At 42.7% G+C, this 140,344-nt stretch overlaps 18 protein-coding genes and 1 pseudogene across 19 annotated transcripts; 11 read left to right on the top strand and 8 right to left on the bottom strand.

Moving 5' to 3' along the window:
* Positions 1–288: 288 nt before the first annotated feature.
* On the bottom strand, positions 289–3,479 carry LOC128711633 (uncharacterized). Its single transcript, XM_053806515.1, has 3 exons — positions 3,448–3,479; positions 548–1,058; positions 289–486 (listed from the first exon to the last, which is right to left on the bottom strand). Exons 1-3 carry the CDS (start codon positions 3,477–3,479, stop codon positions 289–291), a joined length of 741 nt encoding a protein of 246 aa, XP_053662490.1.
* Positions 3,480–4,337: 858 nt separating this feature from the next.
* On the top strand, positions 4,338–8,031 carry LOC128711632 (peptidoglycan-recognition protein LA-like). Its single transcript, XM_053806514.1, has 5 exons — positions 4,338–4,785; positions 6,926–7,129; positions 7,235–7,467; positions 7,542–7,748; positions 7,822–8,031. Exons 1-5 carry the CDS (start codon positions 4,377–4,379, stop codon positions 8,029–8,031), a joined length of 1,263 nt encoding a protein of 420 aa, XP_053662489.1. The 5' UTR covers positions 4,338–4,376.
* Positions 8,032–8,778: 747 nt separating this feature from the next.
* LOC128712666 (peptidoglycan-recognition protein LA-like) lies at positions 8,779–10,407 on the top strand. The gene is made up of 5 exons (XM_053807553.1): positions 8,779–8,797; positions 9,360–9,566; positions 9,645–9,877; positions 9,943–10,149; positions 10,213–10,407. The coding sequence occupies exons 1-5, from the start codon at positions 8,779–8,781 to the stop codon at positions 10,405–10,407; spliced, it is 861 nt and encodes a 286-aa protein (XP_053663528.1).
* A 5,272-nt stretch (positions 10,408–15,679) lies between these two features.
* Positions 15,680–20,154, top strand: LOC128712667 (peptidoglycan-recognition protein LC-like). Its single transcript, XM_053807554.1, has 7 exons — positions 15,680–16,238; positions 16,320–16,550; positions 16,687–16,838; positions 17,861–18,008; positions 18,083–18,312; positions 18,937–19,084; positions 19,835–20,154. The coding sequence occupies exons 1-7, from the start codon at positions 15,680–15,682 to the stop codon at positions 20,152–20,154; spliced, it is 1,788 nt and encodes a 595-aa protein (XP_053663529.1).
* A 276-nt stretch (positions 20,155–20,430) lies between these two features.
* On the bottom strand, positions 20,431–20,773 carry LOC128711158 (RING-box protein 1A). Its single transcript, XM_053806023.1, has one exon. The coding sequence runs from the start codon at positions 20,770–20,772 to the stop codon at positions 20,443–20,445; it is 330 nt and encodes a 109-aa protein (XP_053661998.1). The 5' UTR covers position 20,773; the 3' UTR covers positions 20,431–20,442.
* Positions 20,774–21,148: 375 nt separating this feature from the next.
* LOC128714194 (SOSS complex subunit B homolog) lies at positions 21,149–21,949 on the top strand. The gene is made up of 2 exons (XM_053809070.1): positions 21,149–21,168; positions 21,259–21,949. Exons 1-2 carry the CDS (start codon positions 21,149–21,151, stop codon positions 21,947–21,949), a joined length of 711 nt encoding a protein of 236 aa, XP_053665045.1.
* A 1,542-nt stretch (positions 21,950–23,491) lies between these two features.
* Positions 23,492–24,490, top strand: LOC128712668 (UDP-sugar transporter UST74c). Its single transcript, XM_053807555.1, has one exon. It carries the CDS (start codon positions 23,492–23,494, stop codon positions 24,488–24,490), a length of 999 nt encoding a protein of 332 aa, XP_053663530.1.
* A 1,940-nt stretch (positions 24,491–26,430) lies between these two features.
* LOC128712669 (ubiquinone biosynthesis protein COQ4 homolog, mitochondrial) lies at positions 26,431–28,159 on the top strand. The gene is made up of 5 exons (XM_053807557.1): positions 26,431–26,540; positions 27,175–27,351; positions 27,423–27,627; positions 27,720–27,943; positions 28,003–28,159. Exons 1-5 carry the CDS (start codon positions 26,431–26,433, stop codon positions 28,157–28,159), a joined length of 873 nt encoding a protein of 290 aa, XP_053663532.1.
* Positions 28,160–28,273: 114 nt separating this feature from the next.
* Positions 28,274–29,627, bottom strand: LOC128714768 (uncharacterized). Its single transcript, XM_053809649.1, has 3 exons — positions 28,720–29,627; positions 28,530–28,663; positions 28,274–28,467 (listed from the first exon to the last, which is right to left on the bottom strand). The coding sequence occupies exons 1-3, from the start codon at positions 29,625–29,627 to the stop codon at positions 28,274–28,276; spliced, it is 1,236 nt and encodes a 411-aa protein (XP_053665624.1).
* A 1,539-nt stretch (positions 29,628–31,166) lies between these two features.
* On the top strand, positions 31,167–31,662 carry LOC128711393 (ubiquitin-conjugating enzyme E2 N). Its single transcript, XM_053806262.1, has one exon. The coding sequence runs from the start codon at positions 31,179–31,181 to the stop codon at positions 31,635–31,637; it is 459 nt and encodes a 152-aa protein (XP_053662237.1). The 5' UTR covers positions 31,167–31,178; the 3' UTR covers positions 31,638–31,662.
* Positions 31,663–32,237: 575 nt separating this feature from the next.
* On the top strand, positions 32,238–38,733 carry LOC128712670 (chymotrypsin-2-like). Its single transcript, XM_053807558.1, has 6 exons — positions 32,238–32,285; positions 34,917–35,068; positions 37,766–37,942; positions 38,015–38,110; positions 38,177–38,498; positions 38,575–38,733. Exons 1-6 carry the CDS (start codon positions 32,238–32,240, stop codon positions 38,731–38,733), a joined length of 954 nt encoding a protein of 317 aa, XP_053663533.1.
* Positions 38,734–39,318: 585 nt separating this feature from the next.
* Positions 39,319–45,644, bottom strand: LOC128712671 (nucleoporin Nup188). Its single transcript, XM_053807559.1, has 6 exons — positions 45,619–45,644; positions 45,296–45,515; positions 41,231–45,232; positions 40,877–41,164; positions 40,405–40,791; positions 39,319–40,341 (listed from the first exon to the last, which is right to left on the bottom strand). The coding sequence occupies exons 1-6, from the start codon at positions 45,642–45,644 to the stop codon at positions 39,319–39,321; spliced, it is 5,946 nt and encodes a 1,981-aa protein (XP_053663534.1).
* Positions 45,645–46,861: 1,217 nt separating this feature from the next.
* Positions 46,862–48,758, top strand: LOC128713402 (N-alpha-acetyltransferase 60). The gene is made up of 5 exons (XM_053808261.1): positions 46,862–46,881; positions 47,701–47,998; positions 48,053–48,294; positions 48,384–48,494; positions 48,620–48,758. The coding sequence occupies exons 1-5, from the start codon at positions 46,862–46,864 to the stop codon at positions 48,756–48,758; spliced, it is 810 nt and encodes a 269-aa protein (XP_053664236.1).
* A 1,933-nt stretch (positions 48,759–50,691) lies between these two features.
* LOC128712672 (exosome complex exonuclease RRP44) lies at positions 50,692–53,601 on the bottom strand. Its single transcript, XM_053807560.1, has one exon. The coding sequence runs from the start codon at positions 53,599–53,601 to the stop codon at positions 50,692–50,694; it is 2,910 nt and encodes a 969-aa protein (XP_053663535.1).
* Positions 53,602–54,034: 433 nt separating this feature from the next.
* On the top strand, positions 54,035–56,261 carry LOC128713506 (biogenesis of lysosome-related organelles complex 1 subunit 6). Its single transcript, XM_053808365.1, has 5 exons — positions 54,035–54,048; positions 54,134–54,256; positions 54,340–54,424; positions 55,991–56,077; positions 56,145–56,261. Exons 1-5 carry the CDS (start codon positions 54,035–54,037, stop codon positions 56,259–56,261), a joined length of 426 nt encoding a protein of 141 aa, XP_053664340.1.
* On the top strand, positions 54,641–55,742 carry LOC128713505 (protein KTI12 homolog). Its single transcript, XM_053808364.1, has 2 exons — positions 54,641–55,386; positions 55,458–55,742. The coding sequence occupies exons 1-2, from the start codon at positions 54,808–54,810 to the stop codon at positions 55,740–55,742; spliced, it is 864 nt and encodes a 287-aa protein (XP_053664339.1). The 5' UTR covers positions 54,641–54,807.
* A 747-nt stretch (positions 56,262–57,008) lies between the features above and the next one.
* LOC128711620 (major facilitator superfamily domain-containing protein 6) lies at positions 57,009–61,183 on the bottom strand. Of its 2 annotated transcripts, XM_053806502.1 has the most exons (7): positions 61,117–61,183; positions 60,530–60,705; positions 59,639–60,433; positions 59,405–59,574; positions 59,025–59,328; positions 58,771–58,948; positions 57,009–57,100 (listed from the first exon to the last, which is right to left on the bottom strand). In XM_053806502.1, the coding sequence occupies exons 1-7, from the start codon at positions 61,181–61,183 to the stop codon at positions 57,009–57,011; spliced, it is 1,782 nt and encodes a 593-aa protein (XP_053662477.1). The 2 variants fall into 2 exon arrangements, with proteins under 2 accessions (XP_053662477.1, XP_053662476.1); XM_053806501.1 differs by lacking the exon at positions 57,009–57,100 and having other exon boundaries at positions 58,454–58,948.
* A 6,722-nt stretch (positions 61,184–67,905) lies between these two features.
* Positions 67,906–81,578, bottom strand: LOC128715913 (mucin-19). Its single transcript, XM_053810834.1, has 10 exons — positions 81,536–81,578; positions 80,581–80,669; positions 80,297–80,491; positions 80,031–80,200; positions 79,714–79,965; positions 79,426–79,644; positions 77,679–78,494; positions 76,700–76,924; positions 76,504–76,628; positions 67,906–76,361 (listed from the first exon to the last, which is right to left on the bottom strand). The coding sequence occupies exons 1-10, from the start codon at positions 81,561–81,563 to the stop codon at positions 67,906–67,908; spliced, it is 10,575 nt and encodes a 3,524-aa protein (XP_053666809.1). The 5' UTR covers positions 81,564–81,578.
* Positions 81,579–140,150: 58,572 nt separating this feature from the next.
* The window catches only part of LOC128714074 (lipase 1-like), a 1,354-nt pseudogene continuing 1,160 nt past the window's right edge, over positions 140,151–140,344 (bottom strand).

The raw sequence follows: 140,344 nt of genomic DNA on the forward strand, positions 1-140,344 counted from the left end.
TCCTGGTCACGGCACCAAATGTGGATGATCCCTACGTTGTGTTTTATACTGATACTGTTCGCGATCGATCTCTACATTGTGATCATGGTAATGGCACCAAATGTGAATGATCCCTACGTTGTGTTTTGTGTGTTTCTTCCGAACCAGTAAATACAAGTACTCCGAGTGGTCAAGTCGAGACATCGCGTAATTCAATTTCATCAGTGCGAAAGACACATGTAGCGCAACACAAAAACAAAACACAACGCAGCGATCGATCGCAAATAGTATCAGGATGGATGGCCATACTTACGGATGGTTGGAACATATCCGATCGATTGGCAGTCGGAACGGGTTAATGTTGGGATCGGCAAAGAAAAGCCTCAGGTCGGTCATTGTTCTCGGATCATCGTCGGACGGTACCGGTTTTCGCATCGTTTTCAGTGTTTCGTGCAGTATGGCAATTTCTTCTTTTTGATCCGACTGTGATGTTTGTAAAACGGTTTCCTAAAAACACAACCAAAGGGTAATAAAGGCATTCGCAGAATGATATTATTTCCTTTCATACCTCATACACCTGTTTCAGCACTTTCTGTGTGTTGTGATTCATTAGCATTATCGGTTGTCCCATCATCATGTTCGCCAGGTTCAGGTACAGCAGCTGAAAGTCAACACCGTTTGCGTTTTCCGGTTTGGGAAACTTTTCCGTGTATGCAATGGTACGCAACGCCAACGGGAGCTCATTGTTGCATGTGTCCCGGAATCCCACGGAATCCATAACCTCGCTCCACGACGCACACTGCGCAAATTCGGGACTGTTTTGCATCTTGGCCAGCACACGCTCCTCACTCATTATGGCAAAATCGTTCACATATTCATCCAGACAGGGTAGGTGCTGCAGTATCTTCGATATTTCTTCTGGGTTTTGAGCACCATACTTTTGAAACGCGTTGAACAACAATTTTATGTTTTGTGGCCTATGAGCGGAACTTGAATCGGCTGATGTTTCGTTGGAATTTCTTTTAATTTTGGCTGCATTTTTGCTTGGAGCAGCTTCCATACTTCCCGGTGTGTCGGTCGTGGAGAATATTGTTGATAAACAATTTTGACAACTGCTCAACACAGCGCTGTCACTTCCCGCTGTTCAACAGTGGGTATCGTGAAGGACATTTTATTCGTTAAAGGTATTATTTCCATTTGATGTTCACCGCTTTTCCTTAATTTTTATCATTTTTGAAGAGATCAATCTAAAAAATATATATATATTGATGTGTGCTTAATAACTTTGCTCAAACCCGAATTAAGTAAATGGAAAAATAGCTGCCAGTTGCTACAGCATCGTTGGACCCCTCGTGCACGTGGGCGAAGAAATTTAAATTCAAAATTTTAAACCATGTGCTAAATAATGGCGGTTAAAGGTAAAACGCTGTCCCAATTCATCCGATGAAGAATAGATCTTTTGGATATGATATCCTCGTTGGAGACCATATCAGAAAGAAAACAAAATCTGAAATTTAATTAACAATTAAAACTAACTACAATTCCAATACCCAGACACAAAAGACTGAATGTGTGAGTATTACTTCGAGTTTTCAAAAAGATATTCTTTAAACGTGTTACATCGATTGTATCCGGAGTTGTTTGATTGATGTTAGTACTTGTTTAATTTAATCTCCTAATCTTTTAGAAGATGCATTAAACCGCATCAAAAATCTCGATGAAACATGATTCTTCAAAACTTTTATTGGTTGCTATCATCTATTCAACGTAGTGAAAAGTGTGATCTAAAATATAAGGTTAATAACAATACAGTTTGATATTTGTAGTGGCAATCTTAACGTTAATAGTTAAATTAATTTATAAAAAAATACAGCTACAACTACGTCGAATTGTTGTGATATATTATCTAAAAAGCCTTTGCCATCAAACTTTAACACGCCTCCATCATACTAACCATATTGAAAACGTGCCACCATTCAAGCGATCCCATTACACCACCACCAAAGCAATGTTCATTAGACATTGCTTAAAGTTCTAACAACTGAACTGATACGTCATGGACAAAATTTCCCGCGCTATTTATTACTCACGATCAGGTCCGAGACTGTACGCTCCGTAAACCGGAATCGCGCATCAAACCAGTCTCACTTTGCACTTACACACAAAAGCAACACCTTGAGGGGTTGCTGCTAGTGTTGATCTGGCCTTTCCTCGAACGATTGTCAGTAACGATTCGATCGCGATCGGGTAAGCCGTGCTGAGAGTGCGTGTGTACACGCGTTTGCGTGAAGGACTGCCCAAACTATTCCAGCAGGATCCGTGATCGGCATACCAAGTGGCCAAACAAGCCGATATAGGAATGGAGAACACAAGTGCGTCAACGTCCGCACCGGTGCCAGATTCGGTGGCAAACGCGCTCATGAGTATACATCCGCGATACAACAGTTTCCATCAGCACAATGCATTCCCTCCGGCTGCACCTGTGGGGAGTTTGGGTGCGCGGTACGAACAGCATGCGGACAGTCCGGGAATGGCCACGAACCATCAGAACGGTCTCAGTACGGGAAATGGCGGAAATACGACCGCTCAACCTGCGGCCACGAGCGTCATCAATCTGTCCAACTCCAGCGACGTCGTCATAGGTCCGATGACCCAGTACCAAGGTGCCGTTACAATCTACCAGTACATGGATGCAACCGTCGAAGCCAGTCGAATTGCAAGTAAGTTCTGCTCTGGTTCTACTTGGAGGGACGAAATGTGTAAATTGAAGGCCGAACTGTTGTGGCTTCCGGTGGGAAGTCAGCGATGGCCAGTGGGTAATTTAAGTAACCTCTTTAAACGGTTTAAGACAATGTGCAGACATCTTTGCAAGAATCGCCATGCAAGAGTATTATATCATGGGATTAGTGGGAATAATACTGCTGATAGTACTGCGAGATTGCGCAACTTCTCACTAAACACACCCTTCTAAGTACAATATACAGCACCATTCATTTCCGTCGAAACGAACCCTGCCAGTAGTTGTTGTTATGAGATCGCATCGGCACGGTACTATACCAATAGCTGAAAGCAATTATCATCACGTGGGAAATCCCCAGTCAAGCAAAGATGCAATCTTGAAAGTCTTGACGTTTTTAAAGGGGGTCCCGTTCGATTTGTTTTTACAATTAATATGCACATTTTTATAAATAATCAACAAGGGGAAAATATGTTCTCAGTAATTTTAATTCAAACATTGCTTCAAAAACAACGGATACGAATGGAAAAAGGCTCAACTTTAAGAAACGACTATATGTTTTCAAAACTTGAAATTTGTAAAAAGATTTTTTTGGAAACAAAGACGATTAATAGTGCAACATTGTTTGTCAATCGGCATATCACTATTGCCTATTTTATTTGCAGTTTTCTTATAAGTTATGTTATTAAAGATATGAGCCATCATACTATCTACATGTTGTTTTTCAATATAAATAATTGCTCATGTTTATGAAATGCTTCATTTTAACAGAGCTTGATCGTGAAAAGTAATTTAGAAGAACTATTGATCAACATTATAGCTGTTTTCTCGAACAGAAACGAACTTAAATTTGTCACCGACTTATCCTTCATTTACTGCCCCATTCCCCTCATCAATTGTGACCAATTTTGCTGATCATCAGCGACGCGTTCATCGTGGAGCGCAACGTTGATCATCACTTAACGAACAACAAATCCACCTCACGTACGACCGCGTACAAGTATGCAAACAGAGCGCATACGCACACCAACCGAACAGTGGCCGTTTCATCTCGTGTGCCAAACAAACAACGACGACAGGTTCGTCTGTGTCAGTCTTACTCCGGTCCGTACGTACGTTACATCGCGAGAGCTTCGCAAACGCGTCTGTAACTGACCACTACCAGGAGCGGGTGGATTAACGTGTAGCCTACGTTAAGTTCTAGTCGCGTGGAATGTGAACGTGTGCGCGTATCATAAAACAGTGCCATCGAGAGCTACGGTGTCGATCGCTAATTGAATTTAAATCCATAGTGTCCTCGTGCCAAAACGCGCGACCCAAAAGAGAAAGTCCCACGGTAATGGATAATCCGTTACCGGGTGGGATGCATTGGTTTTGTAGGTCCACTGGACGTACATCGATAGACAGACATACAGCCAGACGGTGAAGCACGTGTTCTGTTCGTGTGAGTGCTTCCGGGAAATTTTGCTTTCAATTCAATGCTCCAAACCTTTGCCAAAAGTAGTTTCAGTCGCATACTTCAGTGCCGCGCAACTGTTCGCCATAAGTAACGGAGTTTGTTCGAGGGCTAGTCGCGCAGTGTTTACTGTTCCCTCCTAGGCCATCCAGAAACCATGGACCAGCTGTGATCCGATCCGTTTCAATTAGACCGTGAAGCGCCATGAAACTGTTACTCAAAATCCACAACAAAGAGCGTCACTCGACGACAACCGCGGCGGTCAATCTGTTCCAGCGGAAGCGTAAATATTATCATCGTAGACATTCGAAATCTTCTTCCCCGGTACCCGGGGCCTCCTTGCCTGCATCCCAACAATCTGTAACACCCGCATCATCTACCCCGTCGCACGTGTCCTCTGGCTCATTCCCGTTGACGTCAGCCGTGACCGGCGGTGTGTCGCCCGGTACGTTTGACGCAGATCCGACGACTTCCGGTGTGTCATTGGCCACACTCATCTACGGTGGAACCGGAAGCTGCACGGAATCGAACGCCTGCTCCAGTGACAGACGTCCGCTGCTGCGGAATTCCCCATCACAGTCATCGGCACGCAGTTTCGCTAGTTCCTCCCGAAGTGTGTATCAATATTTCCATCGCATGATCATCAGCATTCGCCAGTTTGCTAAAATCTAATTCTAATAATAACATCAAAATCCTCTCTCGCTTTTCCACTCTCAGCATGTAGAGTATTTTGATTTCATTGAGACTGGGTTTGGAGAATCCATCCAGTTTAGTGCCACTTCGTTTCTCCAGCATTCAACTGGATTCCGTCCCAGGGCATGTTTACACTTGTGGCTATTTTCGTACGAAAAAAAGAAAAACATTGTCCCTTCCCACCGGTTGCTTCTTGTTGCCGCGGGCAGCGGGGCAAAAAAAACACATGTTTATATCCAAAAGCAACTCACCCCGCGCCGTGAACTGCTGGGGAAAACTGTGCACAAACCCTTTGCAGTGAAACGGTTTATTGAGTTTATGCAAGCATGCATGACTCGCACGATAAGCCTTGGTGATATGCAGCATGACAAAAACGATTCGTTGGGATGTATCATTGAAAGGTTTAAGAATTCTTTACAGCACTATTCTTTATGCATTCAAAAAAATTTTTTAGATAACTCTTTAAGCATCCTTCTGCAGTTTTATCAACATATTTTCGTATGGATAAATGATGTCAGGGAATAAAAAGTACTACACTATCTACTTGCCAAACACGCAATGCTCAACCTTACTTGATGTTCTCATACCGATCCTACAATTTTGATTACGAACTGCATCGCAGAAAATTTAATTCTACTCGCGTATTTCTTTACTGTAACATTGAATACAACCTTGCGCTAGGGTCGCTCTTTGAACACAAGATGCGATAGAGGAACGTGGAGCAATACGCACGATGTATGCCGATGTGGGCAACTTAAATAAGTCGGTGAAAAAGTGACAAACCAAAGGAACTTGTCAACAAACATTTATTATTGTGAATTTCGTATACGAATTGAGCGTTGCATTGTATTCGCGTTGCATATTGCTTACACTAATACGTTTCATGTGAACCGCGTACGCGAATAATCAACTCTACATGGAGTTGGTTTGGTCCAGATAGAGTTAAACATTCTATAAAGAAGTTTAAGGGGAAGTTTGATTTTCCTGTTGTTAAATATTAAACGATATGTTAGAATTGTGAATTAATTAATGCCATTCTACAGCACACGGCGTTCCGTTGTGTTCCAAACGTAAATGTTACTATTTCTATAGCAATTATAACATGTCTGAACGTTAAAAAAGAAATAATCACATTTTCACCTCTCATTGCAAAACAACATCACGGCATATTGTTACGATGTGAGCTGCATTATAGCTAGTAATGCTAGTAACTTGACAATAATCTTCCTTGTCTGTTTCACACACAAACAACAACATGATTCTTTGAACAAACCACCAGAATGATATACACTGTAATCGTAACGACCGCATAATCGGCATGCATACTTTATAATTAATGCTTTTAATTTTCGACGCGTTACCGGTTTTGATCTACCTTGCCAATAAATACAACTTATTGATGATATCGTAACGATTGTTAGGATTTAACAATTTGAAAATCAAAGCATCGGCAGCCAACAAATACCAATATAAATAAAAGCTTTTAATATTTTAAACAGCATAATGTACGGTAATATGTGATTTTAGTAGTTGTTGAATTTATATGCCTTTTTTGGTATTAGAGTAAATTTGACTAGAATTAGAACAACTATAACTTCTAACTGCATCGTGCAAAACCATGGAGCAAATAGGAGTATGTACTCTAAAACTAAAATGTTCACTAGACAGAAATGATCACACAAAGTACAAAACACAATGCTGAACGCATAACCTTCGTTTTAGTTTGCATTTGGTGAATGCATTTCATTCATTAGCGATGAATTGCGTTTGGCGTCAAAAACTTATGTTGGAAGTATATAGCTTTAGTTAGGAACACCACTAAGTATTCCCCATCTCCAAAGGCAGGTGTGAAGAAGAATGGGTGACAATAAAATATTTACCAACAAGCATAGTGCGACCACAGTGTTTACCTAACCGTCGCTGTTGTGTGTGCAGCTTTACTTAAAACCTAGCCCTGTTATAAAACCAATATGTTTACGCCTGGTGCACAATGGTGCGCTTTGAGTGCAGAGTTTGACTGAATTTTATTACGGTATTCCCCATCCCACTCCGTCCCTTAGCCGGCCGCAACAATCAGAACCGCGGGCTACCTTCAACGGAACCATCGACCCTTCGGCAGGAACGGTACTTCATCTATGGTGCGCTGATATTTTTCGCGATCGTTGGGTTTTCTACCGCTATCTACTTCATCGTGAACCAGGTCCACGGTCCCGTTGACATTGACCGGGAGATACTGTTCGACAACAACTACCACCGACGTACGAGTAAGTGATCGCACAATTTAGCGCAGCATTTAGCCGGACAGAATGAAAATGGCGGAATTAACAATTAGGCTTCCGATTAATTCCGACAGATTGATCTCTTCGCAGTGCCCAATCTCGGCAACAGCCATATGATTATCGAGCGGCGTAACTGGGGATCTCAACATGGGGCTCACGGTTCAGTCCCGCTGGAACATCCGGTCGAGTATGTGCTTGTTACCCACATTGGCGTACCCACCAAGAATTGTTCCGGTGTGCATGAATGCTCAAACAGGATGCGAATGTTGCAGGATGCAGCCATTGGCGAGCGATATCTGCCCGATATCCCTAGCAATTTCTATGTAAGCTGTTCAAATCCGACCGAATGCAGATCCTCGAGAGCTTTTTTTTACATTTGAATTTATCTCCAATACAGCTTGGTGCCGATGGCAATGTGTACGTTGGTCGCGGTTGGGACATTGCAAATGCGTACCAAAACCGGACACTGTCCGTGTGCTTCATGGGATACTTTGAAAAGTACGGACCGAAAGATACCCAAATGTCAGCTTTGCAGCATCTTCTCACGTACGGCGTTATTCATCGCAAGCTTGCCAACGACTATAAGCTTGTAACACGGCGACAGGTTGGACATTCTAATTCGCTTAGTTTAACAAAGACGACCATATGGGTAATTTAATTTTGCTCTCTTATTGTAGACCAAACCAACCAGCACCAGTCCGGGTGATCAGCTGTACGCTAAACTGGTCCGACTTTCTCGATGGAATCCTTGCGGCACGCAAGCATACGCGCACTGCGGGTCAGAACTTGGCTTTCCGAGCGTCTGGGACGAAGAGCATAATTACAATGAGCGCAACGGAATTCAAAATCCCCTCCTATTATATCGAAAACACACCGAAGAAGAATAATTATCCAGCAAAATGAAAACATCTTCTATACTTGATAACACATATAAAGTTAGTGGACATATCTTCCGACGAATAATGTAGCGATGCGTATCTAGTCATAGTTTTTTTGTAAATATAGTAGTAAGTGACTTGTGATCCTCCATCAAAGGTAATGCAATAAAAACTCACATATTTCATAAAAATAATGAAGAGCAAGTACCATTTTTTATCAAGTTAACATAATAAGGTAAAATGCAATTAACCAAGGGGTGATTCTAACCGCAAACCAAGGTATGAAGATGGGAGGTCGACGAGAAATAATACATAACGCTAAAAAAGGAAGAGGAGGAACATCGAGCTCGGAGTAAAGGATACAGCCGATGAAGTTAGATAGAGCGTGCGAAAGGCAGGATTTAATATCAATTAAGCATTCGCATTATCAACCCAGCATTCGTCATCAATGTACCTCGGATTCTGGAATGACTTATAGATAGTAGTTCCCATATCTCGTATAACACTCTCTAGGTCAAGGTTCACAGATAAAAAGCGAGCAAACTCATCTCTGTTGGGAGAATCAGTGATAGGTTATCATTGAACGTTGTTCATTACCATTCCATCAAGCTTGGTAAAATTGTCCGCGATTTTGAAAGATTCCAGCACAATTTGAATGCCATCTATTTATTGGCTTTTGAGAACAGTTCCTAATATCTACAGAGATTGCAAGCCACATTATATAAAGATCCCACAAACTGAGATACTAAAATCTACATGAGTGCACCCATGCGAAGTAAGTCACATTTTTCTCTGTCAGGCATTGCAAACGCGAACTCCGTTCTCTTCCTTAAATTTGACCGTATCGATCCCACGGTTTGGGATTTCCCGTCCACAATGTAATGTTGTTTAGATATTTTACGAACCATGTTATCATGATGGGTGTTATGAATGCATTCTTTCCTTTGTTCGTTAGAACGACCAGGCCGTTTGGACTTTTTTCACCTCGTGACCGGTTAGTTAGTACGTACTACGAGGAAACGGACAGGATGGGATTTGGTTTCGGTCCTGTCGTGTGGGATTGGCACCGCTACCAAGCACACCACCGGGCCACTCCATCGTAACTGCATTTAGTAGCAGTCGAACATGCAGAGTATGCCATCGGCTGATTTATTGCTCGATAATCGTCAGATAAATGCTCATATCAATGAATTATCGCAAACCGCTTCGTTAGAAGGACGTTGAAATAATCTATTACATTTTTGATAATGTCAAATTTAGAAAGAAATCATCCTACTGTACGCTCTACTACGTTATCTTTCTTTTTTTTTTTTGCTTTTGGAACTGTTCTTTTTCAGATGGATATAACAATCAAAATAAGCTGATGCCACCAAATACACCAACGAGGTTGAAGTATGAACGCCTCATCGTCTATAGCATAATCTTTCTCTTCATAATCGCAGGAATTTTACTACTGTTTTACGTTATCTACACAACATTCCCTCGGGGCGATAAGATCATCAGTAAGGAAATATTTTTTGAGGACGATTCCTATTCCAAGTCCAGTGAGTATCATCTTTACGAGCCCGGTCAGGGTGTGTGATTGGGGGTTCATTCGCAAATTTCACTTACCCCTTGTGTAGTTCCCAATCTCGGAAATGGGCATGTGGTCATCGATCGTAACAACTGGGGTGCACAGCCGGGTGTACATGGACCGTACGAGCTGACACACCCCATACCGTACGTGCTGATAACTCACATAGGCGTCCACTCGGAGAACTGTCCCGATGTGCACGTTTGCTCCATCAAGATGCGCACGCTTCAGGATGCAGCGATCGCCGAGCGGAGTCTCCAGGACATACCGAGCAATTTTTACGTAGGTGTTGTATTTGAAACAATTATGTACATGCGATTGTTTAACTATTGCAAAACCTATTCCAGATTGGTGGTGATGGAAACGTGTATGTTGGGCGTGGGTGGGATACGGCTAACGCGTACGCCAACATGTCACTTGCCGTTTGCTTTATGGGTGACTATGGACGATATGAACCAAACGATCTTCAACTGTCGGCCCTAGATCATCTGATGACATACGGGGAGAAAAATGACCTTTTGACGAAAGATTACAAAATTGTTGCACACTCCCAGGTAAGAGTAAAATGTGAAAGCTCTGTCTAACGAGGAGTGAGATTCAACTTTCTGTTCTTTTAGACACGAACAACACGGAGCCCCGGTATAAAACTGTACGAAAAGATAACGAAACTGTCCAGATGGTATCCATGCGGACAAGCCGGTTATGAAAAGTGTGGCGTAGAGATCGGTCTACCGGCCGTTTGGACTCAAGAATTTCCGAAACCCACTGCAACGACCACATCTCTTAACAGTAATAGCACGCAAACTGTTTAAAAGGATTCTTATCAAGGCCAATTATTAGGATTCAGAAATATAACTTTTCTTTGTAATTTTTACTGTACTTTTATGCAACATTATTTATCACCAACGGAAGATTTTTAAATTATTTAAGTAATATTATTACTTCATCTAGCACTTCCACTGGTGGATTCTGATGAGCTAGAGTAGTTATTTCAGAAAAAAAACTGCACTGCTGCACGAATCTTGGACATACTCTTGGAAAAAACATTATTATTATTAAGGTTTGTGGTCCCGTAAAGAAACTGATGGAGATGGCGATGGTGAATTTTTCTTTTCCATACTTATCTCTAAAACCAGTTACCACGTTACGAATAAGTAATAGTCTAGCATTGAAGAATGTATACCTCCAGTAGCTCTGCCATTATTTTATAGACTTTAAACTTTTTCAACAACACTTTCTATGCGTTTCTCAACAAGTCTCTTGATCAAATCAATCATTTGAGTAATTATGCAAGACGTTTATACCAACGGTGCCAATGGCCAATGATACAGTAGTACTTAGATTTTGGAGAAGCTGCGTACTCCTCTGACATTAATGCGTGTGTAAAGAAATAGGATGATTCATGAGAAAATTGAGCTCCTTCTCAGACCAGATATACGAATGATCAATGATAGGTTAATGTCAATTGTCAATATTCTTTATAAGAACATGCCATGTGTCTTGGGCGATAAATTCATGAAAATAAAAATAATCGACCGAGAGCATCCAGGATAAGCTGACTTTTCACTGTTTGAACAAGGCAATGTCTTCTAACTAAAGTGAATTGTATCTTAGATTATGCCGCCTTTAGTTGTAAGCAATACGGCCTGGCCGTTCTTGTTGAATAAAAAAAATCAAAACCATTACAAATAAGCGGTATTTGAACCGCTAAGAACGACAAAGGATGTAATGCATACAAAAATATTGTAGAAGCTTAAGTGTGTTATGATTAATTTTTTGAACTTCAACAGTTTCATGCAGTTTGTCAAGCTTCTTTTTCAGCAGTTTAGCTGCACGAGGATTACGGAAAAGCATTTAAAATTTACACTAAACAAGAGTGAACCCTTGTCGCAACCTACTGATGATTCTATCCCGACCATATTATGCTTGCCCCCGGTTATTATCACAAAAAGGGGAAAAACTGTTCAGCTAGAACTTGATCACAAACAAAAAGCACAATTTGATCGCTGCAACGCTACATTTCTTCCTTCCAATCATGTTGATGCATTGAACACCACTGGGTAACGAAAACGAAAAAAAAGGAAAACAAACGAAATAAAGTCTTATCAGCTCTACAGATACACATTCAATCGAACAACGAACCCAACCGAGCATTTTTTTTTTTTGGTTTAGCGGTCACACATGTTTCTAGTGTTTGACTTTGGAATAGATCATAACATGGTGGCCTACTAGGACAGCTGAATTTGCACAACCAAGTCATTCCTTTCGCCAAACTTGATTCTCCTTCACTCTTCTACATTGTTGTCAGTGATGCTAGCATGTTATCGTTGGTAAGCAAACACGCGAAACAACGGTTATCTTACCGGTCCACCAGCAAACGGTTAGCAGCAGTATGTAAAAATGCAAGCAATACACCGAATCGGATTTGGTTTTATCGCGGGTGCGCATGCCGACTGATTGGATCGAACTCGATTACGATTGAAGCAGCACTGTACAACGATTCGATATTATCTTCGCACTATAAGTTGCAATTGGAAAAGTCTATCCATATAGCATGATTTAACGCACGGCTATTACGCCATACGTACCATCAATATCTCAGTCACGGTATTCGCAACCATGCTGTCAGTTGCGCCATTTGTGGAGTGCTGTTTTGTTCGTTGTCCGAACATCTTCAATTTCTGCGTTACTGCACTTTTTATTTTCTTCCTTATCAGTATAAAGTTTTGTGTGCTGATTGAAATTAATTGTAGATTCGATAACGGCAGGCGTAACATCTACTTTCCCCCTGCTTGTGTGGTTGTCGGCCATTATTAGCTAGCCCTTCCGGTGACACTGTTTTTGAGTGGGGCACAGGTGAACAAAAGAAAGGCCAGCGATTCAGCCGTAGGCATGTACAGTGAAACATGAAAGAAATAACACAGAACTCGCTCAAACCACTTCAACCCTGAGGCATTTATTGCAAGCCGGGCCGAAGTACGGTAATCAATACCAAACATCATCATCCTGTTTGTGGTGTTTCAGATAAAAAAAATCCAGAAGGATTTCCGTTCTCACAAGTGTGTTTGTGTAATGGTTTCCACTAAAAGATAGTGGCCATCATTGATATATTTATATAATTAGTGCAGCCAGTTTCGTTGTTTGCACAAATTGCACTCGTAAAATGAGAGGAAATTGTTAATTAATCAAATCAAACACCAAGTTATTTCCGTGGTTGTATGCTATTGATTGGCTGCTATATAGTACGAAATCATATAAGACCAGACTTATTCCACTTTGTACATAATTCTAGAAAAGTTTGCTTCCATTCAAATGCCAAATTTAAATTTCGTTCGTGCTCGATGTAAACACACCAAACTGCACTAACTATTACAATACCCTTTCTCAACCCGCAGTGTTGGCTGGCGCGACAAAAGTATGCCAAGCTCGCGATTCCGACAAACACGATCGCGCTCCATGAATGTGTGTGGTATAGCGATATGTGCGTCAAAAAACCGATGTTACGGTGTTGGTTTGTCCCGTGCTTCAAGCTCCCGCAAGATGATGATAGTAGTTGATAGATCGTGAACGCATACGCAACGGTTCGGTCATCGTGCTCGGTACGCGCATACCCGCGTAACATCAAGTTTAGCTAGACAAAGGTTCAAAAAAACCTTCTTCATGTGAGTGCAACTGTACAACTAAGCCTAAGTGGTGCATTTTTGCAAGTTTACAATCCGTGAGCGTTCATTGGGGGCTAGTTTGTCGAAAGGATTCCTGCCCTTACTTTCGAACAAGTTCATTAATTATTGGTTGTGTGTGCGTGCGTGACAGCAAAGCAACGGAAAGCTTGACAAGACAGGCTAAGATAGTGTGTGATAACAGTGATTTGGAAAACATAATTTGAACGTGTCGCATATCAATCCACGCATAAATAAGTGTAAGTGTCATTTAATTTGCTTGTGTACATGATGTGCGATATTTTAACATATCCGCAATAAAGCAATGGCCGCGTGCCAGGAGTTCTTAACAGAGATTTAGCCTTATTTGCTCACATCCGAGATGGGCGAGATGCGCTGATGGACACAAGTTCCAATTGTACCCATTCGTTTGGTGTTGGTGATTTGCTACGGGAGACAGAACAAATAACCTTCAACAAAGCACTCACTGCCGTCGACACGCACGAACACATGATCGGGTTGACTTGTCGATCATCAGATGGTGGTGGGGTCGGTAATAAATGGTATTTTTTAAAGCATCGGATTTTACACTCGCGGAACAAACCACACAGCAGTTTGCACATTGTGAAATGCGCAGTTTTGAACGTGATACTCGGAGCATTTGGCTGAACAGTGTTTACCGAACATGTCAAAACTAATCATACTACATACCAGTATACACTGTATGGGGTACTACGGAACAATGGGAAGTAGAAGATGCTCGAGAATTGTCGGTGGAGGCGGCAGTGAATGTGAGCGAGCTAAGGATTTTGCTTACCCCGATGATCCCATACCACTTCGCGGGAACTTGTTTGAAGTTAGTTGTATTTGTGCGGTGATAAGGAAGATGTTTCAGCTGCCGAGAATCGTTGCGAAAGACGGCAAGACCTGCACTGTACTGGTTTTGTGTCCGTGCGTAATGTGGCTATGTAAATAGGGGCGTGTTGCACCCCTTGTGTATAAAGTAAGACAGTTTCCAGTTTGTATAATATATATATTAAAAGTTAGAAGAACATACATTTATAACCGCTGAGATAAGATTCAGGATAAATCGAAATTCAGAAAAAAGCTAAAAAGTTCACAATAACATGGAGTTGAGGGTGTAAACCACATTGGTCGAGACCAATCGTTTTTACTGAAAACTGTTCTACAGTTACTATCAGTTAGTTAGAACTATAGCTCTATTGGCAATTGGCAATGACAATAGCAATTACTATTAGTTTTGCTCTGCAAACCAAGGAACGAAAATGATGTCTGAACAAACATAAGGACCAAATTTCTAGTTTTCTATTGTTTGATGTAGTCTTCATGTAGTCTATAGCTCTATTGGCAATTGGCAATGATAATAGCAATTACTATTAGTTTTGCTCTGCTAACCAAGGAACGAAAATGATATCTGAACAAACATAAGGACCAAATTTCTAGTTTTCTATTGTTTGATGTAGTCTTCATAAGATAATGCCAATATCAAATGCCATAGCTACCATGTTGCCAAAATTGGCTCTCAACAAAAAAATGTTCATAATTTCCGAAAACCCGGATTATAATCATTTAAAAATTTAAACCACTGACCACGATCTCGTGAAGTTTTGTTACCGAAAAGGAACATCGTATTGTTTCTAGACACATTAGAATTAAGATCGTAGGCAGATGGAGTATTCGCAGTTTGAAATAACTTCGGTAACGATAATTAAACCACTTACTTAAATGCATCTTCCGTCTGAAAAAGATAAAAGATAGAAAAGGCAAATAGATGGAAGCAAAAAAGCTCTGTCTGAATGATTGCTTTGGTCCAAAGTTGATCCACCACTTACATTGCCCTTGTTCCGTACCATTCATTCCTGCGACATTCACAAACAGTCGTGAAGAATAGTCCTCTTGCAACCACTCGTGCACAATGCAAACATTGAAGGAAGTGAATTGCTTTTCTATTTCTTAGGCGCTTATCAGTACTTCGTCATGTAAAGTTGACCTCAGTGCAAACACATTATCATTATCATGAGTGTAGTGTGCAATCGAGCGATAGAAACAATTTTTAACAGCACCAACCCTGCAGACTCTTCGCTCTCGACACACATTGTTTAGAGCATGCTTATCGGAAAACGGCACAACCCTTACATAATGTGTATATCTAACTGTAAAGCTATTTCTGAGAAAGTTGTCTATCCGAAAGTCGTTGCATCTGGAATTATATGATAATGGCCTTCGTGTGAAGATAATATGACTAATAGCAAGTTTATTTTTACAGACTGATTTCACTCTTTTGCGGGCAGGGTGAGATCCTTCAGTAAAGATGTCTCTCAATATTTGGCTCAGATAATAGTACAATCATCATAAGATACATCAGACAGCGCTGAACCGAACCAAATCGAGAAACCAAGGCGCGATGACACTGGCAAGAAATCAAACAGGAGAAAATGAAGCACCATTGAAGACCGGATACATTACGACACAATCGCCACCGAAATGTGGCGTGGATACTCCCGTGGGTGTAAACAGCCTGAGTACCGTAACCGGCACGACAGACAGCACCAGGGGCAGTCTCTCCAATATCTCGACGTCATCCATCAAACGGACAGACAACGCTTGCGATGACGACTCGAGTGCCTTCGATAGCAGTAGCGATACGGAGTGTGACGATGATTCCATCAAGCGCGCCATTGACCGCATCCCGGGTACGCTGGTGCCCGGGGAGGCACGCGTTCTTCCGAACGGGAACCTGAAAGTTGGTGCCGAAGCGATCAGTCCCGCGATCAGACCAAACCCGGGTGCCTCCAGTATAGGTGCGATCGCTGTACACAATTCTTCAGACATCACGTTCGGCAACAAAACGTACATCAAAGGGCAGGTTGTGATAAAGAACATATACCAGGATCGTAAAAATGGGAACGCCAACCAGGGATATCATGAGCATGAAAATGATACTACCGATTCTTCCAAAAAAGGTATTTTCAGTTATAAATGCCATACGATCGCTTAAGTCGGTCGTGCATTAATGTATGTTTCCATTGCTCTACCATCGGCAGTACCTTCAGCATCTACACCTCCAGAGCCACGAACCTGGCAAACTAGTCTTAAGACAATCATCAAAGACAAACCCTTGCTCAGCTTTATCGTCATGATATCGCTCATGATTGTGCTGTGTGCCATCGTAGCGGTCATATCCATCCTCACCGCGTCAGGTAAAGCTAGATTAAGGCCCCCCGTTGGCGATGGTGATGACAATCGTCCCAATATCCCACAGGACAAGGACATAGGTACAAAGCGTACTTTTTAGCTAATTTCTTAACGAACTTACCCCGAAAGGTTACCAACTGCACTGTAACCACATCTGCTACTTGGTTGGACGGTATATAACAAGTGAGCGTTTTATCCTTTCCTTTGCTTCCACAGAAGACGACCTGTTCCCGGATCCTAAACCATTGCGGCTGGTGACGAGAACCGAGTGGTTAGCTCAACCATCGCGGGGCGAATTGGCCGATCTGAAACTGCCGGCGAATCTCGTCATCATTGCGCACACTGCCACCGAAGGGTGCACTACTCAGGTAAGCCTTCAAAGAGGACAGCAAAGATAACACGGCAATGCAGTGTAAACTTTCATATTATTGCTTTAAAAAGCTTTATCGTAATAGCGAACATTTGTGTTCTGCTTGGAGATGCTTTTTTTACATAAATCTCATCATCTCATCATATTTCTCTCAAGAACTCATTTAATGCTTTCTTACGAGAGATGAACAAACTCATTTTAAGTGCATTGCATTGTACAATAATAAATGCTGCTCCTAAATAAAAAAGCATTGTTAAAACCATAAGCTGGATGCCGAAAGCCACAGCAAAAGACTGCTTACATCGTGTTGTACTGTCCTTTGTTATATTCACATTTATACATTTTTATCGTCGAAAACCTATCTACGTTCTACCATTCCCATTTGCTACTTTCAGCTGTAAAACTTGTGTAAAGCAGATCATCATGCGCATACTGTATTGTGAATCATTTTACTTCTAGCGTCCGGTATGTGTGCAGTCAAGTCTCTGTCATTTATTTCGGTGTGTTCAAATCAAAAGGATAATGTTCTATTAAGTGCTTTGTAGCTATGCGATTATATTACCCCCAACACGATCATACAAAGGATAGCTCGTTTAGCAAAGAGCCATTCTCCGTGCTTTACGAGTTCACTGTGCTACAACACGCTTGCGATGAAACACATGACCACTATCTTTCCTCACGTGCAACATTCCATAACACAACATTCAAACAAAACAATGTTTAGATCATGCGATGACTGTTTTTCGAATAGCAGATTTTGGAGATTTGAGCTCACCTAGTACAACAATTTTCGTACACAAACGCTTTCAGTTTACAGTCTAAGCATTGTTTTAAATACATTACATTATCACGAACAACTTCGAAACAATCACCAAAATTATTTCTAAACTTTATCCTCTGCATCTATATCTAATCCTGTTTAATTCTTCAAACCCCTCTTACACTTTACACTACTCTCTTTCTACCAAAACACTTCTACCTCTTCGCATTGTTGGAAATCACGTTGAACCTCATGCGCAGCAAGCATGCATAGCACTAGTGCAATCAATTCAAAGGTATCACATAAACCAAACGAATTACGGTGATATTGGGTACAATTTTTTGATCGGTGGCGACGCATTCGTTTACGAGGGCCGAGGCTGGCTCAAAGTGGGTGCCCACACCAAAAGTAAGTGCACAGGCGCGATCTCGTCCCAAGCTACCGTTTTAAGAAGCTTGCCAAATTTTGTTTCGCTTTCGCAGATTACAACACCATCAGCCAAGGGATTGCCTTCATCGGTAATTATGAAACAGTCGATCGGCCAACTGAGCAACAAATGGATCAGTTAGAGCTGCTGCTTCGCAACGGTACCGATGGTGGTTGGCTTGCCCAGGACTACAAGCTGCATGGAGCAAGCCAGCTAAAAACCACCATAAGCCCCGGAAACTGGCTCATGGAAAAACTACGTCTGCTGTTACATTTCAGTGAAAATGTGTAAAATTGGAAAAACGTTCACTAGAGCAGAAGGAAAAGGAAACGGGATCGTGAAAGACTGATCAAGGGTCCGCGATGTAAAACAAATCAGGGACGATAATGCAATCAGAGTGCGATACATATTTATATTGATTATTGAGCAATCATTTATAAAAGCATTGTTAGTAGCTAGTGCTTCAATTTAAGCAAATCCATCAATATTCCAAGATATTGTACAATGGTGGAATGTTTACATCAGCTTAGGATGTGTTTTAGCTTTCAATACGTTTGCGATTGTAAACGAATATAAGATAAGAAATGCACAAGAGAAGACCCCAATAAAACTCTTCTATAACAAGACGACTCATAAAGCACAATTAAACATGCTGCCTCACGGTAATCGAGCAGTTTTGTTTAAAATGACTACTTCTTGGTGTAGTGACCTACTCATATCTTGAATATCATAATTGGCAGTCATGTATAGCCGGGGTCCCCACAGTTCTTGCACCATGGGGGAACGGTCCTCATGGATATTTGAACCGATTCTGTCCCCATTTCGCTATTTAAAATGAGTAATATTGAAATACACCTAAAACGAAATTCTTCCTTAAATTATAAAATTCCCCTAATGTTACTGTTTCAGGCGGCGTGTCGATTACGAGTGCGTTATATACAACTGTTTCATATGGATGGAAAAAACTACGACGATATAACGTTCAATTTTCTCATCGGAGGCGATGGACAAATCTACGAAGGTCGAAATTGGTTTAAAGTTGGAGCTCATACGCACGGTAACAGCAACTCACAACACGTAGGACAAAAGCTAAAACTAATCATACATCTTCCTTCCTCAGATTACAATACCCGCAGCGTTGGGATCGCCTTTATTGGCAATTATAATTATGCTCAAAAGCCCACCGAAAAGCAGATGGAGCTGTTGCAATATCTGCTGCAGTACGGTGCTAGGGAGAAATACATATCGGAAAGCTATAAGATATATGCCTCGGAACAATTGGATCCAACAGCGCCAACTGGAAAATGGTTGATAGAGGCACTTCGAACCATGCCAGAATTTGTTGATAAAACACAAACAACTGAAGGCGGCAACGTGTAGTTGGTGGCTACAGTATTAGGTTAGTTGTACTGTTTCGAATACCAGCAGGATATTTTCAAACGTTTAAAATATAGCACAAACGCGAAAGCAAACAAAAATACGAGATTGTTTTTCTGCCTTAAACCGTTTTAAGTTGATGCGGATATTTTTTTTCAAATTGCCGTCGTTTTCATTCCCACATTATTTGCTTTACGTGTTTCTTCCGCAGGCAAAATGCACATATCAGGTGAAGTTGATCCAGGAGTTTCACTTTGATCCCGATTCCAGGAACTTTTCTGACATAGGGTATCAATTCCTCGTTGGTGGAGATGGTAATGCGTACGAAGGGCGAGGATGGACCAAACAAGGAGCGCACACGAAAGGTATAAATCCGTGTTTGCCACTACAAAAAAAAATCTGACCCAACGTGACTTGTAACACTTCGTAGGTTTCAATAATGACAGCATCTGCATAGCGTTCATTGGCACATTCATCAAGGAACCGCCACCGGTCGCACAGCTGAGTGCAGCGAAGCAGCTTATCCAGCTTGGTTTGCAGGGTAACTATCTAGCTTCCAATTACAGCCTGTACGGACACCGGCAGTTGGCGCCCTTCGAGAGCCCGGGCAAGGCTTTGTTCGATATCATTAAAACTTGGCCGCATTGGTCGAATCACCTAGACAGCAATCATTGGGTAGAACCGGACAATGCAGCCACAACTACAGCAACCCAATCACAACCTCAACAGCGTACGGACCAACTTCCTTGAGGACCTCTCTTGAAAAAGACAAAAAGACTGTGATGATGAAAATAATCGAATAAACTTTTAACATTGTGTGTGTTTACGTGTACATTAGCTCTTCGGTAAGAGTTGAATTTATTGTATGATGCATGTGGATCGCATTATAAGATACTCCCTTTACTCAGATCCTCGGAACGGGTGTGCACGAACGTCCCTTCCTTCCGCATACTAGATCACTTCCGCATGGTACCAATTTTAGTTCTCTTTGTGTAATTCGTTCAAGCTAATCGGTATTGCGCGCTGGTCAATATCACCTTAATGGCCGTACTTCTGAAACTCCCACTCTCTGTTATCGAGCGGGCACACCTGCCGGGTCTTCAGCCACCGGGAGATACAGTGGAAATGGAACGCATGATTACAGACACCCCAAGCCACCGTACATTCTTCACTGGTGGCCGATGCCTGATTCGCCTGGCACTCGATGCAAAGATCCATAATGTGATTTCGGCAGATCGCACAATTGTCCACAACAATGTCCCAAGCCCACAAGGCTACCGCATTCCACTTTTTGACCTCGAAACGCTTCCGCTCACCTCGGCTGCTGCTGGATGTTGGTGCCTCAAACTCTTCCTCGTCGATATCCATGTTGTTCGTCTTTCCTACCAAGTCGATCGAAAAAATGTGTGTATCAGAAACACTGATTTCTACTTTCCACAAGTCGACTAGTTTTCTTACAAAATGCTACCGACGAACAAAGGAATTTCACGGGAAAGGATCAAATGAACTTACCTTAGAAACCGCGATGGCGTATTTTTGCTGTGCTAAATGACAGTCATTGTGACAGTTGCTACGACGCTTGCCTTTTCCCATTTCGCCCGTTCCAATTTACTGCTGCAGCAACTTTTTCGCTCTCCACCTGTCATCGGACGAAAACAAACCAAAACATTCGGGTTGTAAACAAGGAGTTTCCGCAGCGTACGGAATAAAAAGCGCTCTCTTCCAACTATTCTACCAATACGCTATGGCCGTTAATATGTACGGGTAAGTTAAGCGCACAGATGCGTGAACAAAATGCAATTACACTGCACGTATGCGAGCTGAAACTGACATGCGATTTTATTTTACCATTAGTCCGATGCAAAACCACCCACCGCCCAATCCGAACCCGATAGATCTTATGGCCATCAAGGACATCTTCCCGGGGATGAAAAATATCAACGTGATTTTCATCATACTCGAGATTGGGCCAGTAACGCTAACGAAAGAGAATCGCGAAGTACGCACGTTTAAAGTGGCCGACCAGAGTGCCGCAATAAACGTATCCATTTGGGACGAGCCGGGTAAACAGCTATTGCCAGGCGATATTGTACGTCTGACCAAAGGATACGCAAACGTTTGGCGGCAATCGCTTACACTTTACTCTGGCAAAAACGGCGAGATAGTACGGTTAGGTGATTTTTGCTATACCTTCAACGAGATGGTGAACATGAGCGAACCGAACCCCAATCTGAGCGCTTCGTTAGCGCAACCCGTTCTCAATAACGGTTCGGGCGGTGGACCAAACGGTGGAAATAACAACAACGGCACTGGAAAGGCTATGGGAACACCTAAACCGGTTCCTAACACTAATCCATTACTTTCGGCTGGTAGTGGAGCACAGCCAAAGCCACATGCCGCTACGACACGCTACTCGGTAGCCGTGGCGGCAGCAGCAGCAGCTGCTTCGCCACCCAACATCATGAAACCAGCGCAGAAGAACTCCCCCCGAACTGGTCGTAACAGTCAAGCAAAAAGCACGGGTGTAAAAGGCGAACGTAGATAACAGTTAGCAGAGCCGTTTAGTGCAACACCTACTGTCAGCGATAGAATTATTTTACCTTCTAGCAATGTAATGTAATGCCACTGAGCACTGCTGCTAGGAATCCATTCTTTATCGGCCACTATACAGTCAAAGGCATAACATTCCTGTGTGGAAAATGTTTACGAACGTGCAAACATTAGCATTGGGTAACGTGTGGCAAAAATAAATCGAAATTAACGTTTCCTCTCTAATACTGGAGTAGTATTGCTGATTCGTTTTTGTAACGCACTTTATTTTCGCCCGGACTTTGCACCGAACCGCCCTGTAGTACGAGAGGTGCGTGAAATTCGCCCTTTAGCTTCATTCGCATTCTATTTGACAAATTCTTCAGACGAAACAAGCTGTTTCGAATACTTTCTTTCATAAACTCGCATTTTCGGGAAAGGTGAGTGTTTGTAATGGTTTTCATTATTTTTGGTGCACCTTCCACAATAAACAAAAGCATTCCGGTGCAATTTGTGAGAGGTTTTGCCCGAAAATAATTTCATAATTGCACTCGAGGGAAAAAGAAAAACAAAGCTGTGTCATTGCTGTCAAACTCAGTTATCCGGGTACGTATGTCAATAGACGAAGTCTACGCAGCTCGTTGTGCAAGTAAAAGGTGGTAGCGGTGGTGGCGCTTGCAAGTGTTATGTTGATGGAATCCGTGGCCTTCCGCAGGGTTTCGGATGTTCAGTTCCTCGGTGATTTTGTTCGTTCGTGTTGTAGATTGGATAATTTGTTGCGTGATTGTGTCATCAGCTTGGCGTTTTGAGACGCGTGTGTTCGAAACAGTGAAGCACACAACCACTATATATTATTATCCGGGCCCTTTGGTCCTCTCTGGAGCAGTGATTTGCTTTTGAATATGTTGTGCCATCTTCCGTTCGATACTGTGGAAAAGAATTCGTTAACGTGCGAGAAATACCGACCAAGCAAAACCTCGAGAACGTGTATCGGTAATCGTCTGCGTTGATAAGTTAAAGATAGCTTTGTAGAAAAATTCTAGCAAATGCTGAATACAAAGCCGGTGTACAGCGAGCAAATCAAGTGTCAAATCTCGGTGGATTATTGGAATTCCACTAACGTGGTGGAAAGTCGGTGGAGTAAGCGAATCGTGAACGAAATTGAATAGATCCGGAACCAGTGCCATGTGGTAGATGACTGAAACTGAGCAGACCGAGCAATAACGGGTGACCCGTAAGAATGCTGGATCGATCCGAACCGTACGAATATGGTAATGGAGCGGCACTAGGTACGAGGCCGACAGCAAATGTGTATTGTAGCAATCGTCATTCAAGGAACCAACATAAATCTCGACCAACAGCTACAGCAACACTTATTAGCGATAAGCAATACACGGCACAGAATCTCACAACCAATCGGGGAAGAAGCACGCCGCCAAACATCAGCCAACACTGATCCAGTACGGAAGTAACGTAAGCTGCTGCTGCAAGTTGCTGGACGTTAGCGGTAGTCGTCATGATAGCTTATCTGTCGAAAATGCGATCGTCGGGGTCGGAAATGGCCAGTGCCGACACTACGCAGTTTCTAAAACTATCCAGTGCCGTTTTTTACGGCCTGTCATCGTTCCTGATTACCGTAATCAATAAGACCGTACTGACCAGCTACCGATTTCCGTCGTTTCTCGTACTCAGCCTCGGTCAACTGACTGCCAGCATCGTCGTGCTATTTGTGGCCAAACGGTTGCAGCTGGTCAAATTTCCCGATTTTAGTCGAGATATACCTAGGCGAATATTCCCATTGCCACTAATCTATCTTGGCAACATGATGTTTGGGTTGGGTGGCACCCAAGCCTTGAGCCTACCGATGTTTGCCGCACTACGAAGGTTTTCTATTCTACTGACTATGCTGCTGGAGTTGCTAGTGCTCGGTATACGACCCACGCTTGCCGTGAAAGTAAGCGTATTTGCCATGGTCGGAGGTGCACTGATGGCCGCTCTGGACGACCTTTCCTTCAATCTGCAGGGCTACATGTACGTGATGATAACAAACACACTTACGGCAGCGAACGGAGTCTACATGAAGAAGAAGCTGGATACAGCGGACATGGGAAAGTACGGATTAATGTACTACAACTCCCTATTTATGATACTACCAGCATTGGTCGGAACCTGGCTAGCCGGTGACATCGATCGTGCATGGCAATATGAAGGATGGAACGATCCGTTCTTTGCCACCCAGTTTCTACTATCCTGCGTGATGGGTTTCATCTTGTCGTACAGTGTCATACTCTGCACGCAGCACAACTCGGCCCTTACAACCACTATCGTTGGGTGCCTGAAGAACATCAGCGTCACCTACATCGGCATGTTCATCGGGGGCGATTATGTGTTTTCTTTGCTTAATGCGCTGGGCATTAACATCAGCGTGGCCGGCAGCTTGCTGTATACGTACGTTACCTTTCGCAAGAAGCCGACCAGTTCCGGTGGTGGAGGAGATTCGGCTTCGTCGGATAAAAAGCTGCTTCTACCCTCAGCCGGAAGAATCGATAACGTGTGATGAGGGATGGTGTGTAGCAAATCGAACAAAACCAAAGGGGTCACGAATCAAAACCGGGGTGTATAGGACAGAATTGGTTAGTGCGATAGTAAGGGCGTATTTATTAGTAATTCCTTAGCCTGTCCACAACATGGGCATAGAGGCATCATTTTCAATTAAAGGGCATTGATTTCCAGGCTTCCAAGGCGGCCATTTGTGTGGTAAACCAGTGTACAGATGATCGATGTAATTTTAAGCGGTAATCACTCAAATCACCAACACATAAACAGCGGAAATCCACGTCGCGTCTCGTGGCAGTGATAAAACGTATAATTCTTGTTATAGCTTCGGTTCTGCTGGACTTCAGCGGAAAGAACGCAACAGCAGCATTACAATCTTCCATTGTATAGCTAGAACATAACCCCGGTGGTGAGTCATAACCTCGTACGAGTTGATATTAGAGAAATATTCATCGAACATGATATCGGGTACTGCATCGTTTTTAGTTTTGCTGTGTATTTTTAAGTTCAGATGTGTAAATGTATCGTGTAGGAGATTTTAGTGAAGCGGATGGAGCTACAATATACAACCACACAGCGATGGTCATTGTGTAACATAAACAAAACCGTTTTGTAATTGTGTTGTGCGTACATATATGAGAAAGAAAGCCCATCCATTGCATAGTAACCCTTGAAGTTGAGTAATCGGCGGGCATAGCAGAAGATTGTCACGATTATTAATCTTATCCGGAGGGAATTACATAAAACAATGATATCATCTGGCCCTATACTTTCGGATCAATTGGGTTCCATTTTCAGATTGCCATAATAATAATAATACAGCAATGTTCAAAGTTTAACCATAGGGTTGTAGTGATAACATAACTGTCGGCTTCAGTTTCTATCTCACGATCATGCGTACAGGTAAAGGTCAAATGATCGCATAATTCTATTCTTTTCTTTCTTTGTACTTTGACTCAGTATTCCTTCGAATGTTGCCCTTCAATTACTTAAATTTTAACCCCTCGCAACAAACATTCCAAACGTTACTTGACGCATGTAATGCAACTTATAAAAATATTAATAATAGGATGAGTAATTTTGTAAACTTAAACAGTTTGTTTGCTCGTTTCTCTCGTGTTTGCCATCATCGTCGAGCCATCACCACATCAGTGTTTATTAAGCTTGTTGAATTTTGTGGTCAGTCATTGTCCCAGGTAGGGATCATTCCAATTGATTGGGGAGTTATTGGTAAAATTTCCACACTGTTGGTCAAGCTTTTCAGTAATTTATTATTATTATAAGTTTAATGGAGAATGATGAACGGTAGTTTTTAATACTTTGGAATGTAGTTTTCCTCTAATAGCATTGTCTCAAGAAAATGAACTATGTTTTAGGCAATCCTATGTACAATTATTCAACAAGTAGGATGTTGAATAACTGTATTTAGTTTACATATTACCACCGTTTCTTTTTGAAATAAGAACACCCGAAACGTTTAAACGATTACATTTGCTTTGTCAACCTGAAACAGTTTTTACCTTTGAAACGAAAACAAATCTCTGCTGACCCCTGATTTGGCCCTTCAGGAAACCAGTTTTTCTGCCCCATGTGTTGAACAAATCGTATGTCCAAGTTGGAATAGATTTGCCTTTTCAGTTGCCATTTAATTATAAGCATTTTTATCATAAACTTTCATGCTGGTAGGACTTTTGCTTTGCTTTCTTTACTTTACTGTTGCTTTTAAACAGAAAGAAAGAATAATTTAATAATTTACATTCATTCGTTAGTGTTACACCATTTTTTGTCTTTTACATAATACTCATCCCCAATTACACCATTAGGGGCAAGGTCAGTTCCTCCAAGCCAGAACATTTTCCAGGGTCAAAATACAATCTGCTCTTCGGCCGGGTTAAACAATGGTGACCGTGACCTCGGCGGTAGGTTTGCAGGTTTATTGACATGCAGTTTATGATTCGTCGTCGTGAGTCGATGCTGTTTCATCCGCCGAGCATCTTCTGCCATCATATTTGTGCGATAGTGCACAATAACGCTGTAAGCATGAACATCACGTACACGTCTCTCATTGCCGGGGGATGTCGATGACGTCAAGTTCCCGCAGAGAGTCAAGGACTGGGAAGGTGAAGATCTTCTACCGTGTTGGTATTACAATGGCTCTGTATCTAATTCTTTGAACGATCGCATTGGTTGGCTACGTGTTTGCTGGTTAATTAGGTGGTTTGAAATTAAACCCGTATAAAACGAATCATTATGATAGCATAATTGGAGGGCCACATAGATTGTGGAAGTGTTTGCCATTTTATATTTCTCCTTGGCCTCAGCGAAACTTGAAATGACTTTACAGATAAAAAAAAACCATTTGGTGCACTTCATTTATCATACTTTTGGTTACGGCAATAAATGTGTTGTGTTAAATGAAATGGTAATTTTATTTTTATCGATTTAATTACTGGGTTAGGTTGGTACGTTTAATTATTATTTTAACCGTGTTTTAAATAAAGGCACAATGGACAATGGTACAGTGGTTGTAAAAATATTAGTTTCTTTCTGTAAAATACAACTACAAACAATATTTTTTTATTTTCAGCGTACTTAGAGTTGCGATATGTTTGTTCGAATAAGATTTCCGGTGCTTTCCGCTGGTAGGAAATGTGCATATCGTTGCCTAAGCACCACTTCCGCCAGAACCGAGGGAACTGCACCAATCAAGGTTTCCTTGAACGATGGAGAACAACACCAAGCAGCTCCGGAAATGGACGAATTTACTAAAGAATTCCACCGCAATCGAATCCAAGTTAGCGACATCCAAAGATTAATCTTGAGCGCCGGAAGTTCTGTCGCCGCTTTAATTGATCCACGAAGGTGTGCAGTAAAACTTGGTAAATACAAACATTGACCAAAACGGTATTTAAAATTATGTTATTTCTTTACAGGCACGATATGATTGCTTGTCTTGGCGAAACGACCGGTCGAAAGGCTCTGGAAAAGATGCTTTATTATATGCGGTCCACCGAGGAGGGGCAACAAATTCTTAGCGAGAAGCCTCGCATCAATACACGCACGGTGAACATGGGCGCGCTGAAAAAGTTCCCAGAAAATACGTTTGGTTATACGTACGTTAAATTTATGGAGGAAAATGTAAGCATCCGAGATTCTTTTGAAAACGACCTCTCGTCCCCTTTGCAAGCCGGATGCTAATGTGTGTGATCAACTTTGTTTTTGTTTCATAGAATATTACACCCGACTCACGAATGGAAGTTCGATTTCTGGACGATCCAGAGCTTGCCTACGTGATGACGCGATACAGAGAGACTCACGATATGGTACACGCTATCCTCGATATGCCCACCAATATGTTGGGCGAGGTAACGGTCAAATGGGTGGAAGCATTGAATACTGGACTACCGATGTGCTATGGGGGTGCCGTCTTTGGTGCTGTTCGACTGCGTCCCAAGTGAGAATGAAACTCCCGTTCTCAGCATGAATTCTTTTCAAATTGAGCTTTCGTTCTAGGCAAAGGCAAAACTATCTTCGCCAATATTTACCCTGGGCACTTCGGACGGGAAATCGCATCAAACCACTCATGACGGTGTACTGGGAAAAGCGATGGGATCAAGATGTTAATGAGCTACGCAAAGAGTTGTATATTGAACTGATGAATAAAAAATAAAGTAAGGTGCCATCTATACTGTATAGATTATAGATTTTTGTTAACACAATTACACTTGCGCTTGTCTTTAATTTATCTTTATAGGTTTGTAATCCTACCGGTGCTATATGTACATTAGAATTTCAGTTCGTATTTGTTTGGTTTTAAGTTTTTCGACTGCTTCGAAGCATCCCGCTGTTCCAATCCTGTCGTTGTGCGTCCGATCAGAAGCTCCAACAAGTGGCGATTGCACATCTCGGGGAGAGAAATATTGAGATCGATGGCGTTTTGCATAATTTCCGAACATCCTCTCAAGTTTTTGCGCCAATCTGGATAAGTTAATGATAGAATAAATTGATAGAATATGATAGATTTTTATGGCTTCACTTACACTGATATTCAAACAGCCTGATCAGCATAGATTTACATTCCGCTTTCATGTCATGCTTCAGAAACAGTTCAATTAGTTGGTAAACTTTCTCCACATTGTTGTTGTACAACAGTTTATAACAAAGATTTGTAGTCCTGCAGAATAGATTACTGTAACTATTGTCGTAACATTCATAGAGCTATCTACATACCTTCTGCTGACAGCTTCTCTTAGGGCACCGTGCCTATCGAACAACGCTTTGGCTGCCTCTTGATCACTGTGCCAGGAACTCAAGAAACTCTTTTCCCACACGTAACAGATGGGAAAATCGTGGCCCAGTTCTATTAAACAAAATTCGCAAAAGTTTATTACCGCAAGCAAAACGGCTTCACTCTTTCTGCCAATCGTCTCATCGATCATTTCCAGCAGCATATGATCGACGGTTAGCAACTGTTCCTCGTTACAGTCGACCATTATGATACGAAAAATTTCCAGGGATTTCAGTGTATTTCCCAGCTTCCATTGACATAGTGCTTTATAGTGTTCGAATCTGCCGATTGCCGTGCTGTTCTGCTCTGGATGATATTGCAAGTAGAGTACGGCCAACTGTTCTATCGATTCCATTTGTGTTTGGAGCGTCAAATATTTAAGTGTGGCGTTAAATACCGGCAGAGAGGGTAATTTTTCGTACTCCAATATTTGTAATAGTAAACGTTTTACGTCCTCCGCATTCTGTTCATTCAATGCCGTTCCGAGTAGGTGATCCACCTGGGACACTTCCATCTGGCTGATGTTAACGACTAGTGGATTATTCGTCAGTTCATTGTACAGCTCACTGAGCCGAAACGTGGAGCGTAACATTGTGTCCGTAGGAATGCGTGCACTAGTTGCCACATCATAATCGGAGATTTGTGATTTCATTTTACCATTGCGTTGTCGACTGTTTAGCACTTTCCACTTTAGCTTTTTGTTTTCCATCAGCTCACTGATAAAGGAATCGACCGCACTGATGTTGGTGCTTTTCCGTTGATAGCTGACTAGCCAAGACAGAATCCATACGTTAGGAACCATAGAACGGAACGAAGGTCCGTGACGGGTTGCCAATAGTAATGCTGCCATGTCAATGCTGCGGATATTTGCTTTCTTGTCTCGAGTAAACACTTAAAACGGCGTAATTCTTCCTACGGGCCCATTATTACGCAGACGACGGAGCAGGTTTGTTATTTACCTGTAGTGCCCAAACAGAAGAAATCAGCTGACAATAATTGTTGTGACAGCTTCGCGCGGTCATATTGCAAAAAAAAAAATGCTGATTGTGCAAAATAGAACGGAAACGCTTCGGATTTCAAAAGTCGACATTACAACGAAAAGGTCGTTAAGCATTTGCGATACGCACTGCGATTTGTTTTTTTTTTTCTGAAGCGATGGTTTCTTATAAGTTTAATCAAGCTACGACCGATGATAAACTTGGTATTTAGATATTTAGATCGATTAGATCGGTCTTCACATGACAGGACCGGTCCAAAATCCCATCCGGACCAAATCTCCGTACGCAGGACTGACTATTCCGCTACGGGTAAATAAAATCAAAGAAAGCCACAAATGGCATGCCTAGTCCACTAGAGGTTGTTGTGCCGATAAAGAAGGAGCATTAACGCTTTTGTTCAAAAATAAATTGGTATGAAAAGATAACATGTATAGCCATTTCCTAAAAATATCAATTAACAATGTGCTTCATGACGTTAAAAAACGAATCGATCTCTGAATATTAAATATAAAAGATATTCTAAAGATAAATGAAACTACGCGAAAATTCGAGTTACGTGAATTTCTCTGGCACACATTTCTCTATTCATGTCCCTAGAGTTATGTAAGCTAATATACAAACTTTATAATTCACCATTTTTTAAACATGGTGATCAGTTAATTAAACGGTTGTATGTGAATTCAATACAATTTAATGCCGATTTTAATTAAAGTCTGTAATAAATAAGCTTTAATACATTAAATGAAGAAAAAGAATCACAAATGAACCAAATTTTAAATTTAACTAGGCAATCTATACTTGTAATGTTCAAATCGACGAAAAGACGGCTACGATCTTAAAGCGTTTTTGTCGCTTGGGCCGGCTTCGCCCCACAACCGAAATGTCGGAGCGGATGCATTCATTTCGTTTCGACTGAGAACTACCGCTCCGACTCTTGCGTTGAAAATTGTCACTTTATCGATTTCGTGAATGTCGCGTCCCATTTCGCTAGTGACGGAGAAAAGAAAGATTATCGTAATTGTACGCAGTTCTCCGCCGTCTGGTTCCTGTTAGCTGTACTCTGAGACACTACGCTTCCGGTAGAACAAACGCAAATAGAACGAAACCATCAGCTAACGACGTGTTTGCACAGAAATTGCGTTCAGCACCCACTGACAGCGCACGGAAGCCTTTCGTAGTTGCTCACTGTCAAATTGCTCGTTCGTTTGCCTAGGAGGCGTACCAGGCCGGGGTTGCCACAGTTGGAGAAAGATAGTTTGCGGATAGAAGAAAAATCTGGAAACTTATTTCCGATCGGCATACGTACACGTGCGCATACTTGGGCAAAAGTATTTCTTGTGTGTGTATTAGCTGCCGACGAGGCCTTTGTGTGAACGTACGTAAAGAAGGGAAGTTAAACAAATATGGCTGCTCTGCCCCGTAGAATAATCAAAGAAACGCAGCGTCTGATGCAGGAACCCGTCCCCGGTATCAGTGCCATACCGGACGAACAGAATGCCCGTTACTTTCACGTAATCGTGTTCGGCCCGGAGGATTCACCGTTCGAGGGTGGTCTGTTCAAGCTAGAGCTGTTCCTGCCCGAGGATTATCCGATGTCGGCACCAAAGGTGCGTTTCATAACAAAAATCTATCATCCAAACATCGATCGTCTCGGACGAATCTGTCTAGACATTCTTAAGGATAAGTGGAGCCCAGCGCTGCAGATTCGTACCGTGCTGTTGTCGATCCAAGCACTGCTGAGCGCACCGAACCCAGACGATCCGTTGGCGAACGATGTGGCCGAGCTGTGGAAAGTGAATGAAGCGGAAGCGATTCGAAACGCCAAGGAGTGGACGCAACGGTACGCGAACGTCGACAACTAGATTCTGATTAACCAATTTCCTTAAACTACACACAATAACTTTTTTTAAAAAAGAAAACCATTGTAACGAAAACAGCGATAGTAACACATGCGGCAAGTAAGCAGCCTCAGCATCAGCAGCAGCACCAGCTCCAGTATCCTCCTTCCTTCAATAACTTAAGCGGAGAAAATCGCCTGTACAGGAGAAACAAACGCGTGCGCGTGTGTGTGTGTATGTGAATGTGCGTTAGTGTGTGCGTGTGTCTACAGGAATTTCTACAAATTGAACATCATCATCCAAGCAGGCAACTGTCAAAAATCTTTAGCGCGAAAATTTGCAAACAATAGAAGGGAGAATACATGCAGCATCCCCAGCTGTAATATGAGGATGATGATGATGAAGTGCGTTGAAAACACGGTGATAGGCATCGAAATTGTGGAATCAAGCAGTCATGCTTCTAAATTGTACGAGCTTGTTTTCATGCCCAATAGTAGTGTGTGTCCATGGTTCCAAAGAGAACTACCACCCCTTTCGGAGCTTCAGCAGTCATAATAAAAACAGCCAAACAAATCAAACCATGTCCGCTACTCTCGATGAGAAGTCTCGCATATGAGCGAAACAATGGCAACAACAACAGCACGGAAGCGTGAGGAAATGGTGTACCATCAGGTAAATGCATTAATCGATTCTATCGATGTTTGTTTCTTTCATTGCCATGGACATAAATATGGGGATCCCTTGTGACGAGGAGAGAGAGAGCGAGTACATTACGCTTCGTTCGGTTCTGGCCTTGTCCAACTAACAACAAAGAACAAAAAATGTTTTCTCGAACTTTCGAACTGACAATATTCATGTTCTGATGTAATATTGACGGTATTTTGTATTTTTACATCCTTTTTTATCATTAGTAACCATAGCATAGACTTTTGTGTGGGCGATTTTCCACTGCTTTATTATTTTCCACGACGTTACTGTTAGTAGGCGCATTAGTTTCTTCGTTTGTGCAATCCAATTAAACATTGAACCTTGTCGTATAGCGCGCCTTGATGGATATATGGTTCATCAGCATGAAATAACGATCGCTGGAGCAATCGAAGGCTTCCTCGCATTGAAAAGAGAAGACTTATGAAGTTGAGGCCTAGAATAGAATGATTTTAAAAGGCACAATGAAACAACAAAGCGAAGAGACTGAAAGCTCCGAACAAAGCACCGAACAAATGTAACTTACACAAAGCAATTATCAGTTGATGCTGGAACAGAATACATGATACACACACATTTACAACAAACAGTTGTGAGATTGAGATGGTCAACCACAATAGCGCATTATTACAATAAATGTTGTCTTCTATTTATTTTTAGATCAATTACTACAGCAACACAAAATGGAAACAAATGGAAGATAGTGCGCGATGCCCATACATTCTCAAACTTGGAAGATCAGAATTATCTTGCTGCTAATCAGGTGAGAGCGGTGGGATGCAACCATTTATCAGGAACGGTACAAGCAGTTTGGACATTCGCTAGCTGTCTGGCGCCTAGCTATCAATAAAATTACTATTGAAATTGATCAAAAATCTCTTCATAATTTAAATGCCTCGAGCCCCGTTCAAAGAGTAAAGCGAACATTCAAATTGACTCGGGTTACATAAATTAAGTCTTTGCTTTGTTTTGTTAGATTAGGATGTATCCAACGTGTACGTTCATATCATATTATCCATTGTACTGTTTATTTGATAGAAGGTGAACACAAGATTAAAGATCGGTGAATTTGTGCCCGAGCCGCAGACAAAGAACAGCATTATTGCTCTAAAATAATTGAAAATTAGGAAGAAAGAGCAAGAGACATTTAGTGTGGAATTTTTTTTTTCGTTTATTATTTTACTTTTGTACAAAATCGCCTCCAGAGTCTAGTGGTAAACACTTCTATCTTTCATTAACAATAACGTAATTTGATATTTATGTTCACCAAAACCTTAGGGACACGATTATCTATCATGCAAAACGAAATCCAAAATCAGAATTGGATGCAGGATTGTAACCTGATTCGTTCGAAATGTTACTTTACCTTTTCAACTCACCTTACCTCGTACAATGAGAAGAAAGTACAACGGTTTAGGAGCAATTATGAAATCGAGGGCGAAAGATGAAACAAAATAAAGCACCTACTTTAAGCTCTATTTCTTACAATCTGTGCTACAAGTAGTATAACTTCATTCAACGGGGGCAAAGACTATAGCAATTAATAATACTGCATGCGTAGGTTTTGAAGAAATTCGTAACGTTACTACTATTTACTAAAGCTCGAGCCTTTCAGCAGATTGTCTACTTTTTCGATTGAAATAGTTTCCAAGGATTGTCCTTTTGCTCTACCACTCATCCTCGGTACGTTCAGGTCTTAGTATCGTTTCTCTTGAATTGTTTATGAAGTATCGTTTATTGCAATTATTTTTTTGCAAATACCGCAACAACAACCAACAAAAAACACAATTTGGACAAACTCACAAAATAGATTAGATAACGAGGAAGATGGCGGTAGATAATGTGAAAGTAATCCAAAAGACACCAGAGGAATGAAACGGAAGAGGAAAAAATAAACCAAAAGTGCTGCCTGAGAGAAATATAGTAAATTCTACAGCAATTCGCCGACGCATGCTATGCCGAACGTATGAAAATCTGGACCGGTTACACAAGCACCAAAACGGCCACACGGTAAAGAGCACAGATACACTTTACAACTCGATTCTTGAATAGCTGCTAAAAAGCAAGATAAAAAAAACGCATACACTTACTACAACTCACAATGCATGCAACTCTTTCGTGGAAAGAGTTTCAAATGGAATTTAAAATATCTTTGTAAAAGGAACCCGAATGCACTGTAATGACGCGGCAAACATAAGTTTTGCGTCTCTGAAAGGGAAAGAGCATGGATCATGGAGAAATACGCGAACTGGTAAACTAATATGCGAGATGCGCAAAAAATACAGAAAAAACACACATGTGTGCTACACCTATGATATATGAGGAAAGTTATTACAATGATGGCCACCAGGAAACGCATTCAACTCGCAAAACTCTTTCCCAACACAAAAACAACATGAAAAGAAAATGAAATGAAAAAAACATAAAAAAACATGCAAACACTCTATGGAAACAGTTGTAAATTAGAATGAGGATTATAAATAATTGAGCGAAAAACTAAAATCGATTGTGTGTTGTGTATTGAACGGGTTCAATACAATATAGAATATATTGAGAAAACAATGGCTCTCACACCATCCTTATGGCCAAATTAATCAGCATTTGCAAGGTCTCACCGATTTCAACGAAGTACGAATGGGGTACTTCATATCTAGGAATATACTGGTGTCCTCTGACCTGTTCACCATCTCCTTCTACGGCGCCTTAGCTATACTACCGTTGAACATTCGTCTCCTTTTTGTTGAGAACGCGTAATTATTTTGTGCGATTTGCTGTTCTGCAGATCACGCTGTTCTATTGGATTCGTAGTTCTGTTCAATTACTGAGGCAATGTGCGAAGCACCCCGACGATCAGGATCTTTATGGTTCTATGCTATCCTAGAGTTCGTTAACCCAATACGCGAGCTCCGTGATCATTTCTGCATGAAGCGGTTTTGCTGCTTCAAGCGGCTTAAATAATTTATTTGTGATGGTATAGCACCCCGCAAAATTAACCCATTTTCCCGTCATCCACTACACTGATCGGGAAAAAACAGTCATAAAACGTTACACGTGCATTGCCCATCGGTCCTAGTCTCCGCAGGTAGGAGGAGCACAAATAAAAACAGCTGGTTTTTTTCATTTTTAGTTGCAATTATTTGGGAATATTTGACATTCAATTAAAACACTCAAGGTAAGTCGTTTAACAACAATCTAAAGTATTTACATAGTATATATATATCTGCTATTGTTTCGTTTATGAGAAGTTTTCTCCAACTGCCGAAGATGATGACTTGGTACAGATTGTTTGTAGTTAGTTTGCTGTTAGTTCTCGATTGGAGAGCAGAAACTCACGCACGTTGATTATTGGTGGAGTCGATGCTAAGGATGGTAGCGTGTCGTATCTGGTTGCTTTGACACGCAATGGCAATTTTAATTGTGGTGGTTCCATTGTGGACGATCGTTGGATACTGATCGCAGCACACGGTGTTGTTAGGTATGCTGTAGCATCAATGATTCAAATGCCTTAAATTTAAAAAAATAATATCTTAATGATTTAGTTAGAGTGTTCCGCTGAAAAATATTGGTATACTCGCCGGAACAAATGATTTATATAAAGGTGGTAAGCGTTACGCTGTCGAACGTGTTATACCATTCGAAAAGTAAGTTGCTTGAAAGTAGCACCGTTTTGAACACGTCTAACGAAGCTAATTTTAACATTTTTGCCGCAGATCTCTCCAAACAAAGATTGGGGATATTGCGCTAGTTCGGCTAAACACCTCTCTACCGTACTGGAACTATATCACTGAGGAATACTAATACTAATGAGCCGATCGTCGAACTTTATGACCATTGTTTGCCACGATACAATTGATTAATCCTGTTCTAATCCAATCAATAAACTGTTAATTTCTTCTTTTAAGTAATCATAAATCCAATATTTTTAATTTTTCGATGCCAATCAAAGATAAATATTTGTTTGTTGAACGGCAAATGGGAGAGTCTGTTCCCTTTCCACAGTTGCCGGTTAAATTCAAATGAGCCGATTAATATGTTTGGCTCTATTTGAATCCTTAACATGCATTGTCTCTTCACAAAGACACTTTCCAAAGAAGATTTTCCATGGTTCAGTCAGATCCACAGCATCGTAATCTGGCTTGACGTCAAGAGTGGCCTGTAAATTTGGTGCTTACACGTACATGGAGGGTCAGAAAAGCTGATGGTTGATTTTTCTCCTACAAAATAAGCTTTCCAAACCAAATTTCTAATACGGAACGGAAAGAATCGTTAACATGAAAGAGGAGATGAGGACTGATTACCTCTTATCGTTTGTATGAATTTTCTTTATGCAGTGTGAGTAAAATTACTTACATATTCCCACCAGCTGTAAAACTTGCTATTTTATACCAAGTGAGATAGTGCATCGATTAGTATCACCTTCAGCTAATCTTGGTTGCTATTAGCCGGCCATCTACTGAGCTAGACGTTAGTGATTTCATGCGCGGTAGTACTTATCGGTTTACGGTTGTTATTGAACAATTCCTTCCACTTTTTGTGAGACATGCGACTGATAGTTGACGATGACGTGTAACTGGCCGTTAAACGACACCGTAGCTTATCATCTACGAAAATTTTGAACGTTACTTTGCTTACTTACTTACTTATTCCGTGTTACAATGACTGCCTGCTGAAGGAGACATCTAAACCGCTCACGGTCGATCGACGTCGCCTGCCAATTTATTATCCCGGCAGACGCATCAACGCCATTACTTCATCTCAATCTGGGTCACTCCTCTGTTCTCCGCTAAAAGATGTTAGACCTAGAGCACTTTACAGGTTGTAAACACAAATGGGTCCAAAAATCCTTTTGACCATCCAAGAGACCAAATGTATCAGAGGCGTATGTGTGTAGCATTGTAACCCCATGTAAGTCCTATACAGTCGCTTCTGTCAGTTGATCTGCCGTAGTGAATAGGCGAAAGAACATCATCAGAACTTACCAGGATATGCAGCTATCCAAAATAGCGGTAATCACAAAAAAGTAACAAATGCTCTCGGGTAATGGTGGGTGGGATCAACTAGAAGTAGTTTACTATGAGTTTCTCACATAACGCTTATTTACGCCATCGCCTACTTATACAGAGAGACTACTCAACCTCTGTCGGTGACATTGTTATTTTATTACATTCACCGTTACGTGTACTGAATGGTTTGATGTTTCTTATTTATTTTTTATCTTGTGTTCCGGTCCTGCTTAGAAAAGATTAAGGTTCCTCCTACCTGTTGTAAAGTGTGTCGAAAGAATATGTTAGTGAGATAAAACAAATGGTATATATATTCGTTACATTTCTTTTGAAAAAGGTCAGTGTGGATCACAGCTTCGTCGTGAAAAGAAATTTAGTTCTGCGTGATTTAAACAGAAAGATGATGCATACACGTCTCATTACGGTGTTTTTACTAACTTATAGTTGTAGTAGAATCATTAGCAGTTCTTCGTACGCTGCCGAGTATATTATCGGAGGCATGGACGCCAAGGAAGGTGCCGTACCTTATCAGGTTTCGTTGCAGCTGCAAGGCAAACATTTTTGCGGTGGATCGATCGTAGGCGATCGTTGGATACTGACTGCTGCCCATTGTGTAGTGGGGTGAGCAAATGGGCAAGGTCTCAATGTAACATAACCCCGTAACCAAGCGTTTGTTATTCTCGTCCCAATTAGTGTAAATCTGAACGAGACGAGAGTTGTCGTTGGAACTAACAATTGGAAGAAGGGAGGCATCGCGTACGCGGTAGATCGTAGCTTTCCTTACAACAAGTAAGAAAACGATGTGCATTTAAAGTTTGCGATTTGTCTTTTCAATTGATCGTATTCTCTTTGAAGTTTGTCGCTGAATTCTTTCTACATGAAGGACGATATCATATTGCTGCGGTTGGCATTCCCACTGAAGTTGAACAACCGCGTACGACAAATTGCATACACGGCGGAAATAGTACCCGATAATGCTACCCTCACAGTCACCGGATGGGGACGGATAAATAAAGTACAAAGACCCAAAATGCTGCAAACTCTCGATGTACGCCACATCACACTGAATCGTTGCCGAGACATTATTGATAAATCGAAATTCTTATCGCCGTATAACATTAAGCTCTTTGAAAACGTAATGTGCACTTTCAAAAAAAGAGGCCAAGGAACGTGTAATGTAAGTTCTTCTTAACTTGTGTACATACTTTTGAGGCATGTTTATCTATTCGTCTGCATTTATTTGTTCCTAACAGGGTGATTCTGGCAGTCCGGTAACATGGAAGGGAAAACAAGTCGCCATAGTTAAAGCAAAGCTGACGGATGAATGCGGTGTGGGATTACCTGATATTCAGACACGCATTTCCTTCTATCATGACTGGCTACAGAAGACTATTGCCTCCAACAGCGATTAAAGGGCACGGAGTTTAAGAACTGTTTGTTAGTTATATGTCTTAATATATATCATGGAATTACATAACATTTCGTTAATAACGTTGAGAACCTGTTTTCATCAGAAGTTATGGAGTTTCCGAAAACATAAGTTAACATATTAGGTTTTTCAAAGTTATTGTGCAATCGTGGAACTGTTGCTTTGCTAATACATTCACAACAGAATGGAATAAAAATATGGAAGGGATTCAACGCATTATTTAACTTTGTGGGTTCTTCTAGATATTTTGAATGTAACCTGAACTCACGTGAAAAGCTTTAAACCGTATCATTGCTGATATATCCATAGAACCCATCGTGTTTTAAGCGACTCACAGTAAATAACTTCTTGCTGATCCCAGCATCTGTCAATCGGGTTTCGGGGCATAGATTGAAGATTCCCTCTCGCGCTTCATTCATTCATTCAGACCAATGTCGAAAGCCTGATAATATTCTACGTTAGCAAAACATCCACAAAATTCTTAATTATAGACCTGGTTTTATTAATGTTAAGGAATTTTAAACAAAGATAAATTTTACAACATTCCGATGCCCTGCGCATGTTCCCTTTAGGTTTCACTTTGTCCAATCATAAGCAATACGTTTGACAGGAGATGGATGTAATCTTCCTCCACCATCTGCACATGCGACAGACCGGTAAAGCGTGGCTCTTGCGGTTCGAAAAATATCGGTTCATCTTCCGGTTCCACGCTTTTGGCATTTTCATTGCCCAGCCCATCATCAAACATGACCCGTTTGATGGAAGCGGATGATGATGGTTTTAGGATACCTCGCAGTACCGGTGTCGATGAACTACGGCCAACTTCCTGCCCATGGAGTCCGGCGATCGGGCTCATCACATGACCGGCGCTTCCTGCCACAGCTTGTTCGGTTGCGTCTTGGTGCTGTTGCTGTTGGTGCTGTAAATGCATTTTTCGCACCACATTAATGCGCATCGAATGTTGTGCACTGGTGCTGGCCGTTTGTTTTTTTGTCTGCTGAGAAGCTTTCGAACGATCGTTGGCAGTGCTAGTGGAACGATCTGTCATGTCGGCATCCGCATTACTGTCGTCAAGAGACGCATAAGGATCGTTAATGATAGGCACAGTGCCATGCTTTTTGCGCGATAGAATGCATTTCGCATCCTTCAGTATGCGCTTTTTCACGAAATCATGAAATATCAGCAGTTCCGAGCTTAGTTCGCGCTTGATCAGCTGCTTCTCGCGCTGGGAAAGGTTCGTATCTTTCAGCGCAAACAAACTCTGCGATGTTAGCAGCGTTAGAACGTACTCGAGTGCACAGACACACCGTTTGCTGTCCAGATGGGTGAGCAACTCGTTCGAAAGCGTAATAGCGTTGTTGGACGTGTAACTGGACACGCTTGTCATTGAGAGTGTTTTTGAGAATTGTACTCTTTTGCCGGTACGCGATACATCGGACGATGATGCAGGGGACGTTGCTCCGCCTAGTGCAGATCGATTAGCTCGTGATATAAGACCCATAGTAAGCGTACCATCCGTTGTATCATCGTGTTCCGCGACTTCACTAGCTGGCAATTCGTTCAGTGGAGTTTCATTGAAACTGTAATGTTGCTACAGAAAAAAAAAATATTCATCCTGCGCTATTATCTTGTTCACCTTCGCTAATTCGCTTACCAAATTTAAAACTTTCGTAAAGATGCACACCGCTTGAAGCAACGATCCGAAGCTCAGCTGCGCATAATTATCCGTGCTAAGTTTAGGCGCTCCAAACTGTATCTCTATCAGTGGACACCACTGGCTCGGTACAAACTCGACATCGCACAGAAGCGCCAGCAGGGGAGGACTGAAACACAGCAAACATTTGGCGCACAGGGACACTATCTCGATAAGATTATTCATCGCATCCACCAGCTCGTCGGAAGTATCGATAGCGCTTGGATCCATCTCCAGATCGGACACGATAAATCCAACATTGTCCGCCAACCCCGTTGTAAGACGTTTCAATATCTTCGGTCGGTAGAGTAGCGAAATGCAATGGTCCATAAGAAACTGTGTACATCGCTGTGTGGAAGTGAATAAAATTAGAATCATATACATTGATTGAATTTTGTGCTACATGTTTCGTTTATGTTCGCGTATTTCTTACCATAAGATTTAGTAAACTTTGGCTATGTTCCAGCCGCCACTCCTTTTCGTACGGTACCATCGTGCAAAGCAGTTCGAGAGTCTCGAGTATCAACACAAAAGCGCTGGGTTCGAGTGACTGCTTAGCGAGCATAAGCGAATCCATTAGGTATTCCTCATGAATACCAACGAAGAAGATGGCATCGCGTAAAAATCTGTATCCATGTTTGCTCAGCAGCGCTCGTACCAGATGTATGCCTTTGGAGTAAATCGGCCACCAATCCTGCGTTTGCCACTGTTGTTGCGTTTCCTGGAAGAAAAAAGAAAGTACAATTAATAATGGCACACAGATAAAACGAAAACGACTTTAACTTACGTTCGCCATAACATACGGACGTTGAAGCAACTCTTTCGGTGGCAACAGCTTCAACCATAGATAGTCTCCTACGTCGCTGTAAAGCAATTCCTCCGAGCTTTGACTTTCGGCAAGCAGAATCAACAGGTTCAACAGCTCCGAAACTAGTTTCTTTCGGCCGTACTCCGGTAGTACCGTGCCCGTGATGCTGAGCAAACGCTGAAATAGTTTGCCTTTCACCAACCAATTAACCCACCGCGTGGAGTTTGCTTGTACCATCGGGGATCCTGTCCCAGGTTGATCGAAACTTATGGTCAATTGCTTCAGCAAGTTAATGGCAAGCAGCAGCGAATTATACTGCTTGGCTTCGTTTATATCACTTCCGGTTTTTGCCTTCAAACCATGAGCCTGAATAGCAAGCTCTAGCGCATGTATTTCCTCCCCGGCAATGTCGACGGCCGAGCGTATAATTTCCGCAGCAATTGTATAATTTACCAGCAAGCGATCCGCTTGTATTTCGACCGTTTTAATTCCAATAGCAATCAGTGCTTCCTTGGCTCTCTGGTGTATATCAGCGTAAGTTACAGCCAGCAAACTTAGCAACTTTTCGGCCCGTATCAACATCTCGTCATCCTTATCCAGATCCTCGGTGTACTTGTGATCGAAATCGGAGAGTACGATTAGATACAGCTCGGAAAGCACGATCAAAGGTCTCATATCGTGCACATGTTCGACGCGTTCGACCAAAGTCGCTAACAAACGTTCGGCAAGATAGGTTTTGCAACGATCGGGCAACGAAATTCCCGGCTCTTTTTTACGCACGATCAGTACCAATAGATCCTTGAAGGATTGTAATCGTCCTAACCAGTCGGGTGTTTGATCTGCTCCACCATCCCAGCCACCACTGATGCTCGAATTGCCCTCGCTGCCATCTTTGTCGATGTGGCGCCCTCGAGAAGCATCCGGAAGATCTAGCACAATGTCAACCCAGCGTGAGAAGATGCTGTAAGTTTGTGTGAACCGTTCAAACACTTTCGCCAGCTCCGGTTCCATTTTGATTCCCGCGGCAGAATTAATGCGAAACAGCTCAATGCCAAGGATGTTAAACAGTTGGCTGTACGATCGCATATTGCTCGCAATCTGGTCGCTGAACAGCGGATTACATAGCGATAACCAAAAGTTCGGTTTCTGTAGCAGATCGTTCACCAACGCTTGCATGTTATTTTTCCAGAGCGCATGAAACAATGACATGATGCGCGACAACAACGGACTAGCAAGTTTGACCGGATCGTTTGAAATCGCTTCGAGGAACTCTTCCATGTACGTCGGTATGCCATCGTTGATCATCGTTTTTGGACGACCTTTTCCACTGGCTGTTGGTCCTGCTGCTCCTGCACCACTACCATCCTTCGCCAACAGCAATCGTCGGTCTGGTTTGCCATAGTACACCTTAAAGAAAGCTTCCGTAAGTCCCGGCTGCTTGTGAACGCACGACTCAACGAACTCCAGCACGGCAAGCTTCAAATCGTCACTCTCAATTTCATCGTGCAATCGTTCCAGGAACGTGTGCCGTATTTGGTCCGGTTCCATGTCCAAACATGCTAACAGAGACATACGAAATTCGATGGCAAATCTGCGCAACAAGCGACAGGACAGGATGGGCAGTCGGGGATTAAAAATGTTGCTCATGTAACCCGTTACCATCGGTATGATGCGCAATGTATCTCGTTGCTTCGGTTGCGTGTAAATCGCGGATTCCAATGGCGAAAGGTCATACTCGTGGATGTGTTTTTTTAGTCGCAGTATCTGCATCAGTATCGTCATCGAGTGTTGAATCATCAGATTTAGTTGCTGCTCCGGGACGAGCATCCAGTTCGACTCCCGTTCCATCACCGCCTGCAGGTACCCGTTGCCTAGACCAACGATCTTTAATAGCACCAAACCATTGTCACGGTTTAGCAAACTGTACACGCACGCATCTCTTAGCACGCGACGCGCATAATCGCTGTCCAGCTTTTCTTCGCTCAGCTGCAGAATTTCATAGATGTACTGTACGACGAATACCAACACGCGGTACCGATCGGATCCTGTCGCGTAGCGCCAATTGTTCGCGTGCGGCAGTACCTCTCGCAGCAAAAATATTGCTCCCGGCAGTTCCACACCGAACACATTATTGCGACCAAGCTTGGTGTACGTTTTGAGGAAGTTAAAATACGCCATCAGTAACGGGTAGCGACCAGCACTGCGTTCCACGTTCATTAGATAGTAGCCTACCAGGCTCGAATCATACCCTACACCGTTGGCGTACTCATGATAGGTTAAATTCGCATTGTTAATCGACGGAAGGATGTTTAGATTGATAATGCGCGTGTATATCTCCTGTTCGAACAGCGGCACCAAAGCGGTACAAACGTTCATACATTGAACCAGTAAGTCGATCGGTGGATTCGGAACCGATTTAAACTTGAGCAGCACATCGAAAACCATCTCTGTTGGGTGCACCATCTCCGAGGTGATGTCGTACGGTTGCTGTATGCGTCTGACGGCCACGGCTAAATACTTTAAACCGGCCGCAATCCGTTGCACACGTTCCGAGTTCAGAGTGCTCGTTGCTTGAGCATCTTCCAACAGTTCATTAATTTCGTGGTGTAGTGCATTGAAATAGTTGTAGCTGGTGCTGAAGTGCACGTATGTTCGCTGGTTTTGCATATCGCGCACGATCAGCTTTGTTCCCCGGGCGATGGTGAAATTAATCTTCCTAGAAGGTGTGTAATCGTGGCACAGTATAAACTCATCTTCGTTCGTGGAGGATGCACTCCGAATTTCGTACTGATTGCGACCAGTATAGAGTTCCGTGTAGACAGGCAAATTTTCCAAAAGTCCCTGTATGTAACTGTTTTGCGTAGATCCTGCCGTTGCTAGTGCGTACGCTACCTTGGATAGTGGTGTGAATTCCACGGGGAAATGTTCCAAGCTGATGTTAAAAAGCGCCCGAATGGGGTGATCTTCAAGCTTGCAGAACTCCGTAGCGATCGTCGGCGAGGTAAGCAGCTCGCTAAGCAGGTCGTAAATGTTGCTATGATGAGCGATCGATTCATCGGCATCAAACAGTTGGCACAAGAAGCCAAGATGGTTAAAGATGGATTTCCGTACAATGCGTGCCGTTAGGCTTTGATCCTTGAACATCGGATGCGATACGATCGCGTGAAGATACTCAAACACACCCAGCTTGATGGCTCGTGATCCTAACTGCTGGTAACGTCTGGTCGTATCCTCATCCTCTACCGTATGCTGTAGCCGAAAGTTGAACAGCATCCACACAAGCAGCAGTGGGCCATGCTCGGGAAATTGATGCAACGATACCATTGGTCCATCGAGGGCCGCCACCACACGGTCAATCCAATCGGCATCGTCGAACTTGTCAGACAGATCGAGAGTTCGGAAAACGAGTGCAAGTTCGTTGTAGGTTATGCGCTTTACCAACTCGGAATGAATTTCCGACCCCGGGTCCAAATGATCCTGCTGCTTACCGAACGAATGATCGCGGAAAAGTTTAAACAGTTGCTCCAACTCTTCCGGACTAATGCCACTGTAGTGCACAATCAGCAACAGGATCTGCAGTATTTCGTTCGTTTCCCGAAGCCTTCGTTCCGCACAAGCGACTCTCGTCTGTCCGTACATAATATCGGTGGGGATGGCTTTCTGCGTGCTAGGCGGATCGGCTATCAAGTGCGTTAGCTGTGTGAGGTAGGATTTTCTAAGCGCCGGCAAACCCATTCGCTCCACCACCTCACGGTACTCCTTCGAGTACGGGTGCGTCCCAGAGTGGAAGTATTCCAGCATATTTTTCAACACCTTTAGTTGCACCATCCGCTCCAGTGTGTGGTAAGTCCAAATGTCGTGCAAGAGTTTCACCATCGACGTTTCGGTGGAAATGTACTCCGCCAGTGCGGTGGCGGCCCCACGATATTCGTTCACCAAATAGTAACACAGTATTTGCCATGATTGAACGGCGTCAATGTCCTGTTGGAGAACATGTAATGAATGCACGGTACTGTTACATCTTTTGCTGTGCGGTTCACTTACCAAATATTGATGCAATTTGTTTGCGAAGGGTTGTAGCTTCAGTTGGTTTCTATCTTTGATCAACTTTTGTAACTTTTCCTCCGATGCTTTACTAGGCTTTTTGTAATGCAGAATACCGTCCACCAGTTCCTTGGACACTTGAAACAGTTTCTCTTTCACATCCGCATTCGGTGTGCCGTAGTGTATGCCAGAAACAAATTGCCACAGTTTTCTCCACTGGCTGGAAGGATTGCGAATTAAACGAGGTTATGTTAGCGTAAACAAAGCCAAACGAGCGGCAATCATGGGTAACTACCGTTTTCTTCATTAGCAAACCCACTTACATGATATCTCCATTGATGTCATTCATATTGAGTATTGAGTGTAACTAAAACTATAAAGCAATGTATGTAAATTGTTCAAAATAAAAGTATTTTCCAAATCAAATAGCTAAGCACTGTTGAACGTCGAATTAAACCCGGCAGCTGTAGGAGTCGAACTAGGTGAATAGAACAACCGTATGAAGGTGGATACTTTCAGCGCTGTTTGACATATTCCAATATGTGAAGCGGTGATTACACACGTGTTTGCTGAACCATGTGGAAAGTCTCTGGAATAGAGTTCAGTCCAATGCATAATTTGTAGCACAGGCTAAGTATCAATGTGAAGGAGTAAACCAATTTTTCTAAGGAAATTCGATATACGCTAAAGCGTCCGGTCCCAAACATTAGCATAAAGCGGGGAGCTGCTGTACATAATACGTAAAGAATATGCTTCCAGAGAATGAGAGAAATGCTGCACAAGAAAAAAATGGCTGGTGAGTATGTTTAATTTTCTTGTGGTTGCATTATTGAATGATTGTCCTGAGAATACTTGAAGTCAATTCATTTCGGAAAGTATATCCGCGGTCCAGTGACTATGAGCGGTTTCGCTAGTCATTATGAATCTTGACATCCGCAGCTTAACCCCTCGCAGTACACCTTATTTTATCAAGCCATGACGTCATCACGTTTTGTGTACATAAAACCTGCTAGAGTGACAGAGAAGCAAACAAATCTCGTTACGTTGTGCATCACCCGATAGGGACAGTCTACGGTGGGCTGCAAAAATCCAAAACAAGGTCAACTGTCAAACCTCTCTCGCTGTATTGAATCGAAATTTAATTGATTTTGATTAACTGCTCAACCGCAGCATAGTTTTATTGGCCGCGAAGGACTCCAAATCTTGCGCTACCCCGATCAACGTTCGCATTGCGTTCGGTTCATTGCGTGGCGTTGCGAACAAGAACGGTTTGATATCTGGCGAGCATCAATAGTAAAAAAATGTCATCATCATCAAGAAGATTGTGATCGTGCGACGAGACGGCCGTGTATGAGATAATAAATAGTATTACGATGGGCACTCGAAAACGCCTGGCTAAATGTAGCTGCATACGGTACCACAGGACATGTGATAACAGTAGCGCTGCGTGAGTCTCAGCTGTGTCGCTAGATTTCTTGTGGAAAAGGTGTCCGGTGAAAAGAACGGTGTACAAAACGACAAGACCTGCTCGGCCACTTCGGTCCGAACGCGGGAGCAACTGCTCCGATGGCTCAATCATTTACCTGGTAAGAATAATGTTTCTAATTCCTTTGTTCTTACTTTGATTCTTCTCGTCAGGTGTGTTTGGATTTCAGTTTAGTTGAAATTAATAAAAGTTGGATTCACCTTCATTGGCTGGCAAGTTTTTTTTGTGAAATTTCGCTGAGCTGCACTATTTGTTTACCTTTTGGTGCCAAAGTGAAAACAAAGATGGAACGGGGCGCATGCACGCGACAAACGTCCCGCTTACGCAGCAGGAGAGTAGATTTCAATACTGTTCGAGCAAATATTTGCCCATTAAACATGGGCCTTTGTTACGACGTTGACGTGAGCAATGCTCAGCTCTAGCGGCGCTGCGCTACAGAATGCAATTAAGGTTTATGGGCGGTTGCCTGGCAGCCTGATAGTGTCGTCAATGTTTGCATAAATAGGAACTAATTGATAATGCGCACCCTGGCGCTGAACGGGGAAGGCGTTCAATGACCCATGATCGTTTGTGGGTACACAATGCTGTTACATCTATGCAAAATGTTGTATCGCAACAAACTACAAGAACCATCATTATCAGGTCAAATGGAAATGTAAAACACTACCCGAAGCGTAATGAGCTTCCATGCGTTTCCAAACCCAACTTACAGTCAGTGTTGCATTGAATGGCCTACTATGGGATTGAATATCACCTGTGCAGTGTTCATTCAAGTGTTTCGTTCGCTAATCTTATCTAGTAGTTCGCCTCCACAAAACACCATGTCCAGTAAAAAGCTTCGTAAGCTGAACGAAGGTCGTTCTAGATATGGTGTAATTCCGAAACCATCCAATAAAATGTCGGTTTCTGCTCGCCGCAGGTTTCCAGTGAACCACCTTGGCAGCACAAAAAGCAACGAGCGTCTTCAAAACTCGTACGAATATCCGTCGGTACCACTGTGTTCAGCGAACGATGTTCAGCTTCGGTTTCTCTGCCCGGACGATCTCGAGGAGGTACGGACTTTGTGCCAGGATTGGTTCCCGATCGATTATCCTCTCTCATGGTACGTGGACATTACGTCCAGTACGCGCTTTTTCGCGCTGGCAGCAATCTACAACTTCAGCATCATCGGTCTCATAGTGGCAGAGATCAAATCGTACGGCAAGCTTAACAAAGAGGTAAAACGTTCGTGTTCGTGTGTCCCCGTGTCTCGTAACATCACTCGCAAATAGTGCGCTTTATTCCGTCCACAGGATCGAGGAATTCTGCCGGAATCGATGGGTCGAGATGCAGAGATTGGGTACATCCTTTCCCTGGGTGTGCATCGAAAGTACCGCCAAAACGGTATTGGTTCGCTATTGCTTGACTCACTCATCAACCACCTAACAACTGCCGAGCGACACAAGGTGAAGGCAATATTTCTCCACGTCCTAACCACGAATCGTACCGCCATACTTTTCTATGAACGAAGAGGGTATGTTTAGAAGAATAGGCCGTGCCGTTCTGAATAAATATCGAAAAATGTGTAGACTCATGTGTCATTCTTTCTTTTACTCATTTCAGGTTTGTTCTTCATTCCTTTTTGCCTTACTATTACTCGATTCGAGGCAAATGTAAAGATGGTTTCACCTACGTGTCCTACATCAATGGAGGCCATTCACCCTGGAGTTTATAATATCCTTTTCAAATCTAATCTTACACAATTTTAGTGATATTTGATTCCATTTCTGGATTTATGTGCTGCTATTTGTTTGTTTCTCAGTTTGATGTTCTAATATCTCCTTAACCACCAACTTTACCGATTATTTGAAGTACTGGTGCTCGCAGATTCTAACTGCCGGTGGACTTTGCCCATGGATCTGCGGTCGTATGCGGACGGCGTTTCGGTGGGTGTGCTATCGTACGGTCGGAAGATTTCACCTTCAGCAGGACGAATAGATGTCGGTTCTGGAATACCGGAGTGGCCACTACAAGCAAACATTTTCATTTCCGCTTCCCATCATTCATCGTTTACGACGTGCGATCCGCATCCTGGGAGCTCGTTTAGATAACCCTTTCCTAAACCACCTAACCAATGTTGGAATGCCTATGTATCACGCATGATCGGTCATAAAAAAAAACTTTCGTTCACCACAACAACCGCATTAACATGCATTGGCGTTCCATTTTTCATTTTTTTTTTTGCATTGGCCATCCTCTTTCGATTAGGTTAATCGTTATGCTCAGGACATATTTTTATACACTTTATACGTACGTAGTTTTTGTTTGCAACTAAGTAAATGAAACGCACCGATGATGGTCTCTTCGTCATATCAGTAATCAGTAAGCATTTTATTTGTGATATTACATTCTTCATCAGCTGGCCGAGTTATTAGGAGTTAGGTTGGGTAATAAACAAAAGAAGGAAATCTATTTTATAGCAGCTGTACATAAAAATGCAAAACGACCAACAAATTGTAACAAATCCTAGAAAGGCACACAGAAAGCTAAGTCATCTATATCGGGAAGGCACTCGAGAGAAAAGGAAAAAGTGGAATGTACTCATTAAAAAAAACGTTACAGATATTTTACGCATGCATCTATATAAAAGCATATTGAGTGGATGTTATAGAACACGGGATGGTTACGAAGCGTTCGCACATGATTTTTTAATTATTCGTTTTCAAGTGTGGTTTTAATTGATTTGGTAATACGAGTTAAGCGCACTCGGTTGACACTTAAGGAAAGGAGAAAGACAATTTGTTGCATAGATTGCAAAAAGTTTTATAATGCACACTGATACGTTGAGTTTCGTTTTTTGATTGGTTTATACTTTTGATATTTAATAACTCTCATTGAAATGATCCGCTTTAAAGCTGAATGATGTTTGCTGATAAAAGACCGTGAAATAGATTTTTTTAAATTAACTAATACGTTGAATTATCAAATGGTGCTAGATTCATTGATAAACCCTTTGAGATGCATTAGGAGATGTATGTTAAAAATTTTAAACGAATGAAACCATGAATGAATTTAAAAGTATCAAGTCATGCTTGCTGTGGCCTTCCGAATGCAAGCTTCTTTAGCGAAATTTGAAAACAAAAAGACAACTTGACCACGGACACAACGCAGAACGAGAATCGGGCGTAGATATGGATATGCATGTGTGTTAACATATAAGATGATATTTATTAAATGTAAGCAAGCAAAACAAGCAACACAACAAACAAATGAGACATCCTCTGAGGGACCGTGAAAGACAGAAGCAGAAAGTTTGTGTACGGTCAACAGGAACTGTTTAGTTTTCAAGTTATGCCAAAAATATAGTATAATTAATATGTAATACATCACTTGTGTGTATCGTATTTGTGCAGTTAACTGTTCATATAAAAAGTCAAATATCCAAAGATTGAATTGAGGGAATAATTATCCTTTCTCGCTAGATTTTCTCTGTTCTGTTGTTAACTGATTGGTTTCTTCTCGAATAATGAAACGGAATACTTGGCTTAAGGCTTTTCTTCCTCTGTATCCATAAGTATAGATCAACCATTGGTTCCAGCTGAGTATCAGATGGCTCCAAGTTGTTGAGGAGTTTTACCATCTTTACATCACATGAGCATTTTTGTATAGTACACTCTGATACGTCAGGTAGTCCTCTATGGGCACGAGCAGTGACGAGAACAAAACAAAATATGATGGAAAATTGTTGGTGGAGGTCAACCTCAGAATGAGAGGTTACGGATGGGTGACCAAACCGTGAAATGACAACGTGCTCAAGCAGTAGCGAGCACTAGCAAGAAAAAGCAGTACACTTTTTATAAAAAAACACGCTAAATTAATTTATTTCCGGTTCCGATTTATTCTAAAACTCTGTTCCTACAAAAGAAACTTCTTACATGAGCGTTCGTTTCACATGTCCTTTTTTGCTTTTCTTCGATTTCTCAGGGGTCTGGTCGCTTTTCCGTTTCGGTGCTTCAATATCCGCCACGCTGCCATCCGGCTTCACGCTAAATCCTTCAATGTATGGTTCCACCAGTTCAAAAACAAGCTTCTCGTGCTGTACATTCGTCGAATCCAGGCTCAACCGTACGACGACGGGATCGAACGCTTTGAACACAATATTTCCGCAACGCTGCGTCTGTTTCTCCTCGTCGTACACGAACCGGACGCCCGTTTTGATTTCTTCGTTATTACGCCCTGTCACATAAATCGTTCCCTCAAATCCATACTTTGGCACCAGTATCTGGAGGGCGTTCTTGCGAACGAATAAGATGTACGCTTGCTCATCCTCCGATCGCTTGCGGAAGAACAGATGCGTGTGCAAAGCAACGGACGCCCTACCAGCGTACTGTGCCATTCGGTTACGGTAGTTGAGGTTGTTACACAGGTTAGAGTTAATCTTTTTGTCAAGCAGCTCCGGATAGGTAGAATCTGCCCCGATACAAGCGGCCAGCAAACGGTGCACAATGATGTCAGCATAACGACGAATCGGAGACGTGAAGTGAGTGTAAATCGGAGCGGCCAAACCGTAATGGAAAAATTCATCCCGCTGCAGAGTGCCACTGATGAAATAGACGGCTTGCATCATACATCGCGTGGCCAGTATGCGCAGCATCGTGTTGAAGTATGGATTTTCCGGGTTTACTGCATTGTCTAAGCTGGATGCTAGTTCCTTTCCGCTTGTTGTTACAATCTCGAAGCCCTGATGTTGTGCAGCCTTCACCAGTGGCTCGTAGTTTGACTGGGGAGGACATGGATGGCGACGCAACATCGCACACTCGGGAAACTCTTGTTCGATCTTCTCCGCAACCGAAACGTTCGCGAGCAACATGAATTCCTCCACCATCGAGTTAGTTTCTAGCAGTTGCTTCGCCTTCACGTCGATAGGATCGTGTGTCTCGCTATCCACGTGGAAACGAATTTCAGGCGAAGCCAACACCAAGGCCCCTTTCTCCGTGCGCCGTTTTTTCAAGATTTTAGCGAGCCTGTTCAGCATTCGCAACGAAGTGGCCACCTCATTCGTTTGCTTTGAGTCATCGATGATAATTTGTGCCTCTTCGTAGGTGAGTGCATTTTTCGACTTGATCACACTTTTGTGGCACTTCGTCTGCTTTATGTTTGCCTCATCGTCCAACTCCCAGATACAGGAAAATGCGAATCGTTCTTCGCCACCGCGCAACGAACAAAGATTGGAACTGAGAAGCTCCGGTACCATGTCGATACGCTTATCGACCAAATAAACGGTTGTGGCGCGACTGGCAGCTTCCCGATCAATCGCAGTGTCCGGTCGAATGAAATGACTTACGTCTGCAATGTGAACGCCTACTTCAATGTTCCCGTTAGGTAAACGGCGAGCGTGCAGAGCATCATCAATGTCCGTACATCCGGGCGGATCTACTGAGCAGATGGTAATACCGCGCAAGTCTACTCGGCGCTTTAAATCTTCGCTTGTGATTACCCATGGCATCTGCGGCAGACAGGCTAGTACGTCCTCTGAGAAACGATTGTGCGGCACGTCATGCTCTAGCAGAATAACTTCATTCTCCGTTTCCTTTGAACCGATCGGTCCGAGCGCACGCACGAAATGACCCTGCGGGTAGCGCGAATGGCGTGGCCACTGGTCTATCGCTACAATAATACGTTGGGATAGGAGGGTCGCGGCTTGCCGCGTTTCGATTCGAATGCGCGGAATTTTGCGTTCTGCCGGCACAAAAATGTGACGAGTTGAACCCTGGATGTGGCTGGGTATTAGAATCCCACAGTACTGGCGCCATTTCCTTTTAATAATGCCAACCACTTTTGCTGTTGGTTCACGTTCTGCCGTTGGCTTTACGCTGAATGTTGGATCCGGTTCTACCATATCGCCCGGGTCGTTCTGTTCATCCACCAGCACCACATCGCTCGGGGCTTTCCATTCGCTCTCGGGCAGCATTTCGATCGCCACTAAATCTCCATCGACGGCACGGTTCAGATTCATACGTCCCTGAATGAGGACCGCTTTCTCAATGCCTTCGACCCGCACATACCCCTCGAGGTAATTTTCTCGCGAAGCCAAAAACCCACCCTGCATCAACTTTCCATTCTTGATGCCTTCGTGTATCTGCATTACGGTCAGATGCGATGGGAATAGTGGATCCTTTGAGGCGCACACTATGTCACGCTGAGCAATCTTATCCAGCAGATGCGCGTAATTCTCCTTTGCAGCTTCCATGTATTCCACCGCGGAACACGTGTTCAGACCGAGCTCGATGGCTTTAGCCCGATTATCGGCATCGTCCGAGAGCAATACGATGCGTACGCATGTATCTTTCCCCTTTCTCTGACGGAGATGTTCCTCGTACCATTCCGTCGCCGTCCGGATCATACGGTCGTTCCGGTCGTTCGCCGATTCGCCGGGCATTCGCTCCACGTACGTATCCTTGTGGTGTTCATTGACGAAGGTGTAGAACCTTCGCTCTGGATTGGACAGTATCGCTCGCAAACGTTTATATATTACTGCACTCCGATGCTTCACCTCATCCATCACCGTGTTGAGGATGATCACGTTCTGGATTGCGCTCTCCTCTAACAGATCCATCTGATAGAGTATGATATTCGTATCCAGTAGCAGATAGTGCGGGAAGGGATAACGCTCGCTAACGGATTTCGGAACTTTATCCAGCAGTACTGCATTCTCTTCCAGAGGGCACTTATGGCAGGCTGCCGAACCGCACCAGATGTCATCCCGCAAGTAGTGTTCGCGAACAATTTTCAGAATATTGCCGCGTTTGGTTTTCTTCATGAACACTTTGTTTGTCAACATGGTGCTGGTTTGCCGGTGGAAAACGTGGTTTATCGAACAACGTCGTCTGCATAAAGTATAATAATACTAGAGCAACAATGTTCCTCGGCACAGTGGGGAATCGAAATCACCTTCGATAATTGACACAAAATGTAGCGAATGAAACTGTTTCGACGAGTTTTTTGGACAAAAAATTACGCTACTCCACAGCTGCGTGTGGTTCGCCTCTTTGTAATGTGCTAAACGTCAAGCTGTCGTTTGGTTTCGCTGTGCCCCGAGATGTCGGAACCTCGCAGCTAGTCACACCGAGGCAACATATACACCTTGATTGCCGTAATGGATGTAAATAAACACCAAACTCGTCCTGCATTCCGATAATCAGTAATCTCCCGTAGTTATCGCTGGAAAAGCGAGGCACAATTACGACATTCCAGAGCACCAACCACACACGACCATGTCTGAGGAAACGTAAGATGAAATCTAATGAAGAACATTTAGCCAGATGCGTTACTGTTTTCCATTTTTCCTCCCTATCGCCGACAATGCTTTTTAGCTCCGATAGCGAAAGTCAGGACATCCAGGAGCACAACGAAACGGTCAGAGCACTATCGGGTGGATTGCTGCAGATCTATGAGCCTAAGCTGAAGGAAGTTAAGGAAAGTTTGAAGGAACTAATGTGAGTGATTCCTGTGAGCGACGATATCTTGGTGCTGCATGTCAATGAGCCATTTTAATCTCCAACTGGAACTTTTTCCACAGAAACAAACAGAATGATCTGCAAATTGCGATGACCAGTGAAAAGAACGCGTTCTCCAGTCGGCAGATACAGGAAGTGAACGATATGGTAAGTGGGCAGAATTTAGCACTTTGCTGGATTGTGCATCGTTTGTGTGATAATTTACGCAATTCTTGTTGAATACTGGAACGTAGTGTTTAACGGCTAAATTTGCGTGGAAGATAAAAAGCCTTCGGTCTTTTCGTGCAAAGGCTTTGCTAAAGAAAAGTGTGGAATATTCGTAAAGAATTAGAAACATTTTCCATCGGCAGATAGAAAGTATGTTAACGGGAAATGTATCTTTTGTTCCTACGTCACAAGCCTATTCCTTTGTTGACGTCTCGCCGAGAAACCTGTCAAAGTGATCAACGTGCAACAAACAGTGTTTACCATAGGAAAAGTGTTACTATTGGGAGAAATTTACCTAAATCCTGTTGTAAAAGCGGCGCAATATGCCTCTTATTGTCATCACCGGTTTACCGCGCAGTGGGAAAACAACCCGTGCAAAAGAGTTGGACAAATATTTTACCGAAAACGGTAAAGGGCCCGTCCACATTGTGTCTGAGGCGGACTGTATTGTACGGTCCGGGTACGGTGTAAAGGAAAGCTTTATCGATACGACCAAGGAAAAACAAATCCGAGCCAGCCTGAAGTCGGAAGCTATGAAACTACTAACCAAATCATCGCTGGTCATTATGGATGGCACAAATTATATTAAAGGATATCGGTACGAAGTTTTCTGCATGAGCAAAAACGCTCGTACGACGCAATGTACGGTACATTGTGCCATGACTGTTGAGCAGCGGGAGGCCCGAAGAAATGAAATTGTTCAGAATTCTGCTACCGGTGGGAGTGATCTAGATGCCGACACGTTCGATGCTCTTTGTCAACGGTACGAGGAACCGCAAGACAGCAGCCGTTGGGATCGTCCCCTGTTCACGGTGTATGGCGAGGAAGAGCTCAACCTTTCCCAGATCAACAGCGCTTTATACGACCAGGCACCGTTGCCACCGAATTTAGCTACACAAAATGTAAGTACATTTATTTGGAGATTGTAGAACAAACGGATTCTGATACGCTCATTGCTTCATTTTTCATTCAGATGCCACTAAGTGCAACGAACTTTCTGTTCGAACTGGATAAAACGACGCAGACAATCATCGATCAGATTGCTTCCGCTAGGAAAATCGGCCTCGACGGACCGGTAGAAATTCCTCAGGCAGGAATGCGTGCGGAAGTGCCAGCGAATATGAGCGTAGCGCAATTAAATCGACATCGGAGACAGTTTTTGAATTACGTTAAATTGCATACGAACGTTAGCTCAGACATTAGCAAAATACCAGCAATTTTTGTACAATTTCTCAATACCAATACAAATGGCGCTTAAATCAGCGTTTGGAAAATTGATTCATGCGTTTTTTTTATTAGTTTAATTAATCTTTCTAAATTAAAAACCGGCTTGGGCGCGGTCCGATAGTCTATTGGTTGCGGCGTCGGTCTTCATACGACAGCAAGGACTGATCATCCGGTTACGTGGTTAAAAATAAGTCTATCTATATTTGAAAAAAATAAACGCGTTATGATACTTCTTTTGCGGTTAACTACATAAACTCCTTTACTTTTGGTTGCTTCTAGGTGCTGAAGACCAAAGCATACAAAGAGAAGGTTTCACGCATAAAAATGCAAATGCACCAAATCCATCAACGGACAAAGAATCTCAGGGTAACATTTTCACGTCTAGAATAAAATTAAACCATGTTCTAATTTAGTCTTGTACTCCTTCCCATAGGCAAAAGCGTTGGAAATCCAGGAACTGAAAGTGAACCAATGTGCAACGAAGTTACAACAATTGCATTATGAAGAATCGCTGGTGGCAAATAGTAAAAGAACTCCACGAAAGTCGTAATCCCCTACTTCGATTTGAATGATGATGCTCAAAGCGTTAGGAGAAACGTCGTGCTAACCAGGAACCCGTTGGCATGCAAATGGCGCATTTAATGGTTCTTTACATACAGGCTGCAGGGGACTATTGTCCCATTGGTAAGACTACAGACAGACGTGTGCGCAACGACAGCTGTCTTCTTAACGAAGCAATCTTAACAATTACAAAACGAATGTGGAATGGAACGAATAGTGAGAGTTGTCTGAAGGCGGTAGACATTTTAGCAGCTTCATTCGAAATGAGTGTAAATCGTGCCTGAAGGAATCGTTGTGGCCCATCGTTGTTGGAGATCGTGTGTGTGTGTGCGTGTGTATATGTGCACCAAAGCCATTCTCAGAGGCGTCTCCAATATTTTATCTTCCAAAAAGTGGAAACAAGTTTTGTCCTGGGGTGTTTCACAGTACACAAACACACAACACTACGCACAGAGCAGAGCGAACGGAAACAATCAAATAAAAAACAAGTAATCTAGACGTGTAAATTTTCGTTCACATTTTCCTTAATGCTATAATGACGTTTATTCTGTTAGTTTCTCTAGTAGTAAATATAGTAAAAACAAGTGTCACTGCAATAGTGCCGACATACCCGTTCACACAAAAAAAAACACACACACAACACTGGAATGTGTCCCACTGTATAATGAATACAGTGAATGCAATTTGTCTGTAGTTTTAAACAAATCTGTTGCACACCTAATTACACTGTTTACCACTACTTCTGATAGCTGCCTCCGGCGACAATCGGTTGATCGTCCTCCAAATTTTCCAATGCCTCCTTGGGTGGTGCGTATCCGGGACGAGTTTCTGAAACATGAGAAAACAACACGGTCAATTAAATAACAAAATCAACTCAAACGTTGTAACAAACGCCATCTAAGTTGCACATGCGGTTTTTCATGCAAGCAAATTCCCACTCGAAAACATGCGAAAACGAAAGCAAGAGAGCAAGGGACAGCTAGGAAAGGCACAAAACCATTAGTAACGGGTAGTAAAGTAAAGTAGTAATAAGGCGTTTTATAAACGACAACCTCTACGTTTGTTACGACGTTTGTTTCAGTTCTCTTCAGGGAGCCATCGGTTAATGATACACACTAGGCATGGTTGGCACGTGCTCCACGTTGGAGTGTACAACAAAAGGTAATTAATCTCCCAATGATAATGCCGCCTTGTGATGATAGAAGCAATCTTTTTGCTTGTGGCAATTATTTGCAGATATATAATGTGCGTCGTAATCAACATGATACGGTTCATTCCGCCAGAGACAATAAAAACGTTAGTACAATGTTGCCGGATAGTACACATCATTGCCAGAGGATCCCTTATCATCTTCTTATTGTGACAATAGTAGAAGGCTGCAGCCATTGCGGTCCAGTGTCCATCTAACCGTAGCATGCATCCCAATCATGGCTTAACTGCGATAGAGACTAGTGCGTAGCGTGTGTCAATTGGTTTTACTATTTAAATAATTCTACTAGAAGAATACTACTAAAGTACCACAGAAACACGCACCAACGTAAATTGAGTTATGAAACAAATATTATTCTATTAAACCCACCTTTGCAGCGTGGAATTGAAATTGAGCACAAACTGAGCATCGATTGTAGTAAAAAGCGCAGGAAAGAGGTTGAACGATCGTTTTGTGGTAGTATGTAATACGCCATTTTCGCCGCATTTTTTGGATAACAATAGTGTTATTGTCTTCTCTGCATATCGATGATTCGCACACTTTCGTTAGCAATAAGCCATGTTGCCAGGCCGTAAATGAATTACTCACTCGAAGGGTATAGACCAAACGAAGAATATATACGTTTGTTTTTATTTGTATACGCTCATCTACCAAACTCACAGCAGTAAAGGAACGCTGCGAGCCAAAAACAAGAAAACCAAAAATGCAAACTTATGAAAAAAGGTACATCGTCAACGCAACGCAAATGAACAGTGCCAGTGTTGTGGTCTTACTTTGTAAGGATTTGTTCGCTTAGTCTTTTGTTACCTTGAGGTTTTAACAGTGTGTGTGATAAGACCCAATGTGGCAATGATTCCATACGGTGTCAGTACACTGACGAAGAATTTTCGCACCTATCCCTAACCCTGTACGAATTTATACTATATTATCAAGTAGAACTTCCAGAAAGCAAAAAAAGAAAACAAAACACATTAGTTTAATGGCACATCGTACAGTTGCCCGTCGGGAGCCGCAATCGGTTTGCCATTTGACGTCTTTTCCGAACACGCCTTGGGCACGTGATGGGCAACGTTTCCATTCGAGGCAGTCTTTGAATCTACGTGGCTATCATCATTAGCTTTTTCCTCACCATCGTGCAACTCCTCCTGAACGGTCGATTCCGACAGGATGGAGTTAGTTTTGGCCAGATGTCCATTTGAGATACCATCCCCGCCTAAACCCGACCCATGCGTCCCATTTTCCTTTAGCTTAACGCCCGTTAAGCTATCCTCTTTTTGTTGTTGCTTACCCTGGCTGCCGAAGCGATCGGTTAGTTTTTGTACGGCAACGTGGAGCACGAACAGTACCAGTGCCGCTATACCAAAAGCACGAAACGTGGAGCTACCACCGATGCGTTCGAATAGGTTACCGGCCAACAAGCTGCCCAGTGATACACCGACTCCTTCGAAAACGGCACCAACAAGTCCCTAAAGCAAGAATCGGAGAAAATAATGATTAATATGTTCCTGCGTACTCTTATGGTTTTGCTTGCACCTAACTAACCTGCATTGTGGCCTCTGTTCCGGGTGGTGCAACGATACTTGCATAGGATGCCATCGTTGCATAGAACAGTCCGAAGGTGATACCGTTCATAAATTCGATCGGTATTACCCACCAGGGATCGGTAAGCAGCGAGTAAAGCAAAAAACGTACACCGAATCCTAACAGTACCAAGCTCATTGCATGGATGTGGCCAATCTTTTTCAGAATCCAGCCGGACAGGAAAAAGAACGGCAGTTCACCGCCGAACGTTTGAATCGACATGATGATACCTTCCAAGGTTTTAATCCACGTCGAATGACCACATCTGCCAAAGAGAGAGAAAGAGAAAGAGAATGTGTGAAAAGGAATTGCAGTTGGATCTGGTGAGAAACGTTACTTACCCTTCTTGTGCGCTTGCAAGATCTTCCAAATGCCAGAACAAAAAGTTCCAGATTAATGCCGTTCCAAAACCGATCAACACACACCAGCAGAAGAATACCACAATGCGGAAATTGACAAATATTTTACCAACGTCCTTCAGGATGTTAGTTGAAAGACGTGTTTGAGTGTGCTGAAATGGGTAAAAAAGGAAGAGTTTAGTATGTTATCTAATTCTTATGCACTGCGCATCTTACCTGTAGTTTAGAGGAGCATAGCATATCGAAACCGATTAGTACGACGGTCATGTAAAACACGATCGTATAATCCTTCGTCAGTTTACCCTCCGACAGTGTGTCTACAAGAAAGCCGGCAAACAGTGAAACTGTACCCCAACCGATCGAACCCCACAGTCGCTGGTTGCCGTACAGATGGGGCTTATCGCCAAGCATCTCGAAGCAGATCGCATCGCCCACGCTCACGACGACAGCCATACCGGCCCAGCTGAAGATCAGAAACAGGAACAGTAACCAGAACTGGTAGAGTCCTGTCACTTCGCTGTCCGCAATTTTCGAATGCGAGATGGCGCCCATCACCTGCTCGTTGTTGCACTGCACCTGGCAGCTGGTCCGGAAGTCAGTCATGTTGGATGGGCAGTAGAGCGGAACCCGATTGTCATCGATTTTGCCTTCGCGCAACATAAAGAACAGACACTCGTCGACCAGATTAATGTGGTTGTTGGGTACAACACCCGTCAGTCTTAGGATACGGTCGGTGGGAATGTTCTTCTCGTCGCAGTACTTCGACACATTCCAGTACTTGCACACTGTGTCCCACATCCACGGTTCCGTGCGACATTCCATGTCGCAGAGTAGTGAACCGTTGTTCTCATTGGTGGTGATGCTTTCCACCAGGCAGGAGTCGATAGTGGTACCATTTTCTGGACAGTATTTCAGATCTGCTGCTCCGTTGTGGCAATGGAATGTTACGGTCGAGTCCTGAGGGATGGCCGGTATGAACATGATCAGAAAGAACGGAACGGCTGTAAGAATCTAGCGTAAGGGAACAACAGAAAGAAACAGAAATATAAGGGAAAGATTTCATGAGGGCATTCATTGTTCACAACTAGGTCGAGCTGCGGATGTTACCTGAAATATCAGGAACAGTAGCTTCTGACGCTGAAACCGATCGGCAATGATGCCGAACAGTGGCTTCACCAGCATGCCCACGATCGGCAGCACCGTGTAGATCGTTCCGACAATCACCGTCGAGAAGCCAAGTTGCCGTACGAGTGTCGGCATAAAAGGTACTACCGGAGCCGTTCCTGAAAGTAAACGAACAGGTCACACAACGCGATAAAAAAGGGTGGTCTCGATTTCGACACATCCACTATCATAATGCCAGATTATTCGAACACGCGTGTGTCGTTACGGTAATAATTTTAGTTTGCCACTTGGAAGTTAATGCCATGTAATGGTCAATTTGGAACACTAGTATCTAGTACTTCTTACATAATTGTCGCATTCTATTTTAAATCACACCGTTACAGCAGCAAATGTTACAAAATGAAGACCACGAAAATAGCTCTTCTAAGGGGTGTAACATTGAAATTCTTCCTTTCGGCAAAAGAAATAACCGGTTTAGAGTCGTAAATCATCATCGCGCAGCTGGAAGCCGGCTTTTGGATGTTCTGCTTTCTTTCGGGATGCATCCAAACAAGAAGAAAAGCGCTTACCTGCATTGAAGAGGAAGTAGTGCGCCTTCATCGGCAACAGTTTCTTGTTAATCTCGAGCTGCACCATTTTGGATGCGTCTTTTCCGGCTTGCTTTCTTCGACTGGGAGGTCTTGTGTTTCGAAGCGAGACAAAACTGCATACGACAGTGAAATGTAATCACTGTGGTACTCCAATTCACTCGGTTAGCTACCGGGTCTGTCCAAAAAGGTTGATGAGCGACGTCGTTTCGGCGTCTTTACAAAAGAAGAAGCGGTTCTCGAGCGGTTTCACTTTAGCAACGCCACACACACTGTTGTCACTGTTTTCAGTTCATTTTCGGCGTGTCCTCTATCTGGCGCAGCAACAACTGTGCAACTGTAAAACACATAAGCGGATTCTTAAACATAAGTGCTACTACGTGTCCTGCAAGCGTCCACACGTTCGACTGTAATCTTTTCCGCTTCACAGTTTGTTTATGTTTTACATGCGAATATGCAACAACACTTTTACGAACAATTACGTGCGTCTGTTTGTAGAGGCGCACCGGCATCAACACAGCACAAAACAGGTGTAACAACACGCAACACACGCCGGCGAGAGAGTCAGAATGGCATCTGTATGGTCGGTGATCAAGTTCACTCCTGTGTTCTTTCCGCAATTATGCAACAGACTCTCCTCTCAGCGCAACGAACACGAACGCATTCGACAGAATGCATTTGACAGTTGTGAAGTAGGGCACCAAGGTTACAGAGTTCGTTGGCTAAAGCAAGCCTGCCCTTCTCGATTTTTCTGTTTTTTATATTTAATTTAAACTCTTCTTCTACTGTTTGTATCTTTTGTCTTACTTTTTTCACTTATTCTTATTCTTCTTGACGTAATTTCAACGATCTTTTATGTATTTGTTTGATAAGAAAATAACAGAATATGTTAGTATATTCTCATGTCATATAATTCCATGAGAATGATTGCGCACATGTATGTGCGTAACAGTTTGAATACCAAAATGGATTGTTTTTTCAGGTTAAAAATAACTGGATTCAAATTTACACGTGCAAGCTGAAATCAGCACCATGCAACTAACCCTGCCATGGAAAATTTGACAGACGATATTTCCATTGCACGTGGTTGATTTGTTGTCGGAAAACCGTTGAAAATGTGACGAATGGTGCAAGGCCTGTACAAGCAATTAAATTGTTGGTGTTGATCCTCCGTGATGTTATTTTAGTTAAAACATAATTTAACTTAGGTTCTCATGTCTTGTTAAAGTTGTTTGATAACTTATTATGGTGCAGAAAGTTAGTTAATAGAAAATTGTAGATGATTAGTAATGCTGCTTTTGTTGTTAGCTAGCAAAACGATTTTTGAAGGTAGAAATACATGCCATATTCATTTAATATTGCAACTAAATAAAAACAAACTCGATAAATATCAAAACAACGAATTCAGCACACACAAGTCACAGTTCAAATTTTTTTATAAAATGCACCAAACCACCTTTTGGCTTAACGATTCACACACGCAGCAAGTTTCTTGTTTTGTTGGTACGTTCTGTTTCAGCGTGTTATGAAACGATTGGACAGACATCGCCGAGACTGTAGCATAAATAATTGGCATGCTAATTGGTGGCATGCAACTGGGCCGCTTTCAGTTCCTATCGAGAAAGAGTTTAAACAATCTGAGACCGATTAATCATGAAGCATGTTTTAAAATAAACTCTCCACAACTTGTGTTCCATCTTGTTACAAGACAACCGATAAGAAACCAATCATTACTGGTCGAGAGAAGCGTGTAATTGTGCGATCGGATAAGCCATCGGTGGCTGCATTATCAGCAATAGGCTGTAAATGATTGAATGTATAGGAATGTTGTAAATTGTTCGAATGGTGTACCGCCGAACGATAAGCTTTTCTCAGCAAATGTAACCACGTCCAACACTATCCCGAGCGAGGGGACCACTAGAACTCGTGTGATCACCATATAGACTAATTGATCACTCAATCAAGCAGCTACTGTGTGAAGATGCGGCTAGAAACGTACCAATGAGATCAACTACCAGGCGACCCTGAATTCCGACGTAGGTCGTCAGACACCCACATCCATCTAAGACCAATCTCAATTAAATCAAATTGTTGGTCAATGCACTGTACGATCAGACTCGTTTTTTCAACGTCACGCTATTACTTTCTAGCACACACCGGTCCTAAGCATGAACCGCGCCGTATCGCGTATGTCACCGTACTGAGTCCGGCCGGTACAGATTCATCCCGTGCAACCCCCGTTGGTCTAAGCGTCCAGGCGGTTAGCGATGGGTAAGCAAATAAGAACAAGCAATCTTTACACAACCACCATCGATAAGATTGCTGTTGTACGGGAATCGTCATACACAGCTTCTTCGCCGAGCGCGTAATTGTGTGTTTCACAGACCATGTGGCTGATAAGACGGAATGCACTTTCTTGCTAGGGGTGGGAACAGAAGAAGAGAAGAAAAGGGGCGTTAACTTATTGCAGATGCAGTGCAGTTGGACGCTATTTGTGCATTGTTTGGATCAGTGTACATCGTTAATTCAGTACATGTGACTCATTCCGATATTGGGCTACAAATAGTGATTCTGATGCAGATTTATGAATTTAAATGAATCTTGGATCTGAAAGAATCTATTGCTCTATTCTGAAGATTCATGAATTATCAAAGACTCACGAATCCTAAAAGATTCATGAACCCCGGAAGTTCCCAAAATATTCAATGATTTTTCAGAGACGCACGAATACTCGAAGATTTAAAAAAAATTGCAAGAAAGGAGTGATTAGAGATTTTTTTCGGGAGTTATTAGGCTATAAGAAGTCATGAATATTTTAAGAGTCGACTCATGATTTGATGGACTCTTCACTGAACAGTCATACTCATTACGATTCTCAAAAGATTCGTTAGGCACAGCACTAGTTACAATAGCATTATTATGCAACGTGTAAGAAAAAAGCACCGGACAGTTTAGCGAGAAAAAATTCCGAAGAAAACGTTCTAGTTCTTTACATCTCTACATACCGTTTGTAATTACGGCGCGCGTTGTCACATTAAGAGAGCGCCTTCGACTTCTTTCATATGCCAATCGTTATCAATCATTAGTAGCGTGACGTTTCGAATTCGCTTCTTTTAAATTCACTATGTTTTCTTTTATTTCTTGCGTTTGTTCTGTAGGTTTGTGTGTTTTACATTGTTATTTCCCTTGTTTTGTTGTTGTTGTTACTCTTTGCACTACTTTGTTTCCACACTTTACAATTGATTTGCGTAAGATTATTATTAGAACGAAAAGGGCTTTCAAACCTACCTCGGTCTTCCAAAAAACGAATAAACATATTTATAACACATCGGGTTTACGCACGTATTTCTGTGTGCCTGTGGTTGATTTTTAATCTAATATGCTCGTTTATTGTTACCTTATGCTTGCCATATTATAATAGGTCGAATATGTATAAATTTCGTACTTTTAGGCTACATCAAATAGAAAACTGTACCGGAAACTTGTCAACGAAAGCTTTCAGATCCAACCAACCAGGCAATTTTGTTTTGTCTCTAAATACAACGTTTTGCTACAACATAAAAATAAAATTTCATACCGCCATCATCTGTTAACAGGTTTCCCTTTTCTGCATTTACTACATTCGTGCTATCACGTAGTACAGACAGCTTTTTTTTGTTTTGTTGTTTGGATTAGTTTGTCATAACACAGCGATGAAATGCACACAACAGGCACACATAGCAGACACCTAAACCCTATATTCACGACACGGTTACTACAAATGTACGTCGCGAAAAAACAGTTCCTTATGCCGTTTGCGTACGGGATGTTTTGTTACTTTTGAATCGTTCAATATGTTTATGCTACAGCAGCTGCAGATACACACTGTCAGCCAGTATTTCGCTGGTAATCAATGGTGTTGGGTGCAATAATAGAGTTTCGTGTGCTCTCGTATCGTAAATGCGCCCACACGTGGTTGTGGTCGGTTGTGGAGCGAGTCAGGGTATCGGTAAAACGTGCATTGAACTAATCTATCCCGAGATGGCTACCATATTACCTAAAACGCATTTTCGCACCGCATTTGTTGTTAAATGATTTTTCACACTTAAACGTACTACGTTGTTTTTTTTCTCTCTTTTTACCCATGCCTTCGTTAATTTTTTACGCTACAAATTAACAAGTTCATTCCTTAGTCTACGCACCTACGTACATACAGCATGTATACAAGGAACGGAAGATTTCATAATTAATTTTCCTTTCTAGCAAAGAAAAATCTTGTTGGTCGTATGAATGGCTAGGATAGGATCACTAGTTTAACTGGTTTTAAATTTATTTACAAAATAGAAAATCATGTGCTAAAAAAAAAACAACAAATGTTTAATACCAGTTCAAAGTATTATATGTACGTTGCGGTGCTAATAGCATTTAGAGAGAAACACAAACCTGTAATAGCACTGCCTTGTATTAAAAAATATCTATTTACACCTGTCCTTGCTCTAGGTCTTATTATCAGATGAAGAATGGTCTAACCGAACGAGCACCAGAAAGAGAGAAAGAAAGAGAGAACAGGGAATCGGTTTCCCTTGTTTCGGGAATCATTACTACATATTTCATTGATTTACATATTATTCGTTTTGAGAATTATACAACTGTGTTGCATCATTTGTTGATGGATCAAACTAACTGTACACAAACAAGCATACAAAAGCACACTTTCTTTTTGCGTGGGATTAGCAGAAACACACCAAAACTAAACCGTACACAACAACAAAGTATTGGAATCCAGATACAAACTGTTAGCATGCCGCGTGGTGCTCATGTATAAATAGATCTCTTAGTCAAATTTTGATTATAATGCAACATCTAAAGTACTTTTTGTTCACACGCAGTTCGCACGGATATGCTCTCTCTTTCATTTTCTCTTAGTTTTCTGTGTGTGTGTGTGTTTGTTTTTGTAGCTTATTTATTAAATTAACTCTCTATTAATCTAGTTTGTATGCCCTCTAGTTCGTCTACTTCCACGGATGTTTTTTTTTGCTGGAAGTTACGTTAAGGCGTAATGGGGTTCGAACCTAAAGTTTTCTGGTTACCTCGCTAATAAGAATATCGTTTAATGTTTGTTTAGCATGTTGTTTACATTTACAGCTAAAATATGATTTTACTATTACTGGGTGATTTTGTTCAAAATGTGTATTCCTTTCGCAATATGGAAAAACTCAACGCGCCGGTCAAACGTGTGTGTGTTTGTGGGAATGTGTTACATCTCGAGTATCTCAGCGGGCGTACCTTAGGGCTCGATCGTTGGTCCAACTCTATGGGACTCTCTACCTGGGCGACATTTTGAACGATAGGCTCAACGCTGGTGGCGAGCAGCCCAGTTGAACAGCTCAGGATGAGCAATTAAAGTGTGTGTTAATGTTATGCAAGTTCGTGTTCGCCGTTCGTTTGAACCTGTGTCCAGTGCTTTCGTGATCGAGCAGTATCGTAAGTATCACCTCGAGGCCTAGGGGGAAGAAGCATCGTTTACTATGGCCCACGGCGACTTAAACTATGAGTTCAAAATGGTCGGGAGGACTGTATAATGATGAAACAATATCCCTGTATCAACAGGCTTTGGTTTCAGTTCTGACTACCGATGTATTGAGTAGCAGAGTAGCATCAAGCATGAAGGGAAAACAACACTTCTTCACGGATACAACTGGGTGATAGCCAGCTGATGTACCCCAGGGATCATACCAAAACATTCTTCATGATCAAAAACTGATTGTTAAGGGAATTAATACTTCTTTCTTCATGAAATCATTGCTTGGTCAACGGTGGCATTAGATTTATAAATTTACACTTCATTTAAAGCGTATAGAATACAAAATTTAAACAGTACAAAACAGCACAAACAATTGAACGTAACAAACTAAAACTGTGACAGAGCAATATCATAAATAACACCCAACTGTGCACATCATGCCGAATGGACTGTAAACAAATAGCCATTTGCCAAGTCGCTATCTTTTTCTTCATGAAATAAACTACTTTTACCTATTAGTGGTTGGTTTGTCACCTATTAGTGATTTTATGAATAATGATAATTACGCACGATCTATTACTTGTTCAGATAATTGAACCAGATAATAGCTCCAAGGGATAAAAAATATATAACAAAAAAAAAACACACACACACACATTTTATGCGGAACCTAGTCACTCATTGCTCTCTATGTAAGGACAATTTTTTCTCCTTCGCTTATCTGGCATAAACAACCAGTTCCTCCAGAGTTTATCATCCTGGTATCAGGAACGAAGGCTGAAACAACGAATTCACACACTTTTTACGGGATTCACAAACAGCATATTAGTATGGTCAAACTATAAAAAATCTCTTCTAAAGACTATACTTTTTGTCAGTGCAGCTAATGCATGGTACAGTAGCGGCTACGTAATGCATCTCCGTTGCAACATTGAGTATAGTTAGTAGCACCCTTTCCTTGAATTATGAAGAAGGTTTAAATTTAAATTTAAATCATATTTCACTGTTCAACTTATATCAACGTAAAACGTGAATGTAAGAATCAAGAGCTTTGAAAACCTATTTCCTTTGTACACCCAACTCTACACAATTACCAACAAGCATTTACTTTTCGTTGTCGTTCTTAGAACGAAGGAAAAAGTCAACTGAGATTAATGTTTTGTGATGTATGTTCTGGGCACATGTAACTTTCATTCCACAAACATTGTCACCTCACTTGCCTACTGCTGCCCTTCCGATAAGTTCGCAACGATCGGCGGTTGCGGATGTTATAGGAATGGCGATCGGTTCATGCTGTTCATCGCGTCGTAAGGCTTGTGCATGCCGATCGCAGGATGATGATAGCCCGGCTGTCCATACGCAACGGGAGCTCCACCGGGTGGTGCCGCAAGAAGACCCTGGTTGATCATCATCTGAGCCCGTAGCTCTTCCTGTCGCAGGTACTGTTGATGGAGTGGATCAAACTGGTTCATGAACTGATACGGACGCGTGCCATGATGCGAAGCCAAGAACTGATGATACGGGGACGCAGCGGTCGGTGGCGGTGGACCATGCACGGCCGCAGCCGAAGCAGCTGCAACGGCGGCGGCAGCAGCCACTGAACCCGGGGCCGTCGGTTGAGCACCGATTGGGTTGCCCAACTTATCCGCTTCCGTACCGGTACCAGCAGAACCTGTTGGTGCTGTTCCACGATGGCTCGGTGGTAGGTAGTATGGGTTCTGGGGGTTGCGATACGAATCTTCCAGGTACGTGCTACCAGAGGTATCTCCGTACAGGCTGCCCGGGGGTAAACCGAGTCCGGTTGGACCGGGACCAAAGTTAAATGCACTACCGGGCACTATGTTGGCCGTTTTGAGAGATATCGCGGACGTTTCTGCGCCACTGCTCGACGGATTTCCAACTGCACCGGGAGCGGCAGACGACGATCCCATTCCGGTTGGACCACCTGCAGACGTGGATGGGTTGGGCGGTTTCAGTCCAGGGTAGGGTGGAAAACCTTGGTGAGCACTGAGCGTTTGTTGCTGATGTGCGGCATGCATTGCATGTTGATGTAGCGATTGCTGGTGTTGCTGCTGCTGCTGCTGTTGAGCCATTAGTTCCTGAGTTTGGTCTTTCTTTTTTCTCGTTCGCTTTGGTTTCGCCGGTGCAGGCGCTGGTTCACTGACGGAAGCACCACTGCCCGTCGTCGGCGGCACATTGGCATTATGTGACATTTTTTGCGATTGAATGCTGCTCGCACTCATCATATCATTGCGCTGATGATGTTGCTGCGGATGATGATAATTCGGTGATGGCACGTAGGATGCAGCATTCGGCTGCTCGCGGTTTGCATTGTAAGCGGCCATCGAAGTGGCCGCCATGGTGTTGTTAAACATCTGTTGCAACGCAGCGGCCGACGACGTTGTGGATGCCGACGATGACACTGGAGGTGGTTGGGGCAGGTTTTTGCTAAACATGTGCGCAGCCGGTGGCATACCTTTGTCGTAATATCCGGCGCCAGAGCTTCCGGAACTGGTGCCGCTTGCACCCGGACCACCGAGTAGACGATCGTCCGTATTGTAAAGCGACGATAGGGAGCTGAGATTACGTATTGCTGGATCCATCAGCGACGTGGGAGTGGTCGAAGTTGTCGACGTACCGTACGGCTTGTAACCTCCGCCGGTGCTGCTGAGATCCGCCGTGTTGTTTGCTTGCGATGTGGACCCAGAAACGGAAGGTCCGCCACCATGTTGTTGTTGGTGCTGCTGCAAATGTTGCGGACTGCGCTGATCGTACCGCGGGAGATGTGGTTGATCTGCCGCTGGGTGTTGATTCCCTGAGGCTGACTTCCCACCCGTGGATTGCTGTTGCATATTGTAGCCGGGTGTTGTCGAGGACCCACTTGACGCCGTTCCACCTCCGCTCATATCGTGTGCCTTATTTATGTTGGCCGCTTGTTGCATTGAGCGATGATCATAACCGCTAGCAGCGTTGTTCGCCGTACTGCTCGAGTTGCCTATCGAGGTTGACTGATGCAAGGCCGGAGCGCTAAACCCACGCGGGAAAGCCATCGTCGCTGCGCGATTAAACATGTCGAAAGCTTTCGATTTGCTAATGGATATATCCATCGGGTTCCCATAACCCATACCACCCATGTGGTGATCGAATGTTTGGTGCTGTTGCTGCTGTTGCAAGTGTTTGTTGTCTTTAGTACCGTCACTTTTCTCCTTACCAAGACCGCCGGCCATACTTCCCGAGGATTCCATGTTCATCGGAACGTCTTGCGATGTTTTGGTACTATTGGTTTCTGGTTCGCTATAGCCTAGATTTATCATTTCAGGTACTTTTGAAGAGTTGGTGATAGAGGCCGTGCTAGGGCTGTTCTTGTTGCTGAGCCCGCTTAAACTAGGATGATGCTGTTGTGGTTGATGATGCTGAGTGGTATGGTGCTGTTGCTGATGGTGCAGGTGCTGTGAATGATGTTGCGCATGATGATGATCGATATTCGATGCCGTTGTTGTTCCCGATCCTGCCGCTGCTGACGTCGTCGAAGCTGACGCAGAATTAAGGTCGTATGGTGATCGTCCATAAGTGGAAGTGTATGGATTATTGTTGGATCCCATCAACAGGTTGCCGAGGTGACTTTGTTGTTGCTGCTGTGCCGTTGCAAGATGATGCCCGTGGGCCTGCTGATGATTTTGTTGATGTTGTTGATGATGTTCTTGCTGGTGTTGCTGCTGATGTTGCAGTTGATGCTGCTGTTGGTGTTGCTGTTGATGTTGCTGGTGTTGTGTATGGGCTGGCGATGGATGCGTGTGCACATTGCTTAGGTGCCCCTGCTGCGATGGTGGCATGTGTGCCGGAGCTGGTGGCAATGAGGAGGTCATGCTTCCAGCTCCTCCAGCCGTATCACCCGGATGATTCAAATACGGATTGTACTGATTATGATGAGCACTCCAGGGCGACTGGTGTGAATTAAGCTGCATTGGTGCTGATGGAATTGTTGCTCCAGCTGTACTTGAAGGTTGATTATTGCCACCGTTCCCGGTGCCATTTCCTCCGGTCAGGTTTTGTGCCTGGTTTACTCCAGTCGGCGGTGTCGCTTGTGCTTGGGAGTGGGCAGGAGACTCGGGTGGAAGAATCACACCAGCCGCAGCTGCTGCTTGCTGAGGTGTTATAATTGGTGGTGCCAGCTTAACTGGATTGCTGTTGTTACTGTTGCTGTTATTGCCGCTGCTTACAGCGGACGAAGCCTGCTGCGGTTTAGGGGACATCGGTTGAAAAGGCGACAGTTGACCACCTTGGGAAGAATATGGTGAGTTGGGATCTTGCTGAGAATAGGGCGAACTTTGGTTTGATTGTGAAAACGGTGAGTTGGGGCTTTGGTGTAACGGTGTATTTGGTTTGGACTGCAGTTTAGGTTGACCGGCAGATCCCACCGTGGTCCCGGCGGATGGTGACGTTGAGGCTGAAGGAGCCTGATTACTGTGATAAGGCGACTGTCCCTGGTTGGGATTATACGGCGAGTGACCACTGACACTTCCGGGCGTAGTTTGACTCGTGGCCGGACTGTGTGGAACGGCTGGTGCATTGTATGGTGATAGTGGACCGCCTGAAGAGGCGGGTGAAGCAAGCGATGGAGGCTGGTGTCCGTAGGGGGAAGAAGAAGCCGCCGTTTGCTGTTGATAACAAGAAGGAGAGTTCGGTTGCTGCTGGTAGGGTGACGACGCCGGGTTGTGATAGGGAGAATTAGGATTTGTACTGGGGCTCATAGAAGAGTTGTAGTCCGATTCCTGCGAAGCCGGCTGTTTGTACTGATCGTAGAAATCAACCGGTGATTTAAGCTCCTTTCCGTAACCTTTAAAACTATCCGTCACACTACCGGTGGTCGGATTATTCTGGTTAATGCTTGAGCCCGTGGAACCGATAGCGGAGGTTGTACCACCATATGATGAGTAGTTGCCGTATACCGCGGTGTTACCACCAATGTTATTGTTTGTACCAGTCGTACTGCCAGAAGCGTTGGCTGCGTTGGATGTGTAAAGGTGCTGCGAGTACTGAGGATACGGCGATGGAAGATCACGCGGACTGCAACTCTTCTCTGGACTGCTCTTCTGGGTGGTGTCCTGATAGAAACCAACCTTGATCGCGCCGTTTAGTGGATGATAGGGACTCTTCTGCGTTTCGTCCAGCTTTGGTGACGTCATGATCGGTGACGCACCGATCGGGCTTGGGTATGGTGCGGGATACGTTCCGAGCCGCTCATCGATACCAATGCGCGGACTGTCCGGATCTTGGCTGTATGATGACCGTTCGCTCACAGTGCTACCTGTGCTCGCTTTTCTTTGCCGAGGCACTGTCGGAAGTGTTGGGTAGCTAGGACTTTCGAGGCTACCGGGTACAGTCGGAAGACTCCCAATGCCGGACGAGGATTCGTTCGAGGATGATTGCGTGGAGGTGTTCTCGTTGATTTTGCTTTTATCGCATATAGGTGAATCTTTACTCGGTTCTTCCATATCATCGGGTTTCTTCGGTTTTTTCGGCGCACCAAACGCCTTAATCCAAGCGTTAAGGTTAGGTGTTGCAGATGGCTTGTCCTTGTTTTTGTTACTTTGCGTATCCTTCACATTTGCTTCCTCTTTTCCCGATTTTGCATCCTCTTGGGAGAACGTTTTCTCCACAACTGAAGACGTAGAGCTTTTTGCCTCTGCAGTAATAAGATCGCTGCTAACTTCTGGTTTCTCACCTGTTACCGTTGAAATGGAAGGTTCTTCCTTCTTTGAACCAGATCCTCCTTCCCGGACACCAGGTGGCGAACCTCCTCCGACATTGACCAGTGTGACAGTCTTCAGCGAACTCATTAAAGGCTTTACTGCTCCGCTACCGATCGTAACGATCGGATCATCCTCATCGCCTCCGTCTTCTTTAGATCCTAACGATCGTCGTTCCGGATCGTCATCGTCGTCGGCAAAGTTGTGCTGTTGCACGATGCCAAACCCTTCCGTGTTCAACACCGTACCGAGGCTAAGCTTCGGTTTCGATTCGTCCGTCTTCACGATCAACGAATTCTTCACTTCCTTTACCTTGTTGAGTGGATTGCTGCCAGCACCACTGCTACCACCAGCTCCACTACTACCACCAAGCGGGAACAATTCATCCGGTTTGTTGAGATTCTGAATCGTTCCTATGAGGTTACCCTTGGTTTTACCCGGCTGTAATCGATCTATTGTCGTGCGGTGGTGATGTATTTCACGCTTGCGTCCACCCACCCCAAGCCCAAGGGATAACTTTTCCTTTAAAGATTTTCGCTTAGGTTCTTTGGGTTCCTTTTTCTGTGAGTGCGGTGGTATGATCGGCGGTGGACCCAAAATAGTGTGACTTGTAGAGCCTGCAGCTTTGGCAGCAACCGCAGCAGAACCAACTCCACCGCTCAATCCACCGTTGTTACTGTTGGTAGAGTCTTTCAATGCGGTAGCAACGGCGATGGACTCAGATCCAACCGTCCCTGATTCACTCTTATTAGCGCCATCTTTCGATTGTGATGGCAACCTCGTACCCGTTTGTTTCCCAGCCGTCGATGAAGTAGATTGTGAATCCTTTGCATTGGCGGCTGCTCGAGGTGAAAATGCCTTCGGAGGAGCTGCTGTCGTCGCCACCCCTGGACTGGCCCCTCGTAACGGACCGGCAGAAGCATCGTTTGCGGCAGGCAGTTGGGAAAGTGGAATCGGTTTACGGAAATCAGCCGGTTCGATCTTCACCGGCACCGTGTCGAAATCGTCCATGATGTACCGCGATGGGGAGTTGCTAGCCGAACTGTACTCGGGAAAACGTGGTGTATTTTCTAGCCACTTGTTTATGTCTTTCAGTGTTTGTTCTGTTTCTAACTCCAACTCCTCCATGTTTGCGCTAGCTGCACCTGCACCACTTACAGCCGAACTTGCTGCCGTTTTCGAGTGTCTACCAGAAGTTTGTGGCATACCTTTCGCATTGGATTTTGGATGTTTCTGAGAGGCCGTTCCCGTTTGTCCGGTAAATCCCACAGCTGCCGTCGATTTCTTTCCCGTTTTGGATGCATTACCACTAGCAGGGGAAGATTTGGCATGATTCTTATTCACCTTTGAGTCCGCCGTTAAGCTATCGTCCACAAAATCATACTCGTTACTTCGGTCGACAAATTTCGCGCTGTCAGCTGATGAACTCGGGCGAGCATGTTTCTTGTCACCCGGTTTGGCCCAAACAGTCGCCGACTCGCTACTGTTACTCATTGTTTTATCTCGATTTTTCTTCCCTTTCGACGTGGCACCACCACCACCACCAGTTTTTGTTGATTTGTTCTCACTGGAAGCTATTTCATCTTCATCACCGTACTGTTTTTGCTGTTGTTTGTTACCGCTGGACGAAGAGGCACTTGCACTGAGAACGGTATTTTCGTCTACTACATCACGTTGTTGCTTTTGACCCCGGTTGCTGCTACCCTTGGAAGATTTTCCTTTCTTCCCAAGGCCTGCAGTAGTCGTGACTTCTTTTCCTTTAGCTTTGGCCTGTTTGGCCATTGCTTTACTTTCTGCCGCTGCTGCAGCCGCTGCCGCTGCCCTGTTACGGCGTTCTTTGATGAGATCAAACTTATCCTTTATGTCAGGTGTGATCGACCGGTTGGCTGAAAATGAATCATCGGTTTGCTTGTGCGACGATGAGCTTCGTTCATTGTGAGCATCATCATCCTCTTCATCACTATTCCGGATCGAGCGATCGTCGGAGTAGTACGATCTTGCTGGGCTTGGGGACCGTGACATCGATCGCTGTGCAGCGTAACGCAAATCCTTCGATTGCTTTACGGGTTTAGAGGCACTTTTTTCTACATTCGCGAACTCTTCCATTTCCTGATCATAATCCACCCCGTCTTCATCCTCACCGACACTCGACAATGTTTCCCGATCTTCACCAACTGTACGTTCATTATTGGAAGCTTTAGACTTTTTCTTAACCTTGCCGATTTTATCGCGTTTGTGGGATTTTTTGTCCAACTTTTTTTCCTTTCCCTTTACCTTGCTTTTACTGCCACTCTTTTTACCACGGTGATGTTCATTAGCACTTGATTTTCCGACGTTTTTCTTGCTCGTTTTGTTTTTCTTGCTTTTTGTTTTATCCGATGATTTGTTTGTTGCCGACTCTTCAACACTGGTATCATGTGCCTTCACGCGTAAATCTTCAATGTCTTCAAAGTCACTCATGTCAGTCGCATCGATGCGTTCGCCATTGGTGTGAATTTGTGGCGAATCTCGCCGATCATCCACAACTTCTTCGTACTCTGACTCTTCCTCCAGCTCTGCTACTGTTTTCTGTTTACTACTTCCCGCCTTCTTTTGTCGCCCTTTCCCCTTCGTCGACGAAAGAGTGCCCGATTTTTTTGTCTTCTTATCTAATTTGGCCACTGCGATGCCAGATCCCGCTTTCGTGATGCTTATTCCTTTCTTGTGCTGCTTTTGATGGCCGTCATTGCTTTCGGTTCCGGTTTTCGCTTTCCCCTTTTTGGACCCAGTTTTACCTTGCACCGAATGGTGATCCCCGGCATCGGAAGATAGATCACGTGCGCTTTCCCTTTTCTTTGGACTCAGTGACCGAACGGGTGACTGTTTCTTGGGCGATGAATACACCGGAGATGGACTGGGTGACCGCGACATCGATCGCCCTCGTATTGGGGAAAACGTTTCACGTTTCACTTCCTTCCCTTTAGCTCCTTTCGGTATTTTGTTAATTTTCTTTTCTTCCTTCTTCACTTTAGCACTGTTTTTCTTTTTCTCCTTTTCCTGCAATGCCTTAACAGCGGCCTTCTTCTTACTCTCATACACTGGAAAGTCCTCTTCTTCTTTCACATCTTCCACCACTTTACTGTCCCCCTTCATGAGGGTATCAGCGTGCCCCTGCAATTTTTTCACATGTTCCGTAGGCTCCATCCCTTGATCCTTCTTGTGACGTTTCCGTTCCGGCTCACTACACTCTCGGTCGTCTTCACTTTTATCGTCCATATTTTCCTCATCCTCCGGCACTTCTATATCACTGTAATCACCTTCTTCTGTTTTTTGTTTTTTGCTTTTTACTTTATCAGTTTTCTCTTTTTCTTTTCGCTTACGTTTTACAGTTTTGTACACTCGCGATGCGCTTTTATCCTTTTCCGGCGGTTCCGGATCTGGTTCCGGTTCCGAATCCACTTCTTGTTGTTTGTTTGTTTTATGTTTCTTCGACCCAGCCCCGACCGTTGTCGGATGCTTCTTATACCCTGACACATTTTTTCCACCCTTTTTTTCCGCCACAGCCGTCGTACCACTTTTCACTGATTTCGTTTTAGATTCTTTGCACGGTTTGTCATTCCCGCGGAACGATGCATCAACACTTTCTTTGGAGTTTGCATTGGTGCCGGTGTTGGACATTACACTTAAACTATTATTGCCATTGCCGCCGGAACTATTAGCACTTTTCTTTGACTTTTCTTTTCTGTAGTCTGGTGCTTTGCCCGTTTCCTTCGAAGGTTTGCTGTGCTGCCGTTCACTCTTTCCATTCACCGCGTCTGAGGATAGTGGTTTGCTACATTCCTTTGAGGAAAACTTTTCTTTAAACGCGGCATTCGCTCGGCTAACATCTGGATACTCGTGGTTCATGAGTTCTTCGTCCGATGAGTTTTCGTCGAAATATTTCTTTCTGGCACGTTCAAATGCAATCTGCAAGTTGTTCACCATTTCCGTGTATTCTTTAACAAGAGAGTGAAACAGGACAACACAAAAGGGTTAATTCAAATTCTAAAAACTTTGAGTTTAATCAATCAATAAACTAATTTAAAACAAATCAACAAACTGGATATGACAAGTTTATTAATTAGGTAATGTACTCACCATTTGCTTGCCCATTGTACAGCCGACAATTGTTGACGATCAATTTGAAATCGTTTTGGAAATCGCTAAAGATCATGTATTCTCCATTGTCTAGTTTTTCTTCCATCTTTTGTAAATCCATGGGCCTGCAATGTTTAAGGATGACAAAGACAGCATTAGTAAAACAATTACTATTTTCACAATTACAATCATTTACCTTCGAATGATCGAGTAATACTTCGGTGCAATGTCCTCATCGACCGGATCCATGAATGGCCAGGCATCGTCGTGATTCTTGATGCTTTCCAGCACCTTGTGCATACCAATTTGCAGAACCTCATCGGTTTCGGTAAAGCTAAGAGATGATGATACGAAAATTGAGGAAGCGGAACAGCCAGTTTTGGTGTAACTAGTGTTGGTGTAGGTAGCGGCGGTTGTTATACTGTTGGGTTGTTTATTTTCCACCCGTTAACCCGTAGGATTTGCCGGATGCAGCCGTGTTACGTTTTTTTAAAGGATATTTACAGGATGATCGGTGAGTGAGTGATGATTTCCAACATTCATACCGTGGATTGTCCCACGTAACACCAGCCGTGTTTGTAGTGCAGAGTTGTTTTGATGGCGGTATAGCACAGTACGGTACGATATTAGGAAATCCGGGTATAGCGGGAACACAATTAATGTACATACAACAAACACACACACAGAACAAGGTACCAACAGTGGTTCACGGAGTAGTTGCGTGAAGTAAGATTATGTACAAGAAGTGCAGGATGATGATGATAAACGGGTGAGTTGAGTCATTGTTACAAGAGGAAAGAGAAAAGGAAACAAACAATCGATACTATTACATTAGGGCTTTAGTATGCATTTCTCATGATTACGTTCATTGCTTAAATGCGATTTCTGCAAACAGGGATAACTTTACAAAGCCAATGTGGAATCTAACCAAGGTTTAATATTACGTTTAATCTTTTGTAAACAACACCACCATAAATGATGTACAAAACCGTATCAAAATAATGAAAATTTAATTAATTTTTGTACAGGTATCCTATAAAAAAATCCTCTAGCACTATTCAACAATATCAGTTGGTTTAAACTCTATCGTGCAAAAAAAAAACAAATAATGTATTAAACGCCTTAATGGAAGCCAAATTCATTCGAATTCAAATGCTTCCTAGAACAATACTTACACATTCGTAGACTTGCCCTTCTTTTTCCGGCCCTGGTTTGTACCCGCTGCAGCATCATTACCCTTGCCGCTGTTACTTGCTGTGCCTTTTGCCGCTGCATCGCCGAACGGCAATATGACGGGCCCGGTAACAGAGGATAATGAATTGTTCGTTTGACGGCCAGGCAGTTTGGTTGCTGTCGGCGCCATGTTGTGATTCGAGCGCAGCAATTTCTCCACTTCAGCACTGACTAATCGGACGGGACGATCTTTCCGTTCCGCTTTCGTTTGCTGCTGCTGACACAATGGTTTGTTGATGGAGGATGATTCCGACGACTCCACCAGCTGCTGTTTGTTGTTCGTATCTGTGTTGCCACTATTGATGTTGTTTTCCGCTTCTATATCGCTGAAGCTGTGGAGGCTTTCGCTGTCCTCTCGCTGGCTAACAATGTAATACGAATCGTTGTAGACCGCAGGTTTGGTATCGTACTGGCTTTCACTGTCCTCCGATCGACCGTAGCTACTATTGCAACCAAAGTTACTTCGATCACGAGATGAAACCGAAGTTGATCGTGTTGATGACACGACCGACGCACTGCGTATTGGGCTCGTAGTAGCTTTAGGTTCGTCGTTACCGCAATAGTACAGTGAACCTACTACTGATGAAGAAGTAGAATCTCTCAAATTAGTGGTGCTGCGATAAAGGTATGGGCTATTTGCTTTGTTACGGAATGCGTTTTCTTCTGGCTGAAAAATAAAATCACGCGTGAGAAGGGATGCCTCGTCTGGGGAGCTATCGTATGGCGAAACTATACTTGTGACGGAATTGGATCGAGATCTGTGGAAAAAAGGTGACAAAAGCATACAGTCAATAGGAACGTTTATAAATTAAAATAAAACATAATAATTGTGTTAAAAGTTTCATTAGCTTCCCCATTAACAGTGCAGATGTCTGAATGTTATTGGCGGCTTGCAGAGTGTAAAATGGATAGAAAACGTTACGAATCGTTTCGCATTTTAAGAGTTCCGAAAGGTATGTTAGCACAATATGCTGACGGGTCACAATATTAATTTAGCAGCACGGTTGTCAGAAAGGGACTTTGTCCGTGTTAATAAGATGGAAATAATGAAACTTTTCAATGGTTAACAAAGAAGACATTAAAAAGATAAAAGGAAATAAACATGCATACATACATTACAAGCAAGGAAAGCCCGCGCAAGAGGAAGCACAACAAAACTAAAGCATCGACACATCTATTCTTCAGTCACAAACATGGTTCACTTCTCACGTCCCGCACCACAGTGCGGCTCTCAGTTTGGATCACTCTGCGTTGGCGTAATCGATGATTTTGATCGTCGGGGATTCTAGAGTCTTTTCAAGTAATTCAGACGTCCGTGATGCCGATTGTGTATTCGCTTTGCTTCTGTACGGAAAGACCCGCCAACATCGACAACGATATGTAGTCTGTCTGCTAGCATCACACATTCATCATCCTCGTAAACAACAAAAAGCCTACGGTCCCCGCTGTGTAGGAGAAGTGTCTGTGTGTGCTACCTATCTAGGAGAGAGTATCACGTCGAATAGGTGGAGACACAATTTTGGACATTGCATTTTGTTCGTCTTTGAGTAGTTATGTTGTGTTTTTTGGGGGTATTGTTTTTAAAGGGACCTGGTTCAGTCTTTGCGCCAATTTATCAGTAACGGTTGCCGTCTAGTGAAGGGAAGGGATTTGTCCTTCTAAAGAGAGTTAGAATGTTTCGCTTCTAACCGTCGTTCGGCTCGTTTCGCACGTGCTTCTGGCACCAATTGGGCTCTTCCCGGCGCTGGTGCGAGTGTCTTTTGTCGCACCTCTTCCGACTGTACTGGCCTCTTCCGGTTAATCTCTTCCTCTTTCTGCTGTTTTTTTTGCTGTTGTTGCTCCTGCAGGCGCAAATTTTTTCCCTCCTGCAACAGCTTTATCCGAGCCGATCTGGGCCTCTCGAAAAGCCTGCAGTAACGTAAACAACAATTATAAACAACCTTGCAAGATCGATCTTTGGGTTAGGTTTTACTGTACCTATTTCGACGTTCTCTTTCTTTATCGTGAAATAATTTCGGAATGTAAGGCAGAAAGTTTTCCACCAACAGATCGTGCAGGTTGCGCTCCTTTGCGTTGCTGGAATTGTCGAGCTTGTTCGCTAGGTTTCGCCAATCTTCTTCGGTAAAGCAAATCACCTGCCAGACAGAAGATTTCACCGATTTAGGTTTATCTTCTCGATACAAACGTGTGCCAAAAAAGTGCCAATACGAAGATCCGTTACGATCGTAGCTGCATGTTAATGGTGGGAATTAATTAGTGATGATGCGTACGTGTGTAGAAACTGTTACACTTACCCTATCGGTTCCAGGCGCAAACTATCTGCTTCGTAGTTCGCAAATGTAGTATTGACGTCTTCGGAATCTAGGCGAAAATCGCATAGGTACTTCAATATCAGGATCTTGGTTCGTAGCGGCAACTTTTCAAAGTCCGTATCGGCATTGAAGGGATTATCCACATTATATTCCTGCCGCAATGGGAATTGGTTATCGTTTATAACGCGGTGGTTGTTTTCGCTAAGCGGTGGTACTGCTCCTTCTTCTATCGATAATGTCACACTTACCTGACATTTTTGACGAAACAGACGTCTCAGGAACATCTGATAGTTACTTGGGCTGATGTGCGCACCTATCTGTGCAAGCGAGTCACAGCCCTTCAACAGTGCGACGATCAGTTCCGGCAACAAACGCGCGGTATATACTTTCAAATCTACTTCACCTTCGGCATCGGCATCTGTTAGAAGGGCCTCTTCAAGATCCTGTTGATTACAGGGAAAGAGAGAGGGAAAAGAAAAGATTATTTAGAAAAGCTTCTAAACCACACTATTGCTTTGCTAGTATAGCTTACCTCAATGTCAAACCGAGGCAGCTGGAAGGTGGTACTAAACACCGAACAAAAGTGCGCAATGCAGGGCACCTCCCACCATGATTGAATATCTATAAAATTCATGAATGATAAGAATTTGGGAAGCTTCCGTTAGCGTCCGCGAATGATTTTTGTTTGGACTTGAGGGATATTATGTGTTCCATTAGTTAACGACGGGGGTTGGATAAGGTGCATAGAGTGGAACCATTGTTGATGACGATTGCCGTGAACGTTAGTCAAACGTAACATAAAAGATCGAAAATGATAAAAAATTAATCGCTATAATAGGAATGATTTATCTGTAAAAACGAAATACGGACACAACTAAACAGTACTACGTAGAAACTACATTTGATAAATTGCGAACGAAAACTCGAACTCACGACGATCGTGTAGTGGAACGAAAGGTTCTAGAGAAATAAACTAAATATACAAAAAAAAAGGACGAGAAAGAATTACTGATCTACTTCACAGGTTTGACTGTGTGTTCAAGCCGCCATCCGCGCCATAATATTTCAAAATGTAACAAATTCGCACAACCATGCGTACATGAAAAACGGAAAGGATCAAATGCGCGCCTTTATGCAAATCGATGTCAGTCAAAATGTGACTCGCCCACCGGTGCAAACCATGAAGAAACACATAATGGAGGATAGCATAATTATGTGCGCTCACAGAAAAACCTGCTTTTGGCGCTCAATGCCAAGGGCAAGCGGGGCCTGAACGATGAACGGCGATCGCTTAGTGAAGCGCAAGACATACTCCGTTAGTTGGTGCGTAAGGAGGACAGTTGACAGTTGAATGTTAGGCTATCGACTGCAGCGGGGTTCGATTAGGAAAAAAGGAGAATGCATTAACAGGAGAGAGCACGGGATTGCGGGTAACAAGAAGTATCCCAAGCCTTTGCCACTTTTTATCGGGTCGTCGCAAAACTTACCAATTAAGCCGATGAAAGTGGTAAACATGCCCTTCGACTCTGAAGCACGGCCAGGTTTCCGATCCGGTCTCGGGAAGACCAATACTTGTTTTTGCCGTGTCCTGCAGGTTTGGTCGCGTGTTTTGCGTATAATGTATATTGCCCGGGCGTTGTTTTTTGGTTGCGTGCATGGAAACGGGAAGAAAGGAAGAACGCTCAAATCAAATTATGAACTTTCACGAACTTATACTACACGTTTCGCCACGGATCCACACAGAAGGAAGAAGGGCGCCCTATCATCGTTCGAAGCTATGTTGTTGTCCAGATTTGCCTTGTTGCGCTGTACACCAGAGTGAAGAAATGCAATTGGCAAAGTTCTAACACATTCTAACACAAGCAAGCAGTAAAAACGCATTTGGTCTTGCGATAAGGGATAAATAAAAGCGAAACCGAAAATCGTATCGAGGAACAAAGAGCAACACCGAAGTACGGCAATATGTTTAACAGGCACAGGCGAAAGATTTGTTTGGCTTTGTCGGTAAGCAGTTCGAGTCCCCACTGTTTCGATTCCGGAAGTGCTTTTCGTAGTGTGCTTCCGGTGAAACGGCAGCACCAATTCGTAGCGGATTGCTTGAGGCAAAGCGTATTGCCGAATCTGCCCACACTTTGTTCTACCGTGAAGGCGGTTTGTTATTTCTTCCTCCACGGTGTGTGTTTTTTAAACTATTTATGATTGGTTTTCTCCGATACTTGCACACACGCACACAGAGCCGCGGTTACGCGCTGCACGCTCTTCTCACGCAGTACGCCAGCATAGTTTCACACACCATCAAGCTGCCACCGCGCTATCCTCATGCTGGGCGTACATAATCGCACCACGGCCCAAACAACATAACACACAGCGAAAACGGTGGCCACAGCACAGCATTGTATTTTCGCTCATTTGCTCGTCGTTTGGGCGCCTTCTCCACACACTTCTGCTCTCTCGTTCGCTCGCTTTCCCTGCTGCGCTCTCGCTCTCATTCCTTCTCTCGGTCGCTCCGCGTTGGTGTACGTATGCATCCCTTTCGGTACCAAGAGTTAGCGGAAACTCCACACGGGGGCAAAAAATAAACTACGACGTTCGACGAGCGTTTGGAAAGATCCGCTATTTAGCTTTTTCTAGTGTTTTTTTTTCCTCACCGTATGCTTCTTACACGAGCTCACACAATTTCGGTACGGGCTATTCCTGCTATGATGTGGTCACTTCACAGGCCCCGCGCACAACTAACATGCGGAAAAGGTATCGTAGGTGCAGCCGAAACGGATGCAACATCCGGAACGACCGTCGGGAAGAAGATCGATAAATAGAGTCCCACTTCGAAAGAGGAATGCCTCACCATTTTCCGGTAGGGACTCATCTTTATTAGATCGGTTCCCTTTTGTCGCCCTACCTAAGATATCACTGGGCGGCTGAGTCCCGAATACAGAATGGGTCTCGCGCGATGTCGCGGAAAAATTCCTGCGCTCGCGTTGGCAATCGCGGGGCCGCCACCTATCATCAAGAAACTCTACACTCACATCACAACAGAAGGCACAGCGCGCAACACAACGATGATAGGACATTAGAAGGGCGGGGTAGAGGCGGTGGTAGACGAGGGGCCAACAATCACGGACGCGCAGAGCCCGAGCAGAAGCAGAAAAGAGTTTGAAAGAAAAAAAAAACGTCACGAATCTTTGCCAGCTTTCTTCGGTGCAGTTTTTTGGCGAACAACTGAACACGGTAGCGGCAATAGCGTATGGGGGATTTTCCTTCCTTCCACTTGCAACTGCAATCGATCGTTTCGATACGCACCCAGAACGGACACAAATATACGCAGTGATAACGCACCTACCGTCGCGACCAGCTTGAGTTAAAAAAATGCTCTTTTCAGTGACGATGAAAAATGGTTGCCTCTTTGGTGTTGTAGCGGAGCGGTCGTTCTAATTGGTTCGGAGCACAGGGATTCGTTTCGCTCCGTTCGGAATGTCAAAATGGACGCAACGAAAAATGTTATTTTTTTTGTATTTTCAAAAACATTTTTACATCTATGTCAATTCAGCAAAATATGAATGAATTTAGGATTCCATAAGCAACGATGATGGAATTGATAAAAAGAATAGAAAATGATTTGTTTGCTGTAATGTCAATTCACGAAAACGTCGAGAGTTCAATGTGTTCCGGTAGAAGTCGTGTTCTGGCACACCACTAGTGTGCAAACACAGCTATGCACAAGCTGGTTTGCTATGGTGTGCGCGACGTGTTGTGTTATGTTGGGCATTAGTGTGAGTGGAGTTTAAAAACAGAACTGTCAAAACAAATTTGGCGCTAAATCAATTGTGACGAAATTCGTCAGCTATTCGTACACAATTTCGCTGTGATCTTTTGTTAGGTAAGGTGAAATATGAAGAATTCGTCTATTGATGATGATAAACAAATAATATCGAATGGAAGTATTTATGAGACAAAAAGTCCATTACTTGAATCCAACATTCGATTCAGGGGGTAGGAATGTCAAACAAACCATATCGCTGAAATGTTTGAAAATTGAACGAAATTGGCAGTTTGTGCAGGATTGATTTCTTTGAAATATTTTTGTGTTTTGAAATATTTCAAGAGTTTTGTATTGTGAAGTGACATTGAATTGTTCTTGATACGCTATATTAGCTGTTTCTATTTTAATTGTTAGATCTTCTACAACCGTTGCCATATTCTCGTTTTACCTCCACCTGCGACAGACGTACGCCATTAGTCGATAGCAACTGGAGGTCTCGGGAATCTTGGTGTATACATAAGACAATGCAAGCCGTATCAAAACGCAAAGAAAAAACGCGTGAAAAGAGTTTGTTCAAACACGTGGAAAATCGTCGCAGCACCAGGTGCTCTCTGCCGAAGCCTCATTGTCTCATCATGGACCCGGGGTTATTGTTCTTCAGCACCAAGGACAAATTTGATATCCGGAGAAGTTGGTAAAATTGTAGATTGGCATGAAATAAAGTACAGTAAATATTGTGTGTTTGCCAGTTCGATACTACCGGAAATGTAAACGGAAAGATTTACCTTAAGCAATGTCTACAGATGTGTCTCTGTATCTGCTATCTCTGCAGAAGCTATACGAGGGCCATACGATCTTCTGGCCTGATCGTACCCAAGGATTACTTTCATACCCAAGGAGTTGTACAGAGCGGAGTTAAGCGTAAGGTGCGTTGGTTTACGGATCAGGTATTAAAATTAAATGAAATAACTTTGTCAAAAGCTTACTCAACGGTTGTATTTTATTGTCTAAAAGTTTGAAAAGGATTGCCCATCTAGTTCATTTTCTAAAACCTTTTATCCGTGATGCATTTTGATGTGAAACACCCATATAATATGATCGATTAGGATATTCCGAAAAACCCATAATCTCTCTCTCTCTCTCTCTATGGTCAGTCAATGTTGGTTTAGCATTTGTAAAGATAATGTATATCTCTGTGCAGTCAATTTGAATAACAAATGCGCACTTATGGAAGCGCCTGAACCAACGACTGTGTCTATAATACATTCAAGGGTAACATTTACAAGTAATGCGCTTACAGTTTGCTGCAGCACTGTTTCTAATAGAGCTTTAAGTTATGCAAGTAAATATGTATGTTTGTTGCAGGTGTTGGTAGTATGGTTTGTGAATGAGTTGATTTTTGCTTCCAAATGCGGTCTACAGTTAGTGGCAGAGTTTCACTGTTTTGGAGATTTGCACAATGGTTGACGTTAATGACGGCAACTATTTTTGTAGCGGTCATCATCATCATCAAATGATTTGTCTTGCTATAAAAAGTCTTAAGTATTCGTTAAAGTAATATAAAATATTAAGTACACGGGTTGTCTTTTATTTTCTCCCATACATCGTTCAAATAGTCCCCGAATATATGTCATCACAATACAAACCTTTAAATAACCAGTGAAGTGTGAACAATCAGTTCCAAAGAGAAAAGATAGAGAATTTTAAATTTGGTAGTCCAACTCAACCAAGGTGCATTTTGTTCAGCAGCAAAGCTAGAAAAGCAGCAGCAGCGCTTTGAAAATTTCCAAGTTTTTGCTGTTTAGAACGTTACTGGAATGTTTGGAAAAAGGGCGAACAGAACGAATAGAAAATAAGCTTTTCCTTTTTATTCTCGAAAAGCTTCCAAAAGTGTCGAAACCATTCACGTGATATTAGATAAGGTTTGAAAATAATAAAGTCAATGTCCGGTTACATTGTGCTACCTTCAAACTTCCATCAACCCATGTTGTAGATCTGTCGCAAAACAGATCGGATTGTTTGTAGTTGGAAAAGTTTCGTTATTTTCTACTGTCTGCCGCTTCCCGCCTGAATTTGCCCGTGCCGTACAGTACTGTGCGCCGTACAGCACGTCAGCAACGGGGCAGCAGTGTGATATTGTAGCAGATAAAACAACAATCCTCGAAGCACTTGTCGGAAATTGGACTCGTTTCGCTTTTCCGATAGTTTTCCGAAAACTGTTTACGAGTGCATCTTCCCAGCACAGTGCCATCCGGGTATGCCCGGGTCCGGAAACAAATAGTAGCAAACAAATAATAAACTTAGAGTTTACTGCTTCCGCTTGATCGCGATTATTTTAAGCTATGCGTTGTTTTTTCGCGGAGGTATGATTGGATTGGAATGGGTTGCCGCGATGTGAAAATGCATAGTAGCGCAGCGGTCCACTAGCGGGGGACCTACATTTCAGGATAGCAAAAGCATCCGGCCATCGAACACTCGCTGCACTCGAGAATGAATATCTTACAATCAATTCTAGCCACTGCGTGTGTTGACCAGAATGGCAAAGCATGAGGTTTTGCAGCCAGATATCGAGAGCATGGCACGGCGTCGAAATACACATTGAGCGTATCCTAAAGTGGGCGATGCAACACACTTTCCGATACCGACGGTGGAGGGATTCGCTTTTGCACCGGACCGCTACACGTGACGATTATTTACGCTTGTTTTTGTTTCCCCTCGATGGTGGATTATTTAACTTTCTATTTTTATTTCTAACAGCTGCATCGGAAAGCGAAAAAAAAAACACACACACGCACACATACACAAACAAACACCACACCATTGCAAAACTCCGCACCGGTGGACCAGCACATTCCTTCGCAGCACGTCGGCTACACAAAACGTCGAAGCATGTGTACGACCGAGTTCGTGCCTGTGGGTTCATGGTTGCTTCCGGTGTGCACTAGGGGATGCAGTGGATGTTTGCAATATGCATCGTAGTTATTTATGGGTAAAACCGACGTTACCATCCGTACCCGAAACCGAACCATTCGAAAGTGCATTTCGCATTGGGCTTTTCGACCGAGAGCTTTTCGGTTAGGTTCTGGTTTAGACGGCACACTAGTCGTCATGGACACGGAGCGGTTGAGTGGTGGAGAGGGATCCAGCGAGATTGAGGGTGGAGAGGAAGTGAAGTCACTAGTTTTGTTGTACGAGCGATCGTAAGGTATTCGGGTTGTTTCTCGCATTCCTATTTGGGGAGGTTTTAGTTTTATGGATGTGCTGCTTCAAAGAGGAACCAGTGTGAAGTTTATTCCGTGAAGTTAAAAGGGTGCTTTGCGTGAAATACAAATTTAAAATTGTTACTATTCGGTATCATCATAGGTGTCCTTGGTAAGAAGAAGATAGACGAATTAAATGATTATAAATAAATGAGCAAAATGTTATTTGAGTAACCCTTGGGTTTCTTATTTGCAAAAGAACCTTTGTGAGTAGAACGACATTAGAAGAAGTAAAATTTAAATGTGAGACACTTGTCTTAATGCGAACTTTTTGTTTCTTTGTTTATTTTGTTTCTGAAACTAAGGATGAATTATCAATTACGCAAACTAAGCGGGCGCAAGGAACCAAGGGGTCCCGAGGGCTTAGAATTCCTGAAGAACCTGGGTGATGTAACTGCAGATAGCATAGGACGGCTTGGGATGTGGTCGTTAAGGGAGGCCCCGAAGAAAGATAGAGCAGATGGATCTCTAAAATGACTCTGTGAGGTTCATTAGCTGAATCCTTTTTCCAGCTGCAATTATTAAAATAGATAATTTATTTTAGAACATTCGGTAACAGGTTTTAAGTATAAGTATTTTCAATTAATAGTAATACAACCTTTATAGCTCATCCTTGTTTCATTTTGATACATTTTATTTAATTTTTACACGTATAAAACATAACTGATGTATAAAAAAGTGATTTTTGTTCAACTATTGTTCGCGCTAGTATTTATGTTTTTGATTAAGTAATGTGTAACCAGGTATTTTATTAAGCGATTATGACAATAGAACGAGCAAAACAATAAGATAAAACGCCATCCATATAAATTATATAATTTTTAGGTTATAACTTATTTTATGTACCATTTACCGAAGAAATACCCTTTATTATAAATGTAAAACTTTAAAAAACATCATTTATTTAGATTTACAATGTGATTCACAGTAACACAGTGTGATTAGGGCAGAAACTCGTTTGATTTAATTTAATTTGTTTAGTATTTCCGTGGCTCTAAATGTGGCCTAAGCAGCTTACATTTTTATGTCGATACATTATCGTATACTGTCACAAATCTGATTATGTAGGACTAGAAGGCATTTTTTATACGTGGCAAAAGGAGTTGCTATTGTCTAAATACATTACCACCAAATAAAACTTTGAGATATGGACATCAAGGGTTCATTCATACTATATTGTCCCCTCTAACGTCAACACATAGAAGTTCTTAATGTCCTGCATGGAGTATTAATAATGCTCCCCTTCCCAAATGGTCTGAGGAGTCAAAACATTTATATTTTTTTGCCACAAATATACTTCATTCAACCATTCATCGATGTTTAAAAAAATCTAATCTTAGTTGTAAGTAACAGTTGCGATAAGGATGAACGCGTCGAAGCATAGATTATAGAATCAAGCGAATATATATCCTTTCTACAGATTTAGGTTTAAACCCAGCTAATAGTGTGAGAACAGCATGTGCCAGGTCAGTTATTGTAGGTGAATAACGGTTAACGGTTATCTGTTAGCTACTGATATTCAGTACAGTGGGTTAGTACACGAGTGACATGAAATATCCTAATATCGTTAGCATCAAACAATTCTGAATCGGCAAGACAGACGAGTCTTCATTAATATACAATAAGAACAAAAAGGCTTTAACTTACTACCTTGATCCACCTCAAAAGGGTTCCGAAACGTTTCAGAAATGGAGCTATTCATCCTGGCACCATATGCACAGCAAAAAGGTATTGAAAGATCCCCTTATGTAGGAGTTTGAAAAAAAGTGTGCTATGATATATGCGATCAAACGCCGCCTATAGATCTCTATAGAACGTTTCTACATGTTAGCATTGGCAATTCTGAAGAGCTTGAATCACTTCTTGTAGGAAAAATTTCTTAATGTTGTGCTGTTATCCTCTATTGCACTAGTGGCAGAAATTGCAAAAATGAGGGAACATCCATTTATTACGTAACGCCTGTTCGGAGAAGAGTGAAGGGTTAGTACCAGCGTAACGTTTTGTTACATAGGGGGAAGGCAGGGTTCCACATTTTATTACGTAACAGACAATAAGATAAAACTTAGTAGGCACTTCCAGTTAACATCGTGTGACAACACATGGACGCTAAAAAGAAATCAATACTTCTTCTCGAAGTTCTCTAAACAATCTTAGAAACCTCATGCGTTTGCCCTATTTTACAATCTACTATGACCACATTGTTGATCGAATTTGTAAAAATATTACCCTACCTTAATACATCCAAGCTACCAACTATCTCATACGTCATCAGTTTTAATCATCCATCAATTGATCATTCAATATCATTTAGTGCTCGGACGCTCATCGATCAGTGATCGATTTTTGACAACCAGCACGAGCGGCATCAATAATCGGTGCATGTATAACCGTGTTTATAGTCAGAATATCTGCTAAAAATAGTTGATTTTGTTGGGCGTTCCACAATGTGCAGGATGAATGTTTTATTTACACATCTTCTGATAAATGACAGAAATGGATTCTTTAAAACTAATTTTACAACAAATGTGGTTATACATTCGTCAGTTTGTTCAAAGTTTTAAATCTGTGTTTTATCCGAAATAAGGTTGATCGAAAATGAGATCAACAATGTGTCAGTACAAATGATGGATACCATTGGCAAAGTGACTTCATCGTTTATTCGGTAGATCGGTGTAACCGACGATATGGTGAAGAACTACTTGTACAGAGTGGACATTCTTCTTCTTTATCGGCAACAACAACCTCAAGAGGCCTGCCATTTCTAACTTTCTGTGACTTTATTTACCCGCAGTCAGTCCTGCATATGGGGGATTGGTGCTGATGGGATTTTGGTCCGGTTCGTTCGTGTGAAGATCATGCCGCTACCATCATGCCACCAGGTGGACATTATCGTGAACTAAATCTTAACAGTAGACAATCATCCAAACGAATGACTGCTAGTGTTGATAGGGCTCATAAATAAATTCGTTCACGTACGAATGCTTGTTCTTAATGCATGGCATCGATTTATGTGGTTACTATGTAGTGTAAGTTCCCAAACGATCCACTTTTGCGGTTGACGATCAACGAATGGGAAATATTATTAAGTTTTGGATATGTAGTGATAGGGGACATGAATACGAAGTGCCTTCTTTCTCATCCATAACCTGGCCTGGGTTTAGTTAGCCTGGTCCTTGCATGTTGTGCTAATTATATTGATGAACGGCATTTCCTTCTGCAAACAGTGAAAGGTCACCTTATCCCGGGTGTACTCGGCCGAAAGAATTTCATTAGCTTGTTTTAAAAAAGAAGGAAGGGCAGATCGATTAAGTGTTACGTAATTTATCGACTTGGGTTGCTTGGAATTTTTAATTTTCCAATCATCCAAACATGTAAATCTTGAAGTTGTTACACTTGGGTAATACAGCAAGAAAAAATAATAAATTAAGCAATCGTAGCAATCGCTGGAATTGTTCGACGATTACTCTCGAAGCAGTTCTGATGTCATTTTACGTTAGCTTATGTACAATAACAATACAATTATTGATGCGAATGCGAATGAAAGGATTAACATAAAATTTGGATTGTAGCACACGGATGGGCGGCTACAAATATTAAATATTTAATTTATATTAAAGTCTATTTATTGCAAATCCACTTACAATATGCTACGCAAACTGCCGTTTTTTTAAAGCGAAAATGAACAGTATGAAAAGCTGTTTAATAAACACAACGATCCCAACAATCGTGTGCTGAGCGTGTAACAACGTATAGCACACTCGCTCATTACGCGCGCTCACACTATCACTCAAGTAGTGTGGTTTTGCGGCTGATGCTTCCTGCAATCGTCCATCGTGATGCTCCACAACGCTTTCCCGAGCACAACACGTTGGGAAATGTATGTGGCAGCATTACACGGACCGGTTGTTGCGCGTAAACACTGTGTTGAAAATCTTTGATCGAATTCTGGCCACGTTAGCATCTCGTCCGCGGAACTGGTGGTTGGTGAAGAAAGGTTACCGTCAGCGAGAGATATAGAGCCCCCTGTCGTCATCGGCCGCGGTGGCAATGCATATTTCATGCAGCATCGCAAGACCATTGGCTTGTGCGGCGCCCGATCGGCGCTCATCAGGACGATAAAAATAAATTGATCTCCATTCGGCAATTTCGGAGCGAGTGCCAATATCTAACACCATCGTCCAGAGCCGCATCGTCACTGCCCCGGGCCCGGGAATGCTCCCGGTGTTTCCGATACTGCGTACTCGCACGCACGTTCGCTCCGGACGTCTTCGCCACCAATCCTTGATGCCGATGAGTCCTTGAGGGACAGTTAATGCAATGGATATCCGGGTCCGAACCGAATCGGAACTCGGTGGTGTAAGCATCTAAGGAGGTGGGAAATTTCGTGGCTAGGATTTGAAGAGCATCCTGATCGACCGAATGGTACGATGCTTGAATGGATCAAGGATGCCGGCTCAAATCAGCAGCAACAACAACAACAGACACGGCACCGGCATCGTCAGCTTGTACGGCATAGCATCTGATGGTACGGGCGCAGCGATTGTACAAAAGCTAATGCAGAAGCACTCGAAACACGGTCACTAAGAGGCAAAAGGGCTGATCCTGAGGTTGGCTCTTTGTGCGAAATGGATGATGGTGCTTTCTAAATCAAGATGCTTTTCTCCTATTCTGCACCGCTCACCCACTTCCACCGATACGTGAGGACTTCTTGGAGAGGGAGGAGTGGGAGGAAGGGGGGGGGGGAGGAGGTGTCTTTCTGTCAGCAAACGTTTCGATATGGTGTATGCGCCAAGATCGAACGCAGCCACCGGGACCGGGGACGATCAACAGGGTCGTGGTGGCGGTTTGGCGGTCGTGCTGATGGGAACCTTGGCCACATGGGGCCCGCTAGAGGAAGTATCCCCATCCATATAAAGATATACATATATATTTCTGCACATTTTCAATTGATAGGGAAAGCTTTATTCTCGGTTTCATAAAATCCTTCCGTCCGGCTGGTACGGTACAGTGGGTATGGTACTTCGATGGCTTAACAAGCTCGCCCGCAAGGGAGTTTCTTACTGGGGTTTTCCCGACCCAGGTCCTTTCTTGCCTCTCTTTGGTCACCTTGAGGGGGTGAATCGTACAACGATGCAGGATAACGGATGACGATACGATAGCTTTGGCCACGGTCTGTGTGTGGGTGTTTGGAACGGCCGCTGTTTGGCCTTGGTCAGATGTGTCTGATTCCTGACGGTGTTCTTTCGGTACTGGTAAGAATGAACCAAACGAACCGACCGACCGACTCGATCGGTATTATGTAGGATTACTGGAGTGTGGAATATAAATTTGCTGATTCGAAAGTTGCCAGCTGATATCGCGCTTGCTTGAGGAAGCTAGCTTTAGCACGAACGAATGGTTCGGGAAAATGTTTCTCTCCCTTCCTAGTTTTCCACCAGCTCCTACTCAACGCTCGATTTTCCTAATATTCACTTTGGATAGCTGGGAGGGAAATGTGTTTAGCACGAAGGATAACTTGGCACTTAATGCGTCGATCGAGAAAGGCGCACATGTGCGTGTGAGAGGGCAAGGTGCAAAACGATTTTTGCATGCATAAATCCATGTACACCAATCCATACGGTTGGGGCTCGAGGAAATGCTCAATCACATTTCGTCACACTGTAGCGATATTTTGGCAAGAATTTGCAAGGAAATTTTTTTTTATATAGTTTAACGCTAAGATTGCACTTGAACGGTAGAACATTGAAGGATGTGGTTCAATAAATTAAGTTCCAAATACTATCAATTATTTTACTATTTAATGATCAGTTTTAAGGCTACGAAGATTTCAGCTCACTACTCAGAAATTCAGACCTTTGTGTGTAGTAAACTTTTAATTTATTAATAATAAATATACTTTTTATTATTATTATTTTAAAATTATTTACAGGAATAATAACTACTACACAATAGGTGGCATGATGGTAGCGGCGCCGGTCTCCACACGAACCGGACCGGTGGTCCGGTCCGGACCAAAATCCTATCCGGACCAATCACCCGTAGCAAGGACTGACTATCCAGCTAAGTGGTAAAATAAGTCGATACGACCAGGCCGTTCTAACGAAAAAAATAACTACTATACAATGGTTTCTCATCCTATGTTAGTTCTAGATTTTAAATTTCATGCACATTTGGCTAGTTTTGTTTTTAAGCAATGTACTATGCCAATAAGAAAATCTTTAATAGATCTAAGTTAATCTCCACATCATTGTTTCCATTAATATGGATGGCATAGTTGGCAAATAATGCGGCCTAGCAGTATTAATGTAACGCATTATTGTAGTAGCTCCCAAGCTGGAGCAACTGTATCACATTTTGCAAAGTTATGCACAATGGTTTCCGCTAACGTACAGTTTGAGCATAACACATTTGTCGAACGTCCGATTTGCTTAATCAGATCTCCATGTACAATTTTATTATTTGCTAACAAGAACAAGGTTGACCTTCTGAAAAAGGTTGACCTTCAAGGTTCTGAGCTCAAGGATATAGGATATATTGATGGTACTGAGGTAATATCTGGAAGGTCATTGTAGTTTGGTATATATTCAGAACTAACCTTAAGGAATTGTAGTTCCGCCAGATATCTATTTGTTGGGAGAGGTTGAGTTTTTATGGCTAGGATGTGTAAATGAAGCTCTCATCGCTCTCTTGAAAGAGCAAACTGGTATAGAGGGACTCGTATTCCTCCAGGATCATTCCGATCACCGAGTCCATAGTCGATAACATGAACTTTCTGTCAACGCGATCAAAGGCCTAGGAGAGAAAATGAAACAAGCTTGCCTGGTTTTTTCTTCGACTTTAGATCGATAATTCTCTCCTTAAGAGAGAGCACTGTATCTTACTGTATTTATTGTATTTACTGTATACCCCAAATGGTGATAATACGATCCAAACGTAGGTTTAACATACCTGAAAAAATCTTGTAGTCTGTGTTAAGGAGAGATATGGGACGAAACTCGGAAATCTTAGTTCCAACTCATTTCTTTTTCAAGTGCACAATGAGCTCATGACAAATCGTTGTGCTATCAGTCCATTCAGTGCTTCGTTGAGAATCAAGGTGATGTCTCGTCGTACAATCTCTATCGTGCGCTTGTAGATTTCAATGGAAATCCCATCTGGACCCGGACGCTTTTGGCATGCCAATTTTTTAACTCTATGAAAAATTTCGCCATAGGTAAAATCTCCCAAGCATGTATGCTATTTATTTCGCAATTTTCTGGGATCACGTGTTTCAGATCACGCAAAGGAATTATCAATATTTGACGACTCAACACTAAATCTCAGTTTGAAAGTGTTCAGTTTTTTTTTTTCGTTAGAACGGCCTGGCCGTATCGACTTATTTTACCACGTAGCCGGATAGTCAGTCTAAGGGGGATTGGCCCGGATGGGATTTTGGTCCGGTCCGTTCGTGTGAAGATCGGCGTTGCTACCATCATGCCACCGGGCCGCCCCAAGTGTTCAGTTACATACCGGCAGATTTACTCTTCATCCTAAAAATTCTAACAATCTTCTGTCACAATTTTGTCCATAACGATGTCTTCTAGTTGTTTGTACTATTTAAAATGTAGTGATGTTTTGCCCGTTGATCCCTATTTCATTTATCCTTGCAAAGTTTTCGGAAAACCGTCTCTGGAGGAGAAGCATTTTTGCTTTTATTCTATCGATATAGAAGATTATAGTATAATTGATATTCTACGAATATTGATTAATTCATCGGGGTTCAGTATATATTTTTAGGATAGGATGCTTTCAAATCCTTCTTTAATCTATCAAAATGTAAGCGAATATCTGATTACTTTAAATTTATATTTCAACGAAAGAAAGATTTCATCCTAGGTTAGGCAAATTCTATCCACCATTACATCCATGTCCTGAAGTTTTTCCTTTGTTTTGTCCAATTGTTCCTTTTACATTTAAATTCTTTTATGTTTTTGGGGCTTTGAATGTGCGGCCTCATATGTCAAAAAACATTTTTTGTAGCCTGGGACAAATTAGGTAGACAAAGACGAACCGTGAGTGCCTTATGATCAGAAAATGACGTTAAATGCATCTATGTGTTCCTTAAATGCGTCTGCAAGATTGCGGATTCATATCAACGATCCATTCGCGAGCCAGAACTGCTTTCAATGCACGAGAATTCAACATGATCTCGTTTCAAAGTTTCCCAACAAACCCCCAGTCGCATGCTTTCAACGACTCCTTTGGCTGCGCAAATAATGTTTTTTTTTCCATTTGTCTTATCCTTTGCTTTCAGAACAGAGTAAAAAATTCCACCAACGACGTCGAATTGTTTGCGATGTCTTTAATGTAGCGGTATTGTTTTGTTGAAAAAATCCTCCCTTTCAGCACGACGTTGTGTTCCCGAAGGGCCATAGATGTTACAAAGCGTAGTTGTATTCTCAAACTGTAAGCTAATCAACCGCGAATCCTAACTACGTTCTTCACTTGAAAACTTTGAATGATCTCCTAATGCGATCGTTTTACCACTTCTCGTTTCACTCACATTTTTATTCACGTTAAAACCTGGAAGCAACAATACCGGGTCACACACTTCTTGCAGAAAAACGAATGAACGAATGTCCTTAGAGCGGCTTAATTATTTTGGTAATCGCGTTTAAATTTATGGATGCGATAGGTAGACTCGTGAAATTTGTGTCATCCATTTCACTCAATCACATTTGACTATAAAGCCGAATCCGTCTCTATTCTCGTGTGTTTCGACGGGCGACCATGCTTACGTCTGATGGTACATCCAACGCAGTCGCAGTCCATCGCTGTTAGATGCCTCGGATTTGTCCGACTCTTCGGTCCTTCCTTGTTTGCATCTGGCAGGCCTTTGCAAGGGTATTGGGCACTCCAAGTTCCTTCACGAATCGAGAAAACTTCTACGTATCTGGCAAGGTGGTTGGCAAGTGTTCTGTCGGATACATCCGTGGACAAATCGTGAATTCACACAATAACAGAATGATCATCCATAGAGTAATCTACTATTTTTCATCGCAATGGACGCTGTGCATTCCCTCGTTCTGCTCTGCTGTGGTGAGGACGCTGATTTGATCATGCATTTGGAAATAAATGCAGTGATTCACACCTTTGACATGCTATCTGACGACTTTATCGACGGCTTTGCCAAGCTTGGACCAAATAATTCAGGGCGTTGTTCTGCGATGGCTTTTTGGGTATTTGCGAAAAGTCCACCCGGAACGTTCGTCGGGTTACCGACAGATTTTTTTATTTCGTAATTTTTGACTTTCGGAGACAACTAATTCTAGTCATGATTTTCGGGTACACGACGATCCGACAACCCGAGGATGGTTCTGAAATTATTTGATCGTTTTTTTTAGTGGAAATCTATTGACGCAATGGCTTGTTTGATTTTTTATAAGCATCCTCAAAAGTTACTAAATTTTTAGCACAAACCATTGTTAAAATGATTATGTATAAAGTATTATACAATATTATTTAGCGCGTCATGGTTGAATGCTAAATACCATAGACAAGACCTCCATGCCAAGATGGCAACTGTCTCGCTTATGCAAATGTGGCCACATTGACGCGTGCACTCTAGGTGTGATTGGGTCAAGTGAACTGGTAAAAGCTTTAGTGAAACAAAACACCTCACCCTTTCGTCTGCAGGATGAAGTGCGTACATCAAACAGCTGTTGGAACAGCAGTTTCCGGTGGATACTGCAGAAATTACGATACTTTCACGTATGCAAGTAAAGGTAGCTGATAAGAATGCACTTTTCGCTTTTCTTCCGCGCCCAGTTGCTTGCCACCGGTGCCGTATCTTTACGTTGGCTGGCATAAATCGTTTATCGGCAGAAGCTGTGAAATGGTTCGGAAGCACACTCGGCTGGGTTGGTCATGGTGAAAACTAAAACCGAGCTATGTAGGTACATTTCATCTGTTCCGATGCTGTTCAACACGACTCAACAAGGATTCCTGTCGGTAGCTGTATAGCTCCTGGTGCGGGAACGACATGCTCGTAGAAGCTTGAATTATTCAAACACCAAAAGCTCAGCACGGAACGGAAACCGATGCTTCAAAGAGTAAGTTTGATGTGTGTCCCAAATGACAATAATAGTTTCGAACGGAATACCTTGAGGGCGCAAGGGATGATGGTGGGATGAAGTTCTTCCAGTTTGATCTGGTGCTTCAGTGCGTTAGGAAGGATTGGTGTCTGCCGCATACCTGCTGCTCCTTACCTGGAAGACCGGGAACTTACCGGGAATGTGTGTTGATCCGGTCCTCTTCGGTTTGGTCTTGTAGCTCGGTCTTGTAGTGTATGTATCAGCACCCCTCCCGGACGGTCTGAGCATAGATTATAAATTTATTAATATTGCAACAGTCTTATCACCTACTGCAAGCCCGAAACCGACACACGGGCAGTACAAGACACGTAACGAGTGCGCTACCTGATCGGAGTTGAAAGCGTTCCAAGGAAACCGGCATCTAAACCGGGCATGTACACAATGACGTGGCTGAAGTTTTACTTTGCATTCCGACCCACTCCTAGCGGTAATCAACGGAGGCATCACAATATCGGGCCATCGGTTATCAGGCTTGGGCAGGATAGTATCCGCTTTTAGGGACGAACATCGCAACTGCGACTAGAAGGCAAGGTTTCTGGGAATATTCCCGAAGTCTCTCGATAGTTTCGCGCAGAGGAGCGGTTGCTTGGAAGTTCTTGCTACGAAGGTTTCGGTTGTACCTTTTGCAAGAATCTCCCGGGAGTATCTCCGAAGCAAATGTGTACAATGTGTTCACCGTTACTGTCGGATCGTATGTCAAATTGAAGGAAGCAGAAACAGTTTGAATAATTTGCAGCTCCTTGTTGCTTTTGTCGGCGGTTCACAATCGTGCTTCCAATCAGCGATGGCTGCCCTGGCCGTCAATGGATGTGAGTGAATTGATGCGCTGGAATGCAAGAAATGTGGCCTATACGATACATAAATTATAATATGCTACACTGGTTTATGAAATCGCCATTAATGCGAGCTACGTGTGTGGAGCGTAATTTTCCAACGCAGTTGTAATATAGGGATTGGATGCGTTTGTAAGTGGAATTGGAGATAACTTTCGCTACAATTTTGACACAAATTGTACAATCCGCACCACGATGCTCTGTGTAATATGGTCAATATATTCTGCTTCGGCATCTCCTTACGATACATGGATTTCGTTACTTCTACCATTGCTTGTCCGAAATAGTTAATTGACAGTTGTATAATTAGTCATATCACAAGTTAATAAAATTATTTAAATAAATAGAAAAATATCCAGCCATTGTAGGATTGTAGAGAGTAAACAATAAACAAAACGAATCATTAACTAGACTATCAAGGTAAATATCAGAATGGTGTTTAGTGCTTCGACCACGGATTTCGGTTGGAGGTAGATCTTAATTATAGAACTAGGCTAACTTCAAAGGCTACTAGACTCAAAAGCAGAATACGTTCGATTAGGAATCTCTTCTGGATCATCTCAAGTATTTTCATGTACATAGCTGTGTAAGAACATGTTACGATCCAATAGTATTATATTAACGAACAAAACAGCGGACAGTAAAAAGAGATTTCAAATAATTTGGGCCCATGGTTGAAAATTGCAAGAGAACTCTAGTGATGCATTGTGTAATTAATAAATAAATGCAATCCATCTACAGGCCTTGGTACATTGTAGAATAGAGATGGTATATGGTGAAAGTTTAGAGAAACCTTTCATCTTTCTTATATCAAGGCATGATGATGATTGGCTTGGTGATACATAAATAACAGATCAATTGATGAAGTCACCTAACTTGGATCAAAACGCAGTACTGATAATAATGCCCTACGTATTTTCCGCATGTTTTCAATAAGCTTCTTGTGACATTTGTTGTAAGTGTTTCAGTTATAGTAAAAAAATCACACGAAATGGAATGTTCACTTCAATTTTAAGTACAAATGGTCCAAAATCTTAACAATTAAATAACTTTAAAAACGCAGGTGAGACATTAGCTGTAGCATCGTGTGGCATCATGTGACATTTGCACGTAAAGAAGAACTACATAAGAATGAAAAGACTTGATTCTGTATGAAAATATCAATAGTGCCCCATACATTATACAGAGCGGTTGGTTTTTGAGTAGGTAAAACGTTGTTCGGCTTCAGCTCTGGGAATCAGAGATGGACAATTTGTCCTGTAGAATTGATATTTTCAGATTATAGGTCGCAACTGCTTGTTCTGATTTGTACGATATAACCACCAGGCGGCTCCTTCAGGGAAGTCTGCTAGCTCAATTACTGTGTGACTTGTACGCAATAGTCATCCTTATATTACGCTCGATTGTTGCTGTACACATATCATATTGGCTTCGTTGTGAGGGATAATAGATGAAACAGGAGCTATATGATAAGTTGCCTGATCAAGATCAATCCAGCAAAAGCAGTGGCAGATGTGTTGGGATGTTTGAAGCCGATTCTATTCTGAAGAGAACGCCCTTCAAGCTAATGTTACGAGCGTTTCGTGGTCTTCTTCGATAAAATTTGTGATGTACAATTGATATTAAGATGCTATTCTATAGCTAGATGAAAGTTATCCTCTACAAAAGTCATTCGCTTCAAATGTCTTGACCAATCTTGATCAATAACATTTTCTGTTCTTTTAAAAGTAAAAAAAAATAAAATTGTATAAAATTTAAAGTGGTTGGTTTGCTGTTTAAAATAATAGAACAAAAAAAACTAAATAAAACTGGATTAGTGACTAAGGTGATTTATAAAAATGCTTATTCTATAGCAGAATTATCAAACAAATTTCTGTCTCTTGCACATAAAGATGAAAAGAAGGAAAGGCGACTCGGGGAAAATGCTGCTACTTTTTACTGTCATTTGAGGAGTGCCACTTCTACCATTGCACAGGTAAGTTCCCAGCTGACTCTTCAAAGTTTTTCATACTCATTAAGCTTTATCAATAAGTTTGTCTGCGACCAGCAATGTGATTATGCTGAAACTAAAGCATGCTGTAGAATATCTCGTGCCTGTGCTCATTTTCTACCGTAATTTGGTACGATACATTACTACAAGCACAACAACTCCAAATGATACACAAAAAGAGTAATCCAAAGTTAGCCGAAGCGCAACAATTGCGCAAAAGTAAAGGGAAATTTGTGCCGATGGCCCTTGAGCACGATTTTCTGCGAGCGTCTCGCGGCAACTCGGCACCAGCGATCCATCGTTCCGCTGTGCATTTCCTTGTTGTCTAATTTCCAAACAAGCTTTCGCAACACGCGTGCTCCACTGTTTCCAATATGGCTCGATGAACGGGGATGAGCGTCTAAGTTACCGTTTTTGAGGAGGCGAGATTCGTTTCGTCGCTCGGCACGCTTGTTTGGAAGTGTAATTAGTAGTTGTTCGAAACAGTTCCACGGGACAGGTTGACGTCATGGAATGGGGGTGAGCTGTTTCTTGCGCTATGTATGTGTGTTTTTTTGTTTGTTCGTACTGTTGCAAACTTTTGTAGCCGTCGTTGGCCATGTCTGGACATCACAGTTAAGCAGTTTCGAACTTCTGGTCATGGCTTTATGATGATTTTTACCCCGGCCCCGTGGAACTAGTCGAGCAATCAAACTGCACACTTTATGAGTTTTGGCGGTAGGAAGTCTTTAGCTGTGCTTGAATACTTCCCGAAACCATTCCGATGGGGGTTGCGTTATTTTGCTCCTCCCGGAACGCGCGCGCTCGGATGTTGGAGTGGATTTTCCATTACCATAAAAATATAATTAAATTAGACAAACTTTTCCCGAAAGCCATCGGGAAGCTAGTAGAGCAGCAGTAGTAGAAGTAGTAACAGTAGTTGTGCTCGTTAATGGCAGCTATTCAGCTTCGTCTCTCGGTGGCGGTGAAGCGAAACCATGGCGAGTAAAGTAATGAACCTATTTGAAAAGAAGAGGGCGATTCTTTAGAGCTGGACAGCAAAATTGCTGGAAAGTTGTATCCGAAACAAAACACACAAAAAATCCTTTACACATTGACGTTGACGAAAATGTAAAGAATGAATTTACGAAGAGAAAGTAAAAGAGAGATGGCAAGGTATGGTAACGGGAACAACAACAAAAAGCACACCTCTAGTGGGTGTCCTATAAAATTTCAAATTAAATCATGAAACTACGTTTGATGTCGCTAACAACGGTACAGCACCCGGCCATTCCCGCCCCAATCAGCCCCTTCCAGCATGCAAGGAATGTAGCACTAGCACACGTACCGCTGTTGCATCGTCGTGCAAGAATGCATCCGCCCGTTGTATCCGGTACCGGGTATCGCCAATGTCGCGCAATACGTCTGAAGGTTACGTCCCGAATCGGTGGGATCTGTTTCCGTTTTTTTTTCCATTTTTTCCACCTCGTTCAACCACTTGCGCTCTTGGTTTCCCTTAAGAGACGGACCTACCCACTGGCTGCACCGTTCGTTCGTTCTGTGTGAAGGTTTTGATCGCGTTTTTCCTCACCCGAAGGACGACACGATGGCTTTCTTCCGATTGGCACCACCGCCACTATCGCCACCGTTGGGTTGTACGCTTTCCCATACGTTTCGTTTACCCTTTCATATTCACACTCTGTTCCCCACCCACGGTTACGAAGCAATAGTTTTTCTTGGGAAAAGTTTTTAGCGTTGCCTTTGCTTGATATACTTTTGCCCCTGAACACGACCATTTCGCCCTGGTACCACCTTTTTAGCACTGTTGCACAGTGGAAAGCTTCTTAAGGACTTCGTTATATATATATGTGTATGAGTGTGTTGGGGTTTTTTTGTCGCTTTCTTATGTTAGGACCCCTTCACTGCATTTCTTAGAACCGAAATTTCACCATCCACCTTTTACTTTTGTTCTCTTGTGGGTGCAGAAGCCGTGAAAAACGGTATCCATCACGGACGGTGGAAAATGCTCGCGGCGTGACAGGAAAGCAAAGTAAGAGTCGCCCGCTTGCTACGGGTTTTCGTTGGTTGCTTGATCATGGAGATTGTAGGATGAAACGAAAAGTAACCAAAAAGTGTGCACAGGGACACAATTGGTAATTTAAGTAAGGGATATGCAGAAAAGTTTTGCACAAACTAGTTTAACTTACATTTTTTTGTAATTAATTTAGTTTTGCAGTAATTATAATAAATCTAAAATCTACCAATTGCCAAGTACGTTTGAGATTTCATATATCTGTGAGATATCTGTTGATTACATGGGAATTACTCCATTGATTGGGAAGTTCTATCGACATTGCATATTTTTCGTAGATACATTAAGGCAATTTTTGAATTAAAAATGTTTCATATGCGCTGATTGTACTCGTTAGTATGAAGAAAAGTACATTAGACACATGCAATTTACTACAGGAAACTTATGAGTTATTACACTGTATGATATCCGTTAACGCAAGAAAACTTATGCCGCACTCACACACTCTGGCAAGTCACAATCCTTAAAGTGCGAGATCAGAATTATGTCACATAGTAAGGGTTGCTTTGGTATTCAAAAGCCAGGAATTGGGCCTAGACATAAGCAAGTAATTTTCTATCATAACAAAGCTCGGCTACGTGTTGGAACTCCGGTTCAAAAGAACAGTGGATTAAAAATCCTACTATAGTTCAGACTAGACTCTATTCGACTATCACTTGTTGGATATGGAATGCTCTTACAGGAATATGCATCTTGTAAGTCGAGAAAATCCAATATAGATACGCTTCGATCCTGCGATTAAATGATGTAAACTTGTTTTGGTTTGGAGTTAATTATTTACCACAAAGTACAGAAAAGTTGTAATTTCTAAGTGTCCTTTTCATAGCTATTAAGACACAATTACTTACAATAAATCGTAAAATTTAAAAATAAAAACAATGAAAACTTATTTGTACGCATAATGTAATTTGCATGAAATCGTATATTTTTGCACATGTTTTGCACACTTTACTTTGCAGAGGTAAATTAACCGTTATTTTTGGATTTTCATTAAATAAAAAAACTAGTACAATAGTGAAAACAGCAAGCTTGTACATTTAAACATTTTATGATGTAGAACATGAAAAAGAAAACACAACAACATTACGTGCTGGTGTTCCAATATGTTGCTGCTAGCTAATCTCGTCAGTAACTTACCGTTTCGCAGTTTAGCCAAGGTGTGACTGCAGCGTATCATATTTTTGCTGTCCTATTTCTGCCTCCTCGTCTCCACCATTCACTCCGCCTACCTTTATCCGCGCTATCCGTTTCTTATTCTCGCAGCGTTTGCACTTGCATCCTTGGTGGCCGTGACCATGCCACTAGCGTTTCGATTATGTACGTATTTCCCAAGTGCACCTCAATGGCGAAGGATGGATGGCACAAACGAACGTACATAAGTTGTGTTGCATTTCGCGTGCCTGGTGCGGGTTGGGCCATGGAGCGATGGCGACGTCGTTTTCTTTTGCACCGGTTTTTTGTTTTGCTATAAATTTTCTTCATCCATTTACCCCGTGGTGTGGCAGTAAGGATGATGGTGTTAGCCGGTTGCTTGGCGGATGTCATGATCCGGGTTGGGAGCAGCAAGCATACAATCCGCTAGCTGCTGTTCGAGGGGTCTCGCGTTTGTGTGTATGCCGGAAACCATTTTCCTTCGTCCGTGTTCCGGTGAAGGTTATTTTAGATTTCCTTGCATTTGGTTTGTTTCTGTTGTTGATCTTTTTTTTTGCTCCCGCGCTCGGAAGTGCATTTGAAGGAAAACAATTCCGGAGATGCAGACGGAGATGAATATCTTTCGAGCGTCTGTCAAGCCGGTGGCAAGGCGAATGGAAATCAAATGCGCAACGAGCTTCTTATCCGGTGGGCTGGCAATAAATATTAGATTGTCTGGAAATTTGACTGTGCATACGGCAGAAGCTGAGTGAATGGTTGCGAGATGAGAAGAGATCTCTTCCTAACAGTCAATTAATTTTTATGATTTTTACGGGTCATGTTGTCTCCTCGTTGGTTTCGCTTTTCGTTTATCTTATTTAATTTTCGTTTTTATATTTCTTCGAATGAAACGAGTTGAGCATAAGATGATACCGGCGTGTACAACTAGTGTAAATATGAATTTTACCATTTTATTTTAATACACGGAATAAAGTGCTACTAATGGTGTATGTGTTCCCATTACATCCAGGGGTTTTCTTGAGCTTTGTAAGTTTCATTCGTGCAAAGATTTATTTGCGATTAACAAAGAAAATTTATTTTTGTGATTGGAATGAACCAAGAAAAAGATCTTTCGTTTGATATTTGTTGCATCTTGACCTATATTTAATCCATTCCATTGTTAGAATGCTTGTGCGGTTCCGCAAAACTTACGGTATTGAAAGTTTCCCTTCAGAAGAGGTTAGGTTTTTGGTTGCGATGCACGTAATCGTTTGCAGTGCAGTGGGCAGAGTGATATAATTGGCTTTATAACACGGTAGTATTACAGGCAGTTATATGTATTTGAAGGGCGGTGCTTTCCCCTGATGTAACTGTTACGTTCTCTGATGATAGATGTTAAACAAAGACACTGAACTACTTTAGCTTCAGGACAGAAATCGTGAAAATCTTGCATGTTACAAATAGTAAACAAACTGGTAGCATGAGTAGTACTGTACGAGTACTACGAACAACTTCCTAATAAATAAATTTACTACGTTGAACAAAAGTAATTAGGGTCAGAGTAAGTGCTAAGTCTTCTTCTTCTTTGGCCCGCTCTTATTGTTGAGCACGTCGTGCTGACATGGCCTGGTCACCAATACGTTTCCAGGAAACTCGATCCAGGGCTGCCGCTCTCCATTCTCTGCTGCACCCGATCTCCGATAGGTTCTGCTCCACCTGATCCAGCCAACGGGCTCGCTGCGCTCCTCTGCGTCTCGTGCCGAACGGGTCGCCGACGAGGACCTTTTTGGTGGGGCACGAGTCCGGCATCCTCATGACGTGCCCCAACCAGCGTATCCTTCCGGCCTTCGCCACCGTGAGGATGTCAGGTCCAAACAGCTCAGCAAGCTCGGGGTTCATTCTCCTCCTCCACCCGTCGTGCTCCAAGATACCGCCAAAGATCGTCCTTAGCACACGGCGTTCGAAAACACCGAGTGCATTGGCATCCTCTGTGAGCATGGTCCAAGACTCATGACCATAGAGGACAGCCGGCCGTATCAATGTACGGTATATTGTGCATTTCGTGCGCAGGAGAAGGTTTCTGGATCGTAGGAGTTTGTGGAGCCCGTAGTAGGCACGATTCCCCTGAACAATGCGCCTTCGGATTTCGCTGCTTACGTTGTTGTCCGAAGTTATGATCGTACCGAGGTAGCAGAACTCCTCTACTACCTCGAGATCATCGCCGTCGACCGATACGCTGCTTCCCAGCATGGCCCTATTACGGTCAGAGCCTCCGGCAAGCAGGTACTTTGTCTTCGTCGCATTGATCAGCAATCCAATCCTTGAGGCTTCGCGCTTCAGTCTGGTGTACGCCTCGCACACCGCCGCAGATGTCCTTCCGATGATGTCGATGTCATCCGCGAAGCCAAGGAATTGGATGGAACGGGTGAAAATCGTGCCCCGCATATCGAAGCCCGCGCTTCTCATGACACCTTCCAGAGCGATGTTGAACAGCAGACAGGAGAGTCCGTCACCTTGCCTCAATCCCCGGTGAGACTCGAACGCATCCGACAGCATGCTCGATACTCTCACCTTGCACTGCACCCTGTCCATGGTGGCCCTCAACAGCCGCCCCAGCTTTCCCGGAAAGCCGTACCGCTGCATGGTGTTCCATAGCTGCATCCGATCTATGGTGTCGTAGGCCGCCTTAAAGTCGATGAACAGGTGGTGCGTGGGGATTTGGTGCTCTCGGCATTTTTGGAGGATCTGCCTGAGAGTAAAGATTTGGTCGGTCGTCGATTTTCCTCCAACAAAACCGGCTTGATAGCTCCCGACGAAATCTGAGGCAAGTGGGGCAAGTCTGCAGAAGAGAATTCGGGACAGGATCTTGTAGGCAGCGTTCAGGACTGTAATGGCACGGTAGTTCCCACAGTCCAGCCTGTCGCCCTTTTTGTAGACTGGGTGGATGATGCCCAGCTTCCATTCCTCCGGTAGTTCTTCCTGATCCCAAACTTTCGCGATCAGCTGGTGCATACTGACGGCAAGCCTCTCCGGCCCCATCTTGAAGAGCTCGGCAGCTAGGCCATCGCTGCCTGCTGATTTGTTGCTCTTCAGCTGCTTGATGGCACTAATTACCTCTTCCAAAGATGGCGTGGGCACCTCGTCACCTGCCACCAGACTGATGTGCTGCTCGATTCTGCATTCTGCCCCCAAATCGGGGTCTCCTGCCTGTGCTCCGTTAAGGTGTCCGTCGAAGTGGCACTTCCACCTGTCGATCACCTCTCGTTCGTCCGCCAGAATACTCCCCTCTGCATCGCGGCACATTGTGGTGTTGCGGACATCACCACTCCGCGCCGCGTTCAGCATCCTGTAGAACTTACGAGTTTCCCCCGACTGAGTAAGCCGCTCCATCTGCTGCTCTTCCGACTCCCCCAGAAGACGCTTCTTCTCCTGAAAAAGTCGGGTCTGCTGCCTCCTCAGCCGTCTGTAGTTCTCCACGTTCTGACGAGTTTCCCGTTGCAGCATTCGGGCGCGTGCTGCATTCTTCTCGGATAGTGCTCGCCTGCACTCATCATCGAACCACTCCTTTCTCTGGCTGCGTGTCACGTAGCCGACATGTCGTTCCGCTGCTTTGCTGATGGCACGCTCCACTATACGCCAGTGGGCTGTGGGGGACATCGTGGTGACTGCGTCGTCGTCCGGCAGAGCCTCCCCGAGGGCTGCCGCGTAGTCCCCTGCCACATCAGCTAGTTTCAGCCGGTCCGTGTTTAGCCGCGGGGTAGGCTGTGACCGTGACTTGTTAGCCACGGACAGTTTTTGGCGAAGCTTAACCATGAGTAGGAAGTGGTCCGAGTCGACGTTTGCACCCCTGAGGGTTTTGACGTCGATGATGTCCGAGAAGTGTCGTCCGTCGATCAAAACGTGGTCAATCTGGGAATAAGTGTTCTGCGGTGATCTCCAGGTGTAGCTGAAGCGAGGTTTGTGCTGGAAGTAGGTGCTGCGGATAATCATGTACTTGGAGGAGGCGAAATTGGCAAGGCGCTGGCCGTTGTCGTTTGACAGCTGGTGGACGCTGAAGTTGCCTATCGCTGGTTTATACACCTCCTCCCGTCCGACCTGAGCATTAAAGTCCCCGATGACGATCTTTACATCGTGTTTGGGGCAGCGATCATACTCCCTCTCCAGCTGCCCGTAGAAATCGTCCTTATCGTCATCAGTGCTCCCAAGGTGCGGACTGTGCACGTTGATGATGCTAATGTTGAAGAAACGGCCACGTATCCTCAACCTGCACATTCTGTTGGTGATCGGCCACCACCCAATCACCCTCTTGCGCATCTCACCTAAGACGAGGAACGCCGTACCCAGCTCGTGCTTATCTCCACCACTCTGGTAGATCATACAATCGCTGCGGTACGGACGCTCCATCACTCCCTTCCAGCGCACCTCTTGAAGTGCTACTATTTCGAAGCCACGGGCCCTCACCTCGTCCGCGAGTATTCGGGTACTCCCAGCGGACGTGAGGGATCGGCAGTTCCATGTCCCGAGTTTCCAATCGTTAGTCCGTTTTCGTAGCGTAGGTCGGTCATCGTTTGGTCCAATCGGTATTTTATATTGATGGCTGTTCGTTGCGGTAATACAGGGGGTGGCTTGCAAGGCCTCTCCCCCCGCCACCTGTCTCGTCGGTGGGCCGACGCACCCTAGCTGTTTAACGTCCTGTAGGATGCCAGGACAAGGGGGATGCCTATTTGACCAGGCTACACCCTCCCCTTCTCAAATTTAGCCAGCTCCTCCCACCTCCCAAGGGGTTGGGTTTCCCCGTATACCTAAGCTCGGCTATAGGATAGAGACTGTTACCGTTCTGTACGACGGGGACGTATTTGAGTAAGAGTAGGGGCAGGAGAGCCTATGTGACCTTCGAGAGGTGTCGGATCCTGTCCCGTACCGGAGGTGTATTGCTACACAACCGTCAACAGAACATGCTAAGTGCTAAGTATAATATGAATAAATTAAGTTTAATCATTATTTTGTAATGAGACAAACGCACTAATTTGGTCATTAAGACATTAATAATGCGACAAGTGTTCAACTTGACTTAACTATTGTTTTTGAATAGATTATGACCACATATACAAACATCACAAATAAATACATTTAACTAAAGTTGATCACTAAATAGGGAGTATCCTAGTTGGAAAAGGATACGGTAGTACAGTCATCTTTAATTTTTGAATCATATTTTACAAAAAAATTTTCATAACAAGTACAATTTTAAAATACAATTCATCTGAGATGAATGTTCTCCGACTTTTTTTTAGTCTTGAATGTCGTTTGTAAATTTGTAAACTTAAATTTGTATTTTCTTACGCTTTTTTGTGATCAAATAATACTAAACCAAAATAACAAGTTATATACCTTCTACACACTACAATTCACTGCTTTATTGCAACACCAGCTTGAAGAATGACTTTATGTGTGCAGCGTAACTATGCGCAAGCCGATGAAATACCAATGTTGATTAAACCACCACAATTCGTCGCACATGTTCACCAAACCATAAGCCGAAACGGCATCAATTTCGCCACTACATTCCATAAATATTTTCAGGTTTTAGTTAATCTTCACAGCCTCCTCGAAATGAGTGGAATATCGGCAAGGCATCGCTTATGAGCTGCACACCACATCCACAGTTGGAAAAAGGCAACCAATCGCAGCGTACCGAACCATCCGCTCCAAAGTGATGTTGGTCATGGATGGAATGGAGCCTGATGCACAAAATGGCATGAACACGGCAAAATGGCTGTACCCGAACGTGGGCGAGTCTTTTGTTGGAGAGTTTTTTTGTGTTATTCTTTAGTACATTTACTTTTCGGTGCACGAATGGTAAAGCGCTGAGTAACGCGTCCGAAAGCGCCCTAGACGGTGATCGTCTACGACAATGTGCTGCTAGCAAAATGTCTGCTACGATAAGGACGATGAAGTTTGTAAAGGACACGCTGTTGTGTATTGGTGCAGTGGAGTGTGTGTGTGTGCTAGGGTAAGGTTAAAAACGGTAGTATCAGCATGAGCATGTAGTACCCGAGCCTTGCTACATTCCTGCAAACAAAACAACAAGCACTGTAGCGCGAGTGTTTCTGTGTTCGTGATTTCGATTGAACTCCGGCATGAGCAGTGAAGGACGGTGAGATGGAGCAAATGAGTAACCAAACTCGAACGGGCAGACAAATTTGACGGCAGAAGCTCACTTCAAACTCGGCGACAGAGGTGGCGTGTGTGTGTTTTATGTTGCGCTCGAAAAGTAGGTCAGCTTAAACGTTATGCTTAAAGCGTTCAGCTTGACAGAAGCTGTCGACGGACCGGATCGGGACCGCTCTTCTTCGTTGTGGAGATAAAAAAAGACGAGGCGAGCAAAAAAATAAAGGGGGAAAAATGAAAGATGCGGTACAATATTGCAGTTTTTTGTGTGCTCATGCTGTAGCCCACTCCATCAGCTCCCAAAAAAAGAGGAAAAAACCCTAAAAGTCATCAGAAGTGAAGGATTTTTGGAAGCTCAGTGCGAACGTACAGCGAAAAGAGAACTTGTGCAAATTTGTGCACCAATTGCAATGGCAAACAAACAGGAGACCAAAAAAAAAAGAACGTCATCATGAAAGAAAGAAAATAAGTACAAAGCGGATAGAACGCGCCAGCAAAACTGGGATGAAATTTCACTTATTATGACTTCAGAAACGAAATGCGCGTACCTGGGCGCACTACTGTATAGCATTCCACCGGAACGGGATGAAAGCGTTGTTCGTTCCTTTTTTGTTCACCATTCATTTTTTTCCCCCGGTGTGTGTATGTGAGGGAGTAGCTGTTCGCTCCGGTGTGCCGGATTCCGTGCAATTGTGTCGGAAGCAAAGATTTGAAAATTTTATAAGTCTTAACTAGCTCGCACCTTTCTACCGTGCGGCTCGGGCCCGGGATCGTTTGTCTGGAGGGAATTTAGAGGTGCAACCACTGAGCACCAGGACAGAACACAACTTGGGGTGCACTAGAATATCTACACCGACACACACTGAGTCACTCTAGGGATGAGTTTCCATAACGCTACATAATCTCGAGCGAGTAGACTAGAACGCTTGGTGGGTGGAAAAATACAAAATGTATGACGCTCCCTAGCTCTTAGGACCGGTGTCGTACATGTGCATGCAGGCCTCATACTACTCCTTCACCCCAATACCACCTCGGTCGCTGAAGATGTTTGATCGGAGTTTCTGCAGGAATTAATTAGTGAAAAAGTTTAATTGCACCAGTGCTTGTGCAGTAACTGGCAGCACTGTCAGCTCCCTCCCCCGGTAAGATGGTTGTAGACCGGGATTTCTTTACACTACACCCGCTCAGAATGGAATTCGGTTCGGTTTGAAGATGTCGTGGAGGAAAAATGTGCCAGTGTCAACTGCTGCTAAACGCGTCTGTTCCAGCGTTCCTCAGCGAACAAATGGCTGGGTGGCAGGATATTGAGGCCACCGCTTGCAAGACGTCGTTATTTGTCGCCCCGGTTTAGGCGAAAGAAAATGTGCAGCATTCTTGCCCGGGCGGTGTGGTACGAAAGAAAACTTTCAATTTATAAAGATTTGCCGGGCTCCCGCTTTCTTCCCCACTCTCCCGCTCTCGCTCATCAGAAGAACCAGCGGTGTCGGGTGGGGTCGGGCACATCTTACGATTGAATTTTCATTTCCAATTTGTTTAATGGAAAAACGCAAAACCATTCCCCAACAACTGTCGGTGTCGGTTTTAGTGTGTGGGGCCGACCGGATCAGAATCTCCGGTGTTGTTGGTTCGGCTTTGGCAGTGTTTATTTCTAAATTTTCATTCCAAAGCATTTGTGGGCTGCGAAGAGAACCTGGGAAGGAATGGGGAAAGCGGTGCATATAATGGCGAAACCCGCGAAGTAACGAATATTTACGGCTGCTGGTGTTGTTAATGGCTTTGTTTAAGTTGGTGCCGCTGCCGGTGGGTCGCTGAATTCGGATGTGCCACTCTAGCCGAGCCACCGGTTTTCAATTCGATTTGTTTGGTCGGGGTGGAGATTTCTTTGAACGCCCGCAGTGAATTTCGTTATCAGCAGACGGTTGGGGTATCTTTTTCTCCCGCTATGGTGGGATTTGCTAGTGTTGTTTATTAGAACATCAAAGGTAGTGTTTGGAAGAAGATACGCCGTAGAATGTCTGATGATTATAGTATTAATTGAGTGAATTCTAATGTGGTTAAGTTGCACAATTGGTATCTTTTTTGTTTAGAGTCGAAAATTTTAAGACCAAATCTAAGTATTCTTTAGACAATAAATCGGAAATGGAAGATAATTTAAGGTTCCCTAGGATAGTTGTTGAATAAAACATTTCAGCATCTATAATTGTCATTCAAAGAAAAACCCTATGTTTTGTAAGCTTTAATTTCAATCATTGATTGTTGAATTTGCAAAATGGTTTCAATCTTCAAACCTTCTTTTAGTTAATTTTAAAGATTGCATATTTGTTGAACCCCATTTGAACCAACTTAAGGTACACCTATCATGTAATAAATGATCCTAAATCAGTATCATTAACTGTCGCACGTAATAAAATTGTTTTCTGCATTACTGCTTAATAAATGCATGCTTAATGCAAAATTTTCAACACATGTTTGCTGCATCTAGCACGGTTTAGGCATTAATATTCTGAAAAAGTCATAGAAAAAAAATTCATTCGTAGCTATTGGAATACTAGTCTTCTATATATTAGATGTGAAACTGGAAAACAAATCTTGTTGCAAGATTTTAGATCGATTTTGTGTTGAACTTGTTATAAAAGAGAGTGGTATTTATTAATATTATTAGTATTAGTATTGGGAGTATTAGTAACAATATGGAGCTTGTCAGTTTATCCATAGTAAAATGATTGCTAAGTAAATTGAACCGCTCTAAAAATACTCTCTTCCTCTCTCTATATCCTCTACCCCTTTACTTATATCTCTCTCTTCCTCTGTCTCTTACCCAAAAAAAAAATGATGCAAAATGCATCGACTGTCCACCATACGGTCTTGCACCGGTCAGTTGTTGTTTGTTTCAGATTTTTGATATCCTTGACGGTCAACTGCCACTCCGTTTTGACTACAAAATTGTTGGAGTTCTGTTATCTATAACATCTAAGTGGCAATGAGAGAGTTGAAGTAGTTAGGCAAAACATTGGTTTTTAAGCAGCTAATTTTCTGCAGTGGTTTCTTGAAGGAAAAGCTGGCAAACGTTCCCATGCTTTAACAAGTGGTATTTCTGAAAGAAACTTATATTATAAGAAGAGAACTTATACACAAGAAGAGTGGAAGAGACTTATATTTAAGAGAATGTTTCCTAAATCATGGTGTATTCTTAACAGGTGATTGTCCGAAGGCTCGAAGACATTCTTCATAAAAGGTTGTAAGGGTTCACCTTTTTAGAGGAAGATGAGAAATAAAGTGAGTCTCATACATGCCACTATGTTTCAATTTCCTAATCGTCATCCAAGTAGATCCTCGTTGTGCATAAAGATCCCATCGTTGCGGAATGAAATCACCATCAGCATCAATATTGGAGTCTAGCGTAACATTGTCCATTTTATACAGGAACATTTCTACAGTTTTGGATTTCGTCTCCTTGCTCGCCGGCTCCGTCATGAATCTCTGCGGCACTTTACGGTTAGTTGTTCTGTTATATGACGAGAACTAGCCTTTTTGTGCTTCTGAAGGAAGTATATATTATATAATCCATATTGATTACATGCAGCGGATTCATAGTTTCTCACAATGTAAAATTAAATGATAACATTTTCATATTTAGTTTGTGCACAATGAGACAACTGTTAAAAATAAAGCATAGCATATTCGAGTGTACACTAATGTAAAGCGATTTTTGCACATCAATTCTCCCGTTTTCAATGAATGTTTTTGTAAAAAGTGAATCAAAACCTGAAGGGATAATCTATAAAAAAAAATTAATAATAATATAATAATAAAATTAGTGCTGTACTGAAATTGAAATTAACTTTACACTTAATTTGTATACTTTCATTTAACTCAATTTATATAGCGTAGTAGCTTAATTATTTGGTGCAAAAATTATTTTGAAGTTCTCAATTTTGTTCCGTTTTCTTTTTCCTTTGTATTCAATCTCTAATAAAATACAGTAGAACGTCCATTATCCGGGCAACTGCGGACCGGCCGCATAGCCGATTTCCACGGATAACAGGATCTTTAGCTTTGTACGTGTAATTAAAGATGGAGATGACAGGTCAACGTTAAAAGAATTAATTTGTTTTAAATAATAGAGGATACTGTTTATTAACAATGTTGAACATCTTCCAGGGAGTTTTACTAGATAAATTCTTTATAGTTTCTCTCTCAAGTTCATCTCGAGGAAACCGGTTAAACGATTAAAAATTCAAAATTACTAAGAACAAAAAAACAAAAACAAAATTATCACACCGTAAAATTAGCTGCCATTATTTTTAAGGGGCTGTCCGATGGCATGATGGTAGCGGTGCCAGTCTTCACACGAACGGACTGAAACAAAATCCCATCCGCACCAATCCCCCGGGTACGCTACGGGTAAATAAAGTCACAAAAAGAGCTTCAATATTAGATTTGCTTAATGTAATGCTTAATGCAATCTCATATTCAGTTTTCATATTTAACTTTGCTTCCAATTCCCCCCACATGCTCTCGATAACATGCACCCTCATGCGCACGTACCGAAAATCGATGCCCTAAATAACCGAAACAAAGAAGTAAGTGATAAACTTGAACGAAGCAGTAACTTTTCCGATGCAGTTATAATGATGACGCAGCTCCAAACACGAATCTATCCATATTCATACCCGACGACGGGGATACTCGTTCCTCGTCATTACCGTCCGACGTCGGGACGTTCATGTTCCGTTTGGTTCCCGAAACCACCCTTCGTCTCTTCGTCATTCCAAGGGCAAGTTTTCAATGTCGATTGGGTCGTATCTGACGTTACTGCCAAGGTGGAATGGGAACATAGCCGGATGAAATGCTGCTTTCTCAACCAAATAATGTGCTTTACTCAGCTTTTCCGGCTTTCCCTAACCATACACACACTCCATCCCACACCAAAATTCTCTTGCCTAACTTAAATGGTACAAAGCGATCAGGAAAACCACCCCGAAATTGCGCCGTATTGCTTCAACCTGATTTCACAAGGACATTAGTTGTAAAATTTTAGGTTACGTTAGGAGCTGAGGATGCGCTTTAGTTTCCTGCTGATTGCTTTCTACCATTCTCTGGTCCCCTGGTATCTGTTACCGGGTGCCGAGGTTTTCCGCAACGGCCCCAGTCGCCCGTCCATCGGTGGAATATTATTGTTTAAAATTTAATCAGCTCGCCTTCAACCCGAACCAGCTCCGGCTTCGGACTGCCCGAGTGACGTTTAGCGGTGTCCGCAATCGCGCTAACAGCAGCTGCATCAGCATCGATGGAGACGCCCGGTGGCTGGTGCACCTTGGATTTAGCACACATTTCGTCAAGGGCAAAGCGAACATTTTCCCAAGGACGTCCGCTCGGTGGGCGGTGGGTTGTCCTTGCCATTCAGCCAACCTTCGCGGATAGTCGATCCGAACGGGCGGACCGGAAGGGGAGAAGGGCCAGGGCAGTGATAGTCGGGGGAGTGTTAGCGGTAGTAAATATGCTGCTATTTATGTTGGTTCCTCCGACTATGCGCCGCATCCGCACGATGAGCGCACCGTTCGCGATGCTTGAAGCATCCACGCGCCGGCTGCGGCTCTTATGTTGTCCTAATTTTTCCTATATTTTACAACGGATACCACCACTACACCGAAACCAGCCCGGTACTGGGAACCGGCGTTCGCCGATTGCACCCGGCGATGGTGCTACAGACGATGCACATTGAGTGTTCTTTATTCGGAGCGGTCTTCAGTCAACTCTACATAGCATAAAAACACACAGAAAAAAAAAATGCTGGAGGAAAAGTAAAACACGATCGCGTATAGGTTAAGGAAAAAGCTTGGGAAAATTATTGCAAAACGCTAACCGTAGCATCGAAGGGGGAAATATTTCACCACCGTTGCATTGGGTGCACGTACAAGACGTGCCGGGAAAAGCTGTAGAGAAAACAATAAAATTTAATAGTGGATAGATAACCTAGGGCACATTTGGTGGCAGGTTATTTCTGTGGCCACCTCAGCTAATGATATTAGAGGGAAAGAGAGAACGAACGAAAAGCTAGCAGAGGGAATGGATGTAAAAGAGAAAAAAGCAACTACGACGATGTATTCATTTTATTAATAATATTTTTTTCAGCTTCCTGTCCACTTCACTTGGTCGCTTTGGTATCGTATCAGTGAGCAAGTGTTTCTCGGTTAAGGTGCTGATAGTTGATAGAAGCTTTCAGTTTTGCAGAGTACGAAAGCGCAGCAAGCAGTGCGAAGCAGCAAGAGAAGATGCTTATATACCAAGCAGGGAGATGAGGGAGCAGAAACTGAATTGAATAAATATGTACACGAAAATGGCTGTTAAGGATGGAATGAATGAAGTTTCGCTTGGATTTTCAGCTTGAGCAGCTGGATCCCTGACACTACCACCGGAAAACCGAGCGAGTAGTAACGATGGATCGCATTGGGTGAGAAGGGGCTGTTGGTGCAACGTGGGTAGTAAATATAAAATGTATGTATGTATACACAGCAGTGGGAAAATCATAGATTCAGCAAAAGATGTCGATGCAATGGTGGAGGTAGTTCGTGTTCCTAAGTTTCTTCCTTAATTTTCTGTCTGCTTGCTTTTGTTGAGGGTTCGACGTAAAGGAAACACAGTATTAATTATTTATAAAATGATAACATATTTCAAGTACAACTATATATGTGTTTTTTTTTTTGCATATTTGATAATATATCATTTTATCCCATCAGAAATCAAGCATTAAATTTAAGGCAACACAATCACGTATCTACGTTGTGCTATATTATTAAGTAATTTAAGTATTATTAAGTATTATCAAAATATTGAAAATCTAAACTTTTTCAGCCTGATATGATAAACTTCAAAAGGAGGATGGAAAGTGAAAGAGTAAAGGAGTAAACTTTAAATAAGTGACAATTGAGATTATACGACCGTATAGCAATACGACTTGATCCTACGCGAAGATCGTAATCTACATGAAGATCCTACTTTGATCGTGAAAAATGAAAAGGGAATTTACTGAATTAATAAATTCAGGAATTAATTTTCAATTATGGGAATTAATATTGTTATTCGCTAACACTAACAAAAATAGCAGAATTACCAGGCCGTACTTATTGAAATATAAAAAATAACGCTAATTAGTATCAATTGCAAACAATTAGTTCTCGATATTGCTACGGTTTTTAAATTACTATTTTAAAATGAACTTTTTAATATATTATAGTTTCCTTGCAGGAAAAACTTTAACGAATATTTATAATTGGCAACAATAAGTATTAACAATGAAAGTATTTAAATGTTTAGCTTTGTAACAAATATTTAACAACAACTAAATCAACTTACTCCCAGCACATTTCCAGCCAACCCACCGGACGCTGGATCACGCAAACGTCAAGCAAAATCTAGCGCGCGTCAAATAAAGGAAGAAAACCCAAAAACCATCTTGGTGCAGTGCAGCCAAGCGCAACCATGTTGGCGAAGGTCCTGGCTTTTTATGTAGAAACACATAGCCGGTACGCTTTGGTACGCGCGCACCAGTCTGTTGCATTCGTCCGTCCGTGCTCGTCGTACCTTCTTTACGTCCCTTCACTCCGTGCCACAAGAAGACAACGAAACGATCGAGCTACTCGGGAACTCACGTTCCGTTCCCAATCCTTTCCTCCACTGTGCCTGTCTGGGCGGTGATTGTAAAGTTTTTCGAGAGAAAGCTTCCACATAATCGTCGTCCGACCCGACCTTAATCTGACTTCATCGGTTTTTGGAATGGTTCGGGTTTGGGGTGGAACAAAGTGGAACGTGAATGGATGGAGGAAGCCCCAACGTTGAAACGTTGAGCTTTTCTTTGTCTGTGTGCAATCCGTCGGTATCTGCCCCTAGTACCACCTAGTAGCACCTGCAAGAGTGTAGCACACGAAGGGAAGGGAATCCGGTTATGTATCCTAGATTTGGGTTTAGTTTAGTACCATTTTCCACACTTCTTCATCGACGTACCGTCCCACGCGATGGATTCGCTGTGCAAACGCAGACAACTCGCTTCCACTTCCTCTTGCTTTGATTTCCACCGTTGATGGAGTGGCAAAAATCAAGCAAGCTTTTTGCTTCACGTTCCCAGGACAGGACTGGCGATTGGAAAGGCGAGCTTGCGGAAAAAACAGCACAACGGAAGCTGCGACCAGCCGGTTTTAGCCTTAACCATGTCCATGAATTTGAAATATTTAGATCGGAATCCAATTGGGCCAAGGTTTTTCCTGGTCCCATTCATTGTTTCGTGACGCGTCGTCGCGTGACGCCGCGTAAAGAACAAGGAAAGCTCCTAGGAGCGTCCTCCACGCATTGCTGGCTTCCTTTGCTACCGTCCACGACACGACACATTTTCTAACAAAACCATTTCCCAGGAGCACGAGAAGGAAACCTCATTTTCTACGGTTCTCTGCTTTTTGTTTTGTAAGCGGGCGTAAAGGTGCCGTGCGTTATGCGTCATTCATGGTTATGAAATGTGTTTGTTGCCGGTGTGTTCACCATATGGACCGAACACGACAGTTCAGTATGTTTGGCTTGGCTATCATTGTTTGTTTGTCAAAGGTGAAAAAAGAGCACATGTGTACCGGCCACGTTAATAATTGCATTTGCCGACTAAGCAAGATAGACCATGGAGATCGGAACAAGAACGTGAACGTATTTCTTTTAAATTCCTTCCTTGTTTGTGCAACTTCTGGACCATTTTGCTGCCCACAGCGGGTGTGTAAGGGCGAACAGTGTGCGCACGTACTTCGAGTTTTCATATTACATGCTGCCTGTAGCTGAAGGCCACCGGTAAAAGCAGAAAGAAATATTTATATGTTCAGCAACAAAAGAAACAAAAAAAAATGAAACAGTAACAGTTGTCCCCAGCTTCTGCCCCACAGTCCGGAGGGGTGGTACCGTGCGTTGTAGTCGTTGGTGTGTTGGTTCCGTTTTTGCCAACACCATTGGTGCTTGAAGGAGTTTCCTTCTTGGTGCAGGATCGTGATGGTGGGTAATTAATGGAACCCGAAGGACACTTTGATGCGTTTGCGTTCGCTCATGCTTTGGTCCGATGGAGAAGATGACGGAAAGCCAACACATTCCGTTCAAGGGCAAAAGCGGGCTACCGGCGTTTGGTGGGGTGGGGGGAAGTTATAGGATGTGGTCCGCTGTGGGGATTTCATACTGACCACGGGGATCGTAATGGTTGTCCGATGAATCAACAACTCTAATCGGTTTGCTGATGGTTTTGCGCGACTGCCAGTTGAAAAAGTTTGAAAAGTCATCGGTAGCACACAAAGAACTAAGGCATTGGTTTGATTATGGATAAGTAATGAGTAAGATATTTATGAGGTGTGATCGAGGATGGTTTGAATTAAGTGACTGAACTTGTGGCAGCCCAATGCAATAATACTCATCGCGAAATACTACAGGTGTCGAATTTGTGGATTTACAGATAGATGGCGCCACATTCACATTTCACATAAAAATTATGTAATACTCTGTAATTATTCATATTTATTCGATCGACTAACATCTAATGCATCCTTTTTACTACTAATCGTACTAAGCTATTTTTGTATAATCTAACATATCTATGTATTTAAATCTTAAACTGCTAAAAGTGTGATAGTGTAATTGCGAAATGGTAAATAATTTAGTTGTTTCATATTTCATCCAGTTTTGCCCATTGCAATCGATGAAACAATACTAGTGCATTCGCTGTTGATATTACGGTATTAGATTAATGTCATTTTGCTCAAACATGATGCTCTGTAATGGGGTAGGATACAAAACCTCTGGAAGGTTCCACAAGCTCTCCTATTCAACTCCTATTCCCTCACGTCCTCGCCGTGCATAGTGTAAACATGTATCACCGCATATCCAAGCTTGGGTACACGGGCTATTCCCAACCCCTTGGTGGCACATGGCATAACAGGGAAAGGGGTTGCTAGTCTCAACTTCTGGACTACCTGAACGTCGGGGGGACAAACAGACGCCAAACTAAGAGGTCAAGGGTATTTGGTTTCAAGAGGTCCTCCAAAGGTATTTGGGGAATGGGGGGAAGGGTCAGTCATCCTGCCGTAAGTATCTATACAGAGTACGGATAGCTACAGGATAATGAAACGAAATGGACTTAACGGTATACGACCTAAGCACGCCTCCGTACCACGATTTGTATAGGCTCAGGGACGTACGGACCCTATATCGAGAAGGAACCTTGAAGGAACTGGATGACGCCCTAGGTCCACACTGAAGATGGACCTCGTAGCTCTACAAGAAATTCGGTGGCTACGGAATGGTGTGCAAAACAGGTGTGGCAGCAACTGTTATGACATTTACTGTAGCTGCTATGTCCGCCACCACATGCTCGGAACGGGTTTTGGACCGTAGGACCCTTCTGAAATCCGAGATCATCGGCATCAAGGTTATTGATGACAACCTATGCACCCTGCGCATGCCAGGCAGATTCTTCAACATCAGTTTCATGACCGTTCACGCTTCTACCGAAGACAAGGACAAAAAGCAAAAGGACCTGTTCTACGGCCACCTTACAAACATTAATGACCAGTGCCGTGGTATGACCCTAAAATTATCCTGGAAGACTTCAATACTAAAATCGATAGGGAAGCAAAACACGCGTTGAATACCAACTGCCACATTGGTACTCATAGTCAATGGTAGTAGATTGGTCCAGTTTGCACTAGCAAGCAATCTGGTTTATAGAAGTATAAAAACTGCGGGTTGGGATGTCCACCAAGGGTATCCTCGGATGGAGCCACCAGCAATCAGATCGACCAGCTGTTGATAAGCTGCCGAAGAAAATCGAGCCTGTTAAACGTCAGAACATATCGAGGTGCCTGCATCATTTCCGATCACTATTTGGTTGGCCTAGCGATACATTGCAGAATCGTTCACCCCCGCAAAAATTGGGGTGAAGCAAACACGCATGTTAGACAAAACACGGATTCCATTAGGTACAAATATAGATATTGTATTTATTAGTCTTGAACGGGTCTCGAGGTTTAATTAAGATGTACATTTTGTAAACAGAATTTACAAACCAAAATTAATAAAGCAACACTAAAACGAGGACGAATCCGAGGAGTTATGATGGCCAGGCCAGAAGTTAAGGGCATCAGAGATTACATCGAATTCAGCAAACATTCTAAGACATTCGAAGAATGTCCTAAACACATTCGCAACCGTCATAGGTGAAACGAGCGGAAGGCGGAATGTTCTGAAACCAATATTATCAACTGTGCTAATGCCACTATCCCACCACGACGGAGCAACACCAGATCTGGCTGGTTCGACGAAGAATGTAGGCGAGTGATCGAATGTAAGAACTGCGCATACCGAGCAATGTACCAGCGGCATAGAGCGCGGGCATGTGCAGAGGAGTTGGGAATTTCGGCATAGGAAATGAAGTTCTTCAAATCATTACTGAGGTATGGGATAGGAACATCGATGCCTTGTGATTGGATCGGAAAATCAACCACTGATCAGATCTTCACCAAGCGGCAGATCTTCTAGAAGATGGTGCAGCAGCAGCTACACTCCTTCCATCTGCTTCATCGACTTCAAGGCCGTAAAACTTTACGATGCAATGAGTTCGTTTGGACCGCGGCCAAACTTACCAGTTTAGTGCAAATGACAATGACCAACTTCACATGCCAGGTGATGGTGGATGGAAAACTCTCAGGTCCCTTTGCTACCACCAAGGGCCTGCGCCAAGGAGATGAGCTAGCTTGTCTACTCTTCAACCTAGCGCTAGAGAAAGTCATCTATGACTCAGAGATGGAAACTTAGGGAACCATCTTCTATAAGTCAATCACATCATTGGTTACAGTGCGAGGGATCTTCTCCACTCAAAACACCTGTCGCGACGAAGGAAGCTGAGACTATATAGAATTTATACTGTTCCAGTATTCACATACGCCTCTGAGACATGGACTTTGTCCAAAACTGACGAAGCCCTCTTAGCCGCCTTCGAGAGAAAGATGCTCAGAAGGATCTTTGACACCGTATGTTTGAAGGACAATGGAGGAGCCGCTACAATGACGAGCTCTATGAGCTGTACACCGAACTAACTATCTAACAGCGGATTATACTCGCAAGGATCCGGTGGGCTGGTCATGTCATGAGAATGACACCAGACGTTCCAGCCCGTAAATTTCTTTTCGATCGTCCACATGGACAGAGGAGGCGTGGTATGCCCAAATTGGCGTTATTGCGTCCGACAGAAAGGTCGGGATAATGGATTGGTAGACGAAAACGCTTGACCGTGAGCGGTTTAGAAGCCTCCTGCAGACGCCAAACGGTTATAGTGCCGTATAAGTAAGTGAATACACTCGACAGCCAAATAGTGGAGATGAAACGTGTGTTTTGGTCTAGTGATATTCTTAGTTTCCGAATTACATTATTATGAGTAATTTCCAAGACAATATGTGTGCTGTTTTGTACTAATTTACGGTAAAAGCTACTAACACTACATATCAAGACGCATATATTTAGAAGATTTGACTAACAATTTATAATTTACAAGTATGCAAAAGAACTTCCTTCATAACGAATAGTGTGACGACTTATACACTTTCATCGAATAAATCCGTTGTGGTAAGGTTGGCAGCATTTGAATTAGACTAAAGTTGAATTAGACTAAAGTGATTAGACTAAAGTGTTACAGCTCGACAACAGTGCTACAGTTTGTCCACGAGTAAGTCTTTCCGAAAACTGCTAATAGGTTTCCCTTTTAACTTTTAGTGAAAGAAGCGTAGGATTTAGAACTGAAATATGAGACTATTTTTTATTGCAGCTGTTCAAATTAAAAATATAAACGAATTGCATTATGGTATATGCGATAAATGATGCTGATCGATACATGTGATAGATTAGACAGATGGTCCTTCTTTAGCTTTTGTAATCCAAATGACCGTTAAATGGCCTAGTTTTACCATAAAGCCGCATAATTAGTCTTTGCTTCGGAGGAACGGTTCATATGAGATTTTGTCTCGGTTCTATCGTTACAGCTTTATATGTTACATTTATTTAAAAATGTCAATATTTAAACCAATATTTAGTCAACTTCATCGGAAGTATGCAACATTATAGTTATCGGGTGAAAACTACTTTGCATTTTGATTACATTTACAAATAAATGATGCTTTTTTATTAAAATGTATTTCATTAACCTTAAAGTTCATCATTGCGCAGCAGGCACGTCCAACTGCTCAGCCATCATTTTAAGCATGGCTTAATATGTAGCCCCGAAGTTGTTCATCATTTTACATTCATTCTTTCAAATGTTGTTTAGAAGCTCACAGTTCCTAAAAACCCTCAAAACGAAAAAGTAAAATAATCTGTTCCTCAGAAAACACAATCAACATTTCGTCTGGGGAGGAAGGCAAAAAAAAAACACCAAACTTTCCAACGATACAGCACGGCAAAATGTGTATCGTAAGTTCACCAACTGCAACCAACAGCATATAACAGCTTCGAAGAATTCTCATTTGTGCATTCCCGTCGCTCCGGTTCTATAATACGACTCGAAATAAATGTTTCACTCAGTTTCAGTCTAGGCTGAGAAAACTTTAGCTCTTCTACAGGTTAGGAAGGGCAAGCGGGCGGTAAGGGGCGCCGGGCGGATGGGTAGGTTAGGTACCGCACCAATGTTGGGTAGAAAATTATTTCGTCGCACATTTGGCTCGCTGCTACAGCCGGGAAGACGGTGGGCGTACATTGCCCGGGGAAACGGAATTGTCACGACGGAGTTACCATTCCGTCCGATTTTCCCATCGATGTATGAAGCGGAAGAAGTATGTGCTATGCATGTTATTTCAAATATTTCTAACCCGCACGTTCCGACCACATTGCCACAGCCACCTTCAACGTGGACAGCCGGATGAAACGATTCCGAATGGATGTATCCTTCCTGCACCGAGTGGGTTGGGAATTTCCCACTGTCCCGTCCAGCCGAATCGTTCCGGTTACGGGGGGTAAGTTGCAGGATCTTTTATTCTTCTTATTGCCACTTCACATTGGTTCGCTTTTCTAATTCACTTTACATGTGCCATTTTTCCCCTGTAGAGTCTATCCTTCTCCACCTGCTCGTCTGGTTAAAGCTCGAGAAGAGTAACTTTATTTGTTGAATATTATTACGCAAACAACTGTGCGGATGCTTGCAGCGTGATCCGTACGGTTTGGTGGAGTTGTTAAGGGCGGTTCAGGAAGCTAGAGCCGTTGGTGGAAAATTTCATTCTTGACTTTTGGATGCAAGTGTTTCGCGTTTTGGGCAACTGTTCTCTGGAATGCTGTAGCGGCATGGAAGGTTTCGCATATTTCTGGATCAACCCGATCGTACAGCCGCAGCAGCAGTAGGAGATTGTTGCGTCGATGCAACATTAAAACAAACGAAAATGGGTAAACCACATCAGCTGCTTTCCTTACTACCATCGTCATCGTATAAAAGATGTGTGTAGCAACTCCTGGGGTTTTCCAGGTATTGGTATCGCTGAATCACACACGCCACACTACGGTAGTATGGGTTACTGTTTGAGAAAAGCCATCAGCAACTTTCCAAACCGACGCGGTCGCTTTCATGAGCGGTTTTTCCCGGATCGCTCAAAAGCCCCGGCTGCACCATCGTAACCGACCGATAGTTTACCGAAAAATTTTCCGGTCGCGAAGCGAAAACCGAGCCAAAATAGCGCCACACACAAAACTGGTGGAAATTACTCCCGGACTCTGTACCATTCCCGGGTGTATTTCCTCGATGTGGTGTTTAGCGCGTTACAGCATTTTGGCAAGCTTTGGCAGCGCTTCCTGCATGTGAGTGGAAACGTCTCACAACCGGTGCAAAACCTGGTTGAAAGTGTGTCCCTCAGCAACATGGGTAAAGAAGGGGGGGTGGGTCATAAATTTTACGAGGCTTTGTTCACAGTACCCAACACCCGACGCGGTACCATCCGCGCGATGGGGTTTTGTTTGCTCAAAGAAACTTTTCCTTTGATTAGTTGCAGTGGAAGTGCAACTGCAGCGCACATCCAGCGGTGCAGTATGTACACGAACCCGAACCGAGTAAACATTAGCAATGGTAGAATGATGAAGAATCGCGTATCACAGTCAGCAGTATTGGAGCAGCTTTTAACCCTGGCTTTCTTGGGTACGTCTGATTCGTCGACCTAGGTATAATGTAATATTTAAATTAACAAATTACGAAACCGGCTGCTGTAGGGAAATTTGTTGTTTTAGTGAAGTTTCCAGTTTTGTTGATTTTTACAGGTGAACTAATGGCAAAACAAGGGGGCGTGCAAGTAGGATGGAAACGTCTTGAGCGAACTTCCAGTAGCTAATACATAGGGAAATTTTTGTTTGTAAATATTAGTTTATTTACGTGCTTTGCTTTTCGTTTTGTTTAATGTATTTTCTAGTGGAAGAACTCTTCAGTAGGAAAGCATAACGTGTTCGTTAAATAATGTTTAACTGAAACAACCAAAGAAAATAATATTAGATGCACGTGTAAGTTTGCAGCGTGTTTTCCATTGTTTAAGAATGTATTGTGGAATTTTTTTACACAATATTTACTTGAGGAGTAAAACATCGTTAATTTATTTCTATTCAATTTGTTTTCTACTGTGTGGTAAATAATAAATTTGTAGTTCGATTGAAAAAATCCTAAACATTGTTCGTAACAGAAGCCGTTTTCGATCGGAACAGCAAAGATTTTGCTGAAAAAATGTACAACATTGATGAAAGTGCTTTAAATAGAACGTAGGAGTGGTTAGTGCAGATCCAATCAACAAATATGGGATACCATATCTGATGTTTCTGCCCTTAATTTACCTTTGGTGTCAACTGTATTAACACATTGGAAACCTACTTGAATAATGATGCGACAAATACATAGATTTGGATCACTAGTGCACTTTATTTCATTTACGAACTGTTAAAACTAATCAAATTATTGTGGTTATACATTAAGTGTTTTAAACATTTCACAGTTTTTAACGAATAATATCTTCAATCCATGTTAAAGCAGTTGTTACCGATATTTGTATCAGTTTGTAATTCTTCTGTAAATTGTCCTATTAAAAAAAGTATTGCTTGGGCTAGATAATTTCGCAGATATCATAAGAATTGTTTTATTTTTTTAGTTAAACTCAAGTCGTTATTCCGAGTGCCTGTGTTTGCTGCGGTACAAACTTTTACAAGCATTCGGCTGATTCTGGTTAAATAAAGAGAAACAAACACGAAATATATTATACAATCCAAAGTATCCCAAAACAGTAATTAGTGTCACGTTTACCTGTATTGCAATGGAGTGGCATTAATTATAAATATCAACATCCAACCCAAAGAGCTTTACCGTTTCATAAACTCATCCTAAAAAAATGTACACTCCTCCACAAGCACAATGTTTACAAGCGAAGCCAAAAAACAGCACCAAACAACAATCAAAAAATACCCGAGTGCATTGATCCGTCGTTGTGTTTCGGCAACGAACAAACGATCATAAAAGTCGGCGACCATCCATGTCGGATACTTACTAACTGCTTCATTTAATTGCTTGTTGCCCGCTTAACAACCCAATATGTTTTGCTCGTATATATGCTCGTGCTCTGGTGGTCGGTTCGCCACAAAACTGCAGCAGAAAATTTCAGACCCCGGCGACGACCGTTATAAAATCGCGCACAGAGTAGTGGCGAGAGTCTCGAAAGCCATCATAAAATGCGCCACCACACAGGGCACGAGAAGCTGCAATAAATGCGGTATGACATTCAATTAACCTTGCCGCTTGTCAATAGACGAATGGGGTGCCCTGTACGTTGGCGCAGGGGGTCCTGTTGGGTTGACCGAAAATGGCGTCCCGGACGGAAGTGATGGTGTGACAGGTTGGAACCGAGATAGAGCAAGCGATAGACGCGGCTAACAACAGGTACCATGTCTGTAGGGTTATAATTTCATATATCCTTGTTCAAACGGTCATGAATGTTTTGCGACCGCGCTCTCACTTCCCCTGTGTTTTCCTGCTTTCCCACCGGAAGGGGATGCAACAAATCGAGCTAGTTAATGTGAAAATCACGTGATTGGACGACGGTTTCGCAGTCGTGTCGACTGCGATGAAGATGATTTATCTAATTAGCTGGCTGGTAGGTGCGATTTTCTTATTAAATTATTAACAATAACACTCAGCGGACAAGCTGCTTTTGAATACGTCGCTTCAAACGCTTTGAAAGACGACCCGTGGTGCACCAGACGGTAGAAGAGAGAGAGCGAAAAAAAACACTAAGACGAAGCAGATCGATTGAGAGCCGGAAACTGGCAAGGAAGTATGGGTGGGAGCTTAGACAGACCGGGCAATAAAAGAACATAACCGTTGGCTGCTCCTTTTTCTGTGTCCTGGTTTTGCTCGGGCTATATGTTTATCGTCAGGGTGCTTTTAACCGCGCTTGGGTTCCGCAGACAACTGAATCCACGGTTTCCCACGCACACATGATAGTGTATTGCTTTCTTTATCGTTTGCGAGAAATTTCCCCGATATTCATTTTTCCCACTGGAGTTAAACCCACTAGAGAGCATAGTAACCGTAAAGTCGAAAGCGCTGAGAGGAGTTTGAATAAGAATTATTCTTAAATGTAAATTTCCCTGTAAATGCAAATCATTTGATATTTTTCCAGTTCATCTCATGATTTATATGCTAATAATTTAATCGAAACTGTTAATCTTTTTTATTGGGTCTATTTTCGATAGGACAAATAAATTCGCCATGTCATGCCAGCTTTCTTGATGAAATTGCCATTTGTACCGTTCAATTTCACACTCAATACACTCAAGGGTTGATCAGACTTGGGTTGTCATAATAGCGACATGAATGCATTATAATTATTTATATAAATAATGAAACCCAGTAATCCCTTACCCACCGTCCGCTCTGTGCTTTCACTGTCCTGTCTGGGAATCCGCTTTCTTCTCACCCGCGCGGAACTCCCGAAGTTTTTCGGGACCTTCAGCCCACAGTATCTGTTGTCCTGCGCTTTCTTCTCTTTGCGCGAACACCAGACGGCACTGCGCGGCGCACCGCATTTCAGTGCACAACACCCCCACATCAACCGAACCATGCTTAGGACCAGACACTGGCACCTTGGTTGCGGCTGGTCGGAACCGAACCGTACGGTCCGGGGACGGAACTCACATTAAAAGCGTCATAATCCGTGCCAGCGTCTGGTCTGGGTGGATGGGTTGGATGTTATTTCGTTCGGTGTTTATCCTTCGCCCATAACCTACCCCAAGCGCAGCAACGCAGGTAGCTGCTGGTGTAAGGATATGTGTGTGTGTGGGTGTTTTTTTTCTACTCTCGTCTGGCACTTTCCGGATACCGCTCGTTCCTCTTCTCACTGTTCTACCGCTGGCTCCTTCCGCACAGGGTTGAAAAATTGACGGAGTGGAAAATTCTGCCACATTCCCTGAGGGTGCGCGGTTTGTGGGTGCAGATGCGACCCGTTGTGTGTTTGTGTTCGGTCCGTTTTGGGAGTTTGTTTTTCTTTGCTCGCGAACTCACCGTATCAGCATGCTTTCAGACGCTGTTGTTTTAATGTTTTGCTGGTATCGTTCTCCCGTCAATTGGTCGTGGGCGGGTAGTAGTGCTGCGACTAATCGATAGCACGGATGTGAGTCTGGGGATGTATGCAAAAATGGGGGTGTTAGATTGAGACACCGATGCCACCAGACTGTGACAGGTCGGGAGGTCGGTAATTAATTTCCTTCAAAATGCAAACAATCTCATTCCTACTTGGTGATTGTTCTGGAATGTTGTGCTGCAGAACAGTTGATGTTAATATTTTTCTGTGTGTTGCGAAAGTGCAACAGTTTGAGGAATTGTAAAAGCAAAAATGCTCAGGAATACTACAGCATCGCTTTGATTTGTTTAGAATTAGATATTTTTTTTTCAATCCCTTGGTTGTATGGAAGAACACGGGCAGAACTTTTGTAATAACGAGATTTAGGACATGGTAAACGTGATATACTGCAATTGAGCTGGAATATTTGCGTTGTAGCGTTATATATGATTGACCGTGAGCGGATTGTGAGCCGATTGTGAGCCGTGATATACGACATGCTGTGAGAGTTGTATATGTTATATATATTCCGCAACTGAGCTTGATCGACTATTAGATCCATTCGACTAAGTATGGCTCGACTCGTAATAAGATAATGCTCTCGGTAATACTTAGCTCGATTTTTTTTCGTCGCTTGATATAGCGCCATCTATAGTCAAACATAGGAAGCTTTCGTACACACATCACCCGTTGGATAATAATTAATGACATAAGTAACTAAGACCCAGAAAACATTTTTCAATTCTCGTCATTCTTGTTTAGTAAAAGCAGATTTACTTAAATTATTTATCAATTATTCCATAATGAAAGCATATGGAATATTTTCATTTCTGCCTATGCTGAAATTTGAATAATACGTACAAAAATTCACCCTTTTCCCGTGTATGTTCGGTTGTGTTGTTTTATTTAGTTGTCATTGAGGCAGTTAGTACTATTGGAAAGGAGAATTCAGATGATTGGTAATAAAATATTTCAACAAGTGACATTTAATTCAAATTTAATTGTTCATTGTTGACTTTCATTATTCGCTATAGAATCTATGGAAGAGCGACGAAATCATACACCGTGAACTCCGTTTTCATAGAAATTAATACAGATGGAATTATTGTCATGAATGTCCTCCGGCACTGAACAACCATCGCGCAACGTATTTCGTTTCATCGTTAATTTTCCACGTGTGTAAACGTGACCCCGGACAACAAAGAACGTCAAACAAATCCATATTGATTTCATCATTAATTTATGATGATTTCTTACCGTTTGCTCGAGCGATTGTGTCCATATTTGTACTAATGTCGACAAAACAAGTGTTCACATTAATGAGGCAATATGGAGTGTAGTATTACGGGCGGTGAGCATTAGTCCACAGCGACGCACATCGCCCACCATCCATAAATCATGCCAAAAAATGGTCCACCGGAAAGTGCAATCTCATCCGTCCCGGGCTGACTGTTTAACATCTTGAAAAAAGGGCAGGACGTTTCCAAATTGGTTTGCAAACAATGCCATGATCGGTGGAGGACGATTTTCACTTTTGTGTTGTTAAATTGATTACAGCATTGAAAAACTTTATGGTAAATCAGATTAGGTAGCGACGGAGCAACTAAACACGTAGGAGTTATTTAAAAAAGAGTGCATACTCATGCCCTGCTCATAAACTATCTTTTAATGTTGCTCTTTGTTTGAATGCAGAAGTTGAAATCATAGGTTAAAAAAATACACATTGCCATTTCATTCGTCGCTGTGATTAGATTGTTCATTGCACAACATGTAAAATTATCCTTTGTATCACTGACGGGGCTGACCGTCGTTTCCAGAGTGTTTGTTGATGTTTGCTGAACCGAAGCCTGGCAGTTTTGGTGGTTCAATTAATCATAGTTCAAACGAGTGGCCCTTCGGCCTGCCTGAGTAGCATAAGTGCCGGGTATAACGGTTGAGGAGAAAAAGGAACATGTAAAAGCCCACCAGATACATAGAATTATGCTTCCGTGTGCGATGGCTTTCAGGGCCGACTGGTGGATTGTAAATTTTTGCCACCAACTTGTTGTCCCCGTGAAAACCCTCCACGCCATATCAATTACCACTCGGGAGTCGGATGGGTGGCGGGCCATTTCGGAAGCCAATTAATCACAACAAAAGAGAGTAAAAAACCGTTTCGTTCTTTTAGAGTTTAGCGAGACCGCTTTTAGATATGTTTCCCCTTAAAAATGTTCACCCAGGATGGAGACGGGATGGAATGAAATTGGTAGTGGCGGTCACAAAATGTACAAAGCCGTATCGTGAGCATTATCGTAAATAATCTATTTTCCCGCAGTCTTTCTCTGCTCAGCTCGGGGAAAGCTGCCGTGCCGCAGCATGTAGCACGCGGTAAGCTGCGGCCTAAAAGGCAAGCCGCCACATTTATGGTCGCAATAATATGGTAATTGAAAAAACATGAAAATGAAAATAGAATAAAAACATCACCGAAAAGCAGCACACCCCACACAGCCATTTGCACCATTTGGAATCAGAATCGGAATCGGAAAAGTCATTCAGGCAAAAGGGCAACCGGTCACCATTGCCCTTACATCCACCATCCCATCCCCCGCATAATAGGCATATTCAAATGAAGTGATGTTCTGTTTGGTTCAGTGCGAAGCAAAGTGGCAGGAAGGTTCGGTTTTTGGGGGTGAAAAGGGCTAAATCATTGGTGGTGGAAGATGCAAGAAGCTATACACGGCCCTCATCAGTGCTTTCACCGTGGCGGTGGTCAACGGGACGTGGCAAGGTGCGGGGAAACGCTTTGGATTGCGTATGTTAATGTTGCCCATAATTAAATGGCTATAAAATTTAATTTGGATATAATCACACCCGGTGTGTATGTGCCGGCGAGTGTGGCAGGCGAGTGACGAGAGGGGCCATTTTCGGTAGTAGATGATCGGATCATTTTCCGTTGCGTTTATTGTTTTGTTTTGGTTGGACGGGATGATAAGTTCAGGGAAGTAAATAATGCATATATCGAAACGTTGGATAATAGGGATGAGCATAAAATACAAAACAAACAAATTAGAAAGATATTTGCAATTGAATAACTCGAACGAATTCATAATACGGGAGATTTAAATCACAACTCAAGTTTCTTTGAAGACCAGTGATCTTATGAACCTTAAATTGGCATCAGATACTTGTCTAGGATTTATTTTTCAAAATTAAGCTTTTGAGCTACCTTCAGGATGTGTTAAGTGAACCTTAGTTTTAATGAGGTAAATTAAAGCTTAAAAAGGAAACAAGTATAGGTTTTTCTAGCCTCTGGTAGGTTATCTGTTCTTAATATTTATTCACCAGAAAGTAAACATTTTTACACTGCGGTAATCTGTATAGGTTTGTTAAATTACCTAAACGACTGATACAAGTTTTAGTCGTTTCATGTGAAGTTATTATAATTAAAAACTAATAACTTAAATCCAGATATTGCGCGTAGAAAAATCGATTCATTGTTGAGATATGTTATGTTTTTACAATTAATAAAATTTTGTAAAACTATTCGGAATAGCAACATTTATTTTATACGGAACAGCGGAAGGTAGGTTGAATAAATATTAAACAACCAAATGTACAAATGTAGCATCTTCCAGGTTTTGCAGATATGCCAAATTTTCCCAAAATTTGCCATATGCCATAAAAATTTTCCCATTTCCTTTCCTTATTTATTTAAAAACTTACTACACCCTTTTCAATCAATTCCATATGCATCAGCTTGAAAGATTGGGTGCGATCCTTACGCACTCAGTATGTTTCTCACACAGAAACAGATCGCCCTTCTATCAAATGTTGGTAATCACCGTGAACACAAACAAGAACAAAAAAACCGGTTGATTTTTCCCCATTTTCCTTCAATTGGTTGTTTTTGCTTGGTTCTAGTTTTGTTTTCCCAGCAATGAACGACTAAAGGAGTTTTGTTGTTGTGTTGTTTTCAATTCGTAGTTTTATTGTTTGATTTATTGGATTGCCAGTGTGCCCGCAGAAAAGCGACTAATAGTACGGGTCCGCTAGTCTGTTAGGGTTACAGTTTTGAGAAACGTCTTGTCTCGGGCGAATAGCTTTTCCTACCAGCCTGGACGGTTTACGGCCAACCGTCCGAAGTGTAGTGCTGTCTCTGTGGGTGTCCATTAGCTGGAAAATCCTTTAACTCTCCCCTATGCGGTGCCCTTTTGCTACGTGTGGGTGCGGAATGAGGGCGAGCATCCAGAAGCTCGTTGATCGATGGTCGTTGATAAGCAATCGTAAAACTGTTGCGCTGTATAAATGTTACGGTAATTTTTTGCTCACATCACATGCTGCTCGTGTAGCATAAATGCTGCGCCACTTCCGCTCGTCATCTAGTTTTTCCTTTTATGTTTCGTAGGTTTTATATTGTCGTACTCGAAACCATCGAAAAGCACTCGAGGAAACCCGGTGGAAGCTCGAGAACTAGGTGCCAGAATCGACCCTGATCGGGAATCCATAAAGGGGCACACTGTTTGCTGGAAAAGGGCTCCCGATGCTTTGAATGGCTACGAGGTACACCCTGCAATGGGCTTCTTATCGCTCTTTTATTGGGAGATGGTTCCATTCCCTTTCCTGCTTATTGCTATTCTTGTTTTGCCGCTCTGTTTTGATCGGGAAAAGTGCAGCAGGACAATAAAAGGAAAAGCCATCATAAAATGCTTTGTTTTCTTTGGCAGCTTCAGTACAAGCGAGACACCGAGGTGAAATAAAACCGGGGAATAAAAGTGAAGCCAATAACCGTGGTACGGTGTGTGGTAGCGGTGTGCGGTTCACTTTTTACACTGAACAGAAAAGTGGTTTCCTGTCATAAATCGGGTGTAATAAGTATTTGCGCGTTCGGGTAAATTGGATATGGATTACATTTGCTGCCCGGCGTCCTTACCCAGCGGATGGCCCTTTGTGTTTTGTGAGATGCACGTGTTTTGACCGCCATTGGACGTGTAGTCCCACGACCCTGCCTGGCTTAACGGTTTAGGTAGCTTGGTAGGTGTAGGTGTTGGTGAATCGGGGTGTTGGCCAGGTGTAAGCCAGCTGGGCCAGGTGATGCAAGTGTGATCTTGTAACCACTCAACCACCATTAGGTGCGAGTAGTCTAAGCATTCCGTATGCCTCGGAGCAACTGTATAAAGTGCGGGGCTGCAGGAGTTTTGTTTTATTTGATTAATATTTCTTTTCATGTTGTCCAACAATGGAAAATGATTCACAATTTGTTTGAGCTTTGGTTGTCCGTTAGCTTTAGCGGTAATGATGTAGTCAACCTTGCGAATGTGGCACCTTTGGCATGTGTCTTATATATTTTTTAAATAAACATTACCCTTTTACTAACAAATTATAAACTCTATACTATCAATGACTATATGCAAACAGATATTACAATTCAGTATAGCTGAAAATTGATTAGCCTCTGAACTGTCTAACTAGGCTGGTAGATGTTGGAACATTGATCAGAAATTTGTCTATCTCCATCATGAGCATGCATTCATGTGTGTACATGCGGGTTAGATCTGTAACTTTTGCTCAAGAATGCATCATTGGAATGCAACTCGTGCAACGAAATACCTTTATATGAGGTATCGTAAACAAACGGCGGTGAGCTAAATTCCTAACTGGAGGAGAGTTCCCCTGACATTGAGTGCTGTCAACTGGAATATTGCACGTACCTTCAGTTTTCTATACTCCGGCTTAGATAATCAATGCTTGCTCCAGGAAGGACAAACTGTGTTGAAGAATTTCGATCATCTTGTGATGAAAATTGGCCCATTCTTGATGGGATTGAAGAACGTGCACAATAATAGTTTCAACGAATAGTTATTCCAGACCAACGAACAATCGATAGTAAAGTAAAAAGAAAATACAGAAGTTAAAATCAAAATGGATATTTTCTTCTACTCTTACTACTCTTACTTAAAGTTATCTACAATAAAACGCAAAGATGTGTTTTACACGAACACTGGTCTACAATACCTTAACAAATTGATGCAGCTTTAGATAACTTTATATGTAATCTCGATCTCGATTTCGTTGACATGGTAAAGTGCTTAGTTATACCGTATCGAGTCTTTCCTTCGTTCGATCCGTAGTCCGATAACTTCTTGTTGGTGGGCTTGATTTGTAGCGCGGATTGCCCTTTACTGACCTCTGATTTAGATAATAAAAGATTGATTGGCATGTTTTACCACTCTTAAGGTAATCAAACCGATTAAAATAAAGTTCAACCGTGTTACTTGTACTAGATCCAGAAAAAAATCCATCCATGATTTTTGCTGTATTAAATCGAACGACGTAAAACGAGGTCACGGATTCGTCGCCAGAGTGCTTGAAATATAGAATGATTGATAACTTAATCATTCTTTATTCATGTTCGAAGGTGACATCACTTTCTCTTATGTGACCTCATATATCATGTCTATGTCTAATTACTGATACGCAGCTTTCGGTACATACTCGTCGGTTATTATTATTTTATCGTGCTTTTTTCGAAACAATCAACCCACAATATGTTAATTCAACTGTCATGCGATAATAATGTACGCGAAGATGCGTATCGATTCAACCATGGAGGAAGCTATGGAGCTGAAGCAACTGAAATAATTATTCAAATTTAATTGTCTAAAGTATTTGTTACAGATACTTCTGTCGAAGAGAATAATGACACGGAAAATTGAATTCGTGCGCTTATTGTTTGTTTGTTACATCTATTTTTCATTCCCTGCATTGCTATGCTTCTGCTCACTGTTTCGCTGGTAAGATTGTACGGTTGTCGATGCTCCGGTAAGGCTTCGTTGTAATTAAAATCTCTGATAAGCAGGCTGTCAGTAGATTGCAAAGGTTATGTTTCGTGCTTATCACGCATGCATCTTGCAGTTGTTTCACCGGGGTCGGGATCGGAAACGCATGAGTGCGATTAACAGTTATCTGTTTGCTATTACGATGGCACGATAATGATCCGTTGGCGAGGATCACAGTCCGGCCAGAAGGCGGGCCCAACTATCTGTTTCGATAATTATGGACAACACGCTCGGTAAACGAATGGTGAAAGATGGAGCCAGTTTCTGCACCATGTGTGTTGTCAGCTGTGAACGCACCTGTGTAGCCTAATTTTTACATATTAAATGACCCATGCCAGGTTTGCCGTGGTGTTATGTTGGAACACTTTTTCTTTAGCCTATCTGCTCACAGGCTTTGAAATGGTTTATACTAGAATGATATGTGCACACTGGTTTCGGAGAAACGGTAGTGCGTTTGGTTTCGGTGATATTTAACGGTCTTTATCGGTCGAACGAAAAAGCTCGTGTAATTACTGCCAGCGGGAACACTGCTTCTGTGCCTTCTATGAACAGCAATACCATAACACAGTCGAGGGATGAGATAAACTTTTGGAGGTAAATTTAAATACGGTTTGGTTATTTGAGACCCTTATTCTAATGAGATCTATTCATCGTATGACCGTGTGAAGTTTTATACAAATGATAGAAGTATCTGAAAGGACCCCTACTGTTCCTTTCAACTCAATTCGTTGGGCGGCTTGAGTACGGGATAATCGTTCGAGCCAGTTAGAAGTGCAAGCAATAGTAGATTCGCTGCACTCAATTTTAAAATTCAATATTGCTGTTCAAGTGGTAAAGGTTTTGAACTTTTTAACAGCGCTTAGATAGTGTGACTGATGATGGCTAGTAATACCCTGTAACCAATTTCTTGTTTTCAACAATCACTCAACGAAAAACACTGATTCTAAAATAGGTCAAATGATGATATTTATATTCACAAAATGTTGTCCTCAAAATGTTTGTACTTGTATAATATCTGATTGGTTTTTTTTCCTTGTTTTAATATATTCAGAAGGGAAGATCGGTTTACGATTTAACTAATTTTCACTAGGGTTAAAAATGCTCTTAAAATAAATACATTAAATGTGATAACATTGCATTGAGTCACTCTTGAAAGAATCCCAATGCAAAAATATAATAGCTTTTACAGTGATATTATTGTGTTGAAGTGTTTTGTGTAAAATGTAAATTTCTAAGTAAAATGTGAAAACTTTGTAAATTTATGAATATCATAATTTTTTTTTCGATCATAATATTTTAGCCGAAATAATCAATTATCTCTCTATTATTAATTAACAGCTCGGTGAACGTGGCAAAAAATACATCGAAATTCCTGGCTACTTTAAAAGCATTTCTGGCGTGTGAATTTAAACACCAGAGTTTAAACCAGAGTTTTGTGAGTTTTGAATTCAAGCAGTATTGATTGGACAAAATGTTTACAAGCTATAAAGTGTGAACTATGTATTTTATTATTTTTTATATATATTTAATGTTTCAAGACCTCCCTAAGAGTTCCATTTGTTTATCTCGAAAGGCTAGCCAATTTAGCATACCATTCGTTTTACTGACCCAGGATAACATTAAAAAACAGGCACATCCGAAGTTCGCTTTACGTGAGATAAGATTTCTTCTTCTGCTGATGTGCTTTAGGTTGTTATCTTTAAAGTAAATGGATGGAGTTGTGTTAATCACCAAAACGTAATGCGTGCACCCGTTTTAAAGCTTAAAAGTAGCAGTTTTTACAGTAGCTTTTCTTAATTCGTGATGGGACTAAATATGGGATTATTAGTTGTTGTGCTATGTTAAAAACAATTGAACTGCTATGATCTCTATCGAAGTTACTTGGAAACTTATTAACGTTTCTGTACAATTGTTGCTTATGACCTTATAAATCGATTCTTGCCCCTAGTTTTTGTCATTGATTTATTGAACGTTACTATTTGATGCTTTATATAAAACAGTTACATTTTATTGTGTTGCTATACCACGTAGGGTATAGCATGGGGGTTGGTTATGAGAGGGGAATTCCTTTTTGAGGTTACACGCGTAACTTAACGAACACAAAAAACTCTCATAAACTTCAGGTGCAAACGCGACTTCACCCGAAAGGAAACCCTCCACTGAGCGATAGCGATTTGCGATAAGTGTGCGTGCATGTACGAGGGTTTCTTTTAGTTTTATCCATTTTTTTGTTCGCTTTGTTGCTATTACTGTTGTTCGGCTAGCTTCTTCCATGTGCTCGGGAGTGGTTTGAAAGTCGTGAAGGAATTAAAGGTAATTTCCATGTTTCTGCTGGCGGATGTTCTTTCATCTGTGAAATAATTAACACCTTTTTTTCCACCCGCCACCAAGTGGGGCCACCTCAATCCGGGCGCATTTGGCTGCTTGTCGCTCGATCATCTCGCTGGTTGGTCCCGCTTTCCCGAGAATTCCGTGCTACCCGTGTCATTGTTTTGGGTGATGGGTCGATCGTTGCGGTGTGATTGTTGTCCATCGCGAAGCAATGGCGGACGGAATCCAATCTTTGCTTGTTTCAAATTGTTGTTTTTTCCCTGTTTAATGCCCTTACCTTGTATCCGAAACCTTTATAAAGTCCACCACTCATTCGATTTTAGCGTAATGAGCATGGAATGTATGAGGGTTAGTTTAGACAGGAAGGGTTGGCACGCAGGTTTCACCGGGCACCGGGCGGTTTCAAGCGATGGATGGCGTATTCTTGCCCACCGTCAACGCTAAATGGTTCTTGTCTATTTTTTCAATTTGAATTTAAATATTTCCTCCACTCACGTTCCACACCACGGCGAATAAACATAAAACTGCTGGTGCTTTGCATTTTCGCAGGTTGTAACGTTGCCCGATACAGGGAAAATAGAGGAGAATAGGAAAAGCTGGCGCTGTAAAAAAGCATTTACACAAGCACAAAAGCACTCCCTTTCGAGCTGCAGTGTATGCACTAGCCATGATAGGGGTTTATGGCAGTAGAAATCAGATAGCGTACTTCTGGTGCATCGCTCGTGAGTCAGCTGCATCGATGCATAATTCCAAGGGCGGTAAAGACTGCGCAATGCTTGCCGCGCGATCACCGTCATCCTCAACGCGGTCGTCATTATCCTCCTGTCAAGTCATCTGGGGAAGCGCTTTTTGCTACACCCATTAAGCACGTTAGACATCGAGCAGCTTTGGAGTAAATGAAATTAAACACACCTTTGTACACACCTACACACACACACATACAGAACTGCACCAACTAACCATTCAACGAAACCATGCTGGACACATGTTCAGGTGGTGCACCACGTTGGGGTATGGTTAGTGAGATTTTAATTTCTGTATTTTATTTGCCCCTCACCGGCCACGTTGTACAACCCCATCGCTTTAATACAACAAACTTCTGTCTCGTATGATCGTGTGAGAAAAGTTCGGTGTGATCACTCGGACCCGGACCCACCTACCAACCGTCGCCACCGCGAAACGTATTCAAATAATTTAAATAATCAACGTAACGCCACAGGTTCAACCGAATGAATGCGCACAGCGCGGTGATAAACTTCACATTAGATGAGCGTAAAAATTATCTTTCGGACGGAATCACTTGCCCCTAACGTGTTCCTGGTAGTGATCGGGAAGGGATTGGCTAGGTACGGGCACGGTGGAGTACGTTTGGTAAAAAAGTTTTCTCGTCAGCTTTGGTGAGTTGGTTTCGGAAGGTCCACATGGCGGGCCGTGTGGTTCGCGGTTGTTGGTTTTAAATTTTCCACTGAACGTGCCAGTTCGGTGTCCTTCTGTATCCGGCAAATACATGATCCGAAAGCCGTGGGCAATACACACACACACACACACACACACACAAGCACCAAATTTATACATATATGTACAAAAGGGAAAGCTTAAAGTATTTATATGGAACAGCTCCCTACGAGCTAATAAACTTGACCAAAATTTGGAATTATTATTCATAATGAAGTGTGGACAATTCGGCCCGACTGTCGCTGGTACAGGTAGATAGGATCATCATCGGGTTTAATTATTCACAAAATGTATATGATGTTTTGGGTCGTTGGAAAAATGGACAATTGCATTTGATTAATATCTTAAGACGGTTATAAAATGGTCCGGTCATAGAAGCGGGTCAATTTTGGGCTTTTATTGTCCTTAATAGGGATGTTGCGTTAACCTTACACGGTAATTTTTCGTTGATAGTTACCGAAGATACCATTATGGTGTGTTTCTTAATGATGTTGTTGTCACATGTTTAATTTTACATTTTTTTCCGAAATGTAGCACATTTCCTAAGGGGTTCAAATGGTATCGAAGGAAAAAAGGCAGTTAAAAATGATCCTTTAGGAGACTTGAAAAGGAATAAAATGAATATGCCAAAAACTACTATTGGCTCATAGTTTATTGTTTGAAAAGCCTAGGCCATTTTCTACAGTGCACTCTCCGTGTTGCAATTCGATGTGGGACAACTTTTGCTGAGTAGTTGAATGCAACATGAAATCATTTAGTAAAATTAGTCTATTTTAATGTTATTTATTATATGGTAAATTATTTTTATTGTATTATCAACTGTCAAGAACTTCAAATTCCATTCTAAGATAAGCTTTGAGCATATTTAGCATATGCAAATTGATCGCAAAGCAAAAGTAAATTGATCGCAATTATTTTGGAAAGTTACATCGCATTCCCAAGAATCTGTTTATTTGTATGCGGCATTAACCGGTAGATATTTTTCTTGCATCGTTTGATAAGTTGGAGTTCTATTTGGATTCTCCATGAAGAACCCAACACATCCAAGTGTTAGAAATGTTATACGCAAAAAAAAACTCTTTGCTTTGCTCATGCTTTGTTTAAAAATTATGAAGAAATTATAGTAAAAGAATTTTGTAATGAAAAATGATTTTTTGATCTTTCATTTCATTTTTTTTCTTTAATTTTTTATTCAATTCATTTCAAATACACTATTTAATTTCGCAATCTAGCTTGCACAAATTTATTAAAATCTTAAATTTAACCAATTTCTGAGTTCATTTGTTCGGCTTTTTCACAACATCACATCATTGTTCTAAGGTAACAATTATTGAATACCTTTCTTGCTAAAATGAACCATTCGGAAACAATCGTAAAAACACAAAACGACTTCCCAGGTCATTTACTTGTTTGACGCACACTTGCGCTGCCATGCTTTGCATGCAGTTTGATTAGAGCGAAAAAACTGCGGGCCCTCGGCGTTGATCCTCAACGCTCCCCGGGGGCGCCACTGAACTTCACGCTTGCTCCACATTACCGATAATGGTATCGTACAGTGCGTCCTTGACGTCGCCCGCAAGCAGGAAGTCCATATGGTTGAAGGTTGCGTTCGGCAGTTGGTTCAGGGCTACAAGATTCGGTAGGCGGCCTGCCAGTTGGTGCACATCGTTCGGGTGCGTTAGTTGATCGGCAAGGCCATAAAACACGATTA

Source organism: Anopheles marshallii, chromosome 3 (genome assembly GCF_943734725.1).
Source record: "Anopheles marshallii chromosome 3, idAnoMarsDA_429_01, whole genome shotgun sequence".
Taxonomy (NCBI): domain Eukaryota; kingdom Metazoa; phylum Arthropoda; class Insecta; order Diptera; family Culicidae; genus Anopheles; species Anopheles marshallii.

Bases quoted from the DNA above. Each gene is read 5' to 3' on its own strand.
- LOC128711633 (XM_053806515.1), bottom strand. From the start codon at position 3,479: ATGAAGCATTTCATAAACATGAGCAATTATTT. The intron at 1,059-3,447 runs ATATTGAAAAAC...AATATTCTCCAC, and splicing joins ATAAACATGAGCAATTATTT to GACCGACACACCGGGAAGTA. The intron at 487-547 runs GTATGAAAGGAA...TTGTGTTTTTAG, and splicing joins TGCTGAAACAGGTGTATGAG to GAAACCGTTTTACAAACATC.
- LOC128711632 (XM_053806514.1), top strand. From the start codon at position 4,377: ATGAAACTGTTACTCAAAATCCACAACAAAGAGCGTCACTCGACGACA. The intron at 4,786-6,925 runs GTGTGTATCAAT...TCCGTCCCTTAG, and splicing joins TTTCGCTAGTTCCTCCCGAA to CCGGCCGCAACAATCAGAAC. The intron at 7,130-7,234 runs GTAAGTGATCGC...ATCTCTTCGCAG, and splicing joins CAACTACCACCGACGTACGA to TGCCCAATCTCGGCAACAGC.
- LOC128712666 (XM_053807553.1), top strand. The intron at 9,567-9,644 runs GTGAGTATCATC...CCCCTTGTGTAG, and splicing joins CGATTCCTATTCCAAGTCCA to TTCCCAATCTCGGAAATGGG. The intron at 9,878-9,942 runs GTAGGTGTTGTA...AACCTATTCCAG, and splicing joins ACATACCGAGCAATTTTTAC to ATTGGTGGTGATGGAAACGT.
- LOC128712667 (XM_053807554.1), top strand. From the start codon at position 15,680: ATGACACTGGCAAGAAATCAAACAGGAGAAAATGAAGCACCATTGAAG. The intron at 16,239-16,319 runs GTATTTTCAGTT...TACCATCGGCAG, and splicing joins TACCGATTCTTCCAAAAAAG to TACCTTCAGCATCTACACCT. The intron at 19,085-19,834 runs GTAACAGCAACT...AACACTTCGTAG, and splicing joins AGTTGGAGCTCATACGCACG to GTTTCAATAATGACAGCATC.
- LOC128711158 (XM_053806023.1), bottom strand. From the start codon at position 20,772: ATGGATATCGACGAGGAAGAGTTTGAGGCACCAACATCCAGCAGCAGC.
- LOC128714194 (XM_053809070.1), top strand. From the start codon at position 21,149: ATGGCCGTTAATATGTACGG. The intron at 21,169-21,258 runs GTAAGTTAAGCG...TTTTACCATTAG, and splicing joins ATGGCCGTTAATATGTACGG to TCCGATGCAAAACCACCCAC.
- LOC128712668 (XM_053807555.1), top strand. From the start codon at position 23,492: ATGGCCAGTGCCGACACTACGCAGTTTCTAAAACTATCCAGTGCCGTT.
- LOC128712669 (XM_053807557.1), top strand. From the start codon at position 26,431: ATGCAGTTTATGATTCGTCGTCGTGAGTCGATGCTGTTTCATCCGCCG. The intron at 26,541-27,174 runs GTACACGTCTCT...CACTTCCGCCAG, and splicing joins GCTGTAAGCATGAACATCAC to AACCGAGGGAACTGCACCAA. The intron at 27,352-27,422 runs GTGTGCAGTAAA...ATTTCTTTACAG, and splicing joins GCTTTAATTGATCCACGAAG to GCACGATATGATTGCTTGTC.
- LOC128714768 (XM_053809649.1), bottom strand. From the start codon at position 29,627: ATGGCAGCATTACTATTGGCAACCCGTCACGGACCTTCGTTCCGTTCT. The intron at 28,664-28,719 runs GTATGTAGATAG...TCTATTCTGCAG, and splicing joins AGAGAAGCTGTCAGCAGAAG to GACTACAAATCTTTGTTATA. The intron at 28,468-28,529 runs GTAAGTGAAGCC...TAACTTATCCAG, and splicing joins CAGGCTGTTTGAATATCAGT to ATTGGCGCAAAAACTTGAGA.
- LOC128711393 (XM_053806262.1), top strand. From the start codon at position 31,179: ATGGCTGCTCTGCCCCGTAGAATAATCAAAGAAACGCAGCGTCTGATG.
- LOC128712670 (XM_053807558.1), top strand. From the start codon at position 32,238: ATGGCAACAACAACAGCACGGAAGCGTGAGGAAATGGTGTACCATCAG. The intron at 32,286-34,916 runs GTAAATGCATTA...CAAATTAATCAG, and splicing joins AGGAAATGGTGTACCATCAG to CATTTGCAAGGTCTCACCGA. The intron at 37,943-38,014 runs GTGAGCAAATGG...CGTCCCAATTAG, and splicing joins GCTGCCCATTGTGTAGTGGG to TGTAAATCTGAACGAGACGA.
- LOC128712671 (XM_053807559.1), bottom strand. From the start codon at position 45,644: ATGAATGACATCAATGGAGATATCAT. The intron at 45,516-45,618 runs GTAAGTGGGTTT...CAATCCTTCCAG, and splicing joins GACATCAATGGAGATATCAT to CCAGTGGAGAAAACTGTGGC. The intron at 41,165-41,230 runs GTAAGTTAAAGT...TTTTTCTTCCAG, and splicing joins GTCCGTATGTTATGGCGAAC to GAAACGCAACAACAGTGGCA.
- LOC128713402 (XM_053808261.1), top strand. From the start codon at position 46,862: ATGGCTCAATCATTTACCTG. The intron at 48,295-48,383 runs GTATGTTTAGAA...TACTCATTTCAG, and splicing joins CTTTTCTATGAACGAAGAGG to GTTTGTTCTTCATTCCTTTT. The intron at 48,495-48,619 runs ATATCCTTTTCA...CACCAACTTTAC, and splicing joins CATTCACCCTGGAGTTTATA to CGATTATTTGAAGTACTGGT.
- LOC128712672 (XM_053807560.1), bottom strand. From the start codon at position 53,601: ATGTTGACAAACAAAGTGTTCATGAAGAAAACCAAACGCGGCAATATT.
- LOC128713506 (XM_053808365.1), top strand. The intron at 54,257-54,339 runs GTGAGTGATTCC...CTTTTTCCACAG, and splicing joins GAAAGTTTGAAGGAACTAAT to AAACAAACAGAATGATCTGC. The intron at 56,078-56,144 runs GTAACATTTTCA...TCCTTCCCATAG, and splicing joins AACGGACAAAGAATCTCAGG to GCAAAAGCGTTGGAAATCCA.
- LOC128713505 (XM_053808364.1), top strand. From the start codon at position 54,808: ATGCCTCTTATTGTCATCACCGGTTTACCGCGCAGTGGGAAAACAACC. The intron at 55,387-55,457 runs GTAAGTACATTT...TTTTTCATTCAG, and splicing joins CGAATTTAGCTACACAAAAT to ATGCCACTAAGTGCAACGAA.
- LOC128711620 (XM_053806501.1), bottom strand. From the start codon at position 61,183: ATGGTGCAGCTCGAGATTAACAAGAAACTGTTGCCGATGAAGGCGCAC. The intron at 60,706-61,116 runs GTAAGCGCTTTT...GTTTACTTTCAG, and splicing joins CTACTTCCTCTTCAATGCAG to GAACGGCTCCGGTAGTACCT. The intron at 59,329-59,404 runs GTAAGTAACGTT...TCTCTTTGGCAG, and splicing joins CTTGCAAGCGCACAAGAAGG to ATGTGGTCATTCGACGTGGA.
- LOC128715913 (XM_053810834.1), bottom strand. From the start codon at position 81,563: ATGTTTACCACTTTCATCGGCTTAATTG. The intron at 80,670-81,535 runs GTAAGTTTTGCG...TGAATTTTATAG, and splicing joins CACTTTCATCGGCTTAATTG to ATATTCAATCATGGTGGGAG. The intron at 79,966-80,030 runs GTAAGTGTAACA...ATTAACATGCAG, and splicing joins TTGCGCCTGGAACCGATAGG to CTACGATCGTAACGGATCTT.